General features: G+C 39.1%; 1 protein-coding gene and 1 pseudogene across 1 annotated transcript; one reads left to right on the top strand and one right to left on the bottom strand.

The window, feature by feature from the left end:
* The first annotated feature begins 35,143 nt into the window (after nt 1-35,143).
* ltl (leucine-rich repeat-containing larval translucida) lies at nt 35,144-128,246 on the top strand. Its single transcript, XM_083110181.1, has 8 exons — nt 35,144-35,730; nt 83,648-83,816; nt 106,457-106,590; nt 111,326-111,584; nt 121,529-121,759; nt 124,116-124,337; nt 125,325-125,523; nt 126,378-128,246. The coding sequence occupies exons 1-8, from the start codon at nt 35,414-35,416 to the stop codon at nt 126,506-126,508; spliced, it is 1,662 nt and encodes a 553-aa protein (XP_082966307.1). The 5' UTR covers nt 35,144-35,413; the 3' UTR covers nt 126,509-128,246.
* Nucleotides 55,777-57,758, bottom strand: LOC145977858 (GDP-fucose transporter, Golgi pseudogene; annotated as a pseudogene).
* Nucleotides 128,247-144,179: the final 15,933 nt, after the last annotated feature.

The following is a 144,179-nucleotide window of genomic DNA, read 5'->3' as shown; positions in this document are numbered from 1 at the left end:
ACATTGGCCAATTTTCTCTACACAGGTATACATTCCATTATAGAGTAGGTGTTGTGTCAACTAAGCAAGCTGATGGACAGGTTGCTTCTGAAGTACGAACTTTTCTTGCCAGCTGGGGGAGGGCAGCGTGCATACTTTCTGTCGCCTATGAGTCTGTTTCTTGATTTTGAAGGATTTTACCTGGAAGAAAGGTCAGCTTCTGTAAAAGTTTCAGAGAATCATAAGGACTGTAGAAGAGGAATTGGAATTTTTCAAGGGAAATGCTTACTTTTGTTGTGAAGTGAATAGTGAAAAGCGTAGAAATTTTGTACCCTGATAAAGTTAATTCATTCAGAACTATTTCTTTATCACGAAATAAATTTGCTAACTTCTGTGGCGGAGTGGTTAGCACAGCCCGTTGCGACACCAGAGGTTGCGGGTTCGAATCCTGGCCTGAGCATTGGTGTTCTTTGTATGTGTTCCTTCGTCAATTTCATCATATCATTACTCATCCTCATAGTCGCCATTAGCCAAACGTGGCAGAAAAGCAACGCTAATAAAAAAAATATTTAAAACAAATCAGAAATACAGGTGAGGAGAGGATTGATGACTTAGTCAACGAACAATTGCAAGCGAAAATTGTTCGTGTTGTTGCCTTTTCGCTCACAATATGTCAAATTACGGACGTCTGTGAGCTAGCTCGGTTAGCTCCCTTCATTCGTGGATGCGATTCTCATCTCGATATGACAGTAAAACTACTTGAATGATTCCTCCCCGTGACACAAGAGCTGATATTTTGAAGGAAGTGGAGGCCATTTTGAAAAGTTACAGCCTTCCGTTATATTAAAACTTTTTAATAAAGTTATCATTTGTCCTTCCCAACCTCTCAGGAATACCAGGAATGGCAGGAATATTTGTCCACAGTAAAAATATTAAATGATGAATTTGGAAACAGGTTTCAAGACTTCAGAGGGTGCGAAGGGCAATATTCTTGTTCTGCTCTCCTCCCTTTTCTTTTGATGATGCGTGTGCAAGTCCTGCCTTCGAATGGAACTTATTGAATAGGAGTGCAACTCGTATTGAAAAATAAATATCGCGAGGTGGGCTATCCTTGATTTTTCTCATATCTCCCATAGCAGTATCCTCGAATAAGGTATTTTGTTGTATAAATTTTATTAATTTGGTTGCACTTGCCTTAGTGAAAGTTGTTTTCCATAATGAAGATTAATGAAACAGCCGAATGATCAAGAATGACTGACAAAACATTTATTTTCTACGTAGTACAACTCCTGTGTGTGCCTAATCTCATGCTAAAAAAAAAACTTATTGCAGACTTTTGAGAAGCTTGTTAAAAAAAGTGTCAAATCTGTGCGAAACGAAACTATAAATTCTCACAAACAGTTTCTTGCAAAAATGTTTGCACAATTGTAACCAATTTATACTCGAAACCAACACGTAAAATACTATAACCATGAAAAATATGGGGGGAGGTCTATATATAATTTACATATCGATGCTGCAATAATAATAACTGGAACCTCCCCACCCCCCGGCAAAGTTGGGTCGAACCACTTAGTTCTGGACTTCAAGGTATTGGGGATCTAGATGTATGGCCCGGATAGTTTTGACATTATCGCTATGCGGCCCTACTCACGAATTGAGTTTGACATGGCTGGTCTATAGGACCTGCTGAGGAGATTGGGGAGCTACGAATGAGTAACCCGGTCACGGAAACCTTCAACAACGACTGGGGGGTTCGTCGTGCTGACCACACGTCACCCTGTAACTGGTTGGAATGTGAGTGAAGCCGGCCCTTGTGAGTGAGTGAGTAGGCCCTTGCCTTCACGGGCTGTTGCGCCACTGGTTTACTTACGTATATTGGCGTAAGGTGTGGGTCCACAGCGGCTCGACCTCTCCTCGAAATTCTGTCAATTTATTTTGACCAATTCACTGGGAATTTTTTAAGAGTACTTTGTAACTTGTATAGTGCTCATCTCGAAGATCATACTATCGTTAGTTGGACTGAAATTTTAGTTTGAAACAAATCAATCGAATCCTGGCCTGGTAATGGGGTGTCCTTTCATCAATTTCAAATCATCACTTATTCCCTCCCATCTTCGCGAATAGTAAGAAGTGGCAGAAAGGCGAAGTAAAATAGATCAACATTGGTCCATTATATCTGCTTTGACCTCAACGATGAGAACTGCACAAAGGGACTTGAAGATTATAAGAAAGGAAACTGTGGCAGAGCGCGCTCAACAGTTGACCGATGGTCTGACCATGGAACGTTCCACGTTCCAGCCGTGGCATCAGCCTGGACATAACGTTAGAGTGTGAGAGTGTAAAAGAGAGAGAGAGAGAGAGAGAGAGAGAGAGAGAGAGAGATTGAATTGAAAGTATTGGGGAGGTGGAGATTATCAATGGAAAGTAATGGGGAGGTGGGATAAACAATTGAAAGTAATGCGGAGGTGGGGATTATCAATTGAAAGTATTGGGGAGGTGGAGATTATCAATTGAAAGTATTGGGGAGGTGGAGATTATCAATTGAAAGTAATGGGGAGGTGGAGATTATCAATGGAAAGTAATGCGGAGGTGGGGATTATCAATTGAAAGTATTGGGGAGGTGGAGATTATCAATTGAAAGTATTGGGGAGGTGGAGATTATCAATGGAAAGTAATGCGGAGGTGGGGATTATCAATTGAAAGTATTGGGGAGGTGGAGATTATCAATTGAAAGTAATGCGGAGGTGGGGATTATCAATTGAAAGTAATGGGGAGGTGGAGATTATCAATTGAAAGTAATGGGGAGGTGGAGATTATCAATTGAAAGTATTGGGGAGGTGGAGATTATCAATTGAAAGTATTGGGGAGGTGGAGATTATCAATTGAAAGTAATGGGGAGGTGGGGATTATCAATTGAAAGTAATGGGGAGGTGGAGATTATCAATTGAAAGTATTGGGGAGGTGGAGATTATCAATTGAAAGTATTGGGGAGGTGGAGATTATCAATTGAAAGTAATGGGGAGGTGGAGATTATCAATTGAAAGTAATGGGAGGTGGAGATTATCAATTGAAAGTAATGCGGAGGTGGGGATTATCAATTGAAAGTATTGGGGAGGTGGAGATTATCAATGGAAAGTATTGGGGAGGTGGAGATTATCAATTGAAAGTAATGGGGAGGTGGAGATTATCAATGGAAAGTAATGCGGAGGTGGGGATTATCAATTGAAAGTATTGGGGAGGTGGAGATTATCAATTGAAAGTAATGCGGAGGTGGGGATTATCAATTGAAAGTATTGGGGAGGTGGAGATTATCAATTGAAAGTATTGGGGAGGTGGAGATTATCAATTGAAAGTAATGGGGAGGTGGGGATTATCAATTGAAAGTATTGGGGAGGTGGAGATTATCAATGGAAAGTATTGGGGAGGTGGAGATTATCAATTGAAAGTAATGCGGAGGTGGGGATTATCAATTGAAAGTATTGGGGAGGTGGAGATTATCAATTGAAAGTATTGGGGAGGTGGGTATTATCAATTGAAAGTAATGGGGAGGTGGGGATTATCAATTGAAAGTATTGGGGAGGTGGAGATTATCAATGGAAAGTATTGGGGAGGTGGAGATTATCAATTGAAAGTAATGCGGAGGTGGGGATTATCAATTGAAAGTATTGGGGAGGTGGAAATTATCAATTGAAAGTATTGGGGAGGTGGGGATTATCAATTGAAAGTAATGGCGAGGTGGGGATTATCAATTGAAAGTATTGGGGAGGTGGAGATTATCAATTGAAAGTAATGGGGAGGTGGGATAAACAATTGAAAGTAATGCAGAGGTGGGGATTATCAATTGAAAGTAATGCGGAGGTGGGGATTATCAATTGAAAGTATTGGGGAGGTGGAGATTATCAATTGAAAGTATTGGGGAGGTGGAGATTATCAATGGAAAGTAATGGGGAGGTGGGATAAACAATTGAAAGTAATGCAGAGGTGGAGATTATCAATGGAAAGTAATGGGGAGGTGGGATAAACAATTGAAAGTAATGCAGAGGTGGGGATTATCAATTGAAAGTAATGCAGAGGTGGGGATTATCAATTGAAAGTATTGGGGAGGTGGAGATTATCAATTGAAAGTAATGGGGAGGTGGGATAAACAATTGAAAGTAATGCAGAGGTGGGGATTATCAATTGAAAGTAATGCGGAGGTGGGGATTATCAATTGAAAGTATTGGGGAGGTGGAGATTATCAATTGAAAGTAATGCGGAGGTGGGGATTATCAATTGAAAGTATTGGGGAGGTGGAGATTATCAATGGAAAGTATTGGGGAGGTGGAGATTATCAATTGAAAGTAATGGGGAGGTGGGGATTATCAATTGAAAGTATTGGGGAGGTGGAGATTATCAATGGAAAGTATTGGGGAGGTGGAGATTATCAATTGAAAGTAATGCGGAGGTGGGGATTATCAATTGAAAGTATTGGGGAGGTGGAGATTATCAATTGAAAGTATTGGGGAGGTGGGGATTATCAATTGAAAGTAATGGGGAGGTGGGGATTATCAATTGAAAGTATTGGGGAGGTGGAGATTATCAATGGAAAGTATTGGGGAGGTGGAGATTATCAATTGAAAGTAATGCGGAGGTGGGGATTATCAATTGAAAGTATTGGGGAGGTGGAAATTATCAATTGAAAGTATTGGGGAGGTGGGGATTATCAATTGAAAGTAATGGCGAGGTGGGATAAACAATTGAAAGTAATGCAGAGGTGGGGATTATCAATTGAAAGTAATGCGGAGGTGGGGATTATCAATTGAAAGTATTGGGGAGGTGGAGATTATCAATTGAAAGTATTGGGGAGGTGGAGATTATCAATGGAAAGTAATGGGGAGGTGGGATAAACAATTGAAAGTAATGCAGAGGTGGAGATTATCAATGGAAAGTAATGGGGAGGTGGGATAAACAATTGAAAGTAATGCAGAGGTGGGGATTATCAATTGAAAGTAATGCAGAGGTGGGGATTATCAATTGAAAGTATTGGGGAGGTGGAGATTATCAATTGAAAGTAATGGGGAGGTGGGATAAACAATTGAAAGTAATGCAGAGGTGGGGATTATCAATTGAAAGTAATGCGGAGGTGGGGATTATCAATTAAAAGTATTGGGGAGGTGGAGATTATCAATTAAAAGTATTGGGGAGGTGGAGATTATCAATTGAAAGTATTGGGGAGGTGGAGATTATCAATTGAAAGTAATGGGGAGGTGGGATAAACAATTGAAAGTAATGCAGAGGTGGGGATTATCAATTGAAAGTAATGCGGAGGTGGGGATTATCAATTGAAAGTATTGGGGAGGTGGAGATTATCAATTGAAAGTATTGGGGAGGTGGAGATTATCAATTGAAAGTAATGGGGAGGTGGGATAAACAATTGAAAGTAATGGGAAGGTGGGATTATCAATTAATTTCACATGTAACATTAATTTAATTTGTTAATATTACTCCTAACTTAGTTGATTTGTAAATATATTCAAATAGGATATTATTTACAATTAAGTTCTGGTTATTAATTAACCCTTTGCTTCAGCGTATCAGGAATAGCGTACTTAGCTTTTCATAATCTTCATATTTATCCAATTGACTGTTTAAAAACATTTTAGTGTTATTATTATATTTTACATAGAAAAACCTGGGTTAAGAAATCTAGAGTTCAAGGCGAACCTCGGGTTACCTAATTATCACAAATGATAATGGCGTAATGTAGAATGTAAAACGTTAGATTTGTTTTTACTCACAGTTAATATCATCTGCTGGATTTCTATATTTAAATTTTAATCAGTCACTAGTTTGTCCTTCCTCCCAAAGAACAAATTGTAAGGAGAAATTATAATGCTACGGATGAAATGCATTTTACTGCTTTAATCCATCATTTATTGCAAATTAATGTGGTATACGATTAATGGTAAGCATTTATTTTGTGCTCGATTGCCTTCATAAAATTTCAGTAAACTAAAATTTACCATTTTATATTGGAATTAATTTAATTAGGACGTCATCTTTGTTCAGTTGAAATACAACCATTAAAATGAAATTTGATTTAATTTAAATTTAAACATTTTTATACATAAGTTCCAAGGAAGCTGGTAAAATTTCCTAGGTCGCGGCCTACACCCCTAATTAATCAAATTAGCAGATTCTCTGCTGACATTCTTCTCAGAAAAGAATAAGAGTTGGAAATAAAAAATGTTATATTTATAATTTAAATCACCACAAGAAATCTGGCATCACTACCCTTTCAAAACAATAAAATAAAACATTCTTTGCATGTACAACGAGTTTCTGATATCCGATTATCTAAACCTAGTAATATTTTTTCCCCTTCAGTTCCTGAAATTTCCCGACAGAAGGAAAATTCCATCTCTTAAGAATATTCGGCGAAAGGAGATTCGGCAAAACGGGAATTTCCATTTCGCCGAAAATTTTGCTTAGGTGAGATATTTGTCTGTGGGGTATTCCGCGAAACAGTATTTAATTGTCGTAGAAGAGATTATAAGATTTACCGCCACCTTTGTCGTTGATACAGTGTATGCAACTAATGAACAGAAAAATGTTGCACTTTTGGGCAAATAGGGTAAGGAAAATCGGGTGAATAGTGTCAACACATGATTTGCCCATTTGTCCTGAAAGAGGCTTCTAAATTAATTTGTCTCCTACAGATGGGGAAATATACAATGGAGCCGTCAACTTCATGGAATCAGGACAACATGCAGAAAGCGATTAAGGCATTTAGGGAAGTTTGGAACCAAGGACATTCCGCAGAACTCTTTGATGTTCCTTATTTCTATCTCCAAAGAAGAATACAGAGTTGACAGGACAAATTCCTGAGAAAGGGGGTAAGCTACTTTGAACGTGGAACAGAAGGATGAGCTGATATCGTAGTTACTCAAATTATGTTGATGTGAGAAATGTTGCGTTCGAATTTGTCAAGTTGCTCGCACGCTCTCATCATCATGTTCAGAGTCGAAAAACGTCAGTGATGAAGGAAACAATACTGTTTGCGGGTCATGTTATGTGAAGTACTAATACAACAACCCTGTTCCTGTGAAATTGATTGATTGGGTACAGTGACAAGAAAATCTACAGACGGTTATCACAAGAAATGTGTGACTGCACAAGGGAGAATAAAGTTTATTTGTGGAAGACGTGCGAGCAAAAGATAAGGTCCTACACTCTGAACATGAGGTTTGTAATGTAAATTATAGACTAATAATACATATTTCAACGTTAGGTAACTGACCCGATTCACCCTTACATGTGACCCGATCCACTCGAACTCTTAAGGGCTAATAGGGTCATGCAGAGTTGAAGTTTAAATGTTACAGGCAAAATAATAAGATATGTTAAAAATTATTACTGGAAATTATAGTTAAAGGATTGCTTTATTACCATATTCCCGATCATTTTAAATTTGAATGAAACTAAGCCCCGCGACAAGTTAAGTTTGCAGCAACTTTTCGTCCATGTAGACACAAACGTGCGCACAGAATATAGTTCCGCTGCAATACTGCCGATTTTCTCAATGTCTGTGATATGAACAGCTCGGCGGTCGAGGCAAGACTCGCACGGGAGATGCTGAGCGCAGTTCTCGCGCGGTTTAATACATAAAATCTGCTGCAGACTTAACCTGTCGCGGGGTATATAGGAAATATTTACATTGTTTGATTTTTTGATCCGATTCACTCTAAGTTACACCACATTAAAGCCGGCTTCCGCGACGGAGTGGTTATAGTGGAACCACATGCACAAGAACCTGCGCTCCTGTGCATCGTACTCACACGTGGAGGGGAGGCGCAGAGTGGAGCTCCGGAGCAGACCGAACTATTTCTTAGAAAGTCACTCCTCGCTCCGGAGCGTTGATCCGCTCCGCTCCGAAACCATGCACTCTACACATTTACATTAATTTATGGAAGGACAAAATCGAATTTTTTACAAATTTGAAAAATCGTCGATGTTATTTTCATAGCTCTTTATAGCTTCACATTTAAATATTTCATAGTTCGAGGGGGGCCATGGATCCTCCCCTGGGTACGGGCCTGACTGTATGTACATACTATACATTGTGGTACCAGTTAGTTCACTTGATCTGCACGCTGGGAAAACTTTTCTAAGGGCATGAAAGTGATTGTAAAATGGTTGATTATGATAAAGTTTGGTTTTAGGAAATTTATCTTCAGCTTCTCTGTGTAGGGGGTACACAATTCTAAAGAAGTAATGGAGAGGAGTAACACTGAGCTTCACTTTCGAATTTTTCAAATGGAATTTTCAGAAACTATATACTTCTACTATAAAATATTTGTTACATTTTATCGAAACAAGGACGTATTTAGGGGATGGGTCCAGGGGGTCCGGACCCCCCCTGAAAGTTTTATCAAGTACTAAAATTAAATAATGAAAAATACGAGTATATTATTTTAGCCTTTGTTGTATAATTTCCTCTGAACGTATTAGAAGACAAGGATTATATTGGGATCATACTGCTTTAAAGGACAGGAAGGACGTATTTAGGGTTCCGGACCCCTCCCCCCCACCCGAAATACTTATTAAGTACGAAATTTATTTTTTATTTATTTACCAGAGAATTCCAAATACAGCTTTGGCCATTTTACATTGGAAATAACAAAAAATAACAATGGAAGTAACAATAAAGAATAATAACATAGACTAAAATACATACATATGAGATAAAGTGGATTACATGTTGTTAAACAGTAGCTTTTTAAAACGTGACTGGTTTTCAAAAATATCAACTTGGTTTGGTAGAATGTTGTATTGAAAAGTAGTCTGTGGAAAAGAGAGCGATGTATTAGGCTTAATCTGGGTTTCTGATATGTGAAAAGCTGAGTGTTCCTTGTGGTGTGGGACGGTACTCGAAAGTGCATTTCTTGAAGAAGGCGATCACTTCTTATATTCCCATTGGTTATTTTACGGAAGAATATATGGTCTGCAAGTAGGAATAGAGATGTCAGCACCAGGCGTGCAAGACTAAGAATTATCATAATATATGTGAATAACCTTATAATTAAGAACAAATCCAATTGAAAAGATGGAAAACAATAGAATATACTATAAGAAGATAAAGAATAAATATAAAAGAAAACAATTAATGTATATACGCAATAAATTAAACCAGTGATCATATGTAAATTTATCAGAAAACTAAAGAAGTCAAAGCACTGATACAAATTTGCGTATTTGAACAGACATTGCATCTGTGTGATTGATTTACCATTCCCATAGCGGGAATTTTGTTTACATCAGTGGCGGAGCGTTCCAATCTACGCCCCACAACACTTTGGTTGCGCGTTTCAACCGTAGCATCTACTTGGATGAGCGTGTCAGTCGTTTGGCACAAAGTTTACACTCTGTTGTACCCAGTTAGTGTTTGCGCGTTCCAATCGCAGCCGCAAGGGAGGAGATTGGTATATTTCCCAAAGCTTAAGGGAAAAAGTTGGAAAAAGGATATATGAATTCATAAATCGTCAAAAAGCTGAAATAGAAGGAAATCCAGAAGGAAGTTCAGATCCAGACCATCCATTAAGAAGGAAGTCCAGACTTGTCCATTAAGAAGGAAGTCCAGACCTGTCCATTAAGAAGGAAGTCCAGATCTAGATCTGTTCATTAAGAAGGAAGTCCAGATCCAGATTGTCCATTAAGAAGGAAGTCCAGATAGAAGAATATACAAATTGAAGATAATAAATAATAAAAAACATATTGAGATAAAACTTGACTGTAGATGAGAATTATAGAGAAATGTAGCTCATCATGTAAATATTCTATTTCCATGTATCCTTGTCTATATAATATATTCGTTTAAACGTCTTCATTGGAAGGCATCCTGTCTGGTTTCGTTGTCTACAAAGAACCCTACCCTGTAGATAAGCTAGCTGAGGTTTATGATTAAGATTCATGCACCGTGCACCAAATGGAGGTAGCAGATTTTGTTTCTTTGTTTATTCATTTCATTCCTAATATCTGATAGTTCAGTTTACCGTGACTATGGAATTATGATAATAACAACATACAATAATAACCATTAATTTCCAGCCCTGGACCCTTGTTGCAAAAGATAAAAAAACCTCTAATCTTTAGGACGTGGTTGGTTGATTGATTGATATGTTGTTTTAAGTCCACTTTATGCACAGTTAGGCTAATCGGGACTGGACCTACAGTTTAAAGTGGGATCCGAACCACTTGTGCCTCCACCGGGTATCGAACCCGGGACCCCTTGCTTACAAGGCGACGACGCTACCACTGCGCCATCGGGGAGGCCCTAGGACGTGGTTGGTTCTTACTAACAGAACAATATATTATTTATCTAAATCAGTGAAAATGTAGGTTAGAATTGATTCTCGGGGAGGCGAGGTACCCGACTGAAATTCGCCCCTCCCAACTGTAACTTCTTGATCCGCCACTGACCCTTAGTGACTGCAGAGATGTGGTCAGAAAAGGAGAGTTTCTTATCAAGTTTGACGCCTAAGTCCTTCTTTGCGGCAACCCTTTGAACGCAATTATTTTCTATGAAATATAGCGTATTAAATGCATTTTTCTTTAAGGAGAAGGTCATGGTGGTACATTTCTGAGGATTAAGTTTCAGGTTCCATATTTCACACCACTTTATTAGGGAATCTAAGTTCTTTTGCAACAGTGCCATGTCATTTAAATTTGATATTTTACTGTATAGTATTTTGCAATCATCGGCGAACAAAAGCAGGTTTTTACATGAATCAGAAAGATATTCTGCAAGATCATCAAGGTAGAGGATGAAGAGAAGAGGTCCAAGTACATTGCCTTGGGGTACACCAGAAGATACACCTCGATAAGAAGAAGAGGTTTTGGAAAATAGTACAACCTATTGTTGTCTGTTTCGGAGGTAGTGTTTAAGCAAAACTAACTAACTAACTCTCTATCCTTCTTAAACCGAAGGTTCATGGCTGCAGCAACACAGGCCATCCATCTTTCCCTATCTTGAGCAAAATCTATATACTCTTTTCCATCCCTACCGATTTCCCTTAGGTCCATCTCAACGTTGTCCCTCCATCTTCGTCTTGGCCTTCCTACAGGTCTTTTACCATCAGGTTTCCCAACAAGAATCCTGTGAACTTCTCTTTCCTCTCCCATTCGTGCCACATGGCCTGCCCACCTAAGTCTTCTTGATTTAATTATTCTAAAAATATCTGGACATGAATACAAATTATGTAGTTCTAAATTATGTAACCTTCTCCACTCACCTGTCTCCTCATACCTTTTAGGTCCAAAGATTTTCCTAAGGATCTTATTTTCAAATACTCTCAATTTATGTTCCTCTTTTAATGTAAGGGACCAAGTTTCACATCCATATAATACTACAGGCAAAATTACTGTTTTGTATATTTTAACTTTTAGTTTCTTAGATATTAAACGAGAAGACAAAAGTTTATGAAGAGAGAAGTAACATGCATTTCCTGAATTAAGCCTACTTTTTATTTCCTCTTTAATATATTTTCATTTCTTAATATTACTCCTAAGTATTTGAATTTGGAAACTGGTTCAAACGAGTTGTTATCAATAATTAGATTTTGATTATTACCTAACACTTGGTTTCGGCCTGTAAGCATATATTTATTTTTCTCTTTGTTAACTTCCAAACCTATCTCTTTAGCAGTTTTGAAAAATATTTTAGCATTATTCTTAATTATATTCACATCATGTTACAATTATAATAGAATAAAGCGAGAAGTTAACCGCACGTTCAGAAGTAAAAAAAGAGATTACTTGAAAAGCAAAATTATTGAAATTGAAACAAACAGCAAAAATAAAAATATCAGAGATTTATATAAAGGTGTAAATGAGTTCAGAAAGGGGTGGCAACCTAAAGTAAACTTGATAAAAGATAAAGACGGTGATTTTCTAGCTGACCCAAGCGATATTCTAAATGGATGGAAGAACTACTTTAATGACCTTTTAAATGTTCATGTAGGAGATAAATCAGAAGTAAATGAAGTCCACACAGCAGAACCTTTAGTTCCAGAACCTAACTTGACTGAAGTTAAAGATGCTATTAAAAGACTAAAGAATAACAAAGCACCTGGCATTGATTTAATACCAGCTGAGTTAATTAAATATGGTGGAAATTCATTAATATGTCAAATTCATAAATTAATTTGTTTAATATGGAATAAAGAAGAAATCCCTCAACAGTGGAAAGAATCCATAATTGTTCCTGTGTTTAAAAAAGGTGATAAAATGAACTGCAATAATTACCGTGGAATTTCTCTACTATCAACAACATATAAAATATTATCTAACATTATTTTAACAAGACTAACCCCATATGCTAATGAAATTATAGGTGATTATCAATGTGGATTTAAACGTAACAGATCATTTACAGATCAAAATGTCCATCAGCTATTCATTGATTTCAAAAAAGCATATGATTCGGTCAAAAGAGATAAATTATATAATATATTAGTACAGTTTGGAATACCTAAGAAGCTTGTTAGTATGATAAAAATATGCACCAGTGAAACAGAAAGTAAAATTCGTGTGGGTATTAATATGTCTGACAAATGTACAATTCATGATGGGTTAAAACAAGGAGATGCATTATCTCCATTACTCTTTAATTTTGCCTTAGAATATGCTGTAAGGAAGGTAAAAGAAACTAAAGAAGGACTAAAATTAAATGGTGTGACTCAGTTGTTAGCATATGCAGATGATATAGACTTACTGGGGGATGATGTGAATACAATTAAGAATAATGCTAAAATATTTTTCAAAGCTGCTAAAGAGATAGGTTTGGAAGTTAACAAAGAGAAAACTAAATATATGCTTACAGGCCGAAACCAAGTGTTAGGTAATAATCAAAATCTAATTATTGATAACAACTCGTTTGAGCCAGTTTCCAAATTCAAATACTTAGGAGTAATATTAACAAATGAAAATTATATTAAAGAGGAAATAAAAAGTAGGCTTAATTCAGGAAATGCATGTTACTTCTCTCTTCATAAACTTTTGTCTTCTCGTTTAATATCTAAGAAACTAAAAGTTAAAATATACAAAACCGTAATTTTGCCTGTAGTATTATATGGATGTGAAACTTGGTCCCTTACATTGAAAGAGGAACATAAATTGAGCGTATTTGAAAATAAGATCCTTAGGAAAATCTTTGGACCTAAAAGGGATGAGGAGACAGGTGAGTGGAGAAGGTTACATAATTTAGAACTACATAATTTATATTCATGTCCAAATATTATTAGAATAATTAAATCAAGAAGACTTAGGTGGGCAGGCCATGTGGCACGAATGGGAGAGGAAAGAGGAGTTTACAGGATTCTTGTTGGAAAACCTGATGGTAAGAGACCTGTAGGAAGGCCAAGACGAAGATGGAGGGACAACGTTGAGATGGACCTAAGGGAAATCAGTAGGGATGGAAAAGAGTATACAAAACTTGCTCAAGATAGGGAAAGATGGAAGGCCTGTGTTGCTGCAGCCATGAACCTTCGGGTTTAAGAAGGCTAGGGAGTTAGTTAGTTTATATTCACATCATCCCCTAATAAGTCTACATCATCTGCATATGCTAACAACTTAGTCACACCATTTAATTTTAGTCCTTCTTTAGTTTCTTTTACCTTCCTAACAGCATATTCTAAGGCAAAATTAAAGAGCAATGGAGATAATGCATCTCCTTGTTTTAACCCATCATGAATTGTAAATTTGTCAGACATATTAATACCCACACGAATTTTACTTTCTGTTTCACTGGTGCATACTTTTATCATACTAACAAGCTTCTTAGGTATTCCAAACTCTACTAATATATAATATAATTTATCTCTTTTGACCGAATCATATGCTTTTTTGAAATCAATGAATAGCTGATGGACATTTTGATTATATTCCCACTTTTTTTCAAGTGTCTGTCTGATGTGAAAAATTTGATCTGTAGTTGATCTGTTACGTTTAAATCCACATTGATAATCACCTATAATTTCATTAGCATATGGTGTTAGTCTTGTTAAAAGAATGTTAGACAATATTTTGTATGTTGTTGAGAGTAGATAAATTCCACGGTAATTATTGCAGTTCATTTTATCACCTTTTTTAAACACAGGAACAATTATGGATTCTTTCCACTGTTGAGGGATTTCTTCTTTATTCCATATTAAACAAATTAATTTATGAATTTGACATATTAATGAATTTCCACCATATTTAATTAACTCAGCTGGTATTAAATCAATGCCAGGTGCTTTGTTATTCTTTAGCCTTTTAATAGCATCTTTAACTTCAGTCAAGTTAGGTTCTGGAACTAAAGGTTCTGCTGTGTGGACTTCATTTACTTCTGATTTATCTCCTACATGGACATTTAAAAGGTCATTAAAGTAGTTCTTCCATCTATTTAGAATATCGCTTGGGTCAGCTAGAAAATCACCGTCTTTATCTTTTATCAAGTTTACTTTAGGTTGCCACCCCTTTCTAAACTCATGTACACCTTTATGTAAATCTCTGATTTTTTTTATTTTTGCTGTTTGTTTCAATTTCGTTAATTTTGCTTTTCAAGTAATCTCTTTTTTTACTTCTAAACGTGCGGTTAACTTCTCGCTTTATTCTATTATAATTGTTTAGATTTGTATCATCAGAGTTATTTAACCACCTAAGTCTAGCCTGATTTCTTATTTCTATTAGATTATGACATTCATTATCAAACCATGGCTTACTTTTTCTCGGTTTATGGTATCCTATACTTTCTTTAGCTGCTGATTCTATTGCATTACGTATGTGCTACCAATTCTTATTTACGTCTGTTTCATGTATATTTTCATCATCATTTAAATCCTGCAAAATATCAAATCTATTTGACAGTTTAATTTGGTAATCTTTCTTAATTCTTTCATCAGTAAACTTTCCTGTATCAAATTTTGGAACTTTTAGATTTTGCTGCTTATGATTTATCACTGAGAGTCTTTGTCTTAATTTAGCAATTACTAAATAATGGTCACTGGCACAGTCAGCACCTCTATGTGTACGAACGTCAATTATACTAGTATGCCTTCTCTTATCAATGAGAATATGATCTATCTGATTATGAGTTTTACCATCTGGAGAAGACCAGGTATATTTATGGATATCTTTATGTTTAAAAGTGGTACTTTTCACAATTAAATTCTTTGAGGTTGCAAAAGTAATCAATCTTATACCATTATCATTACTTAATTCATGAAGACTTTTTTTACCAATCGTGGGTTTAAATGTCTCTTCTTTGCCAATCTGTGCATTACAGTCACCTAACAGAATTTTCATATCATACTGAGAAAATTTATCAAAGACCTGTTCTAACTCTGTATAAAAATCATTTTTAGTATTATCATCTTTATCTTCCGTTGGTGCATGTATGTTTATTAAAATAATTTTACACCACCTACCCTGTAAAACTGCATATGATATCCTATCATTAATAAATTCTACTGTTTTAAGAGTCGAGATAATTCTATTATTTATGAAAAAGCCTGTTCCAAAATTATGATTTTCAGTACAACCATAGAAAAAGTATAATTTTTAGTTTTACAATTCCCTTCTCCTGGCCACCTAACTTCCTGGACAGCTACTACATCTAATTTATACTTAACTATCTCATTAACTGTACACTGAAATGCCCCAGGCCGGTAAAGGCCCAGAACATTCCAGGTGCCTAATTTAATATCCTTATTCCTAATGTAGATCTTATCCTTAGTCCAGGGACCTCCCAAAGAAGTCCCCCGGAGATCCGAACGGGGGACTATTTTACCTCCGGAATATTTTAATATAATATAGTGTTTGAGCAGAGATAGAAATTTCCCATGAATATTAAAACGATGAGTTAATTTATGTAGGAGGTAGTTGTGGTTTATAGAGTCGAAGGCTTTCGAAAAATCCAGATATATATTACATCCAGTTGAGAATTTTCAGATATACAGTTGATAGCGTCAGATAACACGATGCTCAAGTTAGTTAAGCAGGATTTGCCTGGTAAGAAGTATTGTATTGTAGCTGTACTGTATTTATGTATGGAGAGGTGAATTTGTAAAGTCGGTCCTTCATTATTTTTTCACAGGCGATAGAAAGTGGTGATAACAGGGAAATGGGTCTATAAGAAGCAACAGCATCCTTGTCGCGAGATTTATATAACGGTACCACATTTGCCTTTTTCCATGAATCCGGGAATATTGCCTCATTGAAGCACCTGTTTAATAAAATAGAGAAGGGAATAGCGAGAGAAGAAGCTGTGTTTTTGAGGAAAATAGAAGGGATTTCGTCAGGATCATTTGCGCGATTTTTAGGCAACGAAGATAGGATGCTTTGAACTTCTCCTGGAGACGTGGAGAGAGATGTCAGAGAGTGACAGCAAACTGGAGTGAGATTAGGAAGAGAAGAAGCTGGTGTATTTGACACTATATTTTTAGAGAAAAAGGAATTAAAGAGATCAGCTCTGTCAGGGCCCTCTGCGTGTGCTGAGTCATGCTTTACTTCGAAAGGTATTCGGGAATTTTGTGTCCTTGAGTTGATGAGTGACCAAAAACGTTTGGGATTTGATTTGATGTTGTTTGTGATAGCGCCGATGTATTCACTGTATTTAATTTTCTGCAGTTTTTTACAGTGACGTCTTAAATCGGTGAAGGTTTTTCGAGTGTTCTCGTTAGAAAATTGTTTCCAGAGATCCCATGCCTTTTTTCGGTTTTCCAGGGCAAGTAAGAGTTCAGAGTCGAACCAAGAAGGAAACTTGCATGAAAATATACTCGTTTACGATTTGTTGTACTATAATTTCCTCTGAACTTATTGGAAGACAAGGATTATATTGGGATCATACGGCTTTGAAGGTTTGAAGGACAGGAATGACGTACTTAGGGGGGAGTCCAGGGTGCGGACCCCCCCCCCCCTCCAAGACTTACGAAGTACTAAAATTAAGTAATGAAAATATTAGCATTTGTTGCGTAATCGTTGGTTATTAATTTCCTTTGGACTTTTTAGAAGGCAAGGATTATATTGGGATCATACGGCTTTGAATGACATTACAAAGAAAATTTATGTACACTACTACTCAATATGCATAAAATATTAATCAGAAACTTACTTTTCTCCAACTACATGTAACATCATTTTTGTTATTCGATAAATATTCAATTATTCATCTATTTGACATTAATTTCATTGCCAGGGCCCTTGTTTTTATGTAAATTATTCCGATCTAACTACGTAATGAATATGCGCTGTTATATCTCTATTCTTATACAGTCTTTTTACCTATTCGTGTAATAATAATATAATGTTAATTTATGTATTGTAATTAGTATTAATTTTATTTAATAAAATTATTTTAATTTAAACATTATTATTATTATTATTATTATTATTATTATTCCTGAGACACTTGGTTCGGAACCCCCACCGAAACATAGCTTCTAGATACGTCCTGTATCGAAACTATACTGTAAAGTTTCAAAATGAAATTTTTGTATAATACGTTTCAGGAAATAAATTTTACATCGGAATAAGTAAATGAGAAATCTTGTTCTGAGCTCAATTTTAACAACAAAAAAAAAGGAGTAGAAAATCAGGGCAAATCAAGTCGTGTTATTTATTCAACGTTCAAAACTGAACCACTAAATATACCTGTGCCTAATTCTGACAATTTAGGGATATGGTCATTCGACGTTCTACACAATTACGGTGAAATATTGGAGAAATAAGTTACTGTTCTTGCATTTTAATGCAATGGCTTTCCCGATTTTCTGCGCCAACCAATAATTTACAAAATCAAATGCAGGTACCGGGTTCGAATCCCGGTCTGGGAGTGGGAGTGGGAGTGTCCATTCATCAATTTCACTCATCCCCATCTTTGCAAATTAGCCAAAAGTTGCACAAAAAGCGAAGTCAAATAAAGCATCACAGACATCAAGGCCGGTAGAGAGACCATGAACTTTTGTTTTCTAACTTCCATAAAATCATAACAAATAACTATTTAATAACAAAAGTTCACTTTTCACACTCTCTGTCAAATTTTCCTTCCTTTTTTTATCCCTTTTATGCGATTTTCACAAAAGATGTAATTCCGGATTTTTACTACTTCAGAAAGAGATAAATTAAAGCTTTTCATATTCCGTCATTACAAGCATAGTTCATATTTTCCTCATTTTGTGCATGAATAAGGCACTGACAATACCATGCAATTTTAAAAAATAAATAATTTGGAGATATTTCTATGATCCTATATGAAATGCAATAGAATGAAACGACAGACTGAAATACTCCCGTCGGCATATGTCATATTTAGTAGTCAGAAGCTAATTTCTCCAGATTCTTTGAGAGAGAGAGAGATCACCTTTCTTTTTCTTCTTAACTTTCTCAGGGGATGTTCGGAAAAGTGTAGTTAAGCCTATCTATAGAGATTATGTTGAAAATAAATATGGTGCTGCAGGCCCGTAGCCAGGCAGGGGCCAGGGGGAGCTCAGCCCCCAACCCTGGAACTACCGTCAGTCTCCTGACATTAGGTAAAACTATTTTCTATAATTTGTTTGCAGTGCAGTGTGAAAATGTAGACAGCAGATATTATTTTGCTCACAACTTTGGTGAAGGATAAATTCAAACAGCATGAAGAGAAGCGACAAGTATTTAGAAGATTCTCTTTTTTAGACTTTAGAAAGATCCTTCGTATGGGAGCTGCTTTTTCTGTACCTTCGCTGCCTCTATTGCGACCTCCCGTTTAGACTGAAATCTGTGACTTTGACGTCATCATGAAACTTCCCTCATATTTGCGTCAAAGGTCAACAGATCCAAAGTTTTTGGGAACGAAGGGGAATTTCATTGCTTCAACATGGTTTGGAATGTACGCTAGGCACTATAATTGAATAGTGTCCATTATTTCTTGTGTGATATAAATACGTATCTGTATCATCATAAGTAGTATGGAGTGTGTAGTAAGGGACGATTTCAGTAGCATTCAATTAACAGCACTTCAAGTGATATTTTGAAAGATATAGAAAAAATGTAGTATTTGTATATTTCTAAACTTTATATAACTTAATGACCCCCCCCCCCCCCACACACACAATTTGCCCTCATTTAATCCTGTTAAACTTTGGAAAAATGGACTTGGTTTACAAAGCCCACACTGATAACTTGCGAGCCACCCCCCCTCCCCCCTGGAGATCAATTCTAGCTACGGGCCTGTGGTGCCGTGCCGATACAAGTTTCGGATTCTCGGTTTCGCCTCGAATTTACATAACTATCCAAGTTGTTGAAACATATAAAGCAGATATCTACCTGATTATTGACAGATAAGTCTCATACTTTGTATGTGATTATTGCTTCAAGAGAAATGTTATGCCTTGAATTGAGTGGGTTTCTCGATTTTTCGAAATTCATTAATGACTTCAGTCACCTTTGTATTAGCCGCAGGGATAATTATTTCAATTCATCTCGCATCCAATTACTAACGCTGATGACAATGTCATTTGTTAACAATGCCTGCTTTTGTTTTTAAATTAATTACTACTTCTTAATTATTAAACGCAAAAGCATGAGACTTGTTGACGTGTTCTCTAATTGAAGTACATAAGTCTCTTAATTATCTACAGACTACAATGTCTATTACTACTCTAGAAGAAGTCATTGAACATTATTACAATAACGTTATAACAATAAGTCCCAATAATTGTTAAATTACACGCGTCAATACTATTGCGATGTTCTTTAAGACCTTATCATTCTTAACACCTGTTCCTATTATTTAATTATTAAAGTTTCAGATGTGAAATTTCTCTCCAATATCTTGAGTCATCTTACGGAGGACCAAGAAGATACTGCAGTTATAGCTATCACAAACTATGGGAACACGTGTACATTCATCCCTCAAAATAGTGCTGCTTATATCCACAGCAGTGGGTTTGTTTCCCTTATCATCAGGGGTACTAGCTTTGCTGGGTAAAGTTGTTTTCGTTCTAATCACGTTTCTTATTTTGGGCGAGTATGCCTATTTGTTAACTTCAATGGACACCGCAGACACTATCTCTATGGAGATGGAAGCATTAGTAATAAATTGTCTAGGCTTTAGCGCCATTGCAATATCAGCTTTCAATTCAATCCTGTGCACAATGCAAAGCAAGAGCTTCGAGGAAATCTTCGAGGCAGTTTCAAACCTTGAACGTTACTCTTACTGGCATGTACGAATAGATTATAAGAAGTTGAGGTTGTTTGTGGTGATTCAGGTTTTCTGCCTGTTTACATTTTTTGTCCTCCATTTAGTTCTTCTCTACATATCACTTGATCATTCAGTTATGTTTTCCTTCACGATTAGTTTCCTCCTGTTCCAAAACGTAATCCTTGAGATGCAATTCGTAACTTTATTATTTGTGTTGAATCAGTACTGTTCTTCAATTCGACAATTACTACTACGCCTTAGCGAAGAGATAAAAGCAGTGCCCGAAACAAAAAGTATTGTTCAGAGATCTCTACGCAAGATTAGCACAGTTACTCCAGAGCCACTGAATGCCTGTTTTCCAATTCATATAATACGCAATATTCACAACAAATTGTGTGATATTGCTAATTCCATGAACAGGGCTTACGGATGTCCAATTCTTATCAGCGTGTTGGTGATTTTTGTGCTCATTATAAGTAGCATCTATTACATCATTACTGCACTTATTTACAAGAAAATTTTGGTGAAGAACTTTGACATGATGCTTTACAATGGCAGCCTTCTCTTCGTAACATGCATGTTCAGAATTTGTCCGATTACTAAACTGTGTTCATCAGTTTGCACTGAGGTGAGTGTGCTATAGAAAAATTAGATTATACTCATATATGACCTAGTTCATTGTGCCTTATCTTTCAGGACAATAGGTGTAGTGCTATTTGCTATGACTAAAAAGGAACGAACAGACTAGTAGAACTTGTAATTGTCCAGACAATCATGCAAAATGCCATGAAGGAAAAACGTCTGCTTGATTTGGAAAAGGCAAACATATTCACTTATTCACTTCAAAGAATACAAAATGATTAAGAACGTATTGGATTGTGTACCGTAGTGGTCAAGTCCATAGGGTTCCTGGTTGCTTCGTGCAAGGACGTAGTAGGGGGAGGGGTCTAGGGGGTCCGGACCCCCGAAAGACTTACTAAGTACAAAAATTAAGTAATGAAAATAATGAGATAATAAAATAACTAAAATTAAATAATGAAAATATGGTTGTTGTTTAATCGACGATTATTTACTTCCGCACACTTATTGGAAGGCAAGGATTATATTGGGATCATACAACTTTGAATGACAGTGCCAAATAAGATTTATGCAATATTTATTACTACTTATAATAACATGTCTAAAATATTACCAGGAATTTTACTTTTCCTCAACTGTATCTAACATCCTTTTTCTGATATTCAATAAATATTCAATTCCTTATCTATTTGACATTAGTTTCCTTGCCAGGGCAGTTGCTCTTTTTACAAATTTTGCTGACCTTAACTACACGCAAGCTAGATAATGAATACGTGATGTTATATCACTATCGTTATACAGACTTTTTACCTATTCATGCAATAAAATATATTAATTAATTTGAATATTTTAATTAATTTAATAATATTATACTTATGTTAATTTAACATTATTAATATTATTATTTTGAGACCTTGGGATAGGACACCCCCGAAATATTCTTCTAAATACGTGCCTGGCTACGTGGGAAACCTGGTTTCGATACCCGGGCTGGTTGATGTAACGTAGGATCTGGAGCTCGCATAGTTTATCATCAATCACTCTACTCATAGTAGCGTCTCAAGGTCACGACAGTCCATTTCATTGAGGGGAATGGATGATAGTTCTGCTCTGATAGACGTAGAAAAATCTTTGGGTTTCCTACCCATACAATAATTTTGTATTACATTTGTTCTCTACAGTGCGTGTTTTCACAGTGTAACACTGTTGTTGTTTTAAGTCCCTTTTATGCACAGAAAGGCTAATCCAGACTAGACCTTCAGTTTAAAATGGGATCTGAACAACTTTGTGTCTCAACCAGGTATCGAACCCGGTACTTTGATTACAATACGACGTCGTTACCACTACGCCATCAGGGAGGCATGAACAATTTTAAAACAACACAACAAAGCATGTTTGTTCCGCAAGTAAATCTTCCAGTTCTGAATTTATCAAGGTATTGCGGGTAAAGTAACGAAGTAATGTTACAATTACTTTTGCACTTTCGATAACGCAAGTGCAGGAACACCGACGGCAACTGTGAAATAATTATCCAATTCTAATTTCAGGCAAAGAATATTGTTGCTGCCATCTACAAGTTACTGGGAAAAAATCTGGAGAAAAATATGAAAGATGAAGTAAGTATTAAGTTTGGAAATAACCTCCCCTGGTTTTCTATCGATTTAGAATTGGGTGGATGATGATTATTTGTGTTATCAAACTGTACATTTATAATGGTTTCATACAGCAAACTAATAATGAATATTATAGAATTGATTTTATGAATAGAAATATCTAAGATACATCTTTCATGTATCGAAGATGATCACATAAACATAATATTTGGATATAGTTTGTAAGTGCGGAAATAATAGCACCACGTTCACTTTCTGTTTTCCCCAAAGTAGCGTTCAAGAATTGAAGCTGGCAATCTCTGCTCAAGCATAAGTACAATTACATTCCTTAAAAGGAATATAGAACAAAGAACGAAAATAGCATTGGACAATTTGCCTGATGTTATTTTTGCCGCCGATTGTATGTAGTGGAATCCATGAGTATTACCCTGCAAATTGTCCATGACTACTTTCATTAATTTTTCTCTTAAATCTATGTGTTTTTAACCGATGGATTTTTGTGTATGCTGGTTCAGAAGTTGTCAACAGCTTGTTTTGAGTTTATTTTAATTATTGAAGCTCTTATTGGATCAAATAAGGTGCACGAACATGGTGATGTATGCTGGTTCAGAAGTTGTCAACAGCTTGTTTTGAGTTTATTTTAATTATTGAAGCTCTTATTGGATCAAATAAGGTGCACGAACATGGTTATGGGCAATTTGCACGGTAATACACATGAATCCCACTGTACAGTGGGATGCACAAGTATTGCTCGGCAAATTGTCCACGACTATTTTAATTAATTTTTCTCTGTAGTGATTGCTGCCACAACAGTTTTAAGCAATCCGATTGGCTGACGTGACGTGACGTAATTAATAAAAGCACAGACAATGTGAGGTTAGGATAGGTTAAGTTAGATAGAAGAAGAAGAAGAAGAAGTGTTGTGGTAATTCCAACAATTTTTATCTTGCAACCTGCGTGTTTGTAAGGAATTGATTATTGCTTATGCTGGTGCAGAAGTTCTCAACAGCTTGTTTGAGGCCTTGTTTCAATTCTTGAAGCTCTCGTTGCGTTAAACAAATACAATAAACATGGTGATAGACAAATTACTTGGTAATACTTAGGCATCTCACTGTTCATGCTGTTATTCACTAACTTAGCGCTGAGAAATTAAAACGAATCACTAAAAATAACAGAGTTACACGAGGAATTCACTTTCTGGTATGTACTACAGTACAATGTTAACAACTGTGAACCCTTTTTTTTTCCAGCTTCAGTATTTTTCATCCCAAGTGGCTAACAGGAAGATAGAGTTTACTGCATGCGGGATGTTTCCACTGGATTTAACTTTATTGGGCTCTGTAAGTATACCCTAACACAGTGGTTCTCAACCTTTGTCAGTCCGAGACCCATCTTGAAGGATATTATACTTCATGGGATCCATAAGAATGGGCGCCGGGCATAGGCGTCGATTTCTTCCGATATTTGGGGAGGGGGGGGGGACTAAGCATAAATACAGACTTTTTCCGTTTGCGGGAGGGGGGCAAGTTTTTTTCAGTAGGGACACGTTTGAGAAAAACATTTCAAAAATTGTAATTGCAATTAACTAACTCTGAAAACACAAACATATATACCAACCAGGGTACATCAAACTTTATTATCTGGACATGAAATTAAGTATATTTTGATTACATATACCTATATCATACGTTTGTTTCTAAATTCATTGTGTGTGCTCGAAAGAAGAAATACTGAAGTGGGGTGTTCGCACAGGCTTTCTGAACATTATATGTATTGAGACTCGGCTGGGTGATAGATTCCACATTTTTTATGTTGCCATTTCAAAAGAGAATCTTGCGTAATTTTCTGCTTCTTTGCATGCAAAGTTCCTGGATGCAAAAGTTTTATAACCATATAGAAGAAGTAATTTGAATTAGAAATCTGAGGAAAAAAGGACCTAAAAGGTTTTCACGCAGAATCCTCACTTAATTTATGAAATTTTCATCACATAAATAATATGTTGTTCCAAAATGTTAAAATGTATACATTGGGCCCCTTACACCAAACGCCCTCGCGACCCAGCAGTGGGCCGAGCCCCATATGATGAGAAACGATGCTCTAGCAATACTCTTGAGACTGCAATAGATTTAATTTAATATTTTTTGGTAAAGCCTTACCTTCCTTAGTGTTCTGTCTGGACTAGATAAAAAAAAATATGAGGTTATTATTGCTCATTTTGTATTTTCTACATGTTATTTGAACAGATTTGCATTATTATATATTGCACACCATGGTAAGCTGAGTAATCATTTATGAAAAGAGACTTACAGTTGTTGAAAATTTTGATTTTGTGTGTATGGAGGAGGAGGAGGGGGTGAAAATTGGCATTTCACGAAACGTTTTTTTTAAAGGCTGTAACTTTAAGCTCGTCATCATCCACAGCAAACTGTTGACTGGCTAACCATTAAAATAGCGGAAAGAAGCGTAAATTCATTGCAACAATAGAATCATCCCCATTGTTGTCGGGTACATTTTTTATAGTCTTGTGGAGAATTCTCTAACATCCTATCATTGCGCACCCCCCTCCCTAGAGTTCAAACCACAAGCCATTGCTCTCCGGAAAATTTTCCCTGCTGGCAGACCCATTGAAAAAGTCAAAGGTTATTACGAGTTTTGAATTTCAACCCCTGGGGTTATGCTTCCATGGAGGGGATAATGGACTCCCGATCAATTTGGATAATGGCGAGTTTCTCTTTTCTCGGGTCAAATCCCATGAAAGGGTATGGGTAAAGAATATAGACATTGGACTCAAATTTGCCAGCCTGAGTTCATAATTTTCGAGAAAATTTAGAATGTATTATAGAAGTAAAAATCCTTCAACATATACGTACTATACGTAAAATACTAAGTACTGGGCCACTGGGAAATAGCAAACATCTCCTTGAATAAAAATGAAGGGAAATGTTCCTTTATTTGTCGTTCTTTGACTAATGGGCAGGTTTTTACTACCATCTCCGGGCTTTGCTATCTTGCACCGTCAGCGTTGATATAATCTATCAACTGATATATTTTCTTTCCCCCGTTAACCAGTGCGTCTTTTAGCATGCAGTTCCTTCTTAGTCAGTTCCCCGCTACGACCCCAGGGGTCCGGAATCGAGTCCCGGCCCCGGAAATGGGCGTTCTTTATGAGCATCCCTTTCTTCAATTTCATCATCTCATCTCCATCGTCGAGATTAGCCAGAAGTGGCAGAAAAGCGAGCGACGGTAAATGCTTACTAAGGCTCTGTCCGAAAGATACAAGGTACAGACTTGAAGTATGGTCTTGACGGAAGTGACGTCACCAGTTCGAAAGCGCCAAGAACAGAAGTACGCAAGTGCACAGCTCGCAGTACAGATAGTTGCTGACTAGGTCACGTGATTTTCGCACTCGTTGTTCATTTGTTTAAAATCACGGAGATAGAAAGCCAGCAACACAGGTAAAATATACGTTATGGGCCAGCAAGTTGTTGGTTAAAGTTCTTCTAATGTGTGGAAATGTATGTGTAAGAACATTTGAAAATGCTATGTGATTTCTATGGTGATAAACAAGTGTTTAAAACGCGGGAAAAACAACGAGTACTCAGTTGTATCTACTGATCGTATTTGGCGCTGTAGTCGAAGTGCAATTTTAAAGACAGCCACTTCCAGTCCACGACTTGAAGACCTCACTCCAAGACCATACTCGGAGGATGCACCCTTCAAGTACGGTCTTGCACCTTTCGGACACGGCCTTACTTACACCTTGGCGCTACAGCTCATGCAGGGCCTTGGCCTCCTTCACAACCAGCCTCCAGTCGTCTCTACCAGTTGCCTTCTTCCTCCATCTCCGGACTCCCAATCTTCTCAGGTCTTCCTGCACGTCGTCGAGCCATCGTTTCCTTGGCCTTCCTTTCCTTCTTCTTCCACCTGGTCTCCCGCATAATACCTTCTTGGTCACTTCCTAACCATCTAATTCGTCCACACTTAATCTCTGTTACAATATCCGGATTATTATACAGTTCTTGTGTTTATATGTTTGTTCTTATCCTCCAGGTTTTGTTCTCTCTCACTGCTTCAAAAATTCTTCTCAAGCTCTTCCTTTCCCATCTTCTTAACAGCTCTTCATCACTTTTCACTAAGGTCCAGGTTTCTGACCCATATGTTACAACTGGGCGCACAATTGTTTTGTATAGTCTTGTTTTTTCTGCTTATCTCTTTGGAAGAGAAACCATTCTTGAATGCAATTGAACAATATTTCCTGCGACTATTGTTGTCTTGATTTCATCAAGTATATTGCTTGTTTGGTAACCTACTTAAAGTATTCTCTTGTTCACGTCTGCCGAATTGTATAACATGATTCCAAGATGCTTGTTTTAGATGCAGAGTTCAAAATTTTCACCTCATGTATAATGACTTTCAGGTAGTACAAATAAAAGTCGAGGAAAGTAATATGTGAGTTCCTAAGGTCAATCGACGCACGGTTCCCTGGCAAATGTCGCGCTGCCACGGAACAATGCGCAGGAGCATAAATTGACGAAACCAACAGTTCCAGGCTTATGGGACATCCTGTATAAAAATCGCTGAATCATACGCATATGCACTGTTTCTTTTTAATAAGGAAGTACTTAGAATACAACATATCTGCAATACTTTGGGTGGAGCATGTTTTCAGTACTATGATCGACTTTTTTAAAACAACTTTTGTTTGTATACATATATTAGTTGATTTCACTAGATGTGCAGTAAATTTTCTCCCATATGGGACTGATTTAAAAATAACCAAAGTAGTAAACAAAATATACTTAGCTATAATATATAATAACACTAAAATACATTATTATATTATGTGAATCTTCCTTTGCAGATTGCGAGTGCAACGGCCACCTATCTTATTATTTTGATTCAATTTCAAATGCACAATGATGTCAACAATGATAATGCAGACAATGACGACCTTTAGTTAACGATGATATCACCTCACTGTAATCAGAGGGGAAAACTTAATAATCACTCACCTTACTAAACAACTAACCATATATCTAAAAGCAAACTAAGTGCACTCTTTTGTGTTAAAGTGAACTTATTTTCGTAACAACTCTGGCTGTTCTGCACTTGAAGCTTAAATTAACAAGTGAGCGTCTGACGTCATCTCAACCCTGCACCAATCGCTAGCTCTCTTGCTCACGATCTAGGGTCTTTGTAGGCTCGATAGCCAGACTCGTGCAGTCCACTGGAGATGTTCCGAAAATAATATGATTCTACCAGCATAAATTATTGGTAGTGCATTCTTAGAAAATAGAATATACAGGGTGTTTCACTCGCTCTCGGCCCTTGATTTTTGCTTTTAAATATCAAACTATTGGTCATAATGTAATGAAATTTGCTACGGACATACTTTGGTGTATGAAAAGCATGGTGACGTCACGAAAGTGGTCTCTGAATTGACTCTTTTACTTTGCAATTGTTGCACAGCAGTAACAAGATATGCATATGGCTTTGGTTTTTTGGCAGCTCGTTGACATGTGCTTGTGGAAACTCCCATTTCCTGTGATAATCTACGCAACGACCATGGACGTCCGGAAGGGGGGCAAGGAGGCCCCCTCGAAGATGAAAGTCAACCAAAAATTATATATTTCACACATATAATTTAATTTCAGCCACAATAATATATGTTAATTATTGCAAGAACATGATAAATTCAAATTGAAGCAATGTTTTATGAGGGGACAACAGTATCATGGGAGAAAATGTTTCTCGTTTGGGCCACCCCCACCCCCTCCACCCCCTGGAAAAAATCTTGCGGACACCCATGGCAACGACTTCTTTAGTGAGGCCAGTAATCTGTTTTTCACTTCCTGCATCGTTGCTTCTGGCAGTTTTGGACGTTCTCCTTCATGCACATCCAATAATATTCCAGTTGTTTCCAGGCGGTTTCCGGACCCCAAACTGTGCAATAAATTGTCGCTGGAACGACTTTATAGACTCGGTTTTGGCATTTAACAGCAGAATAGCCCAGACGCACGCGCATTCCCACGTATTGAATAGAGAGACTGTGGCGCCATCTCCAATGACGTCATCATGTTTCTCGTACTTAAAAGTAGATCCGTAGCAAATTTCATTACATTATGACCAATAGTTTGATTGTTATAAGCGAAAATCAGGGACTCAACAGCCAGTGAAACATCCTGTAGTTTAGGAATACAGATTTTGAAGAATGGTTTATTTCGAATGTACAATAATACTGCTTGAAGTTGAAAACGTAAGTATGCGTTTGAGTGTAAGCGTGTACATATACATCTTAATACTTCAGCACCACGTTACTACAATGGTAGCTCCCAGGAACCCATATTATTATAGGCTGGGAAACCACAGAGACCGCTCCATGCAGGGATATGCTGGGAAAATTTCCTCCTGGAATCACCCACAACGGGAATCAAACCCGGATTTCCCGCTTGACAGTCACATCCAACTGACTGGAGCATTGCAGATGTCTTTATAAATCAATAGGTTATCGTACCGAAATCTCGTTCTCCTCTCTGAACCCTTTTATGATACTTATTCTAGCTTGTTGAGGTTGACCCAAGTGAACAGTCTCACAGTGCACATCACAACAATGTTATCTGCTGCCTCCACAACCCTTTACATGCTCCTGTTCTCGGCAAGGCCAGAGGCCTTCTTCCGCTGAGAGATATGGACCGGATAAAGCTCAGAAAGGATGGCGCCGATTTCGAGACCTGATGTCAACATTCCCTTCCCGAGTTTGGGCAAATAATTACCATATGAATACGTCCCCGGAAGGGGAAAAAAAAACCCAAGACAATCATGTGCTGCATCTTTGGAAAGCTTCACTTCCTTTTACGATTTTGTTTATAATTTGTTTCCCTGTGGTGGCACGCTATGACAGGAACATAAATACTAATGCTTGTAGTGTCTATAATAATTCGAATTAATATTATTGTTGCACACTTCGTTAATAAGAGACGTAATAAATTGAGGACTAAAAGTAGTAAACGTTGTAAGTGTCAAAAGCGAAAGTGTTGGGAAATCGCATCGTTCCGCATATCAGACCGTAAGAACGTGCACACTACTGACCTCTTTACACGTCCTTTGAACTACTTAGAGGTCTACCAGCCACATTTCAATTTTACCACATTATAATGCATGGCACATTTCACAGTTCCACGTGGAAAACGGTGTTTGAATTATTGTGGCACTTACAGAGTTTACCAATTTTAGTCTTCAATTACATGCAAAGACGTATTTAGGGAGGTAGATGTCCAGGTCATCCGGACCCCCCCCCCCTCCAAAAGACTTACTAAGTACTAAAATAAAATAATAAAAATGTACTTGTTTAGCATTTGATTGCCTATAATCCATGGTTATTTGTTTCCTCTGAACTTGGAATTTAATATATTGGATCATACTGCTTTGAAGGACAGCACCATTGAAGATTTATGGACACTATGACTTATGATACGCATCAAATATTAATCAGCAACTTTACTTTTCGTCAATTGGATCTAAGATACCTTTTTATTATTCATTAAGTATTCAATTATCTATTTATTTGACATTAATTTAATTGTTTTTACACACATTTTTGTGATCTTAAGTACACGAGATAATAAATGTGCTGTTATATCTATTCTATATTCTTATACCATATTTTTCATGTAATGGTAAAAATGCAATTTTAATAAAGTTACATATTTTAATTAATATTTAATTTATTTCAATTAAAACATTGATATTATTATTATATCTGAGAGACTTGGCTCGGACCTCCCCCCCCCCCCCCCCGAAATATATGTCTAGATGTGCCTGAGCACATGACCTAGTTTCAGCCCACTCAAATGTTGCGATCTACATAGCACATTTGATTTTTTTTAGAAATCTGTTCGAGTACTTACTGAACTTTGTTTATGTCATTAAGTACAAAAACAACGAGCATTCTGTTGTTTTGTAACTTAAATCGATTTCCGAGAGGGGAGGGGGGTGGATCGGTCCGACTCCCATGATCCATATCCAGGGTGCGAAATCAAGGGGGGACAGAGGAAATTCCCCACCAACGATCTTGTCCAGAAATCCCCCCTGCCAACAAAATTTCCTTGCGAGGAGAGTTTTTGTTTTAACAATAAACATAAACAATTAGTTTTGGAGTCGAATATACTTTACAGGAATAATATCGAAAACATACACAAAGAAGGACAACAAAGACCCTCATCTCTAAGGACACTGAACCCAGCAATCCCCAGAACACAGAAATGAGTTCGATTTGTTATTTGTTCTTAATTTCTCATCGCCTTTCGTCAGCTACCGCAAAGTATATAAATATATTAATAAAACACGTAATAGCATTTAGGTATGAATTTTATGTAGGAAACGAATATCTTCTTAATGTCTCGTAATCTTTGCCTTTGCCCCTCCCTCTTAGTCACGCCAATCATTGTTTATAGCATTAGAAATATATTAAAATCTTCAATTTGCAATTGCATTTTAAATGAAGGACAGTCGATATAATATATTTTATATTTAGTGTGCGTGGGTGTAGGTGCGTCTGCCCCTTCGCCCCTCCCCCTACCAATCTGCAGTGATTTTGTACCATGTCCATATCACCACTGCCACGACGATATTTTTATGATATATTACTGATATTGTAAAGCGTTACACCGCGTTCCCCAACCTTGTCAAAAACATAGGAAGATATCCTGGTGATGTCTGTTGTATTCTGACGACTGGGTTTCCTCGCCAGTGACAGCAATGGCACCAACATGGCGTGTTGAATCGGCGCCTCTCGCTCTACACTATTGTAAACAGCGTCCTCTTTGGTTGTGACAGGAATCCAACCCTCGTCTGCACCTCAAGAAATGACAAGCTGTCCATTGAGTGCATTCAAGGAAGACTGGGGGAGGTCCTTTGTTTGCCACAAAAGGTGGAAATGAGGCTGGCAGGCGCTCCCCATTCATTAGGTTCGTAGGTGCTTACTATAATCTGTCAGCAGGATCATTTTTAACCACCATCTGCCCTTATTTGCTTCCTCTCTTTATAAAAGTTTACGGTCTGTGGATGGTGACAGTGGTGGCAGGTTCCATTCTTAGAAATCCACTCAGAGCTGGTCAAAAATTCCCTTTGGCTAGAAAATTTCCCTCAAAGCTGTAAAGTTATACTTACCAGAGTTCTATGGTTCTAGTCTGTATTCGGAAAGTTACTTTTTTAAAAGTTACTCAGAGCTTAAAAAGTAACAGTTTACATTTACTTTATTCTAGACAGGAACATAGAATGTGTTGTTTTAAAAGAAACAAATAAATCATTTTTTATGTTTTAAACAGTGTTTTAATCAAGAACAATAAAACATGGTTAAAACTTAATAGCAAGAAGAAGTAGCTTACCCAGGATTTTCGAAAGGGAGAGAGGGGTACGTACAGATCTTTTTAGTAGTCAGCCTTCATTTTATCTTCTCTTCCTACCAATGACGTTATTATTAGTATTACTTTTTGAATACTGGGACTAAGAGGAAGGTTTTGACCCTCCCACCAACCCTCCCTTGGGCACGCCACTGCCAAGAAGGCTTATTTTTAAGAAGAATGGTCGATAAGTAATCGTTAATCATCCAAGTAAGGGCTATGTTTCTGGTTATAAACACTTTACTAACTTCTTAAAATATCTATTTACGTTACTTGTAACTCTCGTATGTAGGTTGTTCGAGAATGTTCAACAAATACACGTTTTCCAGGCCCGACTTTATCCCCGTAGTAGTTAGTCTGTTTTCCGAAATATCACGTTCTATTGTGAACGTAACACAATACATTGATATTAACAACATTGTACGTTAAGTGCGGAACAAAATTATTTTATTTATACTATTCAATTATAAGTGTTTGTTTTAAGCATGTCAACCTTGGTAGCATGCATCAACTGAAAAAGAACTGTTATTTCACCATTTCTCATTATATTATACCAAGCCTAGTATGTTTAGATATGGAAGAGTTATAAAGTTAAGAAAATTTAAAATAGACCGTATGTAACAAATGTAACGTAAGATGGCTGTTCTTAAACATTAACATTTCATTACTGTCTCTTTTAGCAAACCATAATTTTACTCTTTACTTTTGAAGATTACAAAAGTTCTGTAAATGTAATCTAATATCGTTACTTGAAAAAGTACCTGAGCTGCAGTCGCTTGTTTCGAAAATACACTAGTTACACCGCTATTCACAACTCGTTATTTCTATTTTACACTGGTTCTCCCTCAAGTAGTATTAATGAACTAGTCCTTCAAGAACTTGCCTACTTTCTAAACTTCCTATTAATCTGCTTTAAGAAAGGTTACATGCAACTAAGGAAGGTATCGACCAATGAAGATATTTTTTATTTGATTAGTTCCACATCGCGTAATATACATGAACATTTTCTTTTCATTGGGAAGAGGGTTAAAATTTTGATAGTACGGTCCGCGACATTATCCCCCCTCCTTGTGGACACCCCTGCTTGATGGTACAGATCTATACCGGCTGGGCGTCAAACGGTTAAACTTAACAATAAATATGATTCATTGTAAATAGGATTCCACCTCACTGACATGATCAAGGGGTGTTTTTAGAGCTAGTGCAAAGATAATGGTATATCGTGGAACCACTCACATTTATATAGAATTTTCCAATAATTTCATTAGCCTTCACTTTATTCATTTGATGTTGCTAAGTTCTATCGAAAAATGAACAGGGTCGCATCGCCCCTCCTTCATATTTAAAATTTTGTGGATGAATTGATTGCTTGATTGATTTGGTTAATTTTACTTATCCTTTCTGCCACTTTTGGCTAATAGCGAGTATGAGGATGAGTGATAGTAAAATGAAATTGATGAAGGGACACTCATAAAGACCATTCATGCTCCTCAGACCTGGATTCGAACCCGGAATTCCTGGCGTCATAGCGCGCTGTGCTAAACACTCCGCCACGAATGTCGGCCTTTAGATGTATTCAGATGACGGAAGTATATGATAACATATGTAGATATGTACCTGTATAACACCCCACCCAGATTATAGAGAAAGAAGAAACGGAGAGAGAGAGAGAGACAGATATAGCAAATTAAATATGTTGAAATAGTCAACACATTCATTCTGAACTAATTTTATCTTCGAAACAATAAATACATTTTTCCTCGTTTTCTAACACATTGGATAATTTCATTCTATCGGTGTTGTTGAAACAATATATTATTATTTGTTATTAATGCCTTATTTTAAATGGCGCAGTAAAGACCGTGTAGAACCTTTTCTTCCACTTAACCATGTACATATAATTATACATTAAACACAAATAATATATAGGTATTACCAGGGTGCGAAATCATTGAAGACTGGTGAGGGGAAAAGATCTTAATCTACAAACACCCTCCACACAAATATGTATAAATTATACGATATACATATTTATAATGTTATTAAAAGTAAAAAAATAGTAAATTAAAATATATTGTTGTTATTATTATTAATTACAAATAAATAAATTAATTTGTTACTTTTATATACAGTAGGCTATATCAGATATTATAAACTGGCAAACTAATTCCTTTACTAACTGGTTAAAGATGTTAATAAATTATGAAATAGTTGAAGTGGTTTTATTATATGTAAGTTTTTATTTAGTTTTTGCTTTATCCTAATGTAAATCAATTAGATTTCATAGTTATTATTGTCTTGCATTCTTGTTTTACTTTTATTGTGCATATTGATATAGATTTGTTAATGATCTCTTGAGAGAGAGAAGCATTGAACACTCACAACTACACTACTAGTAATTTGTGTGTTTTCGATACTATTCTTAGTAAAGTACTCGTATATTTGAAATTAAAAGTAATTCCTGATTTTTTGTTTGTTGTAACAAAAACTCTCCCCCCGGAAATTTTTAGTGGGGGGATTTTTGAAGCCAAGATCCCCCATCCCCCCCCCCCCCCAAGGATTTCGCACCCTGGCGTATTACACATATGGCTAGACACATTTATACTTACAAGACATATCAAGTTGACAATGATACATGCAATTCCATTGTTTTGGGGGCATCAATTACACATCTATGCCTTTCATATTAGTCTGTGAAGTTAAATGCTTTAGTTTCGAATCCTACATAAGACAAGGATTAATAAATTCATCAGTCATCCTCATCAGAATCACGATGAAACTTAGATAATTAGCAAAATACAAGAAAAAATACCTTTTGTCTCAGCACATACACTTAGCTTCTTAGCATTTTTGTATTCCACATCTCCATGAAACTATACTTCTAACTTATTTATTGCCAGTTTTATTTAGATATGTAAAATAGCAGAAATTATAACATCTACATTTACAAATATTCACATCCTGAATTAAACCCCTTTGCATAAAATATTGCTATATTACAGCCACTGTTGCATAATTTCTTAAAATATCCCTTTCTCCTTTATATTCATTGAGGGAAAATCCCTTCGACCTATCATCACTGGCGCCAGAGAGTCTGTCTAATGTTTTGACCTGCCTTCGTCAATTATCATTTTTATGCTTTCTTTACTGCCGATAGGCCTATAAAAAAAGGAAACTTGAAGAAAAGCAAAGTTTGTTAAGTTTACAGAAAACTGGCTCGTTTGGAAGACGCCTCTCTGTTGATGCTTCATCGATCAGCAGTTTCGCTCCGACCACTAGGTGCCTCTCATTTTTCTCTAGGAGAGGCACAAGTTCGCAATCGTCAGTGCGCACGTACTCTGTCGTCCCGCCCCCTATGCAAGATAAATCCGAGAACAAATGCGAATCGAGTAGCGCACGCAGGTGCTGCCGAATAGAATTCACTACCAGATCATTTAGCGCCCGGTCCCCGGTGGATGTTTTGTCCGTGCTGTGCGCGTCGAGTTCTAGGAAAAAGTTTCGCGAATATTCTCTACGGAGCGAGTACTTGTATATGGTGGCAGATACAAGCCCGTGTTATTTTTCTTAGAAAATAACGTGTCGTGTCAAGCGTGTTGGACGCTTCATCTTCGAATTGAAAACTTCCAAAATATTTTAGTGCGATGCAAGGCAGTGTATTGGTAATAATGTCAACATTTCTCTACACTTTGCTGGGCCTGTCTCTGGGAGACTTGCACTGTTCAATGCGTCAGGAGATCTCCCCTTGCACTTGCAACATACACGGGTCTACTCTCCGTGTCATTTGCGAGAAGATGACATCTTTTTCGGAAGTTGTCAACGCTCTGCAGGACAAGTTTCCACCAGATTCGGAGATCGCTTTGAAGATAAGCTACTCTCAGCTGCCGGACCTGGGGGATAGGAACTTCCAGGAGTTGCATTTTGGAATTTCCCACCTGAAACTGAACTACGATAACCTCAGGTAAGTGTCAGACACATCTTTCTTATCCGGGTTGGTTGATTTTTGGTATGGTGAAGAGACAAGACGAATCATATCACAACCTCATCTTATCTCGCCACCGAGCCTCCCTGATGGCGTAGTGGTAACGTCGTCTCCTTGTAATCAAGGGGTACCAGGTTCGATACCCGGTGGAGTCACACAGTGGTTCGGATCCCACATTGAACTGTAGGTCCAGTCCCGATTAGCCTATCTGTGTATAAAGTGAACTTACAAATTCAAATTCGACTACCTCAATGTGTTCCACTCTGTTCTTCCATTAATTTCTGCGACAATCATTCACATTCTCATCGTCACAATTTACCTAAAGGGGTATGTGTATTTTTGCGCCGCTTTTTTGCCACTTGTGGCTAATCGCGACGATGACTTCATGAAAATGACGAAGGGAAACTCACAAAGAACACTCATCCGGTCTGATGAGGTAGAGTTTGTTTTCAAGACCAGTTCATGCACAGTTAGTATAATCGGGACTGAACCTACAGTTTAAAGAGAAATCCGACCCCTATTTACCTCCACTGGGTTTCGAACACGGGACTCCTCGATTGGAATGTGACGATGTTACCATTACGCCATCGGCAAGCCCTAAACAGCTAGAAAAGCGATACGATATGACAAAATTTTAAGAAACAAAAACGTGTTTTTGGTTTAGTAGAGAAGGAAATAGAAGGTAGGAACTGCTGCAGAGGATTAACACTATTCTTTAAAATGGAAGGGTTCCGTGTTGGATTCCCCGTAGAAGACAAATTATGCAGTGAGTCACATCCAAAGTCAAACTGCAGCTTCCGTTTCAATTACCCTCCCTGAGGAAAGACCCGGATCTTTTCTCAGGATGACAAACCGACGAATACATTCTAATTCAGTTACTACATTGCAATTTGTCCTGGTTTGTAAACAATCTCGTCTCGAAAAATTTTTGTCTTTTCTTTTCATCTTGCGTTGCTTTCAGCCACGTCATGACAATGAAGATGAATGATGATGCAAATAAGTGATGAAGACGCAATATGCGAAAACCAAGATACGAACTAAGAACGTTCAGTAATGAGATTGTGAGACTACGTGCATAGGCACTAAGACCGCTATATATTAACTTTTATGAAGTCGATTTAGCAATTCCATTTAATATAGGGTTTTCCAATAAGAACGATATGATTTTACAATGAAACAAAATAAAAACTATTTCAGATACAACCAAACTTTTTATATTATTTTGAAGTATAGTTTATTACATTATGTTTTGAATAACACATCATTTAAGTGTCCACCTCGATTCGATGAACCCAATTTTCGATGACTTTGTGCAATAACTCGGAACTAATGTAACGAATGCAGCGTTCGATGTTCAATCTTAATGCATCAAGGGTTCGTGGTCTGTTTGCATCGACTATAGATTTCAAATAACCCCACAAAAAGCATTCTAAAGGAGTTAAATCACAACATCTTGGAGGCCAACTAACATTTGCATTTCTTGAAATCATCATTTCCACAAACTCTTCTTGCAATACGTCGATAGTGGCATTAGCAGTGTGACATGTGGCACCGTCTTGTTGGAACAACATGTCCTCCAAATCAATTTCATCTAAATTTGGCCACAAAAAATCTGTTAACATCAATCGGTACCGCTCAAAAGTCGCTGTAACTGCATCTTCTACCTCGTTTTTTTGGGGGAAAAAAGGGTCCGATGATGCCACCATGCCATGAACCGCACCATACAGTGACCTTTTGAGGATGCAAGGGCTTCTCGTGAATCTCTTGTGGATTGTTTTCACACGAAAAACGACAATTTTGTTTGTTAACATATCCACTTAACCAGAAATGAGCTTCATCTGAGAAGATAATTTTTTGCCCAAAATTATGATCCGTTTCAAGTTCAATAGAACGTCTATTTTCATATTTTTTTGGATAATAACCACATGTTCTTGAAGCGTGTATTTAGCCATGATGAATTGTCACAGTATACTAAACATAAATGACAACTAGTGACAGTTATAACATTTGAAGCATAGTTGCCAGTTCATTTCAAAATCATATCATTCTTATTGGAAAACCCTTTACATTATTTGAAACAATAATAATATTTTTATAACTAAATTTGTATCTTGTGTATGTATTCTTCTTCTTTAGCGTCGCTTTTCTGCCACTTTGGATTAATCACGACGATGGGGATGAAAGGTAATTACTTTAATTGGTGAATGGAAGGAACACACACAAAGAACATCCATGCTCAGGCCGAGAATTGAACCCGGGACCCATGGCGTTGTAGCGCGATGTGGTAACTACTCCGCAACGGGGGCCCGCAATGCTTGACTTTCGCTTTGGTGTATCTTTCCTCACTCAAATATCTTTCGCACCGGTAGCTCTCGTGCGTTTTCATTTTGCATGATTGCCATTCCATTTTTGAAAACATACATAGAAATTTAGCTGAGTAATGTTTGAAACGTCGCGAATGTTTTCACCTATGAAACTCTTGCATTAAATTAATAATACTTAACTTTTGTTTAGTCAACAATGACGGAAATGTAAAACATTGGCAAATATTCTTTAAGAACTTTGTTAGTGTATACTACCAATTTCACAATAGTCACGTGGGTTGTCTGTGACTGTAGTGATGACATTTGAAAGCACGTGGCCAAACTTGTCTCATGAAAAGGTTCCTCTCGGATTAAAGAATGTACGTGCACATTGTTTTGTAGACTTCCGCTTGCCACTTTATTACTCACTTCTTCTTTTTATGTTCCTCGATGTTTCGCTCAATACATTACTCGTTCATCTGCCATTTCCGTTTATTCATCTTCATTCTTTCTTCATCTCTCTCTCTCTCTCTCACTGTCTTTATCTTGTCTCTACTTTTTGCTTTCTCTGTCATTCTCTTTCCATCTCGTTATTAACCCGTCTCTCGTTTCTGTCTCTTTCTTCATAATATTCCATCATCACCTTCTCTTTCTCTCTCTCTCGTTGCTCTTAGAAGGGTGCGAAATCCTGGGGGAGAGGGAATTCCCCCCACACACCGATATTTTCCGGGGTGGGTGGGGGGACGTCTTGTTATAACGACAAAGATAAGCAATTAGTTTTGACTTCAAATAGACTTTACTATATCGAAATACATACAAAGTAGTAATGTGTTCCTTAGTGTTCCATGCTTTCTCACTTGCAAGAGACCATTAACCGATCAAAACCACCAACAACACTATTTGTACAATAAGAGAAAAAGAAGAATTCAAGAAAAATATAAGGAAATATAATTGATATATGTTAATAGAGAGCAAAAACTATATTTTACCTCTATATAGTAAAACCATTTCAACTATATTGTAATTTATTGAGGCAAAAACAAACGTTTTGAAACATGAGCGTACCACATAAAAAGAATAACGAAGTATTTTGTTCACACAAAAAAATTGGTATTCCCGCAAATGGAGAGGAAAAGCCCTTCCATGGAAACTGACCGAAGACGACCTCAGCCCCTCAATGAGGTTCTATCCTTAGGACTCGATCGATAATTAATCAATGCCTGACTCTCCGCTTCTCTGTTAATGAAGCGACTTCAAAAGAAACCGAGGGTTAGGGCTTCAAACGCTCCACACTCTGGTGTATGATGCAGGGTGTTTCTAAAGTACCCGTTTATTTTGATAGGGAATTTTAAACTATTCTTATATTGCTATGCTGTGGACAATTCTGAAGGGTAAATGCGGTCAGAGCGTGGTGATGATTACATCACCTTTACATCACCTCCGTATCAGCTGGCTTCTGGTGACATAACTGTTCTCAGTAACGGGTTGCTCATTAACGCTTTGTGCTGCTTTGAAGAATTTTATATTTAATCCAACATGTATGCAACCAAGTGGGACAGCAGGTATGCAACCACCTAGTACAGCTTCACGGTTGTATCTGATAATCCTTTTCTTTTCTGTCGGTAAACTATTTTGTGTGCTACACACAGACTGTATAAGGAACCAAGGACAAACCTGCTCACTGTAGCGTAAATGCACTTACGTTTATGAAAAAAACTCTCAGGTACTGTTTCTTTAATGTAAGTGTGTCATAAGCAACGTATGTACAGGGTGGGCCTCCCCGATGGAGTTGTGGTAACGTCATTGCTTTGAATCAAGGGGTCCCGGGTGCGATACCCGTTGGAGGCACATGACACAGTGGTTCTGATTTCACTTTTACCTGTAGGTCCTGTAGACTTAAAACAACAAATCAATCGATCAATATATTTTTGTATATACAGGGTGTCGTCGTAAAACACCGACAAATTTCCAACTCCGTGTTTACTGTAAATCCTTTTCTTTTTTTCCTTGTCGGCTTCGGTACCACCCTAATTACAGTTATTATCATTACCTGTATTTATTGTACGTAATTGAGGATGGTTCCGAGACAAATCCCAGTCCTGTTTCGAAATTCAGCCGAACCGAGACAGTCTTGTAAAGTCGAGACTATATCTATTCCAGCTTCTTCGATACTTGCGAAACGTGATTGAGATTTAGTGTGCGAGATTTGGTCGGATATTGAAAAATTTACCTTCTCAAATTTGCTTCAGTGTTCAATTTTTTAAAACATACCAAGTGGATATCTGATAAGTCATATGTTTCGTTTATAGTAAATACAGTCACGAATACTTCTTGGTTCTAATCATTGTCTGTAAGTCAATGAGTTTGTTACAACCCAGAACTGTTCGTGACTGTACAAATTCAATACATTAGTGGCAATTGTGAGCCTGTGCTACGTGTCTGCATGTATATGCAGGATAAAATGTCTTTTTCGAGGGCTTGTAGCATTGGAACGATGCGTCGAACAAAGAAAAACTTTATTAAGGAAGGTTGTTTGCCTCAATGGGAGACACGATGTTTATGAATCGAAAAGAGACTGACACTCTGCCAATTCTCGTCTCGTTTCGATGGCATCTCTAATTGTAAGCTCTGAAATAAGTTAGTCTTGTAATGTATTCTGTGCAATGCATCCTTACTACGATATATTTTATTTTTCTTTGAAATAACTTTAAACAGAGAGAGTAAAAAAATATTGTCTGCCCCTTTTTCTTTTCTTGTCTCTTTCCCTATATCTCTCCCTCTCTAACCTTTCAGAAATATTGCTTAAATAGTTTTATAATAATTTTATGTAACAGTAATGTAAAACAACATTTCATTCCCTTTAACCTTAACATTCAGAGAATCTGCATTTTTTTTGTCAGATATTAAATTCCGTGTTGCCTGTGCCTCTCTTTCCCCATAACGGAGGCGCTTTCCACGTCACGGAAACAGCGCTCTCGTCATATCCCCGCGAACGATTTAGCTCCAGAGAACAAAATATTAAAAGCAAATGCTGGTAGAACAGGCTTAAGTTGCTGCCAGTGCGTCTCTGCCTTCGAGTACACGGAAGTTGCATTCGTCACAATGGAGCAGCGGTGTTCGTTTTGGCCTTTCCATCTCGCGGCTGTGGAGAGAGAGATGATATGTCTATTGAAGACAGCGGGGGGCTGGAGTTAGAGAGAGAGAAGGAGATACAGGGAAACCAGATATGAGGAGACAGAAGAGAAAAAGAAAAGAGACGGAGAGATAAAAAGACAGAGAAGAGAAAAAGTGGGATGGAGATGTAGGAAATAGAGGGGAAAGAGAAGAGACAGAAAGAAATGAATAAAACACAAGAATAGGAGAAGAAGAGGGAAAGGAGGTTACAGGAAAAGAAGCAGGGAGAGAATATGACGGAAATATATGCGCATTAATGTATAAAAGAAACAGAAAAAGGAGACGGAAGAAGATCAAAAGAGGGGGAGATATATATATATATACAGAAAACAGAAAACAAGAGGCAAGAATAAAGGGAGGGAGAGAGAGAAAGAGACAGAAATACAGAAAGAGATGCAGATAGGTGAAGAAAGCTAGAGACTAGAAAGAATAGAGAGTGTGTGAGAGAAAGAGATAAAACAATAAGCAGGAGACAATAGGGGAGAGTGAAAGATAGATTAAAGTGAAATTTAAATAGATAGATAGGGAAAGAGAGATAGCAAGAGCAAGATAGATAGAGAGAAAAACATAATGCAGGAGGCAGGAAGAAAAAGAAGATAAGAAAATATACGGAGGTAGAAAAATAGATCGAGAAGGAGAGATGTGGGAGGAGGAGGAGAGGATAAACTTTGTACACTAACTTCTTCATTATCTGAGAATTTGCGGACACCGTAGCGGAGTGGTTAGCACATCTTCCTACGATGCCAGGGCTCCCGGGTTCGAATTCCGGCCTGGGCATGGATGTTTGTGAGTGTCTATTCATCAATTTCATCTTATCATCACTCATCCCCATCTTCGCAAACTTGCCAAAAGTGGCACAAAAAGCGAAGTAAAATAAAGCAAATCAATCAAGGAATGAAAGGTTTGTTGTGCATGCTTAATTGCATTTCAGTCACCTGGTTACTTCTAGCCAAGAGTCTGCAGGAGAGACTATTAAACGAATACGTTGTGCATACTGAATATATCGGTTAAGAAGCGAATTATCAGATATAAACGAGTTTTCCGCCACAATTAAAAAACAAACAAACTAAGTACAGTCTATCCACGTAACCTTTTGATCTCGCTGGCCACAATAAATGACTCTGTGGTTTTGAAGCATAGAAACTACGATGAAAGAAGATAACGTTGAGATCAGTGCCATCTGTTGCACTTGGCAACAGTTACCAAGAATGTACTTACAGGGAGGGGTCCAAGGGGGCGGACCCGCCAAAAATATTGCCTTGTTCTATAATTATATTTTAAAGTTGATTGATACTGAACTTTCATGACGATAACAACTCGACTGCGTCTACGAAAAATTAATGCAAAATAATACATTATTATCATTATCAAAAATAGACTATTTTTAAATCAATTATGATTTGCATATTGATTTCCTTGGTAGGGAAGCAGTTTATTATAAATATATTGATCTTAACAAGAAATCAACTAATTATAGAATGCATGCTGTCATATCTCTATCTTTACATGATCTTTTACTTTACATACTTTGTTATATTCATTGTTGTTGTTATCAATTTACCAATTTTTATACATTTATTATTAATACTTATAAATCTTGATAATAAAATGTATTTTTCATCATCACTTGGTTAGCGTAACGGTCATCTCCTGAAATGTATTTCTAGATATATTAATTAGTATAATTTGGTTAGGTCGCTTTTCTTCCACTTTTGGCTAATCGCGAAGATGGGGATGTATGGTGATAAGATGAGGATTATACTACCTGTGAGTCCCGACGCCAGAGCGTCGTTTGTCTGAAAGAATGCAGTCTATGTAACTGGAATTTTTTAAATATCCTAAGTTCGTGCATTTAAAGAAAATATTAAAAAATAAACTGTTTATAAGGGTGAGAAGTGATTAGTCACAAAAAATAGCGACTTGATTGATTCAGCTAAAAACCCGAATTGAAAATTAATTAAATCGATCAACAAATAAACAATTTTCATTCTCCTAGTTTCCGGCAGAATCATTCGAAGCAAAAATGGCAAAATGGTAGAAAAATCAACGATGGGAATTTTGTAACTTGCTTAAAACCTGACGCATAAGAGAAGTATCGTTCGGGCTAAGTGCTAAACAGCAACCAATTACAAGTTCTCTCCTAATTGGAAACCGTTAATAGAAGCAAAGTGGTTAGAAATTACTCAAATTATCCCGGACGCAAGCGTGCCTGTCACTTGCTGTAAATAGCATTCGCACGAAAAATAATCCTGTAAAACACAAGAAAGAAATATTTTTAAAATTGTGGCAAATATGATTTAGCTGAATTATTGACATTAAAAATTGTGCCGTACCGCAATAAAGAAATTGCGGCTGACTAAATTAGCCTTATCCACTTCTCCGTTTGTTTCATCACTTGTACTCTCCCCTAAAAATATCAAAATGGCATGTTTTGGAAGATTGGTTAAAACTTTCAATTGATAGCCGTGTCGGAACATTAAAGAAAAGAAAAAAAGCCAAAACGTGTCACATGAATGAAATAAGGGTGCGGCTGAAGGAGGTTGTCGATCGTACCTCCCACCTCCAGAAGTCTAAAAAGACTAGGACCCCCTCCCTCCCTCCCCGAGAATTATTCTGTTCAAATAATAACTAAATTAACTTTATTTCTGTTCTTAACAATAAGAGGAACAAACTTTCGGCTTTCGTGTATCTTTAAAGGAACGATGTCAATTTCCAGGGGGTCCATCGACCCGTTCGACCCCCCCCCCCTTTCTTCCCGACGCTCATTGATAGTAGCAAGAAGAGACGAGAGAGTGACGAATATTGCTAAGGGACAAAGAAACGGCGGTTGGTAACATTATAAAATTAGCATTGGATCGTGAGTTGCATAGCAGATAGCTACGCGACCCTGAAGTGTGAGGGAGAAGGCAACAAACAATAATTTCGTCATTTTTTTTCTACAAAGGTCACGTGATCACTCCCCGAGGGGTTCATTTGACTGTCTTCCTTTCTGAACGGGGGAGACTGGTTGATCTCTGCTGAATGGAATTCACGTGACTTAAATTCAGGAGATATCGCACTGCTGAATGGAATTCACGTGACTTAAATTCAGGAGATATCGCAATGTTCATTTGTCAGTGAAATTAGAATCTGGTCACTCATTTCTATCTGTCCGCAGGATTTTCTCAGGGGTGGGGGGGGGGGCAACAGTGTCGATAGTGGTGGAAACGTGGAGTGATGGTTTCCCCCAAGATTTCTCATTTGAATTTGAATTTGAATTTAAAATTGTGGGAGCGTCAGCACTTAGGCTATTTTGCTCCCGTCACATTATACGAGGGCCAGCCCCTTACCATTACAAATGACAACTCTAACGTTACATAACTAAAAATCTTAAAATCTTCTGACTTCTGTTAAAAGCTGAGGCTGTAAACGGGCACTCAGCACACACAAGGACAAAAAACAGGACAACACACACAAAATTATACTGGCCATACTACCAGTCGCCAGAGCCTCGTTAGTCTTTAGTCCAGGGTGCACTATGTGGAAGTGAGGTTGACTTTTGGGTGCCTACGTGGAAGGTACCCCTTACACCCCCCAAGATTTCTCATAAAGCAGCCTTAGGGTAATTTGCATAGTCACTTAATCTGCTGTCTTTCATGGCACCTCTCGTCTTATGTTTTCACGCTACAATTTCAAAATTTGAATTATGTAAGTCTTTCCAGATATCTCATGAGGAACAAATGCCCCCTGGCCCCCTCTGCGGGCGCTCTTGACTCGAGGCTATCGAGTAACGTGCCTGTGAACTGTTTCATACGCATGCGCTAGATTGTTCCAATGAAGACTAAGAACTGCAGAGCTTTAGAATCACCAAAATATTGTACAATGCTTCAGTACAGTCAGTTTCATAAATACTTTATAGTCTTACCACGAAATTCATTTCTCTGAAGTCTTCAATTGCACAATTTTGTGTTCATATATTGATGTACCGTGGATGAAGATATTGATATGATATGATTTATTTGCACCCAAGGACTACAATTTTGTACAAGTTGGTACATCTGTAGTATAGGACATGTCAAATAGAAATACATGATAATAAAGTTTGGTAATTTTAACACAGGATACACAGCATTACAGCTCAGAGTGTAATTAACTTCCTAGTTGCTTAACGGCAAGTTACAGACTAATGGCTAGCAGAGAGCAGTGACCGTTATCGTATTTGGCCAGAGCGGCAAGTGCGTTGCTTTCACGTGTCTCACCACGGCATCCGTTGGTATTATTGAATACTTTGACCACATTAACACTTAATATATTATACAGGGTTATTACAAATGAAATTCCCAATTCAAGCATATGTAAGTCACGTTTAATGAAACTCAGATATAAAAAGGTTATATCAATGTAAAGAGTAAATATTTTTTTAAAAAAACAACATAATTTATGGTACGGTTGGCAACACTGCTGCTGCATAATAACTACGAGATAAAATGGCTGCCTGCGAAGACAGGGAAGTGTTTTGTGTGTTAGATTTCCACGTACACCAGTCTGTTATTGCTGTGCAGCAACATTTCCGTACAAAGTTTGGTGCAGATTCACACAGTGGGCATTCAACTTGTAAATGGTACTCTGATTTTAAATAAAGGGGGTGCATCTGTAAGACAAAGTCAGCTGGCCGCCCGCCAGTAAACGAGCAAACAGGCTAGATGTGTGTCGAGTTACCAACACTTGTGAGGTAATGGATTGATTGATTGATTGAGTTGGTGTTTTAAGTCCACTTTATGCACAGTAAAGCTAATTTGAACTGGACCTACAGTTTAAAGTGAGATCCGAACCACTCGTGTATGCCTCCACCAGGTATCGAACCCGGGACCCCTTGATTACAAGGCGACGACGCTACCAGTGCGCCATGGGAGAGACCATATGTAAGGTAATGAAATTAAACCTTATTAGTTACTCTTTACATTGATATAACCTTTTTATATCCGAGTTTCATTAAACGTGATTTACACGTGTCTGAAATCGGGAAGATCGTTTGTAATAACCCTGTATATGTGTCCCGCACCCCGTGCGGTCTTTGGGCTGGGGCTACGAAGATTAGGGCCGGTTCTATCTGTGAAATGTGCCACGGAATATGCCAGGGTGTCAACATGCTATGCGATTTTTTTCACTTTACACGGTAGAATACGATCGTAGCAGGAATTTGAAATATAATCGCCAAGTAAAATGTGGGCCTAATACAGAATTCAGCACAGGTTTGGCACCTCAGAGAAAATACCTGCTGGTTCGAACAGGAGGGCAATGAGAATTTTGGGGTCAACTGACGTCACCATAAAACAGGAAATAGTAGCACCGTTGAATAAGACAGCTAGAATGTTGCGGAAGGACAAAGATGCTTCGATGCAACGGAAGAAGATATCTTCATTCTTGCCGGGTTTTTCCGTTCCCCTGAGTCACGACAGAGATCCCAAACACCCGAGTACACACCCAGTTTAAATTCCAAAACTATGACAAATGACAATATGGTCTGATTTTCTTCCAGGAATGTACTATGTTGAACATTAAAGCAGTGAACTAGTTAGAAGGCTTGCCCAATATGAGCTATTTGAAAAATTTCCAGTAGATCACATAGGGATCTTATGTGAAGTGTATGTGTGTACGTATCTGACTTGTTTAAGGGGTAATCATTATTCATATACAGGGTGATTCAGTAAAAGCTGGCAAAAATGAAACAGGAAATAGGTGATGCACCACTGAACAGTTGGAGATAGGGACCCCATGGTTAGAGAAGCCGATATACATATATATTTTAAACACACATATATATATTATATACACACACACAACAGAGCGTATATTCTAGCTGGAGTACCTGCGAAGCTCGAAGGCTAGAGACTAAGATAGTGAAAATATAAAACATTTAAAATTGTGCACAAAAATTTTCTTTCCAGTAAGATGGTGCTTCAGAAGTTTACAACCTGTTGGAATTTTTGTCAATTCGAATACTGCAGTATGGTAATACAATCCATAATAATACAGTCCACAACTTGAACTCGACATATTATACCGTACACACACACACACACACACACACACACACACACACACACACAATCACACCCCATCACACACACACACACACACACACACACACACACACACACACACACACAAGCATATGTGTATATATACACATACAGATAGACAGACAGACACAAGAAATGTGTGTGAGTGTGTGTGTGTGTGTGTGTGTGTGTGTGTGTGTGTGTGTGTGTGTGTGTGTGTGTGTGTGTCTAACTACGTGGATGCACGATCATTTATGAACATACCTCAATATTTTGAGTAGTTATTATGATGAACACAGGGCAACGAACCAAGTTGAAGTGTCGGAACATTTTTTCCTCACAGAAAGCACAGCGTGCAAGTGTGTTGCACTGTAGTATGCAACTACAAGTGAACAAAAATTAGATACACATGTATATATATTTTTCACATCTTCTGAATTACAAATATTTCATTGCTTATTCTTGCACGATAATCGCGAAACTTGAAGGTACGGTAATACCACAGATAAGTTAATATAATAATAATAATAACTTCACGGCGAGAAATGTCTGACTGTGCGCCGCCCGCTACGCTCATACGCTGAACGTGTCTGTACGCATTCTCTGGCGAGGCAGATAGGGAAAATAACATGCATGGTAGGGCAAAAGGTCTCGCAATCACAAATCTAAAATCTAAACCCAGAAAACTATAAACGATGCTGGTGCAAAGGACATTAACATAAGGAAAACAGCAAAAAAACTATTCTGTATTCCATATCCTTATTCACTTATGGCATAAGCCCACCAGAGCAATGAAAAACGTAATTTTCAATGAGGAAGTATGGGTGATAAAAAACAAATGACACTCTTCTTTCTACACTAATATCGGTCGTTTTTTATTATTTTTACATGCCACCCCCTTCCCACCCCACCCCTAGGGGTGCCAGGAGTGTCTTGGAGTTGAACGGCATTGGAGTGTCACTATTCATCTTAGCGACCCCGAAAACTATGGATTCCACACTAATATCGGTCCTTTTACATGTCACCCGCTTCGTACCCCCACCCCTAGGAATGCCAGGGGTGTCTTGGAGTTGAATGGCATTGGTAGTGTCCCTATTCATCTTATCGACCCCGAGAACTATGGATTCCACACTAATATTGGTCGTTTTCGATTATTTTTACATGTCACCCCCTTCCCACTTCCGACCCTAGGGGTGCCAGGCAGTAGCGGCTTCTGCCTATTCTCACATTCGCACGTGCACACCCAAATAAATCTGCAATGCAATTTTTTTTTATATACTTATTCACTGGACACTATCTCCTTCAAAATATCAAACGTTCCGAAGCCCAATCGCCCCATCGGGTTGGCATTACCAGCGCCTGCCGCTGAGATACGTTCGCTCGGAACACAAGTCGCCCTGTGCTCGTTTGCCGCTGTTTGCAGCACGCAAGAAAAGAGAAGAGGTTCACTCTTCTAGATCGCGGTATTATGGGCTTCACGCACACTGCTTGCGTTGTGTTCACGATACAGCAGTGTTGCAACCCCGTTCGATTTGAGATCGTGTAGCGGAGTAGAGGCAACCCATACATCGTCGTAAACCGAGGGATTTTTTTTGGGAAAGGGAATTTCTATGGTATCTTCGCCAACACTGTTCCGAGCATGAAAGGGAAAGAAAGAAGGGAAGACGGAATGGGAGGGGGGCATCTGAAAGCGAAAGGTGTGCTTTGTCTTGCATTGTCTTTGCTTAAAGATAGTGCAGTTTCTTCAAAATAAACTGCCCTTTGGCGCTGTAGTCGAATTATCATATCAACCCGCGCAGGGGAGCTGTGGATCAGTCAGCTGTGCCTGCTCGTGCGTTACAAAATTGTTGCACTGTCAAAAGCTCGTTCCAGTTTCAGTGGAAAGTGTTTGCTTTTATAATTAAAGGAAAAACTGTACATAGCAAAAGCAGAGACGTAATATTTAACGTTGAATTTTTGGAGGGAAGTTAGCTACAAGGCGTGTAGCGACTGTCGTAATAATACGGGATGGTGTAAGAGAAAGGAAAAGTTTGAACTGCGAAGAGGGCAGTGTGGAGTGGACTGAGTGAGTACTGTTATTTTCCTTAATATTTATTATTATCTTGAATTCGCTTGCTTCTGTCGGTCATTAGAAATAAACAACGGCTAGAGAGATTACAACTGATTTTGTGCATGTGGTGGTTGTCTGCTACCTTGTTTGCAGGAGTGGCTCGAGATAAAATTTTCACCCAAGTGAGGTGTAATTTGGCGCCCCCTACTTTTTTCCACCTTCATCCAATATAAATCATAACCATGTTATATATTTACGGTTTTAATGACGAAAAATAATAGCATTATTTTAAAAATACTTTAATACTGTCCAAGAACACGTTTATTGCAGGTATGTTTATTTAATACCTACAGATCGGTATTTCTATGTTTATAGTGATTTTGTCAGGTTATTGAATGTTGAATTATCTATAGACAATAACATCGCTCTTCTCGTGATGGACGGAAAATTCACCGAAGTATTTTCAACTTATCTATAATAATATTTTTGATATTTTTCATGAAATAAAACTCTCCCATAGCCTCATTTTCAGTAAAAGGTGGTCATAACTTGTGTTGCCAATACATTTAGCATCATAATGTACGCAAAAACGGGTGCGAGTATTTGAGAGGGGTTAAATAACACTTCCTCTGGACACAAGTCTGAAGTGCACACCCATAAAGTCAGACCACGAGCCGCCACTGGTGCCATGGGTGTCTTACCCCCACAGTATTTCTTTCCAGAGTGTAAGTCATATGTGTACCAAGTTTGGTCATCGTGAATGTCACCAATTAGCTTAGAGATTCCAAAAACTATGGATTCCACACTAACCTTGGTCATTTTTGACATTTTAATTTTCACCCCCTCTCAACCCCCATCCCGATAGGTGATGAACTTGGAGCTGAACGGCATTAGGAGTGTCACTATTTATCTTAGCGACCCCGAAAACTATGGATTCCACACTAATATCGGTCGCTTTCGATTATTTTTGCATGTCACCCCCTCCCACCCCCACCCCAGGGATGCCAGGGGTGTCTTACCCCCACAGTATTTCTTTCGAGATTGCAAGTGATACGTGTTCCAAGTTTGGTTGAAATTGCTCCAGACGTTTGAGAGTTATGCCGGAACAAACACACACACATACATCCATTTTTATATATTAAATAGAAAGAATGATAAATGTTGGTGAGAATTAATTTGTTAAAACGGAAAGTTTCGTTTAATGAGTAGGGGAGCACAATTGAAGGTTCAGGGGATCCTTGCACAGAGCCTGTTAGTGATGCTATTGGTAAATATCCAATAGCAAAGCACATAATGTTTTAAAGCTTGGAATGTCGCAGAGACGAAAAAAAGATTGGCAACACTTAAAGGAGAAAAAACTGCACGACCTTGAAATGTGTTCACCAACTCTTGAAAGAGCGGAAATTATACTTGTACAGGGTGTTTCAATAAAAAGGTAACTGAACATGATGTGTTGTGGATACTTTCAGTTCAGTTACCTTTTTATTGAAACATCCTGTAATTAATTTTGCATTGTCGCCAAGTTAGAGGTGATTTTGAACAAATTAACGTTGTTACTAATTTTCAAAATAGCGATAAATTCACCAATAGTATTCACCCTCCATTTAGTGAAATGTTTATCCGCAGACATGAAATCGCATAAAATACACAGCCTATTATTAAATGCAAATTTCATTGCAATAAATAGAGTCAGTGTGTTGAGCTTGCTTTCCTGGCAACCCCTGGGACGAACAAAGTGTGAATCTCTGAAATTGGCTTCTTCCCGAAAAGGTTCTTTACATGCAAACGAAGCACTATGCAAATTGGTTGTTCCTAAGATACCTTGAAAGGAAGGCGATAGGTCGAAGAGTTTCGAGACATGGGAGGCTCTCAGGGAGGGTCAGGAGGGTCAGAACGGCAGGACCCTCTTTGGAGTAAGGAATAGCGACTATAATTAATTAATCTCAGTCTCCTTTTACGTTTATCTTACCTTATCTTGTATCTAGTTTCTAATTTTCGATATCTCCGTTTTCTCAGTTCTAATACCTCTTCGTTCGTGTTTACTTCCTATTTTTTTATTACTTCCTTCTTTGTTTCCCTCTCTCCCATCTCATTTTGTTTATTGTCCCTCTCTCTCCGTCTCGCTTCTTTAATTTCTCTTCCTTTCTATCTCTTCTTTCTTTTTATATTTTCTCTCTTTTCTTTATTTCTCTTCCTTTCTCCCTCTTCTTTATTTCGCTTTCTTTCTTCCTCTTCTTTATTTCCCTTTCTTTCTCTCACTTCTTTGGATATTTCCCTTTCTCACTTTTCTTTATTCTTTATCTCTCTTTCTACCTCTTATGGCCTCCCCGATGGCCCAGTGGTAGCGACATCGCCTTGTAATCAAGGGGTCCCGGGTTCGATACTCGGTGGAGGCACATAGTGGCTCGGATCCCACTTTAAACTGTAGGTCCAGTCCCAATTAGCCTTACTGTGCATAAAGTGGACTTAAAACATCAAATCAAACCAAATCTTTCTACCTCTTCTTTATTTATATTTCTTCCTCACTTTTCTTTATTTCCCCTCCTTTCTCTCTTTTCTTTATTTCCTTCTTTTTATTTTTCCTTTATTTCTCTTTTCTCCTTTCTTTCTCATTATTCTTTATTTCTCTTCCTTTCTCCCTTTTCTTTAATTATCTTTCTTTCTCACTTTTCTTTATTTCTCTTTTTTATCCCTCTTCTTTATTTCTCTTCCTTTTTCTCACTTTTGTTTATTTTCCATTCTCACTTCTCTTTATTTCTCTTCCTTGTTTCTCTTCCTATCTCTCTGTTCTTTGCTTCTCTCTCTCTCTCTCTCTCTCTCTCTCTCTCTCTCTCTCTCTCTCTCTCTCTCTCTCTCGGTCGGTGCAGTATTAAATACGAGTTAGTTGCTTGTGTTCTTGTGCAAGGACATATTTAGAGTGGGGGCCTGTACTCCCCTGAAAAACACCAAGTACTAAAATTAAATATGTGCCTTCATGGCATGGGGAACTTTACTTCTCACCTTACTATTTGTTTAGCCTTTCCTGTATAATCGAGGGCTATTTATATCCACCAAACTTACTCCAAGATATTGATTAGATTGTGACTTTTGCCATTGAATTGACAGTACCTAAGAATATTTATGCACATTATTGTTCATAATAATATTAAGAAATATTAATCATGAACTTTACTTTTCAACTGGACGTAACACATTTTCTTTGTTATTCAATAAATATTGAATTTTTAATTTTTTTACATTATTTTCCTTCCCAGAACAGTCGTTCTGAAACAAGTTTTTGGGGTGTAAGGGATGGCCCTTTCCCAAGACATCCCTTCCAAGTACCCTCTGTAGCCTGTGGGGTTTTGGTGTGTCTCGTCCACATATGTTTGTGGTTGTTTCCTCATCCATCTTATCTTATCAGCATTCATCCCTCGTCACAGACCTGTACCCAGGATTTTTTTTGAGGGAGAGGCGGCTATGTGGGGGGACCTGAGGGCAGTTGCCCCAGGCTTTTTTTTTGCCACTTTTGAGGACCCCGTCTCGTGTGATCGTCTACCAAGAGAAATAACTGTCCTTGCCCCCTCCCCTTCCCCAGTTTTGGCACCCAATCGCCCATACTGGTCAGATGTATTCGGAGAGTTCAGAGTTTCGCAAATTAAAAATGTTTTCAAATGTACTTTATTTTCTTATACCAGAACCATTGAACAGCCACGATAATTCTATGATTAGAAAATAATATATTTGTGAATTACATTAGTACGCATTAGCAATTATTATTACAATACAGAATTCTAAATGTGAGTTAACCCATAGCCCGCTACCATCGGTTAAAAACAAAAAATGGAGAGAGACACAGAGACATTTTCACCTGGTAGCCAGTAGCGGCGATTGGCACCCCTGGGAGGGAAGGGGGAAGGCAATTTAATTTATCTTAGTAGAGAAGTTTGCGTTTTTGTTTTAGGTGCACTTTTATGCACAGATAGACTAATCGGGACTGGGACTACAGTTTAAAGTGGTATCCGAACCACTATGTGCCTCCACCGGATCTGGGTAGACAAGGCTTAGCATTAAGAGGTCATAGTGCAGGAGCAAAAGTGGAGATAGTGGTGGGGGTAACTGTCCCCCCATGCTCCTCCAATTGCCGACACTGCTGGTAGTCTTGCATTAATGGTTACAAAACTAAAAAAAAGTACACAGACTTCTCGAGACTGCCTCTCCACACAACAAGCACATTCATTTATGCAAGGACAAAATTTAAATTTTTACAAGTTTGACAAATCGTCCATGCCATTTTCGTAGCTTTTTATAGATTCACATTTAAAAATTTCATGGCTCGAGGGGGCTCTCCCCTGGGTACGGGCCTGCCTCGCGATTAACCAAAAGTGCCAAAAACGAATCAATAAATCAAACAAATTTTATCGATCTTAACTCCATTTAAGCTAGATAATGAACACGTTCTGTTGTATCTCTGTTCTTATACCGTATCTTTATCTATTCATGTAATAGATTTATAGAGATTTAAAATCATCCTTCGAAAGGATGTTCTAGTGGCGGCGGGTACTGATAAAGTGATAACAGTGAGCCACAAGGATGGTTGGGATAGAGACGACAAAGACAGAGTTCGAACCGTGAAATTTCCTCTGAAAGAACCGCAATTCAATTCTTACTCATGCCGGACGCATCACTCTCCAGGCCACGAGCAACGGGGAAAGATCAGAATGGAAAATTTTCAATTCGCTCGCCCGCTGCTCACGGTTTTCGATTTCCACTCGACCCCGGAGAGGCCCGACCTCGCATTCCACAGTTTTTTTCCCCCCCTTTCAACTGGCCGAGTAAAATGTCCAAACCACTTGGCCATCTCATCGGGCATTTTGGCTTTCACATCAACGGCCTGCCTTTATGAGTCCACTTGAGGAGGCACCACATGCCGCTCTCGTATCAAGAGGGGGCTTTCAAACCCGACCGTGGGGGTAACATAAGAAGGATCCCCCTTGGGGTCCCAGGTACTTGATTTGAAGTTGCGTCACTCTTCCGCCAGCATGCGAAACCAATCCCTCGGACCAAATACATGGCGTTACGTAATTCATTACGAATGTGCCTCTTCGTGGACCTTCTGAAATTAATACATGGAGCGAAGATTTTGGTTTCCTTGCAAGGTTCTTCAATGTGACTGAGGGGAATTTATAAAATTTGGGCCCCCAGGCTTAGGGTTACCAGAAAAAGTAGGGTCCCAAAATGTAGGACCTTAAGTCAAAATGTAGGACTCAAAAAATCGGAGTAAATAATACACGTTAGAAAGTAATGTAAAATTGACACATTTTCAGTTAAAAAAATATGGATTCTTAGTGATTTCCTAAATGTAAAGTTTCCAAACTTGTAATCAATACAAAACAATGACTTGCACACATGTTTTAACTCGTACTTCTCAGAGGAGCTAATTTTTCTCAAAATTTCACGTTAATCAAAACATGCTTGCAAAACTATGCACAGTCAAACTCTTTGAATTTATACTGAACCAGTACCAGTACAGACTATATCATGAGTCCGTTGTCTTGATATTAATGAAAGTACTATCTCAACACTTGCATTATGACCTGGAATAGCCAAAAAATATTCGACAATTATTAACATAACTTGGAATGTTTCCAGAAGTTTCATTTGTTTTTTTTTTTAGTTCAATAACTTTGTTCTGTAAACCCCTGCTTTACAGTCAAAAATATTGAATAATAAAGGAAAACACCTTGTAAATTCCATGATTAATTCCGTCCGTATAAACCCCAAACCAAGAAATTCCGTTTACACATTGAACAGTGACCCCAAAAACTTTGTTCATTAATAGCTTCAGTCTTTGTTCTAAATGATTGATTTGATGTTTTAAGTCCACTTTATGCACATATAGGTTAATCGGGACTGGACCTACAGTTTAAAGTGGGATCCGAAACACTATGTGCCTCCACCGGGTGTCGAACCTGGGACCCCTTGATTACAAAGGGACAACGCTACCACTGCACCATCGGGTAGGTAAGTCACCTTTTTTTCTTTTTGGGCAATGACTGAATCTAAATAAATTTCACTATTGAGTTTGGGAGCGCAGTCCATAGACTTGTAACTTGCATGATTTCTCTTTGTTAAACTGAAACACGTATTATTCACTAAGAAATATTGTTCTTCATTAGGACACAAGGCTTGGAACTAAAGTCGGTACATTAACCTAGCAGAAATATTCATTAAAAAAGTCAGTGGAAGGCTTAATCAGCAAAATTGTAGGTTTAGAGGAATTATACATAAAAGGCTTGATAGTAAAGAGGTTTATTAAACATCATGCCTGAAGGGCTTGAGACTACATAAATGATGATAATAAGAATATAAACCACAATCTAAATTCAATAAATAATCAAGAAACAAATAAATTATACAATTAAATCTTTACAAAACTAAGACTTCCTAACACTTTATTTAACCAAAAGGGGATTATAGTAATTTCATTTTAATATCCAATTTTAATATTCATTTTTCCCGCAGAAGACCTTTCTCAGAATAGAAGAAAGTGTGCTGCGCTTTAACTAAAATATCCCAACTAAATACACTACATAAAACAACTTAAAATACTAAACCACTACAAAAACCACTACTCCCTGGACTTTGTTCCATTCCGATTATGTCCTCTTTAACACTTACAAGAAACCAACTTAAAGTGCTTTAACCTCAGCTAATCAGAGGGAGGTGAAGTTACCACACGAGGCTTGCTATTATCACCGGCTAGTGCAGTGGTGCAGTGGTTTACAAAAAGGAAACTATATTTCTTGTGTTGCTTTCAAAATGCAGAAATTTAGAATAATTCCTAATTACCTACAAGAAATTCTTTAAAAATAACAGATTTCTTTATTATTACATACATGACTTTAACAAAATTTTAGGTCAAAATTTTGATTAGACTGGACTAAATGCTTTACCTCTGCATGTATTTATATTCACACGCACACAAACGTCAGAAATCTGTAAAATTTTGCATAAGTATAAAGTTCTGTAGTATCTGCTTAGCCCTAAGTACAATACACAACACAGTTAAAAATTTCATGAACAACTGATAATTTTACACATTAAAAAAATAAATGACAGTAACAAACACATAAATAATTTTTCATTTAATTGTCAGCCTTTGCTTATATGCTACTTTCATTTCTAGTTGTTTCACACGCGTATATGCAACACTTCCTCCTAACACCAACCAATTTGACAGCCACCAAAGCCAAGATTTGTGCTCACTGTAGATAAAGGTTGCTAATACTGTTTGTGCACATGCTTTGGCTGTACCAGAAATATTATGCGTCAATGGTGAAGTTACCTGAATCTGCAATGCTGTCGCATATCCAATGGCCAATCCACAAAGCCCACCAATGGTCATTAAACTCCAAAATGTGACTGTGAATAAACCATCGTAATTTATGATTGCAAATACTTCATTGTTTATAAGTATCAGAGGCAGGAAAAGTACTGAAGAATAGACATTGAGAGAATAGGACAGGAGCCATATTTGATTATTAACAGTTGGTAGCACTCGTTTCGTAAAGATGGAGTAAAGTGACAAGCACAGAGACCCCAAGACACCAAAAATAACTCCTATGACAGACAGGGAACCTGTAACATTCTCTTCATTTACACCTAACCAGAAACCACCAACAATGATTCCACAGCACACAATACTCTGGAATGATGTATTCTGGCCTAGCAACACATAAGTTAAAACAACATTGAACACAGTTGTCAATGAACGTCCTACAGTATAAAATGCAACTCCTACATGTTTGAGGCACAAGTTGTTAAACGTTATCATTCCAATGAAAAGGAAGGATAATGGAATGATATTTCTCATTGTGTCTACATCCAAAGGATTTCCTTCAGGAAACTTGATAATACTTGGAAACACTTTGGACAGGTTGCTTAAGCAGAAACAAATCACAGATGAGACAATACATTGATAGCAAGTCACAAATAGAGGAGCATCAAGGTTTACAACTTGGCTGCCAAGTAATGTCTTGTTTATAAAAACTGTTGATATGGAGATTATCCAATAGAATGTAATTACTGTAGTAATATGAACATATTTGGAGAGCAAGCTTTCGCGTTTTATCATGTCTTTTTCCATTGACAATTTTATGACGTGACAACCAGTTTTTCTGTAAACATCACCACAGTTTGTACCAATGGAACGACAACATAGTTATAATCGGTGTTTATCTCTTTACTTTAAACAGACTTGTCTCTGATTTGCCACAGTTGTTTATCAACGCAGAATTTGAGATCCTACTCCAAGTTAGCATGAAGACTAACCAGAAGTGCTGCATATAGTTTAGTCTTTTGACAATTTTTAATGATGAACACCTAATTTATGAAGAATAAAATCCATTTTTCGTGACCAACATGACGTTTAAATTAAATTTCACACGAAGTAAAATATGCAAACCCCGAACAGGAAGGAACAACACAGGCTACACGATACACGGGTGACGACGAGACACAGTTTATGAATACTGCAACAGGGTTTTCTTCTTTCTTCACTGCATTAAATAAGGTTTTATGCTTATTATAATGACAGTTTTTTATCAAGTGCAAGGGAGATTGACACTGATAACAACGTTTCGGTACCTGTGATTTCACAACAACTTGACTGTTTTTAACTCCAGTTTCAATAGGATCTTTCCTTTTTCTTTCACTATTTCTATAAAAATCCCTAGAAATAATAGAAGCCTTCTCAATTTCATTCAAAAATATTTCTAGTTCCACAAAGTTACAAGGATTAGGACGAAACATTAGTTTTTCCGACACAGTTGGATTTAAACGTTCGCATAACATACCAACCATTTCTATTTCAGTCCATCTTACATTTAGTAGTGATATGCTTCTCTTCCTGTTTATTACAAATTCAGGGGACTCGTTTTCTTGCTGGTTTAATAGAACAAATGTTTGTAAAAGTTCATTACGGCCCACTGATGTTATATAAATATCCAAAATTTGTGCTACAAAATTAGACAAATTTACACTTTTGCTTATTAGTTCAAGCCATTTGCTTTTCAAATGCACGTGAACTTTACTTAGGACCGCGACGAAAATGTCGCGAAACGGAAACAAATTTAGTTCCAAAATCTTCTGGAAATTAAGAAGAAATTTAAATATTGATACAGGAAACAATCATTACTGGCACTCGTTCAACACATTTCATTAACGTCTCCCCACCAATTTGCGATGAATCCCTTTGCATGGCCCCTCTTCCAAATACACAATTAGAATCCACAGGATAATTACCAGAGGGTCCTTCACCGAAATCAATAAGATTTTATTTGCTATTTAAAGCATTGTTACTTATAGCAGCCCTACTTTGATTTGACTGAGAATTTGGCAAAACATTCTCGCGTAATGTAGATGATGGCAACGGGGGGGGGGGGGGGGGGGGTCTATCAAATGCATCCGGCAGACCTGTTTGACTCACAGTATGGAGCGGAATCCTACCGTCAAAGAAAGCCATTTTACGTATGTAAAACCTACAATTTACTTGCCAACCATGCTCTGGTGTATGACCAGTGCACGTACTTTAAAATTATTCACTAAGAAATATTGTTCTTCATTAGGACACAAGGCTTGCAACTAAAGTCGGTACATTAACCTAGCAGAAATAATCATTAAAAGGGCAGTGGAAGACTTAAGCCGCAAAATTATAGGTTTAGAGGAATTATACATAAAATGCTTAATAGTAAAGAGGTTTATTAAACATCATGCCTGAAGGGCTTGAGACTACATAAATGATGATAATAAGAATAAAAACCCCAATCTAAATTCAATAAATAATCAAGAAACAATTAAATTATACAATTCAATCTTTACATAACTAAGACTTTCTAACACTTTATTTAACCAAAAGGGGATTATAGTAATTTCATTTTAATATCCAAAGTGTGCTGTGCTTTACCTAAAATATCCCAACTAAATACACTACAGAAAACAACAAAATATACTAAACCACTACAAAAACCGCTACTCCCTGGACTTTGTTCCATTCCGAGTATGTCCCTTTTAACACTTAAAAGAACTCAACTTAAAGTGCTTTAACCTCAGCTAATCAGTGGGAGGTGAAGATCTCTTTTTTTACACTCGAAGACCTTGCATATGGTTATACATTTACCCCCTCCTTTTTTTGGAAGTCAACCTTATATAACCATATACTAAACAAATAACCAAAACACAACATTTTACAACTTAGCTCCAAATTAATATTTCATCTTCAGCTGGGAGTAGTTTTGTAAGTATAATCTAACAGTATAATATAATTTTCAACATTTTAATTTGACATACAAACATGCAAACAAAGCCTAAAATATATATATATATATATATATATATATATATATATATATATATATATATATATATATATATATATATATATATATCGCTACATCTTTCGACAGGCTTATCGAATGTACACTCAATACTATTCTTTCTTGAACTATATTTAAAACTGAAAATCTAATATCAAACACCTTTACATTTGTGTTCATCAAAAATATTTGAATGTTGGCTTGTAAGTGTATTATGCATAATTTGACTTAATGGGTATTAAACCTAATCATGGATCAAGTCATGTATTATCCCCGCCTGGTGCAGTGGTTTACAAAAAGGAAACTATATTTCTTGTGTTGCTTTCAAAATGCAGAAATTTAGAATAATTCCTAATTACCTACATGAAATTCTTTAAAAATGACAGATTTCTTTATTATTACATAGATGATTTTCCACACTGGCTGGGTTATGATGTAAGAAGTTATTTAAACGCTAGACACTCCTTCCTTCTTTCATGAAATAAGCAAGTTGTCTTATTTTGCTATTGTCACAATAGTCGATCGATGGTCTTTGTCACTTCAGTTCCTTCAGCGTCTCATTTTTGTGACTCCCCTGGACTTGCGCCCCCTAGGCTATAGCCCAAGAAAGCCTAGTGGAAAATGCTCCCCTGAATGTGACCATCCATTGATTTTGCTACAGTAGTGGCCATGAAATTAGGTGTTGGAAATGCTCTGGTGCTACCATATATATATCCTTATCTTTGGTTCTACATTAGCGGCGTCCATAGTTTCGGCCGGGTGAGATCAAAAGCGGAATAGTTTGGTCGTTATGGCTGCAAGGACTAATTCTTCCTCTATTTTTACTTCCTTCTTGTCCTCTCTATCTTCCTATTTTTCTTTCTCCTATCTTATTTATTTATGTGCTGTATGGATCTTTCTCTCTTCCTGTCTCTTTCTTTCTCTCTTTCTGTGCTTCTTTCTCTTCCTCCTCTCTTTTCACTGTCTTCTCTTTCTCTCGCTCTGTTTCTTTGCTTATCCCTTTGTTTTGTTTCTTTCTCTACAATTTCTCTCTTCTCCTTCTTTCTCCACTTTTTATTCTTCCTGCTTTTCTATCTCTTTTTGGCGTCTTTCATATCTCTTCCTCTTCTTTATTTCACTTCTCTCTATTTCTCTCTCTCTCTCTCCCCTATCTGTCTTTTCCTCTCGCTATTCCTTCTTTCTTACTTAACAGGAGGCTTGTGAAATATTCCATAGGGTGAAGATAATCGCTATTAAAACAATCGTCTAGCATGTTACTGCACTAATACAATAGTTACAACTCAGTGGGGTGTCTAGAAATTTCGTAATGTGGTTTAGACAGCTTTTTCTTTTCATCAGTCCAGGGGTCCCGGGTTCGAATCCCGGCCTGGGCATGGATGTTTGTGAGTGTTCATTCATCAATTTCATCATATCATCTCTCATCCGCATCTTCGCAAATTAGCCAAAAGTGCCAGAAAAGCGAAGTAAAATAAAGCAAATCAATCAAATCAAATCAAATGTTTTCAGCAGTCAGGCCGACTGCTGAGTCAGCTCTATATTTATGGCAACTGTTCTTGCAATTCCTGTTCTGTAGGAAAATAAAATTTATTCTTGGAATCACAGCCCACCCCGATCCCTCCACTTTCACTTCTGGCAGTCATTTTTCAAGTGTTGCTCCTTGCTTCAGACTGAAAATTCCCTCATGGTTGCACCCTAGAATTCCCTTAGTTGTTGCATAATGTGCTTTAATTTCCCCTTGACAACAGTTCATACTTGGGACCTCTGGTTTCGTAGCGCGTTAAGTTACCCTTCCCCCGCCCCAACGTCTGACGTAGTATGTACGTAGATGTAACATATATTCAGCCCCATATAACACATGTTTGTACAGTCATGGACACTTGTCGGTTATAACAATTACATTGCCTCAATGGGACCGTTACAACCCTGTAATGCCCCTGACTGTAAAAGACGCACCATCCCACCCGAGTGTATCGGTCTACGGCTATGCGACCAGAGTTCGGTCCCCTGTGGAAGCACATGGGACACTGGTTCCAATCCAATTCCACTTCAAAACTGCAGCCAGTCCTGCTTAGCCTCTCTAGAGCATAAAGGGTAATTCAGGAAACTTCATGAAGCTATTCCATATGAAAGTAGACAAACAAGGTTAATTTTTAAAATTTTTATTCAAAGTATTTCTTACGAAATGAAATTAAATTGAAAAACTATGCAAAATTTGGATTTATTAATACAAACATTAATTTCATGGCTTTTAAATAACATATTCTTTCAAAACCTATTACTTTCTATAGTAGAAGTGGGATTTTATGTGTGGTATTTCCACTTAATTTAGTTTCATTATTATATAGTAATATACCATAAGAAAACTAAATTTATTCTAATTTTCTCATTAATTGTTTATACATATTCAGCTCTGAAATATCCTACTTCATTTCTGAAACAAACCTTAGTTTGAAGAATCTTTTATGATAATTTTCATACCCTTTGCATTGTTCCATAGTCCTACAAAGTAAATAATGTGCTTGGTGTCACACCCATCACAAAATTTGTTACACTCGTCACAGGCCTAAAATGTTTATATAAAAAGAATATGTAGTAATATTTTTAGAAAGTAAAAGCATCGAAATGTCCAGTAAGGTTTGCTTTGTGAAAATAAAATAAAATTGTTTCAGTAAACCCAATTTCACAGTTTTTTTTCTGAAAGACTGAGGAAGGTTACAAAGTCAAGTCTCAGAAGTGTCACACTCGTCACAAGTACAAAAAATGTATTTTCTGTAGCTGAGAATTGAGATGGGGGAGAAATATTCTGAGATTAAATAACTTTCATCAAGGAAAATGAAATTACATGAATTGATAGAGTTACATACTTGAAGGTGCTAAGAAAATTATAAAAAAAGTGAATGTAAATTTGTCTGATTCACAATGGAATTGCCCCTTGTAAGAAATCCTTACTTCGCAGTGGATGTCAAGGAATGGTAACGGACATCTAAATCTCGTACAGCTAACATCAGGCATGGAAGAGCACGTAAAGAAACGCGAATCCATATGATGATCGAGTGTAATCACGTGTTAAGACTGTAACATGAGCTCTCTCTGCACAATGTCAAGAGTGCACACATTGCTTCTCCTCCCACCGTCATGCCCTTCCTCTATCCAAATGCGAGCGTCATAGAATGCCACTCAATTAACCATGTTGTAGTTGTGAACTCATATTTAATGAGAAATGCATTGTTTTAATACGTGGACGATAGATGTGTGGGTGGAGTTTTGAAACGGTAGACGTTTCTCACGGGCGTGCCAGGCATGTAGTAAACTTTCTAAAGTTTAATATTTCGACAACAATGGACAAACATTTTCTTTCAGACGGAAACATTTTCTTCAAATATTCAGGATGAGATCAATAAATGTACGTCGATTTGAATTTTAAACTTTTTATTACTCTATATAAACCCATTGGCATTTAAAGTGGTCAGTACAGTTCAGACAAAAAATATAATTACAAAATTTTCATAATTTACAATTTAAATATTCACTAAGACTATAATATTCCTTATTTAGTAACAGTTTCTTCAAATTGTTTTTGAACCTTGTCACATTTTCTGCTTTTATATCGTTTGGCAGGTTATTGAATATTTTAATTGCCATCTGTTGGGTCCTTCTTGAACTAATGTTAGCCTGGTGAAATATGGCTTCAGATTGATTGATTGATTTGCTTTATGTTACTTCGCTTCTTGTGCCAATTTTGGCTAATTTGTGAAGATGGGGACTCACAAACATCCATACCCAGACCAGGATTCGAACCCGGGACCGCTGGCGCCGTAGCGCGTTGTGCAAACCACTCCGCCACAGGAGCCGGCAAAGTATGGCTTTAGAAGCTGTTAATTTCGGGTGGTATACAGTGGATTATAATGAATTTTAATTTTCTAGTATCCCGTGCATCCTAATCTTGCATCAAAGACGGTTTAGTAATAATTTATCTTTAAGTACTGGTAATACTGGCATAGTTTCTTAAAGAAGGTCCACATAACGGTTGCACTTTATTGCAAATAAATTTGGCATAAAATCTGCGACGATTATGCTGTGAAATACGATAAGTAGGAACAATACATAGGCAACATAAAACCGGAGCCAACACACAGGAAATCATTTCTCAGAGTCACGTGGTTCCATTTGCATTAACTTTCTTCCCACAGTGGATGCAGAATAGGTCCTATGCGAACTTGATAAGAGAATTCTCGGATTTAGTTTGAAGACTTCATTTCGCGCAAGTGGCGCTTATGTGGCGAAAATTAATTCTTATCGACTATATTGTGACATTTAAACATCTTTTATGCTTGCCGAGCGTAGATTACGGGGTCAAATTACATTCACGGGAGGTCCTTCCCCCCGTGCGAAGTTTTTACCATCGAGAGCCCCCAGAGAGGAACCTTCCAAGCCCAATTCGGTCTCTCTGAAGATAAGGAGGCATCTGGGAGGATGGGGGGACGTGCGTGCGTGTCTCGCAGAGAAGTCAACGCACTGGAAGCTTTGACGCAGAACGAGGTTATCTGGCCTCTCCCCTGATAAGGGGATGCTGTTCGCACGATGCGGCGCTCTTGGCGGAAGTTCCCCCGGGGCGTCTGCTTTGATGAGCGCTGCAATCGACGGCCACCTGAAAAATCTTGCAGTGGCGATAATTTGACTTGCTGAATTCGTTTCCGCGATTTGCACGTACAAATTTTCAACGAAAATGCCAAGCTTTGTAGGCATGACTTCATGTTTGCCACTGCGATAACTTATTTATTTATTTATTTATTTAACTATAGTTTCAGATACAGTACTGAAATACCATTTTATACTGAAACTGGAGCAACAAGAAGAAAATAAAAATAACAACAACAAGACAATACAAGATGGCAGACAAAAAAAAAAGAAATTGTTACACGTACATTCTTAGCGATTATCGGAAACTGTGTTCTGACAAGAAAATATCGGTATTTACAGGCAGGTTATTATATAAGTGTGGGAGCCTATAGCAAAGAGACCGCTGTAGGAGAGAGAGCCTTGTAGCGGGAATGTGAAAGAGCTTTACGTTGCGGGTTGGCCGTGCGGGTACTCGTAGATGAAATTGGTTGACAAGGAATTCGGTTTTAATTTTGCCATTAATGATTTTATGCAAAAATTTCATGTCTGCTAGTTCGTGACGAGTGTGTGGTGACTGGATCTTCAAAATGGACATAATATCTGTTTTATGGAGGTGTCTGAGAGAAGGAATTCTATGGCGAGCAATTGCGAGGAAAAAGCTGAGGACAGAATCAATCCTGGAAAGATTAGTTTTAGAAGCCATAGTCCGTCCAGATGGGGGAGCAGTATTCAAAAATGGGAGAGATAAAGGATTTGAAAAATATCCTAATGGCTGATTGGTTTTGGATTTCAGGGAACCTGTACAGAATACCAAGGAGACGCATGGCTCGTTTAGTAGTACCGTACCCAGGATTTTTTAAGAGGGGGGACCAAGCCCGAAACCTTGGTTATATATATATAATTGCCATGAAATAAATGTCAATTAATAATTAATTAATTAATTATTAATTTATATATATATATATTTATAAACATATATAAACAAATTAATTTGCTACATTTATAAACTAGCAAATTAATTCATTTGACGACTGGTTCAAAATGTCAAGACATTAGAAGATAGGTGAAATGTTTTTAATGAGTGTTAGATATTATTTAATTATTGCCTTTTATTAAAAATGATAATTACATTTTCATACTTTTATTGTGTTATGTTTTGATAATGGCGTAAAAATATTAATGGTCTCTCCTTATCAGAGTTGTAGCTAGAGATTTCAGCGCCCAGGACGAGAGTGATTTTCGCACCCCCTGCATTCGAATTTGCACCCCCCATACCTAGATGTAGATTCTTAGACATTGTAGAAATTTTATGTACTTACTCTTTTCCGCTGATTACGATGAAAAAAAACTTAGCATTCAAGAAAGCTGGCTAATATAAGAACAGTTGGTTGTGCATCCCACACCATCTTCATTGAAGCAGTGTGTGTTATTGTTCACATCTGCAAAATCGATTGCAAATTAAAGATAACTAGGTGGAGGGACAAAAATGAGAAACTTTAAGAAGACATTAGTTTCCTATTCAATTAACATGTAAATTCTATGTTTTATTCCGACGAAAGGAGGTGAGAAATGGAGGAGAAATAACAGGTCGGTCTAATTTCTATGTTCCAGGGGCCTAGGGTGACAATGACAACCACCTTCGCAGCTACGGCTCCATTTCTTACTAATCCAATTTCATATAATTTTAAAATCTTATCTATGACTGTAGAAGTACGTTTTTACCCCATGCTATTACCAGCCATAAAGAGAGAGAGAGAGAACAAGAGATGTATGCAACATTAACACACAGGCTGACATCATCCTTTGTTATTCCTTCTTTGTATGTGTTTATGATGTTATTCTTAGTAAAGTATGTTTGAAGTCCAAACTAATTGCTTATATTTGTTGTTATAACACAAACTCTTACCCTCGCCACATCGCGCTGCGACGCCAAGGGTCCCGGGTTCGAATCCCGGTCGGGCTTGGTTGTTTGTGAATGTCCATTCATCAATTTCATCATTTCATCACTCATCCCCATCTTCGCAAATTAGCCAAGAGGCACAAAACGCGAAGTAAAATAAACTAAATCAAATCAAATCAAAATCTTACCCTCGTAAAATTTTAATGGGGGAAAAAAATTAATAGAACAAGATCGTTGGTGGGAAGGTGGGAGATCCCCCGTCCGTCATGGAAATTCATACCCTGAATGTGACCACCAACGCTATGGAATTATCCTTATAATGAAGAATATGTCTGAATCTCAATTAACCACAAAAAGAGGAAATTTTCTCATCAAGACTGCAGTTCGAGAAAGTCAAAACAGGTAGTAAACATGGTGAACTGTCCCGATGAAATTGGAACATTTCGTAGATTTGCATACTAAAATTAATAAATAAAGTAGCCTGCAGACTTCTGGAGTCTGCCTCTCTCCAGAGACAACCCATTCATTTATACAAGAAGAAAATCTAAATTCTTGCAAAATCTTAAAAATTATACATCATGTTATTTTTGTAGGTTTGCATCAAAATATTTCATGGCTCGAGGAGGCGGGGGGGCATGGCCCTTTAGGCCGCCCCCCTAGGTATGGGCCTGGTTATCCCTGATACGATTGGTAAAAACGATTGAATGAATTTAGATTCAACTTTTGGGACCAGTAAACCGTACCCGAGATCAGTTTACTTAGCGACTACCTGAAGTCAAGATTTGCAACATGAAATAATCTCGCCAGTCGAATACGCGGTTCATCACTTAAATTAATCTTGTATATGTGATTCTTTACCAGAAAATTTTCAAAATACCTTCATCCTGAAGCCACGTTGTGGTCTAAGATGGGAATTTTCCCGGCCTTGTTCCACCATAAACCGGCTCTGAGGTTCACTAGCCTCAAATAGGTAGTAGCAACTCTGGTGTAGCGTGATGCTGATCACATCAACTCCAAACCTGGCAGAGATCGAGAATGTGTGCTGCCCTATCGCCCCTCTATTATGTGCCTCCTTCATGGCACGGTGCACTGTGAACGGGGAAATTTATCTTACCATGCAGCTACTTGAATGAATACATAATTTAATTTATCGCCTAAACTAATCTCCAATGAATGAATGAATCTTGACTACACGATTCACCACGCAAAAAGGAATCCCAAATACTGGATTCATGATCTTAATGAATCTTCCAGCATGACAATGCGCCTGTCCATAAAGCAAGGGCCATAACCGAGTGGTTTGACGACATGGCAGTGAATGAACTCGACTGAACATCTCAGAGCCCTGATCTCAACCCCACTAAACATCTGTGGGATGAGTTATAGAGCGCGACTTGTGATCCAGGGCAAACCGCTCAAGCACCACCACTGAGTTGTTCGCTATTTTGCATGAGGAATGGAAGTGACTACTGACCGGCATTTGTGGAAACCTGGTGGAAAGCCTTCCTCGAATAGTACAGGCTGTTATTGTGGCGAATGGTGGACCTACCCCGTGCTGACACCAGACCAGTAAACACATTTTTGCGGGTGTCCTACGGGTCAAGTCGCTTGTACTAAATAACGACACGGGAGAGTAGGTCCCGGGTTCAAATCCTGGCCTGGGCATGCGTTCTTCATGAGTGTCCCTTCATCAATTTCATCATATCATCACTCATCCTCATCTTCGCGATTAGCGAAAAGCGGCAGAAAACCGTAACAAAATAAACCAAATCAACAAACGATCCAACCAATCGATACGGGAGGAAAGAAGGATAGTCTGTTATGGTGAAACGTACTCCACACTAAAGGCAGCGATTCAACTGACGATATTTGTCAAAGTCGCCAGAGGACCTTGTTGCCATTACACCTTCATTTGTTATCCTCGCTCGGTGCACGCAACTGTGATACTGAATCTCTCTTCCTTCCTTTCGGAGGCTGATATTCCGTAGATGTCGTCTTCCTTCCGCAGTCTTGTGTGGAAGATACGTGCAGCTGTTGTGCCATTTGAATGGTCAGGCAGTCGACAGAAAGAGGCAGCGCTGGAATCTACATCAAAGCGAACTGTTGCTTAGGTTACTTAACGTTGCACATTTTGAGGAGGTGGAGAGGGTGATGGCGATTTCTAGAAACGCGACCATCCTCCATGGGAGCTGTCCTGTTAGCGGACAGTTCATGGAGCGAACAGGGCATGGAGCGGACACAACTTGATTGACATATTATCTAGTGAACTAATCAGTTAGAAAATCTAAACCTCCCGCCCCCACGCGCTGCTGGCAGGCAGGAACCAGTTCATGGAGCGGGCACATATTCATCGACCTCCCCCGCCCCGCTGGAAATTGTGTTACTAAAGGGTGGATGGATTTGTATTTACGCCCACTTTGTGCCAAACAAAACTTGTACATGAAAAAGGTGTTATGCTGTTCCAAGCTTTCCTTCTCTTTGGCTGCTGCGAAAATCAACATTCTGTCATGCCGATCTTCATCAGACAAAAGAAACCTGCTTTCGTCCGACATCTTCATCAATTCTTCATGAAGAACAATTTCCTCGGGATACTTAGCTTCTATCTGAACTCCTTGAGCCTTATTTATATTTGCGTACAAGGAACTCTTCACGTAAGAAAATTTTGGAACACGTGTGACAAATCCGTAACCTCTGCATTGTACGGATTGGAACTCTTCTTTGAACACCTGTGAAAAGATAACAAAATCGTCTTTTTTTGTAAAATATACTGTTTGACTTACCATCGTAGCTTTTCTTTGAGACAGAAATTTCTGCTTAATCGAAAGTGCATTTGTTAAATTTTGAAAATCGTGACCTCTTTGATAATGCTTTTTTGTCCTAAAAATGGCAAATTCCTTCCACAATATAGACATATTTAACGACAAAACGTTTATGGTAAAAAAGAAAACAAAAAAAAACGCGATTCCCTTATAACATCGATTTTCATGTTAAAATGTAACTAATAAGATTGATCAATTTTAAATTATATACATACCTCACATATTGGAGTGGTAGTATCTTCGCGGGTAGTTTTTTCGCTCTTGAGAGCGCTTACCTAACTTCGATGCTGCTGGCTTCGTCGGGCACACATTGGTGATCGGTCACAATTATAATTGTATCATCCTTGGTCTTCATCGTACAGTCACGGACACTTCTGGGTTGTAACGACCTTATTGAAGAAACACTGAAGCAAGCCATCCATGTCTGACCACCAAGCGCCTTGTGACTAGACAACCCAACCAGCATTGCAATTCTGCGGCTTGTATACCAGTCACGGGGATACATCTCTGTAAATTGAGTAGTGATGCCAAAGAGAAATACGGGATGAAGATTGTCGATCGTAATGTCTCGTGTTCTCGACATGGAATAATACTCGGTCCACGTCACGTTCCATTATTTAATGTTGTTTGGGAACGAACCTGACGGACTGGGTTTATATTGTCACTCCTTGCATTACAGTAAATTCCATATTTTACAATTATATTAATGCTTTGAACGAAAATAATGCCCAAAAAAACATCGAACACACGTTCACACCATTCTTATCACACACATGCACGTGAAAACAAACATACAAAGCTAAGTTTTAACTTCCAAGTGAATGTCCAAATAACAGTAAATGGAGAAGCACGATGTGCGAAACATATTGTTTTCTAGGCATTTTGACGAAAGGATACACATCAAATTTGTTCGTTTAATCTGTATTTTCATTCTTCTAATAAGTTCTCTATAGAAAGGGGATATAGAGATTCTCTATCTAGGCGATGGATATCTTCTCAATGGTTACGTAGCTACGATTCTCCAGTCCCTTCCACCCACTTGTCTTATTTATTTACTTCATTCATATAAACTCACGAAATACCATGAATCTAACGAAAACACACAGATATAGTTAGAACAAGAAACATACCTCGCTTCAAAGGTTCCAGACTCGAGTTCTGGCTTCTTTTTTTTGCGAGGGTGGGTTATTCTTGTGTGTCTGTTTATCATCTTTGTCAAAAAAATATTCCTCATTATTGCCGTGATCAACCTAGGGAGAGACCGAAGCGACTGAAATAACAAAAGTACAGAAAATGCAAGACACATCTGCCTAGGCATGTTATACGAGGGTCACTATTTATATTTTGAGCCTAACAATGAAAAAACAGGAATTTGGCATTGAAAACTGCTTTATTGTTTTTCGAAGTATTCTCCATTACGGTCAATACACTTTTGCATTCGTTCGAACCATTTCTCAAAGCAGTTTTTCCAATCTTCTTGAGACACCTCCATAATATGGTTTTTGAACGCATCAACGGCGTCTTCCGCCGACGAAAATCGTTGTCCACGCAATTTATTCTTGACATTCGGGAACAAGAAGAAGTCATTGGGTGCCAAATCAGGACTGTACGGCGGATGACCCATCAATTCCATTTTTTGACTGTTCATAAAGTCGGTTGTTACACGAGATGTGTGACAGCTGGCATTGTCTTGATGAAGAATGATCCGACGGCGTTTGTTTGTTTTCCGTATTTGACCGAAGACCTCTGGCAAACAAATTGTTGTGTGCCATTCAGAGTTGACCGTTCTACGTCCCTCTAAAGGCACAGTTGCCTCATGACCAGTTTTCCCGAAAAAAAAGGCGACCATTTGTTTCGATGTGCTTCGAGCGCGAACAACTTTTGTTGGATTGGGTTCATCTTGAAACACCCATACAGTCGACTGCTGTTTACGTTCCGGCTCATATGCATATATCCATGATTCGTCACCTGTTACAATCTTATATACGTCTTTTGAAGCACCACGATTGTATTTATTGAGCATTTGTTTGCACCAATTGACGCGAACGTCTTTTTGAGTTTTTGTCAAATTGTGTGGGATCCAACGAGAACATACCTTTCTCACAGCTAAATGATCATGTAATATTTTATATATGCTGGTGGAACTAATGCCTATGGCTGCCTCAATCTCACAGTATGTCACATGACGATCTTGCAGTATTAGGTTTTGCACAGCATCAATGTTTTCTTGAACAACAACTGATTTTGGACGACCTTCGCGAATCTCGTTGGTGAGCGAATTGCGGCCACAACTAAATTCGTTATACCAGCGTTTCACAGTGGCAAATGATGGGTCTTCATCGCCAAATGTGGAAGTAAGTTGATCGATGTACTGTTGTCTTGATAATCCACGTCGAAAATCGTAAACAATCATCGCACGAAAATGTTCACGAGTTAATTCCATTTTATTGTTGTCGCGCAGTCTCCAAGGCAACATACGCGTAAACAACACAAATGAAGCTATTGACAAAACATTTGAAGTACGTTATGGTCAATAATGCCAGACGATTCCGTGCAAACGTCAAATCGCGCCTAACTTCAATCAGTGTTGCCAAGGCTCAAAATATAAATAGTGACCCTCGTACCTCGTGAATTAGCAATCTGAAAATTAACTTGCGTTTCAGTCGACTACTCGCGAAAGAGTTTGGAGTGTTGGTTATCGTGTCGGACTAGCATGTGCGCAACCTGAGTTCGAGCCAAGCGCAAGAAAAGTTTTTTTTCTTTTGTCTAATTTCATCCAACCTTATTTATAAAACTGAGGTTTCTGCAAAACCTTTTGAATTGCATGCCACTTCATATGTTGGTAATCTGAAAACAGCAAAGATGAAAATTTGATGTTCCGAAGCGACGATGTATTTGTGTATGTGTTGAAAAAACGCAGTTATTTATTAGCGAAAAACATGCAGTCACGTGATCATTAAGAACGCTTCCTAGTTGTCAGTGCTAATATGGCAGTAGCTACATTCTGTCAACACACTCCAACTTTCACGTTCCCCGTAAAATGATTACCTTTCCACGTTTCAAAAATCATGAGTGCTGTCTAAAGCAATACTTTGATACTTGCGTTTGCATGTTCGAATCTAAAGTAATACGAAACTTTTTTCTTCCCAACAAATGACATTGAAACCATTAATAACTGTTTGCAATGTGATATTAATATCATATATGGAAAGAATAAAAATGGAGAATTTCGCTTAAAACAACTTATAAATATATTAAATTATATGGATAATAATAATAATAATCCAATAGCGCAATAGCTCAATGTCGGGCCAATGCTTACCTACCGACTGCTGGCCTCCCTCCCACGCGAGCCACCAAGGGGGCGTGGAGATCTGCAGCCAGACTAGGGGGACAGGTGGTCAGCCCGACCGACCCCCAGCCGTTGTAAATTATGTGGAGACCTGATGTGAAACGTACGATGCACGATCAGAGAGCCTGAATGTTGCATTGAAAACTGCAGAGATCAATGACTGACTTATGAACAGTGAAAGGTTTTCCATGCTCCAATGGGATTTTATTTATAACTATTATATAAATAAACAAGGGAGAAGGACACAGGTTGGTATGATGAACTAAATTGTAAACTAAAAGTTTTAATTGAAGAAACAAAACACGTTCACGGTTAAAAATAGGGCATTCAATTTCAGGCACATTACACTAACTGAAAGACTATTTTCAATATTAATAATATTTGGATAACCGGCAAATCCAAATTTGATGTTAACCACGTAATGCACTTGATAATCACAGAAACATAATTTTTCTTGAGCATACCCTTTATTTTGTGTCTTGATTGTTGAAATAATACGTTGAAATGAACAGTAGTATGTTTAGAATCTCTTGTGTACCGCATGGGAATACTGAAGTCATTTTTAGTTTCCTAATCAAATAACAATTCTTCAGTGTAATCTTTATAAAGGAAAGCCTTTGTTTCTTTGCAGCTGTTCATGACAGAAATTCAATTGCAAGACAAGTTACCAAATTAGCAATAATTCTCTTACATATTTGTGGTATGTGCTCGTCTGTCTTATACAGGATGAGGAAGGAAGCAGATATAAAAGATAGAAAATTACTGTTCTTGGATAGCTCGACCTGCTTTTGTCAGAAAACCTGATCAGCATACTGAACAAAGCCATCACATGAGATACGACTTCAAATATATAATCCATGTCTGTGGTCAAATAACTCCAAAAAAAAGGCAATAAAATTGTCAGTGTGAGGAGACGGAGAAACAATTTCCTTTTATCTTACATTATACTCTGTCTGTATGCCTAGTGTGGTTTGTCTGTCCCAAAGCTGAAGACAAACCTCGGTCTGTTGTAACGCGTGGCATGTTTTGTTCCAGCTTACAAATCACGTAAAATACCTTCGTTCACTTCAGTGTGCTGGTTCTGCAGGCACAAGGTCATGTCGACTGATAAACAGATACCACGTGACTTCGGGACCAACTGTCGGCACCGCAGATAAGCTTCGGTAACTTTTGCGATGTTCCTTCTAGTCCTTGACAGAGCGCATGCTCCGTAATTATGTGCAGAAAACCCATGTTTTCTGTGTATAAAACTTACGTATGTTTGGATTGTGTGCTCAAATGTTGCAGTAAAAATAAATCCGTGACACACAACAACAATTACAAGCGCTTCAAAGATTAGGAACTTAGCAAGCGTTATTCACAAGACGATTATATTGTCCGACTGACAGAAGATTAGGTGGTGGGGTGGTAGCGTATTAGTTTGACACGCAGGCGATACTGGGTTCGATTCCCGTTTGATTGCCTCCAATTTTTTCTTAACTCGAGCGACTATATATTTCAATTTATTTATTGCGAACATTCTTATTTTATTTGCTGTGCGAATTGTTGAATTTTGAATTGAATTTTGTTTTTCAAACGATTACGATAATTTCTTGTGAATAGTATTATATGTATTTCTGGATCATTTTCTCGAAAGAAGTGTATACTTTTCGCCAGGCATAACATTTTATTGAGTATGTTGGTAAAATGATGAGAAATGTGGAAAAAAACTATTGTCAAAAATAATTTTCACAAATTACATTTAAAACGGTAAAGTAAAGATTTCCACCCAAAAATAAAGTAAAAATGTATTTAACTTTTATTCCAATAAATTATCAAATAAAATGCAATAATTAGTTGCTCTAGTTATTTAAAAAAATAGGGCAATAGAAAGGGAATCGAACTCAAAGCCTTCTTTACGTGAAACTTATCAGCTACCACGGGGCCACTTGACCACTTGAAAATCATGTAATAGCTTCGTCTCATCAAGGCACTTGAAACTCATCGAAACCTTCAAGCGCTTTTCCTCGATTTTTTCCTTCTTTTTAAGTCCACTTTTTGCACAGTAAGAAAACTGGATCTATAGTTTAAAGTGCCTAAACCGCGTATCAAACTTTTCCTCGGGAATTGTTGGATAGCGTGCGATATTACCAATACTCGGTTCGGGCATGGATGTGTGTGTTTGTCCCAATGAGAATACAGAGAATATACAAGAAATTGACATGTGTGACAACTGAGAAAAAGGTGAAGAACGAGGATACTATTAATTTTGAAAATACTCTTTCAGTTAGTGTAATGTGCCTGAAATTGAATGCCCTATTTTTGACCGCGAACGTGTTTTGTTTCTTCAATTAAAACTTTTAGTTTACAATTTAGTTCATCATACCAACCTGTGTCCTTCTCCCTTGTTTATTTATAGTTATAAATAAAATCCCATTGGAGCATGGAAAAACCTTTCACTGTTGGATGGCTTGCTTCAGTGTTTCTTCAATAAGGTCGTTACAACCCAGCAGTGTCCGTGACTGTACCTTTGCATTTCGTCGTTTTCTCATTGACACAAAGCCACGTTAGAACAGCAGATTTGTTTACGCGAAATTTCCGGTACGAGTATCCGTTAAACATTGCACACGGTTTCCCTTTCCTGGTCTCTACGATCTCCATATTCTTAAATTTCGGGACTTACTTAACAGGAACGAACAGCTAGGTTAATCGCATAAAAATGAAATAAACTCACAGGAGACTGGACAGGAAGTATAAAGCTTCTCGGGGTGCGGGGGAGGTCAATGAACACGTGTCCGCTCCATGAACTGCTTGCTGCCTGTCAGCAGCGCATGGGGGCGGGAGGTTTAGATTTTCTAACTGATAGTTCACTACATAACATATCAATCAAGTTGTGTCCGCTCCATGCCCTGTTCGCTCCATGAACTGTCCGCTAACAGGAGGACACGCCTCCATGACATCTAATCTTAAGCGATCATCCCTCAAACTGTCTAGAATATAAATCGTCAACTGACAAAGAGTACATGCCGAGCAAGGACCCCCCCATAATGACTTACCAAGTACTAAAATAATGAAAATATACTATTTAACATTTGTTGTTCTATAATAGATGGTCAAGAAAGATTTATGCACATTACTACTTATGCAAATATGCATAAAATATTAATCCGAAACATCCTTTCTTATTATTTAATAAATATTCATTTCTTTATCTATTTGACATTAATTTCCTTGTTTTTATACATATTTGGCGATCCTAGTAACGCAAACGAGATAATAAATTTATGCTGTTTTATTTATATTCTTATACCATCTTTTTAAGTATAGGTACATGTAATAAAAAATGCAATAATAAAATTATATATTTTAATTAACATTTAATTAAATTATTTTAATGTAAACATTATTATTATTTCTGGGACACTTGGTTCGGACCCGAAATATCTTTCTAGATACATGCCTGATGCAGGGGTGCCCATCCGCCGAAGGCCAATGGTGCGTCTCCCGTAAGTGTCATAAAGTATTTAAGTCTTCACTAATATCATATTACTGAAAGTCACTTTTTTTTCTTTTAGCTTTACTCAACACTTTGCTTGATTTCCCCTGAAATTCTTCCTTTTCTTCATCTAACGGATTACATATGGTGCACCTAGTAGCAAAAGTGACTTGGAACCAGTCAAAGTAAATGAATTACTAACGAAATATATTCTGATTCTCTCCTCCGCTTCTCCCCCGCCTCAGCGCACATATTGCACAATGGTGCAAAGGTGTAATTTTTTTAATGTATATTTTAGGAAAAAATATATGCATGTTGAATTTTACATAATTTGAAGAGAGAATTCCCCCCCTTAAAATTTGATGGCACGGGTTGCGTCAATATCCCCCCCACCGAAGCTGTACGCCATCGCCAACGTAAGATTCTTGTTTTTTCGATGGTGTAGTGACAACGCTGTCGTCTTGTTATCAAGGGTGGCAGAGTGGTTTGCACAGCGCACTATGACGCAAGGAGTTCCGGGTTCGAATTCCCGTCCTGGGCATGGATGTTCTTTCATTAGGCTATACCATCACTCATCCTCATTGTCGCGATAACCAAAGCGAGGAAAGGTGACATGTAATAACCTAATTAAATCAATCAATCAAATTGATCCCCGCTGGAGGCACATCAGACAGCAGTTTGGGTTCAACTTTAAACTGTAGGCCCAATCCCGTTCAACCCATCTGACCATACATTGAACCTGGAATGAACTTTTACTTTGGAATATGATCGCACTTGTACAGTCACGGACACTTCTGGGCTGTAACAAACCCGTTGACTTGCAATGGAATCATTACAACCAAGAACTGTCCGTGACTGTACAATAAATTAATGAACAAAGATTCAGCTTGACTTTGGAACAGCGAGGCCCAGTGCGGTGGCACGCGCAGCACACCCCTAACTAAAGCCCCTATCACGAAACTGGATTTCTAGTAGGAATGCCCTAGTTGGCGCTGAACTAACTTTCTAGGTAGCAATCATGGCCGCCTGGCTGACTGCTTGACTGGTTTGGAGGAATAGGACATGTTCTAATTGCTACTTGCTTTCCTCGACTGGATTCTGTGGAACAGCCAATCAGAGCAAAGTTTCGCCATTTGAAGATAATCTGTGAGTGTGCAAAGGAGCATTTTTGTCTGTGGTTTCCGAGTGTTACTCCAGCAATGTATAACGTATACATCATGAAAGGCGCGTTGAGTTACACCATCTATGCTAAGTGCACGGTGTTTACATTTGAGACAATTAAAATAATATTCTTCCATACGTGTACAGTAAACGTTGTAAAGTATGTATTTAAGCAGCGCCATTGTTTTGTACCTAATAACGTTTTATACGAAACGTTATTCCTCTCGGTTGAATAGTTATCGGCTTTTAAAAATGTGAAGTGATACATTGTTTACATCTCACGCGGCCGCCATTACAACTTCCCTCGTATGAGAACAAAAGTCTGTCGACAAGTACGCTGATAAGTATCGTGTGAGGCGAAAACTAGTAAATTGGTAGCCAGTCCAGCGCCAACTAGGGCATACCTACTGGAAATCCAGTTCCGTGTGATGCGGGCCTGAGATCCAGATTCGAGAGGGCAGTGAGAAGTTGAATTCAGGCGTGCTTCGAAAAAAAAAAAAAAAAAAAAAGGAGCTCGCAATCAAGGATCGTTAGGAAGTGAAGGAATAAAGGCTTTCGTTCCCTTAAGCTGAAAGTGGACACTTGAATTTCCATCTTTTCCCCCAAACCACTTCACCAATCAATCGCTCCATGGGAATTGCACACCGCTACGTCTGGAATCTCTCCCTCCCCAATCACCCGCGACCTACGCGCCTAACCGGATTGCCTTCTCTTCGCCCGTTCATCTATTTTCTCCCCCTTCTCTGCAGCTGTGCCCAATCATAGGTCGCTGAAAAGAGTTGAATGGGGAACTTCTTCCGATGGATTCACGGCCACTTTCCTCCACTAGTTCTTCTTTCCGCCGATGAGGTCACCACCTGCTGCTCCAAGCGCACGGATGATTGAGATGCTCGAATTCTTTAATAAAAAAATGCTTGTCCGTTATTGAATCTCCTGATTTGCCGTTTTGCAATGACGTGTTGTAAGCATTTGGCAACACTGATACTGACTTTTTGATATATTTTTGAAATGTGTTCTGTAATGGGATCATAAAATTATACGGTAGAAATAATACGATCAGGATAGATATAAAGATGAAACCAATGAGCGAACATCGCAATTGGCAGTACTCGAATGAGGAACTAATGAACAGAAAATAAACATGACTGTTCTTTAGATTTTGACAGTGGCGTAGCATGGGCATTTCGGGTGGGAACGCCAAGTCCGAAGGAAGGGTCGGTCCTTTCTTGCTTAATAATTTACTTATGGAATTAGTCGCCACAGGTGTTGTTTATTTGCCTGAAGTCAGCTGGGTTTTCAATAAAACATCATCCATGCATGTTTTAGCTAGAAAATTAGATGCCTCACTATGCCACAAATGTTTCGAACTCTGGTGTTTTATACTATTCGGTATGACGCAAGTCATTATAAAACCTACCTGAATCACAAGCGCCTCTGAACAACAGTAGACGTCATTGTTGTGGGTGATCCAACTACTGATTGATTTGGTTTATTTTACTTCGCTTTTCTACCACTTTTGGTTAATCGCGAATATGAATATGAGTGATGATATTGATGAACTTGATGAAGGGACACTCATAAACAACACCCGTGCTAACGCCGGGATTCGAACCAGGGACCTCTGTCGTCTGTGCAAAACACTCTGACACGGAGGTGGGTGGATGATCCAACTATCGTACACTCTACTGATGTAACAGTGCCGATTAGTAATTCAGACCACTGTTTATTGCAACTTGGAATGGTGATAAACATTTTAAAATAATTTTGTCCACACATTCGATGTTAAGAGTTTTCAAATGAATGCTAAACATTTCCATTGACACAATATTAAGCAGTTAGATACTAACAAAATAATAATAATAATAAAAAAATAATAGTTTTGCGGGTTAAGTTGTAGAGCAGGCACAGGCTGAACTTCTACCACGAGGACTTCACCAACTTATTTGACAAAAACTGTGTTGATCTTTCAGTTTTTAATACACATCGCTGTTCGTGCGTTAAATTATACAATACAATGCAATGGTCATTAAGAAATGGTATATTTGAGTTCGGTAAAGTTACGTCAGTCAATATTGCGTATTGTAGCATCACATAGCACGAGTTGCACGAGCGCGAAGAACTGGGTAGGAATTCTACCGCTGTCGTCTGCTTCAGAAGGCAGGAAGGGTCACGTGAACCAATCACGTAGCCCTCTGCTCCATACGCTGGCGTACGAGAGAGCATTTGCGCACGTGCTGTAGAGATCCAAGCCTGTCCAAGCTTTCCCTTCAGAAAGACAGCAAGGAATATAGAGTTCTTTACGCCGAACCTGCCCGGCGTCCAGGCAGGAAAGGCATTGAAAAAAATACTGGAACGAGTGTTGTTAGTGGAGCGTTGCAAGCGGATCGCGAAAAATAGCTATTATAATGCCATGAAGGTCAAACATATGTGAAATTAGTCAAGATTTACTTTACATTTACAGCATTTACGTATTTTTGAAATTTTAAATCAGGGAACGCCGGGCGTATGGGCGTACTATAACGCTACGCCACTGGATTTTGAACGTCCTTCTACTTATTAAAAATATTTGTCACACCTGTTAGACCTATTTCGAAATATAGTGATTCGATTTACAGAGGCTACTAATTGAGCACATTTAGCTGTAATGTCAACAACAATCAAAGAACAATCTCGCAGCCACTGAACAAGTCCACCTACCAGGCAGGCAGCAGACTTCGTAGCAAGTTTGGCGACTCATGATTGGCCAATTTCTTAGTACAAAATGATCAGTGGACCCTTGATTTTTAAACACATTGTAATAAAGTAACCTTGTGATCTAAGCGATCTAGAAAATCTACTTGAACATTGTACTTGCCCTAATGAAGTTTTATAATGGAAAATGTAAACTTTATTTTTTATGTTTTCTGTCGAAATGCGTCTACCGTACTACAAAAATCTAGGGGGAGCTACAGGGGGCTGAGGCCTCGTTTGGGGGTCTTCAGCCCCCTAGCCCCCCTGTAGCGCCGTCCCTGCTTGATAATACTTATGCATCGCACTGTACATGGTAAATATTGTACTGAATGCTAAAGAAAAGAAATTGTAATTCTTTAATACTACTCTTTAATACTATTTAACATCCGTATCCTTGTCCGATGAGTACGTCCAGTGCAACCACAGATAAAGATTTCGTTATGGCGCCTCTAGGTCGCGAAGTTGAAGTAAGATTAAAGATCACATTCCGTGTCAAATCCAACGAGGTAGAAGATCGAGAGTAGCTGAAGCGTTTAACCGGCTGAAGCACATTGAATGCAAATTCGTGACTAACTATTGGTGGGGAAGGGAACACGCGATAAGCTTACGCAGCTGCCAGTTGCATGTTGTCACTGTCGCTGGTCAACGCTGGCCGATAGTAGAAACGGCAAGGAAAGATATCACGTTCAAATTTGTCTCAACAGAAGACAATCGATTTCCACATTTCCGCCACTCTACCACTATTATATGCGTTGATCGCATCACGTGAAATGAAGGACATTACTATTGCAATTCCACAGACATCTTGAACGGTTATATAATGCTTCTTTTTTCTGTTAATCTGAATGTGTTGATAAATACAAATGACATGCTTCAATCTCGTGACAATGGTAGTGAGTTCACAGGTCAAATGAAAAGTTGGGTATAAACACTGCAAGAAGCAAAATATGTTGATCCTTTGTGCTCTGCGTATCATGGTCTATTTACATATTTATTTCAATTAAATGACGATAATCTATTAATTCACGAACACTGTCAAAGCAAGATAGGCGAATGGTGAAAATAAATGAAAACTTTTGCTAAATTATTTGGCAATTACAAACATTTGGGCCAATCTGTTAAGAAAATTCGATGATGATGAACAATATTTTTTTTGTGGACCATTCAAAGAACGTACTGAAACCATGCTAGCGCGTATGCTCAAAGTTCTCTACACAACCATATCATATAGATTCTACTGAAAAAGAAAATTTGATAAATAGAATGTTGTTTTATTGGCTACATTGTAAAAGTTTAAATTCAATTTAAAAGATTAAAAGTATTTATGTAAGAAAAACTACACGTTTAGTGTCATGATAGAATTATTACATTCAGATGACGTGGGAGCAGTGACGAACAGTGTTTCTTTCAGAAAATTTGCTCCAGGGAGCATTCCCGAGAACCGGGAGGGCGTTTTAAAAATCATTTTCGAAATACAACATATGTGCGTTTAACATTGAGAATTACCAGTGGTCGTTCGTCAGTGGCGTGCCCAGGATTTTCAAAAGGGAGGGGTTACGTACACATTTTTTTTGGTAGTCGGCCATCATTTCGCCATCTTTACCTGTCTTTAGCATTATTTTTTTAGGAATACTGGGCCAAAGGGGGGGGGGGAGTTAAAACCCCCGTCCTCCCTTGGGTACACCACTGTCGTTCGTGGTTCGTTTATGAACTTGACGCTGAGTGTTACAGATGGGAAATGACGTACAGTAACAAAAATAAAGTAGGATGCGGTATACTTAGTAATTCAATGTGGAAAGACAAACTTTTCTTTCTATTTGTCTCTGTTTCCTTTTATTAGTCTGTTGTCTAACATTTACAAATATTATCTTGTGCAATTAGCATTACAATAGTAAGCAGTAAATTACAAAACATCACCTACTTTTACATTTTATCATCCTGAACAAATTCCACAATGGTGAACCAGGAAAAATATTACAATAATTTCAATAGAACACATCATGCAAAGCTTAAGATGGCATGAAGAATTTGCAGCAATCTTATCCTGCGAGCTTTCTCCGTGGCATATAAATCTTCTGTTTTCTCGAGAAAATCATCAGTTGCAATCTTAGGTCCCTCAATGCTTATTATCATGCAATTCATTAAGTTTCTGGTAGCATTCTACTTCTTGTCCTAGTTAGTATCCTATTCATAGCACTGAAAGACCTTTCTACGCCGGCGGTCGTTACGGGAATGGTTAGAAGAACATCACAGTTTTTTTTTCAACTCGCAATATCCGACGTCAGCTTCTAAGATTTTCAACAATGGATTGTCAGCTTCTGTATATATTCCATTATCAAGCATCGACTTGACAAAAAAAATTGTAGGACTTGAGGTCAGCAAGAACATCTTGCACCTTAAGCATGGGGCAATTAGCACATAACCTTTTTGACTTCGGTGTCTTGCAAGTCTACTACTGACTGAAAGGTTTTAAATTGACTTGCGAATCTCATGGTATCAATAGATTGATCCTTGAACCTGTTTTCCATTTCTTCAATTACACTTTCCGCGTATTCCTTCATCGCACAGAAAGTTTCCCAAATGCGTCTTGTCTTTTGTAGACCACCACTTGTCTGTAACGTTTACATTCTCGAAAGTACAGAAATGCAAAGCGGTGGCTAGGTTCTAACAATCGCATAAATTATTTTTTTAACTCAACACTTTTCTGTCAGACTCAACAATCGATTTTCTTATCATTTTCAAATATATTGTTGTGTATCAATTACAAAGAAAATACCGCGTCGACTTTGACGACAACGAGTCGGGGCTTTTGGTGTGGAAAGCACTACTGCACATTCGAGATGGGAGAGAGGAGATAAGGCTAGTGCGGTTGCCAGTTTTATTCTGCTTCTTCTGTAAGATTGGACAAGTGTGGGCGTTGTTATTTACAGAGGGAAATATCACGGCAAAAATATTCGCCACACAAAGTAATGCAGTCCGATCCGAGGGAAACAACGGTAGCAGAAAAGTTTTATACTTTGGTTTTGTTGTACAATTTTGTCTGGGGGGAAGATTCCTTCCTGGGGTGGAACCCCGAACACCCCCGGAAAGGTGCCTGAAAGAAACACTGGTGACGAAGCTAAAGTGGGTCAGGTGAGCCATTTCCCAAGTTTTTAGAAAAAAATAACATGTCTATCAGTATATAATGGCATAATTATTGTATATACACAGTATACTTTATGAATTATCTAACTTTATTCTCTATGAATATCTTCAATTTGCAGCTTGTTTTCGGCCTGACAGAACTCGTTATTTCCGCATGAAAGTGACGTGCAAATCTTGGCAAATGTACAGGTGCAGACCACCCAAACGACAACAATCTGAAGCAGCAGGCAGTCGGAAATGTAGAGCTTGATATTATTTGATACTCGTTTTCCAGACATGTATCCAGAATAGAGTAAAACACTAAGGAAATTAATATTTACCGTTACGTCAGGGATCCTGGATTCGAATCCCGGCCCGGGAATGGGTGTGTATCAATTTCGTCAAAGGATCACTCATCCTCATCTTCTCGATTAGCCAAAAGTAGCAGAAAAGCAAAGTAAAATGAACCAAATCAAGGAGCCCCGAGTTCGATACGCACTGGAGACACATAATGATTCGGATCCACTTTAGACTGTAGGTCCAGTCCCGATTAGCCTATCTGTGCATAATATTCAAACTTATAATAAGGAGTGATCGTAACTATTTTTTGCAAAATCCTTCCCAAAGTGTCGGTTTTGGGAGCAAAGCAAAGCTGTATACCAAGTATCATCAAAATAGGTGACCATGAGGGTCAACTCTCAGAGTTAAACAGTAGATTTTTCAGTGTCACGTTGAAATGTTTGAATTTAAAGTTGTAGGAATCTTAAACTTTGAAACGCTGTTTTTCTTCCAGCCTGCTGTCCCCGGACACGTTCTCCGGATTGGAGCAGACCGGGTTCCTCAGCTTCTCGGACAATTACCTGACAGAGATTCCAGTTAACGTTCTCCAGCAGACTCCAAGAGTCAGGACGCTGGATCTGGGGAGGAACCATATACACGAGATCAGTTCTGCAGATTTGGCGGTGAGTATTACATTTCAATATTAATATCAGGGCCGCCCCGATGGCGTATTGGTATAGCGTTGTCGCCTTGTAATCAAGGGGTCCCGGTTTCGATACATGGTGGTTCGGATCCCACTTTAAACTGTAGCTCCAGTCCCGATTAGCCTTACTGTGCATAAAGCGGACTTAAAACACCAACCCAATCAATCAATCAATATTAATATCTTCCTTCTTGCTACCAGTAGTGGCGTGGTCTTGATTGTTGTAGGGTAAGCATGAACCTAGGGAAGGGTTATGGCTAGAACTCGGATTTCTATGTAATTACATATTCCATTCCTTTCTAGATACATATCAAAGTAGGGGCAATTAGAGAGTTCACAAACCTCATTTGGGGCTCGAATCATCATGTGGGGCTCAGTGTTGCCAACTCACCCCACGAAAATTTCACCAACTGATATTTTGAAGCCTTTTATGATGTATTTGAGGGCAGAGTTGGCAAAACTGTGGGCCCTTACTGTAGCTTTTCATGTCTGGCAACACTGTCGTAGACAGTTGGTAACACTGTGGGCCCACTGTAGTCTTTTATGAGGGGGGTTTATTGCCCTGTTTACATCTGGCAACACTGCCGTATGACAGTGTTGTTGGGTTCACTGTAAATTTTCATCAAAGGACCTGAGGGGTCCTGCCCTGTTTACATCTGGCAACACTGCCGTATGACAGTTGGCAACACTGTGGGCCCACTGTAGCCTTTTATGAGGGGGGTCTATTGCCCTGTTTATATCTGGCAACACTGCCGTAGATTTTTTGACAGTGTTGTCAACCTACTGGGTTCACTGTAAACTTTCATAAAAGGACCTGAGGGGCCCATGTACTTTTTATGTCTGGCAACACTGTTGGGGGCACAGAGTTGGCGACACTGTGGGCCCACTGTAGCTTTTTATGAGGGGGGTCTATTGCCCTCTGTTTACATTTGCCTACCCACTCTACAAAAATTCCACTATATGATCTTTCACAGGCTAAGCTAACCTACAAATAGGAATTGGCAGCACTGACTTATAAACCCACTGGGTTCTCTTGGCATGTTTTTTCATGATGTGTTGCTAGGCTATTGAGCATCTTGGCGTATACAATGTATATATTTTGAGAGGGGGGTTATGGCTTTTTATGCTGTACGAATACTGGAAGCTTGACAGTGACAACCAACAGAGTAGGTAAACCTACATCCAGGAACTGGCAACACTAGTTTCTGACAGTGAATTTGAAATAAAATATTAAACAAAATACATGAATAAGCACTGTGAGTACAAATAGTACCAGTGTTATGCCCCCAACTCCAACTGGGCAACTGGGGGGAAATAATTGTACAACAATTTGTACCTAATTGTACAATACTTGTACCTAATTGTACAACTTAGGCCGTGTCCGGATTGGCAAGCGCTCCGTACTGTTCTCTCCTGTTGTTCTCGAGTGCCGTCGAAGTCACGTGCAAGTCGTCCCAATCTACATGCCCCCTTGTAGTATGGTTGTTATTTTTCCCGCCAGGTGTCAGCCCGAACTTCACCCACAGTGCTCTGGGGCGCAGGCGCACCGCACGGAAGCAGAAGGTAGACGCCAAACAAACGTCACAATGATTTTCACCTATTTACTAGTTATATTAAAAATGTAACGTGCTACTTCATCATTTACAATTTTTCTACATTCAGTATTATCGATAAACTGTTAAAGTATCATTGAGTTTTACATCGTCTAATCAGTAAATGTTGTCTGTACAAAGTGAAAGTAAGAATATGGCTGCCAAGCGCAGGGTCACGGCGAGTTCAAGCGTGCATCTGTCGCGCCTCTCTGCTCTCCCCTCCAACTCCACGTTTGCCGCGAATTCGGACAACAATGAAAGCACGTGTTTTTACGTTCTCGTAATACTAACCTTGCTCCACTGATTTTAAATTGCTTCCATCCGCTTTTTTTTTCCTGTGTTATTTCCGTATGCACGCAACATTCGCTTTCAATTCAACCTGTGAGCTGTATAATGAAACACAGGAGTGTTAGTATAGCAGGCTTCGAGTTTACAATTTATTAAATTAAACAATAATTTATGTAAGAATATACTTGTACTTACCGAACACAAAATAATAAAAGCACATGTGAATGTTTGCGTGTGTTCATGTTATATGACGACTGAGTAAAAAAATAATGTTGACTCCCCGAAAGATAAAGTTCCTAGTTCGACATCAGATGGATGCAAATTTTATGTTTTGCTCTCCAAAATCTTAATTTTATGTTTGTGCTATTTGTCATACAGCAGAGGAGAAGAGGGGAGAGCCATCTATTAGCAAACAATAGAAATAAAAAGTAGGTCAAACTTTTTCAACACCCAAACATTTTAAACGTCCTCGCGTAGTAATACGATCTAGCTGAAGACGTTTAAAAGAGTACTCTTAGTCGACGAAGCTAATTGCTAGGGCCCTTATATTACTAAAATATTCTTTAATTTGCATATTTCTCATACCGCCATATGTTGTTCTAGTTGACTTCTTCCAAAAAAATGCTAATTAGCGAGAGTTAATTAAGCAAAGCAAGTAAAAGAAGCAAAATAGAACAACATATGCCGGCGTGAGAATATGTAAAAAATCGATTCAGAGGTGGATCGATTTAAAATTGGGGGATATTTTGCATTTTTTCCCCCCTATAATGTACAAAACATTTACCGTACATAATTCTTTCTATTTACAACAGTATAAAATAAGAGGAATGTGTGACAATATCCATATTAACCCATTCGCATACCTTAAATGACAATTTTTTTTGCCATGAAATACTATTTAAATTTGGCTATCTCCCGCACAGCTAGACAAGATGTCAAATATTGTGAAAACTATTCAAGCAATTTTATATATTGAAGTGGAAGTACAGTAATAAGTTTGCACATATGCAGTTTACTTGAAAGATAATTAGAAACTCACCTAATAAATTTGATCACACACAGACCTTTGCATTCTATTTCTATTCCTCAAACTGAACAAAACACGCTTGAAATGGTATAAAAAACTTAGCAGCGCAAATATACGCGTCATAGATTTGAAAGATCATACAACCTCTGCCATCTATTGAATGAAAAAGGAACTACGTGATGAAAAATCGGGAAGCTGTCGATTTGACAACTAGGTAAGCGAATGGGTTAATTAGGAAAATATGTTGTATGCTAGATTAGCTAATTGTGTCTTCTACAGCTTTACTGTATAGAGGGAAGATTATATATAAATAAGGGTTAAGTGTATTATCTGCTTTCATGTCAGATTTTACCAACCTGTCAGCTGTAGTGTTTAGGTGACAAGCGACTTGCTCAAATATGACGCTCTTAACAATATTGTACGCCCGTGAAAATTATATATAAATAAGAGTTAAGTGTATTATCTGCTTTCATGTCAGATTTTACCAACCTGTCAGCTGTAGTGTTTAGGTGACAAGCGACTTGCTCAAATATGACGCTCTTAACAATATTGTACGCCCGTGAAAATTATATATAAATAAGAGTTAAGTGTATTATCTGCTTTCATGTCAGATTTTACCAACCTGTCAGCTGTAGTGTTTAGGTGACAAGCGACTTGCTCAAATATGACGCTCTTAACAATATTGTACGTATATTGTATTGTATAGGAGACTAGAAGCATATAATTTGGCGAAAAAAAAACCCAAGTAAGGTCATAGAGAATAGTTAAAAAAAGTGAACAATTATATTTTGCATTGCACAGCATTGGATATTAAATAACATACCCCCAAAAAATCTCTGCATTATGCGTTCTGTAAAAAATTGCCCTACGTGCCAAACTGCTGTGTCAAGTAAACATTTTCAAAGACACTGTCGTACTTGTGTGCCGGAAAAGCGAATATGTGCAACCAAACTGTGCTCTAAGTGTGGAAAAAATATTTCTATTGCCAACTTCAAGCGACACCAGCTTACTTGCAAGAGCACTGGAACATCTCTACCGCAACCTTCCAAGCGAAAGGTAGAAGTAACCTCCCTCGATGCATCGCCACCTGCCAAACGCGTCAAGCTGGCGAAGAAAGCAGACCGATTTGCGTTTGAGCATTTATTAGAAGACTTTAACATAACATCAGACAGCTTCTGCGATGTGCGTAGTTTTCTGGAGAGCGAGCGAGCTAAGGTAATATCCATCCTCAACGATGCATTGGCTACACACTCCACTAAATTCTATGCTGTGCTACGCTGCAAGTATAAGAAACCGTCTGATGAAATATATAAATTCTTCCATGCCACAAAAGCAAAAACACTGTATCAGGCAGATGTCACTGACCTCGACAGCATCTATGACAAGTTTGTCGAGGAGCTTGTGGCAAAGCACGAGGAGCATCAGGCTGAAGGCTCGGGCGGTTCGCTGTGTGGCGACCCCCACAAACTTCGTCTGAAACTTAACAAATTCCTGCCACTGGCAGGGTCTAGCTATATTGCCCTGCCACCCGAGGTTGAAGCAAAGAAAGCTGTTCTCAATATTCAGAACAAAGACACCAAATGCTTCCTCTGGTCGGTGCTGGCAGCATTGCACCCTGTACCTTGGGAAAACGGTCCACGCCGTGTTGCACACTACACGCAGTATGAGTCGGAACTGGAGGATGCAATGGCCGGGATTGCCTACCCTGTAGAAGTCTCGCATATTCGTAAGTTTGAGGTTCGTGCTCGTGACTTGTTGGGCCTGCAATTAAGCATCAATGTTTACGGTCTCACCAAGGCAAACATCGTCTACCCTATTCGGATAAGTGATGTAGATGATGATAGTGCACAGCAAATTGACCTTCTTCTTATCAAGAATAACACCTGCCACCATTATACGCTTATTCGCTCTTTTTCCAGACTTGTTTCAAATCAGAAAAATAGACATAATGGTCACATCGAGGTGTGTCGCAGGTGCCTGTCCACTTTCGACAACCAAAAACAATATAAATTCAAACACTCTCGAGGTCCCAACATTGCTGCTGAGAAGCTAGCTCGCCACATGCTCTACTGTGGTACCAACAAGCCTGCACGAACTATCCTGCCCGAACCTGGTGCAGTAGAGTGCTTTCGCATGCACAGTGCTATGGTGAAGCATCCTGCCTATATTGTAGCAGACTTCGAGGCTTTTCTTCAACCTCTGTCTAACTGCGAGCCCAACCCCGAAACATCCTCTACCATTCCTTTCCAAATCCCCGAGGCCTCGAGTTACTCCTATGTTGTGGTGTGGCGAGACCATATTGCCTCCGAGCCCTATGTGTATCGCGGTCGCGACCCGGTCAAACACTTCCTGAAGAGAATGCAACAGGAAGCCATCAAGATAGCGAAGGTGTTGTTGGCCCCCAAGGCCATGCTGCCTCTGTCTCCGGAAGACAAGCATCAGCACGAAATAGCTCTAAATTGTCCTGTTTGCAACTCGGTCTTCACTGACGATAACAAAAAGGTCCGCCACCATGACCATTATGGGACCGGAAGCTACATTGGCCCGTGGTGCAACAGGTGTAACTTGAGAGCCAGGGACCCGCGCTTCATACCGGTCTTTTTTCACAATGGCTCGGGATATGATTTCCATCACTTGGTCACACATCTAGGGTACGACGATGCGAGAATCAATGTTCTGGCACAGAACGAGGAGCGTTATATTAGCGTCAGCAAGTGGGTGCCGATCCCCGACTCAAGCAGCAGCATCGAGCTTCGGTTCCTCGACTCTCTGAGGTTCCTCCAGGCAAGCCTCGATGCTCTTGCTGGGAAGCTCAGAGACGACCAACTAACCATTACCACATCAAGTTTCCCGAACTTAGATGTCACACTCATCAGACGTAAAGGGGTCTACCCCTACGAATACGTCACCGACCGTTCCAAGTTCGAAGAAGAGTTGCTGCCTCCCCAGGATAAGTTCTACAGCCAGCTGAGAGGTTCAGGTATTACCGACGAGGAGTACAAGCATGCTCAGTTTATGTGGGTCAAGTTGGGTTGCCGAACTTTCGGTGATTACCACGATGCATACCTGAAGCTTGATGTGACGCTTCTTGCTGATGTGTTCCAGGCGTTTCGGGCGACTGCGATAAACATTTACAACCTGGACCCTGTATATTTTTACAGCCTTCCTGGACTGGCATGGTCGGCCATGCTTCTGCTGACTAAAGTTAAACTTTCACTTATCTTCGATGTTGATATTATGCTTTTCATCGAGAGAGCTATCCGGGGTGGCATGGTCCAAGTGTCGCAACGCTTCGCACACGCCAACAATCACCACATGGCCACTGGTTACGACCCCTCCCAACCATCAAGCTACATCATGTACACTGATGTGAATAATCTTTACGGGCACTCCATGATGCAGCCACTCCCAACAGGACAGTTTGAGTGGGTTGATCCTTCCAACTTCGACGTTAAAGGTTTTGACGATTCGGAACATGGGTTTTTTGCCGAGGTGGACCTTGACTTCCCCGAGGAGTTGCAGGATATATTCTGTGACCTTTCGCCTGCTCCGGAATTCAAGTGTCCACCTGGCTCGGATCAACCGAAGCTCGTCATGGACTTGGAGCCCAAAAAGCGTTATGTGCTACACTACCGGAACCTCCAGTGGTTAATACAGCAAGGGGTCTCGGTCAAAGCAGTTTACCACGTGCTCTTGTTCAGGCAGTCTCCATGGTTGAAGCCGTACATCGACCTGAACACCAACCATCGCACTGATGCCAAGTCCGAGCTTGATAAGGATTTTTTCAAATTAATGAACAATGCGGTATTTGGGAAAACCATGGAGAATGTGCGAAATCGCGTTGATGTGAGGTTGGTGACGAAGAAAACAGAGTGTCGTCGACTTGTTGCAAGCCCGCTGTTCAGGTCTCGAACAATTTACAATGAACAGATGTCTCTGGTTCACATGAACCGGTGCGAGGTGCTACTCAACAAGCCCATCTATGTGGGAGCTGCAGTTTTGGATCTGAGCAAGTTGTGCATGTTCGAGACATATTACGACATACTACGTGCACACTACAAGCACAATATCTCGCTCCTCTACACAGACACAGACAGCTTGGTGTACCATGTTCGCACGGCCGATGCGTATGGTGATATAGCCAAAGTTCCAGCTCTTGAAGAGCTCTTCGACACATCGGGCTATCCCCAGCTAAACCGGTATGGAATTCTGCCCCGGAACAAAAAAATACCCGGCAAACTCAAGGACGAGAAAGACGGGGATGTGATTGTGGACTTTGCTGGACTTCGTGCCAAAGCCTATGCGATCCGGGCTGAGGGTTCTGTAACAAAAAAGGCAAAGGGTGTAAGCAGGCAAGTGGTTCGGGAGCACCTCAAGTTTGAGGATTACCTCGAGTGCCTCAGAACAAAATCGCCCATTCTACAAAAAGAGCATCGTATCCAAAGCGTCGATCATGTGCTTACAACTAATATTGTCAGGAAAGTTGCTCTGGATGCACACGACGACAAGAGGTGTATTCTTGAATGTGGGGTCCATACACTTCCGTGGGGCCACTATCGCCTCCAAACTAGTAAGGCCTGCCCAGAGTGTAACAAAGAGTAATAGGCAATGCGAAAAAAAAAAAAAACAATTTTAATTTACTTCCACTTCCTCGATTACATGCATGCATGGCACAGTAAAATTAAACTTCTGGGAAACTGCTTATTGTAGTTTGTACTTGTGTATATAAAATTCCACATTTCTTATTGTGTGCTATTTTTTTAATTTTTTTTTTTGTATCTAAAACTGTTCAGTTACTCTTTCATTCTTGACGTCATACACAAATGTTTTCTCTGCAATAAGAATGACACTGCACAGAGTATCTGCAGGCAAGGCGTCGTGGAACTCGCATACGATCTTGATGTTGGTACGATCGTTAACAACCACCTGTTTTCTTTTAGATGTGTTGATGACAAACATGGGTCTGCGAGCTATGAACTCGTTGGGGTTGTAGTACACGTCCACATTGCCGGAGGTCACTCTCTTGTAAGCTGTGTACGCCTCGTAAAGTTTCAGGTAATCGTTGTTCGTAATGTTTAAGTTATAATTCTCGCGTGGAAAAACTTCATTCCTTCCATTTTTGAGGTAAACATTTTTAATTTTGCAATGATCAAACTGGCTAGAATCTTTCTCTTGGTTATTATCTTTCCCCGTCTGGAAGAGCACGACCGTAAACTCAGGCATATCGTACCGGATGCTGTTGAACTGCGTAGTAACATCAAATTCAAAATGGCTGCCGGAAGCAGGTTTCTGCACACACTGGTAACCGTAAAATTGGATGGGTACTTGGGGGTTCTTCAAAATGTCGGCTTTGTACTTGAGACCGTAATTAGATTCGTATTCCACCACAGGCATGCGCAGCTCCATGAACTGGATGACGCACTTGGCTGCGTCGGGTAGTGTGTTGGCAAGTGCTGCACCGTCTGCACCCAAGGTGCTGTAACGCATCAGCACATCGTTGTCGTTGGCGCTTCTGCGAAAAGTGACGCGCAAGCCACCCTTCCACATAATCTCCGTGTAGTCGGAGAAGAAGCCTGGAAGCAAGCTCATGGGAAACAGTACTGTGTGGCTTTGAGTTTTGATTTTTGTATCTGCTTCGAATCCCCCTGCCTGGTAGTATGCTGCATCGGTCTTGGAGAGTTTCAGTGTTCCCACAGCTGTAGAAGTAATCCCAGGGTAGTCAACCCTATCGATGACGGTGCCATGCTTTCTAACTTCCACTTGCGAGAACAGATGCGGCACAAAATTGTCCACAAGTCTTAAATTTGCATTGGCGTGGAATGCTTCGCCGTTGTCTCTCTTCACCACATCAAACTTGATATACAAATCAGCTCTGTGAGGGTGAATAAACCCATCCCCAACGTCCACATCGTATTCGATCTCCCTGTTCGGCTCGTTCAAATTGGCGAACGTGCGGCGATTGGGTGGGAAAGATTGCAACTCGTAACTTTCGATTCGCTCCATGATTGTTATTTATTATACGTTAATCTCCACGACGGCGGTGGTAGTAGCTCCGGCAAAATTCACCACCTCATTTTTTTCGTTTGTCACTGCCAATTCTATGTTGTCTATGCGATTACGAGATATGGGGAAGTATATCGGTGGTGAGGGTGTGTATATAATCGGTTCCATGAATTCAGAGTTTGGTTTGAACGTAGCGATGATACCTGTCTGCTTGTGGCTGCCTGGGATGCCATCCGAGGATTTGGTGATCATGCCTTCTGCCACGTTGCAATGTATGTTCAGAGTCTCGATGGCTAGAAATTTAGGAATGTTGGCACCGATGTGCTTGATGCCAGGTTCGAGCTTTGTGTTGTTCTCGAATCCCAGAAGCTCTCCAACAGTGCCTAGGTCTACTGTTTCCGTAGCAGACACAATTTCAACTCGGTGAGTTACAGAATTTTGAGATAGCAGTATATTTCTTGGCAATTGAGCTTGCAAGGTAGACAGATTGTACTGTCCTGGCGTGATAACTATTTTTTCATTTCCAACAGTAATTTTGTTATTGTGCTCCGTGACATTGGGTATTAGGTACATGCTGTAGAATGCACGAAGAGCAATAGATTTAGGATAGATGATGTCGTCATGCAACACGAGTTTCAAGACCGAAGTCTCGCTGGTGAGATGGGACACTCCCATGGTGTTTTAGGTACCACAATGCTTTCTGAAAATGTTCCACTGAGGGGTTATTTATTTTAGACATGTATGCGAGAACAGAAAGGCATAGGTGGCCGCAGTTAACATCGGTGAAACCCTGGATGCGTTTGTCATTGTAGTAGAGGTTGGCAACACTGAGATACTTCACCAACCTGGCAGGCGGTGTGCCACCGAACGAATCGAAAACAAATGCTTTGTCATCGTCAATTTTGAGGTAGCATATCCAATGTGTACCAGGATTTTTGTAACTGTCCAGGTTGACCACGCCATACTCCTTTTTCTTCACAGCAGAGGGTAGAGAATCGGACATGAAAACACCCCTGAAGTTGCTTATTCCCAACGGTTCGATCAGAGATTCAATATCGAAGTTGGACAGGGCTTCTTCTTTTTTTTATATTTCTTCAAAGCATCGAGGTTGTTTTTTCGTTTTTTGGTCACACCTTTCCCCTTCTTCTCCATAGCCAGGTTGTGACGTTTCTGTTCTTCCAGCTCGGCCTTGTTCTTCTTTGCATCGATGACGGTTTTGGCAATGGCAGCACTGCCTCCAGCCAAGCTGCCCACTGCACCCAAAGCTGCCAAGATGGCCGGAATGCTGAATATGAAACCTCCAATCTTCTGCTGCTTCCGCGAATGCTGCAACTTTTTCAATTGTGGAGTGCTGAGCAGCAATTTCATTCCGTGTCCTTTGGACAAGCATGAACGTTTCTTCTTGAGTTGTTTCTTGGTGAGTAACCCATCGAGGGCACCCAGCGTTTTCAGATTCGAATATGGTATCTGGTACACGACGCCCTTGGGCTTCATGATGTAATTTTTTTTTTACGGTATGTTATTTTATATATATTCCGAGATTTTTTTGTTTCCCTCTTGTATATTTTTTTTACGGTATGTTATTTATATATACTTTGCAGCTATTAAACAAATTCGATTATGTGCTTTGTTTTTTTACCAAGAAGTTCTTTTGTCCCCTTGTACACGATTCGAGTTGTGTTCTCGATTAAAATGGATAGCTTCTCGTCGGATAACATGCTAGCGTATCGATCTGGTAAAAATAGGCTGTATTGTCCGTTGAGCAACAGACGTACTTTAGGACCAAACTGGGTTGCAACAATTGAACCAGAAGTTATTGCATAAGGTTTGTCCACTTCCAATTCCTGAATTTTTATATATTCGACTGACAAATTTAGCATTTGTTTTAATGCCTGGACGTCACTAATTTTTTCACTCATATCGAAGAAATATTTTTTTTGGTCTCGTAGATTTTTTTACAGTGTGTTATTTATAGAAAAAAGTTTCGGCATTGCCTAATGCGATCAAGTGATCGATGATCCTGCTGGTTTCAGCATTTGAAGCATACCAGTCGTCTGTATATCGTCTCCTCCCCTGTCTCCACTCGTGAAGTTCGTCCATCTTATCAGCCAATTTTTCATCAGCAGCCCGAAAAAAAAGCATAGGGAGAAGAAGAAGATTTTACATCGCTTATTTTTCTCAGATGATCCAGAAGTAGCATTTCACAGGGCAAGCGAAATTGTGGTGTTATTTTAACTAAATCAATAAGCTTTTTAACATCCTCGTGACTATCGTCGAAAGTAAATGTAAATATTTTGTATAACACTTCTGTTGGTAAGTCTGTTATATGCGTAGACATTTTTTTTACTGTATGTTATTTAATTACAGCCCCCACCCCAATTTTCGTTTTGTATTCATGGCAATGGTCGTGCCCAATGCTGCAACCCGTTCACCCAGCGAGGCGTCTCTGCTGACGAGTCTCCCGAACGCGGCATGCTCCAATTTTCTATCAGCATCGTGACGCGCATCTAAATTCGTATATGTGTTGTAAGCAATGTCGTGATCCTTGCATGCAGCATCCAGCAGATTTACCCCCTTGTCTCCTCTCTCCAGTCGCCGTTCCAGTTTAGTACCCGGTCCGCAGTATTGGTAACCTGGTAGGTGCATCTCGAAGGGTAGCTTGTTGATGATGTCGTTCACGAGACCTCGACCCTCGGCCACATTCCAGAATTTGGGAGGCAGGGTGTTGATGATTTTGATAAGGTAACCTATACCTTTGTTGTCGTTGACAATAAAGTTGCTAAGCTTGGTGCTAATCATGTCCATGATGCCCACCTTCTCGTTGTGGAAGTTGCGATTGCCTGCATTTTCTTCGCCTGCGATAACCAGCAATCGATCTACAAGCTTCCTTACGTCGTCTACCCAAACAAACTCTTTAGGTAGGGTATTGTAGAGTTTGACACCGCTGCCAGTCTTGAGCTGGTTCCATATTGGCTTGATGAGGTTCCTGTATTTTTCTCCACTGCTTGATTTTACGCGATTTTGTGTTGCATCGTTGTTTTGGTACAGGGCATCCGTCATGATTAAAATTTCTGTGTAACTTTGGTAATCCTCGTCTGTGTAATCTTTAGGTTGCTTTTTGGTGATAAGTTCCCACAGGCCCACAGTGCCAGGATACCTAGTCCAGCTGTTCTTCTCACCCAAATTAATTTTCACGTCGTCACCTTCGAACGTAACTTTTGACTTTCCAATTTTCCAAACCACACCCTCGTTAGGTTCCACAAAGGGGTACAATCCAAACACCTCATCCTTTTCAAATTTCCCGGTGCTCAGGTAATCTCTCGCCAACGGACCTAATTCAACTACCTTGTCCGAAGAGGTACTGCCTAGAACCTGACGTCTCAGAGGTGCAGCTCCAAGTTCGAACGGGGTAGTGTGAATACTGGATATCGGTGTAGGCACAGCATAATTTCGAGCAGCAAGTGGCACGAGCTCGTTGATTAAATCTTTATTTTGCTCGGTAACATCTTTGATGTCTTTACCTAGTCCACTTATAGCATCAATAATAGGTTGGTCCTGTCGCTTTTTCTCTTCGTAAATTCCGCGATTCTCTGATTTCCAACCCCTGAAGCGTTTGGCCAGGTAGTCGCGCAGCTTCAAGTTGTCGTCTGCGAGTTTGCGTTTCATTATTTGTTATTTATAATACGTCAAGACGTTTCTTGTAACGTCGCAACGTTTAGAAAGTTGTTTATTTTGTTTCTGTATTTTCCGTCATTGGGTTTCCTCGTCATGTCTATCGTGGCGAATCCGAAATCATCTTGATTCCAGCATGAAGAGCAAAATTTGGAAAACTGATTGTAGTTCATGTCCCCGCCTACATAATCATCGTAAGCATGTTTTAAATTGGTGTGGTCTTGACGAAACAAGCAAATAAAATTAGCGTTGTCTCGGAGAAGCTGCTTGGGAATTTTAGAAAAAGTCTGAGCAAGGTAGAAGCAGTCCATGCCTCTGTGCCGCCCCTGTGTAAAAAAATTACGAATTTCGTTATGGTTCTCCAGGATGACATCGTCGAAGACCACCACCGAATTTTCATGGCAGCAATCTAGTGGCATTACTTCGGAGGCAAAAGTAGCTATGCTCAGCCCTTCGTACAATTTTGTCAGCTGTTGATATTTTGCTTGCTCCAAACTTTTGGAAAAAACATACAAGTGCCTGTTCTTCCAATCTAACCAGTCGGGAGCAAGAAGAAAATTATCAATAAGTAAAGTTGTTTTCCCACACCCTGAAGGTCCGACAATAAGGCAGCGAATGTTGTCCGGCAACAGTTCGCCGTTTTTCCTAGCCTGACGCTCCGGGGGAAAATCTGGCAGTCGCCTCACCACATCCCAAGCACCCGTTACACAATCACCTCGTTTGCGTCGATCCAACTTTTTTCCTCGAGTCCCAACCATTTCACCAACAGTTTGTCACCTTTTCTACGTAATACTTTTTCGATAAGATACGTATTGGGGTATTTTGTTTTAGAGAGTTCCTCCTCGTAGAATCGCCCTTTCAAAATTTCGTCGCGATTATCTTTTATTATATACGTGTGACGGTTACCTGGTAACAATCGAGCAACAGTGAAAAGTTCCGTACTCCAGTTTTTGGTAAAGCCTTTTTCAAACATGCGCTTAAATTTACTAATTCTTACTTGGTCTCCAATTTTGAATTTCGGTTTTTTGTTAGTGGGCCGGTACTTGGGGCAATAAACAGTAGAGATCAATTGTGCCTCATCAGACTTGCTGACATCGGCAGGCTTCATGCGTATCGTGCTATGCAAACTGTGATTATAGTCGTTTACGAGTTCCGGAAGCACATTGACCCACTTGTGGTTACCTTGAAGCGTGAATCGTTTCCACATGCGTGTTTTGAGAGTACGGTTAAAACGTTCCACTATGCTGGCTTTGATGTGACTGAAAGTCGAGTAATGTTGAATATTTTGCTTCTGAACAAACTGTTGAAATATCGAGTTGTAAAATTCCTTTCCGTTATCCGTTTGAAGAAATCGAGGTCGCCTGCCACTTTCATTGAAAATAGTTTTGAATGCTTCCATTACGCACACACCTGTTTTAGCCTTGAGGGGCAAAGCCCACGCAAATTTTGAAAATGTATCTATAACAGTAAGAAGATACTTGTATCCTTTGTTGATTTTATGTAAATTTTTTAGGTTGCCGCTACTCATTTCCACAAGGTCAGCCTGCCAAAGGTCATCCACGCCTTTGGTCACCACCGCCAGTCGTTTGTAGTTTCGTCGTGCAGGTTTATGCAGCTCGTTCACGATACCCTGCCTAGACATGGCGCGAAAATAAGAATATAGCCTGGATGGGATTTCTGGCTGCAGACAATGCTGGGTTTTCTATATACAGCTTGTCACCTATTTCTATGTCGATAATTTGAGTGGCATCTTCGGCATAGGCAGTCTCGCGACTTTCGGGGTGTGTGAAATCGACCAGCTCAACTCCTCTTATTTTAGGCTCATCGCCAATGTTCGTCACGGTCATGATTGGGTAGTGGGTTGCGTGAGGCAAAGACCAGTAGGAAACCTTGACGAACTGAAGTGTGCCAGCGAGGAAAAATTGATGATAGGCTTTTGCAGGAGTCAACATGTAGAGTTTGTAACCTGGATTGAAAGGGGAGGAGAATTCTCTGTTTGGTATGCTGTACAGTTCGATGACAATCGTAGACTTGAGATTGTCGATGCTGGCATTTAGAGTGTTTACGTTGGTTCGAACCTCAGTCTCCACATCCTCCAATCTACCATTCACCGATTCCAGGTGTTCCTCGATAGCGTGAACAACAGTGTCGTAGTTTGGTTTGATCTTTACATCGACAATAAGGCTCTTGAATTTTTCATTTAAGTCATGTAGTTGGGTGCTGAAATTAGCTATAGTCGATTCCTGACTTGCCTCGATACTCCCAATTTGCTCTTTCACGCTGGCAATAATCTGCTGCAGGCTTTCTACAAGCGTCAACTTGGAGCTCTGTATTACAAGGTCGTGGACCTGGGTTCTAATTTCCGCAAACAATTCATGCAGCTCGGTGATGTTCTGGTTGGTAGGTAAAGTCGCGACAGACCCCCGTATCGATTCAATTTCGGATTGGATGTTTTTGATGTCGTCGGATTTGAGTATTCGGTTGAGAGTTCTCTTCACGCTTTTCAGTTCCTGAGAGGTAGGCAGGGTGGCCACCGTGTTTTGGAGCGATTCCAAAGCTTTTTTCACCGCGTCCAACTCGGAGGCATCGGCAGCAGCACGTATGCCTTCTTGCAGTTGTGTTATGTCATCCTGGGTGGGGGTAGATTGTTGCAGGGTTTCCAACTTAGTCTGTATGTCGTCGATCAAGTGATGGAAATGAGACAACTCGGATTCTGTATTCAGATTTTCCAGTTTGGCGATTTGCTGTTGGACGTTGGCCAGTGTATCCCTGATGCCCGGCAGTTTGGTTTCCAGCTCATCGTGAACGTTCGCCAGATCATTTCTAATGACAGCAAGAGCATCCTCAATATGGGTTATGGTGCCTTGCAGCTTCCCGAAATCCTCGTAGGTCTCAAGTTGGACTTTGATGTTGGCCACGCTACGGGCAATGGCGTTCAGTTCGCTGGACGACGGTAGATTGTTGATAAAATCCTCCAGCGTTTGGAGTTTAGTTTTTACTTCGTTGATGGCCGCATGCAAAGCATCCGTTTGAAGCTCAGCCTTGATGCTTTCCAACGTAGGGATTTCGAAAGATTGAAACTGTTCGCGCAATTTAGCAATACTAGCGTTCACGCGATCGTAGTCGTCTTGTGTTTTAATGCTTTGGATGATAGTTTGCAGTTCGGTCTGGATGTTGCTTGTTTGATCCTGCAAGCGTTGTTTCAGCTGTTCAACGTCTGAGGTTTGCGTTTGTTGCAGCTTCAGAAGTTTGTTCTGCAGATTGCCCACACTCAGTGCCAGCTTGTCGAGATTGTCTATCGACGCAAGGTCGGTGTATTTTTGCAGCAGCGATTTTAGCTCTGCATCAATCTTGAGTACAGGGTCCAAGCACTGAGACTGCAAGCTGGCTATCTCGGACTGGAGGCTGGAGTTGAGCGTGGACTGGAGGGCCTGCAGATCGCTTCGCAGCTTCTTGACCCTGACGTCGAGCATGAGAAGCTCGTCGCCATGGTCGTCGCGTTTCGTATGGCCAAAAATATCGTTAGGCATTATTGTTATTTATTATAGGATAGCTAATTTTCATTTCTATGAAAAGAGGGATGAGTTTGTCGTAGTCGTCCAAGAGCTCTATGTACAGGCGATCGCCAGCAGATACATCGTACGTGGTAGTACTGTTCATCCTATCGTGTTTGATGCGATAGATGTTCTTGCCGGAGGAAATTTTGGCCTCTCCTTTATTCTCGGGATTCATGTCAAACTGCAGTTTGCCGGAGATGGGGAATTGGTAATAATTCAAGTTGTTGTTGAATATGTAGAAAGTCTTGCCCACATCCTCGTCGTACTGGGTCAGGATGCTATTCAAGTGTATAATCAACAAACCGTTGAGTTTAGATAATAGGGAGGATAACAGGTCCCAGCTTGCAGGTGGCGATGGTGCGCTTTGGGCAGATGCCTCCATAGCCTGCTTCCTGAAGCCAAACAGGTTCATAGGCATTGTTATTTTATTTTATATTTAGCGATTCGATTTCGAGCCTCAAATAATAATTCGAGCGTCAAATAATAATTCGAGCCTGAAATAATAATTCGAGCCTCGTTAGTGTTGCCAATTCCTATTTGTAGGTTAGCTTAGCCTGTGAAAGATCATATAGTGGAATTTTTGTAGAGTGGGTAGGCAAATGTAAACAGAGGGCAATAGACCCCCCTCATAAAAAGCTACAGTGGGCCCACAGTGTCGCCAACTCTGTGCCACCAACAGTGTTGCCAGACATAAAAAGTACATGGGCCCCTCAGGTCCTTTTATGAAAGTTTACAGTGAACCCAGTAGGTTGACAACACTGTCAAAAAATCTACGGCAGTGTTGCCAGATATAAACAGGGCAATAGACCCCCCTCATAAAAGGCTACAGTGGGCCCACAGTGTTGCCAACTGTCATACGGCAGTGTTGCCAGATGTAAACAGGGCAGGACCCCTCAGGTCCTTTGATGAAAATTTACAGTGAACCCAACAACACTGTCATACGGCAGTGTTGCCAGATGTAAACAGGGCAATAAACCCCCCTCATAAAAGACTACAGTGGGCCCACAGTGTTACCAACTGTCTACGACAGTGTTGCCAGACATGAAAAGCTACAGTAAGGGCCCACAGTGTTGCCAACTCTGCCCTCAAATACATCATAAAAGGCTTCAAAATATCAGTTGGTGAAATTTTCGTGGGGTGAGTTGGCAACACTGAGCCCCACATGATGATTCGAGCCCCAAATGAGGTTTGTGAACTCTCTAATTGCCCCTACTACTACTACTACAGGAAAATGTAAACGAATTATATAACTGACATGATTTTGCATAAGTTTCATGTTACATATTTTTACATATTTGTCAGGATATTACATATTTTTTATATTTGCTAATTTACTTTACATAAAACAACACATTTCGTTATTTTTTTCCTATCTTGATCCTTCTTCCTATATTTTTGATCTCTGAAACATGATGTGGAAAATTTGTAGCTCATGTAATGTCATTTTCTAATCAATGATATGCATAGTGCTTACGGTCACCTATAATTAAGTGCCAAGTCGAAAGACAGTGAATACCAAAAAGATACGGCAACTGTTATTTATCGAAAGATGCTGGAGTTTCTCTCCCCTCCCCCTTCTGTTTACATATTTTCGCTTCGCTTTTAGGTTTAGGCAAAGCACCTAGAAACTTGGCATCGGTGGACAAGAAAGCTACTTTCCTGTACGAAGCGAGTTACACAAAATGTTCCCTTGTACAAAAAAGTACAAAAGTAGCTATGTATTTTCATTCGATTGTTCTTTCTGCAGATGCTTTTTTTTACAATTTGTTTCGAAAGTTACAAAGATCTCTCTTACATTATTATACAATAATTTGCGATGTGAAAAGTAATTAATTGTTGACAAAATCGGTTTCTTAAATATGTTTGTAAATTTGATACAAATTTTAATTTGAACAACTTATGTCCTTAAAGTTATGTTGAATATGTTCAAATAAAATAAATATCTAGCAGAATTCATGCTTGGATACTCCATATTCTTTGATACTACATATTTAGCTACATATCCATTTGATAATACATATTTAGCAGGGGCGCCGACGTGTCAAAATTATTGGGGGGGGGGGCTCTGATCACTGAAAAAATTAATGAATGACTTCACTCCCTCCCTTTTTTAAGTTTTGGGTTCAGTGTTCGGAATCTCGAAAAAGCCCATGAATTCCTCAAAAATATTATTTACAGTTCGAATGCAAAATGTCAATTGTTCACGGATGAATATGTCACAAGTTTCGTCAACCATAATAGCAAAATATTCCCGACTTTTAATATCTGCTACCACGAAGCGCAAAACAGATCTCTCTAATATATCAATGATCTCGTTCTGAATGTCATGTGAGAGCCATTTGTAGCCCGAACGTCCCATCCACTCTCCTAGTTCATGCACATCTTCTTCTGAAACTCTTTTTAGTAAAAATCTTAACAATACTCATAATTATATACTTAGTATGTAGTAATAAGTCATGTGTTTTGCTGTCTCTGGTCATAGCCCCTCCCCCAAAGTTGATGGTTTAGCGGTCTCAGCCCCCCAAAGTTGATGGTCTATAACATTTCAAATGTGTATTTAAAGTTAAGTTCATGTGGCACAATTCAGAGTAAACTTTACAAGAGAAGCAAAATAATACATTAGATCCTCTTAAGCAAAATTATTTGGGGGGGCCCTGCCCCCACATCGTTAACATTTGGGGGGCTCGAGCCCCCACAAGCCCCTTGGAGTCGGCGCCTATGATATTTAGGTACATATTTTATCAATTATTGTTACATATTTATGAACTTATTTTGTACTTTGATATTACATAAAAATCTGAGGTCCAGTTACGACTTCTACTAGTATTGCTTAGTTGTCAGTGTCACATTTACTATGCTCTCTAATGTCTGACGTCTTTAGCCTCTCTCCACACACAGAAAACTAAATGTGTCAAATTTGATGGAAGAGAAAGGCATCATTTGATGCACTAAAGTGTGTTTTTTGGCCTGTGCTAAGAATCAGGTTTAAAGTTTCATGCATTTGCTGTGTATCGTTTGTGAAGGTAAAGCTCAAGTGCATCGTGTGATGCAAGCGAGCATTTCTTTCTGTACCGAGCTGTAACTTAATGCATCAGTTGAGGATTTTTTTGAAGCAGGGGCCAACTCCGAAAATATGTTTTATGTACGTATACAGTGTGTATATATAAAGCGAGAGAGGTGGGTTTAGGTTATAAAACAATTGAAGTGTTTAATTTTTTTAAGTGTTAGATTTTATTTAATTATTGCTTAATAATGATCAATAATATTTCATACTTATATCAGATTGCATTCGTGTTTTATCTTTATTTTATGTATGTTGTTATAAGGCCCGTACCCAGGATATATTTAAGGGCGATGGGGTAGATCTGAATATGTGAAACAAAGAGAAGATCAGAAATGCTACGAGGCTTATTGTATTAAGTTTTTTATGTTGCTTTTCTGTCAAGTTTGTCTAATCGTGACGATGAGGATGAGCGATGATATGATGAAGTTGATGAAGGAACACACAAAGAACACCTATGCCCATGATAGCGTTCGAACCTGGAGCCTTTCTACACAAGAAACACATTCATTTATGCAAGAACAAAACTGATTTTTTTTACAAATTTGAAAAATCGTCCATGTTATTTTCGTAGATTTTTATAGGTTCACATTTAAATATTTTATAGCTCGATATTGGGGGTGGGGGGCGTGGTCCCTCCCCTGGGTACGGACCTGCATCAGTTGATGTGTTTTTTGATGCACCTTCCGGCATCTTTCTCGATGATACACTTAAATTTGGTCTGAGCTATAGATTTAATGCATTTTTTGTTTCAGCTGATGTATTTGTGCAGATTTTTATCAGAATTTTCGATCCGGGAGTATAACTTAGTTGTTTTGAGTGTAAGGGTAAATATATAGCTAAAATGCCCTTTGTAAAAAGTTTTAGGAAATGTTGGGAAATATTTGGGTGTTTATGGATAAATATCTCTCTTTTTCCGAAATCCGAACCAAAGAGGAGGGAGAGAGATAGTTCAGACCAAGTGTGGTATTTAAAATAGTTCCAGTGGGGGAGGGGGTCACGTAGCAACTTTTTATTATTTTTGAAAATTTTGATTTGTTTTATTTTACTTTGCTTTTTGGGCTTAACGCGAAGATGGGGATGAAATATGGTAGAAAGATGAAATGGATGAAAGGACAATTACAAGCACACATGTCCAGAACACAACACAAACCTGACACAGGATTATATTGGCTGCGAGTCCAATGACAGAGCCTCGATAGCATGCAAGATATACTACGTCCAAGAAAGGTTGACATTTGGTTGCTTACGGGAAAGTCACCCCACCCGTAACAAACCCCCCCCCCCCAAGTCCCAAAGATGCAGAAAGCATCCCTTTACTCCCTCCTCATATACTACCCCGGTGAGGAACTGAATGACACCCAGAGTACTTTAAAGTAGATAGTCGAGAACGAAAACTTGATGTCTAAAATTCCCTCCCTAACATTCCAAGATATTTCTTGGATGTGGTGTGTAAAGTTACGAACACCTTGAATGATATTACTTTTCACTGACTGTATGCAAGGTATAAAGAAGTAATAGAAACAGTAGTGTACGGTAATCATTCATGAGGTGGATAGAGTAGTAATATATTGGCCAAAAATTGGTTTATCATTAATATTAGTGTACCTAGTCTGGCCATAAATACTGTTACAAACTTTCGGCTTGGACTGTACATCCTGTAGTCAGGCTCATGACCCACGCTTGTGCTGAAGTTCACTCCTGACCATTGTGTGTTCAGCTGTGAAAGAGCAAGCGCGTATCTTCTTGTGCTTAGCATGGAGTGGGGCGAATATGAAAACAGAGTAGCCGTAATTGCTCTGCATATGGTTGGGAAGTCACTCACTGAGATTTTCCAGCCCCTAAAAATCCCGAAGATCAGCAAAAGGTTTGTGTATCAGACAATCCAGAGATTCACTGAGACTGGTAGCATGAAAGATCGCCCAAGAGTTGTCGACTTCACACCGTATGAACAGCAGAGGCTGTTAAAGCAGTGGTGGCTTGCTTCCGCCGAAATCCCATCCGGAAGGAAGTGATAATGGCACAGGAGCTGAACATTTCACAACAATCAATGTTCAGGGTACTTAATGAAGACCTTGGAATTGGAGCTTTCCAGTGGAGTACTGGAAATGTCCTGACGACGCAAGTAAAGAAGCAGAGGGAACTGAAATCGAGACGGCTCCTGCAGCGGTACGTTGTCAATGGGCATTGCAGCATTCTCTTCACTGATAAGAAATTGTTCACCACTGAATAAAGTTTTAACCGCCAAAATGAAAGGGTGTATGCTTCAAACTCACGAGAAGTTTGTGAGAGAGTTCCCAAAAATCAGAGATGCCACCAGCCCCCCTCAGTCATGGTTCGGTGGGGTGTGAGCTATGAGAATTCCACCAGGCTTCATTTTTGAGAAAAAGGGCTTAAAAGCTGTGCGAAAGTGTATGTGGAAAGTGTCCTGGACACTCTCGTGACACTGTTGAACCAAACAATGTTTCACAATAAATCCTGGATGTTCAAGAAATATTCTGCCCCAGCTCATAAGGCAAGGATGACGCGACAGTGATTGGAGACTAGTGTACTCGATTTCACCTCCACTTTTGATTGGCCATCTGATAGCCATGATCTCAGTACCTTGGACTACAAACTGTGCCCAGAGCTAGAGAAGAGCTGCAAGAAGAGGGACCCTATAACTGAAAGTTAAAAGCGCTCCTTGATAGCAGCAGGGGCGGACTTTCCCATCAATAGATGCCTGGCCTGGAAGACTACGAGCCTGTGTGAGAGCGAAAAGTGTACATTTTGAAAACTGATTGGTGCTATTTGTGTGTAATATATGTAAGTGTAACATACTAAAAGAACATTTAAAAATCTGAAACCATATTAAATTTATTCACAAAATAGTGTGTAACAGTATTTATGGCCAGACTAGGTATAATAATTATTAGAAAGTCAAGGGTGTCTGATGGTCACGGGAGACCCGGGTTCGATTCCTAGGGTGGGTGATTTCAGATGGGACTCTGTGCGTGTAACGACTCTGGAGATCACACAGCCTCTAATAGAACGGTACCTGGAGGCAAGGATGAAATGGCCACAAATGGCCGAGTATGGAACCATACCACCACACGCACATGTCTTTACGATATATTGCAATATGCGCGGGGTTGTTTACGTTAAATGTTTTTAATATTCAATTTTAAGTGGACATACCGACCCCACACCTACATAAATTGCTGGCAGCGACCATGCCTGGGTTTCTTGGTCTCACAGCATGCGACCTTCAGAGGCCGGCGGCAGTTTCTATGGCGACTATGATTAGTACGCCACGAAACGTATTGAATTTACACAGCTACAGTGTGAGCGTCTTAACTTGATGTACTTCAAACATGTGTAAACTAAACAACAACTGCTGTTATTTTATGTTTGCCAATTCTATGAAATTGTTTGTTTCAGAATCTGGGAGATCTGGAGACTCTTGTCATCTCGGGAAACAACATCAGTCGACTCGAGAACGGGAGCTTCCCGAGGAGCATCCGATACTTGCAGATAGCCAGGAACCAGCTGCACAGCCTCAACAACACCATCAGGTAAGGAAGCAGCACAATTTGCAAGCAATTCGTACTTCCAAAGCAATTAACAGGTGTGCACAAACTGAGGGAGAGCGTGAGAAACGACAAAATACATGTTTACGATAGGAACCCGTGGACTAGGGAGATATCCCAAGTCAGTACAGGCCTGTGAACGCCAGGAACCACACGAAGATTGTGAGATACTGTCCGACAAGTGATCGTCGATAATACATGCCTATATGGACAAAAAAGGAAAGAGACAGACGAAAGAGAAAGCAGAGGAAAGGCAGATAAAGAAAACAACTGAAAGAGACAGGAGAAACGGAAGAGAAAAATAGATAAAGATAAGGAAAGAGAAAGGGGAAGTGGAAGGAGAAAAAGGAGGAAAGATAGATGAAGATAAAGTGAAAAGGAGATAAGAGAAACAGAAGGAAAGTTAGATGAAGATAAAGAAAGAGACAGGGGAAGAACAAAGGGAACCAGAGTAGGAAAGAAAGAGATAAGGGAAGAAAAAGCAGAGGAGGAAAGATAAAGCAAAGGAAGAGACAGGAGAAGAACAAAGACACCGGAGAAGGAAATATAAAGATAAAAGAAGGGACAAGGGATAAAAACAGAGATAAGAAAAGAGACAGGAAAATACGAAAGAGAAACTCAGGAGGAAGGGCAGCAAACGTAACGTCGTAAGTAAATTTCAAAAAATAAAAAAAAGGAATAAGAAAAACTCCCATCCTCAAATTCTTGGCATTCTTTTTTTCATCTCCGCAGAGCTACTAAATATATTTACTACATACGTCACGTGAGACCCGGCTTCGATTCTCGGGGTGGGTGATCGATCTAAGGTAGGAATTCTTCCGGCCTTGTTCCCGCATAAAGAGGCTCTGGGACTCACCCAGCCTCAAATCAATGGGTACTTCGTGGAAACCCTGAGGGGTAATGGCGGCCGGAGCCTGGTGCTGATCTCACATTCCCTAAATGTACCTTCATAGCGCGGTGCTATATTTATGGGGAACTACGTTTTTAACTTTACTTTAGCCACCAATATTAAAGTGCCAAATCCATAACAAAATGCGAGTAAAAGACAGCGAAAGCTTTAATGCATTAGGAGCCATCGACAGACTATAACCTTGTGTCAGTAATTTTCCTAATTGAACTGCAATCACACGATTATCTTATCTTCAATAGTTCTGATGCAAGCAATGAGCTAATTGCGTTGTTCGTTGGCCATGATGTCATAGCCAGTCTATCCCTGTCTGGTATTCAATAAAATATTATTTCTTGCAGAACAGATCAAGTCCAGTCACTACTCTTATAAAAGTTGTTCAAGATGGACTTCATAATCTAGTGAAGCGGATCTTAACCTATGGTCCGCAGATATCAGGAATTATGAGATTTTATACTTGTGAAGCTTCGAGGACACTAGCATAAATTATAAAATGAATCGATTTAAAAGTTAATGTGTTATAACACACCAACAGTATCTCTCAATGTTTTAATAATGTTAGAGATTGTGTTGATTATAAGAGGATGGCTTAATAATTATCTCCAAGGCAGTTATAGTTATATATATATATATATACTCCTCACAAAAGAATTGGAATATCACAATAGGTGATAGGCACTTCCTTGGAATGCAACAATGCTGGACGTTCTCTTCTTTTCGCCGACAAGCCACCGTGCCTATCACCTATCACCTATTACCTAATATAACAATATTCCAAACTTTTTGTGAGGACACATACATACATACAGTGTCGGCGATTAGGGGAGCGAGGGGGCAGTTGCCCCCACTTCTCGCCACTTTGCCCCCACACTATGCTAAATCTTATCTACAAAGGGAAATATACTGTCCTTGCCTCCCCCCAGTGTCGGCACCTTTCCCCCAGGTTTTGGAACTCAATCGCCGCCACAGCATACATACACACACACAAACACGCGTGTGTGTGTATGTGTGTAATGGCATCAATGTTGTTGTTTCGCATACATTACCAGCTACACACTGACTACGTACAGGTTTGATTAGCTCTGTCAGTTCCATTATGACTGGCGTGACGTTAACAATGACGCTTTTCGTTTGCACCAAACAGCAGCTTTCAGTGGTCTGAAGGTGTGTCAGAGACCAAAATCCATTGAAGACTTTCGGCACCGTATGGTAACGGTGTTTTGCTGCAATGGTGTGTCTACAAATGGACTGAAAAGTTCAAAGTTTGTCAAATGTTTCCTTTAAGTTCATTTTATGCACAAATAGGCAAATCAGGACTGGACCTTCAACGAGCTCTACTAAGATGAGAAAACCCCCGCAAAATAAAGTTGGTATTCATTTGTTTTCTCCTCTCGCTTCCTCTTTGCTCGTGCCATATTTATAACTCCCCTCCCTTGCAGTCTTGCCAAAACATTCATGATTATACAACAATGGGCACTGAATCAAGGTGACAACGATATGTTGCAGAATGCCGAATATTTTGGCAACGCAGGGGCAGGATTACGTGGTAAGCAGCTGATTGCAGCACCCACGTCCCCTGCGCTCGGTTTTGAGTTGGAATTTCGATGCTGTACAGTTTGAAATGAGATCCTAAACACCGTGCAATATGTTTTCAATGAAGTTTGAACCTGAGATCTCTTGATTACAAGGCAAGAATGTTACCACTGCGCCACTGCAAAGACTATTGAATTGTTCGAAAATGGACGACCAGCCCAGGATAGCTTTACTTTGCCCTCGTCTACTCTATTTTTCTTATTTTTGGGCCACTTTTTTGTCACTTTTGCTTGATCGCGATGATGATGATGGACGGCGATAGGAAAAATTGAACAAGGACATTCACAAAACAAGATATTACGTACCGTAGAGAGAGCTAAAGTAGAAAACGTAAACAAAAATTATAAAGAAGGCATTTAATTCAATATTACGTAAAAGAGGCAACAAACCTAACAATAGGCATTTATAGGCATTTTGAAAAATGCGTTATTTTAGTCTAGTGTCTTGAGTTAGGATATCCTTAGTCGTTTTTCTTTTAAATTTCGACAAAGTTTCAAAACATACTATACAAGAGAGCGGGAACAAGGTTTTACAAGACAAGTTGAGTACAGAAGGTAAAAGTGTAGGGTGTTTTTGTCAATAAACATATAAAGTGTATAAACGGGAATTCAAGAGTTAATATACTACATAGGTTGTAGTCTGTGCAAAGCTGCACTATCGATGTTCAACTGTTGTGGTTCTCGAATATTTATTTTGTAGCACTTGAGTTCGTCCGAGTGAGAAGCACAATAAACTTCTCAGAATAAACTGTAGATGTTCATTTATTAAACCAACAAAAAGGTCTACAGAATGTATCAGTGCCAGAAAGACAGGACTAAAACCCGCATACTAAGCTCTAAAAAAATGGTGTCCCACGGTCCATACGGACATTTTCAGCTATGATGTGAGTTTGTCTCCAACATGCCCTGGCAACATTGATGAACGGACCCCAGTGCTCAAGCATCCAAAAGAATCTGTTCTTGGCCATGCTGGATTCTGAAATTAGCTGGCAGTAAAGCGGGCTCTTCGCCACATTTAATGCACCACAACTTTTACAGCCTTCTAAAACAGCAACAGACACGTGCAGCGGTGTTGGGAAACAGTTCGTTGAACTGTTTTCCGAACACTGCATCCAAGTAGAAGTATTTTCATTAATACTAAAGTTACTATAGGCTAACGATTTTCCACATAAAAGACCTCGTATCCAAATTTCCAGAAAAAAATGTTCTGAGATTGCAATTACGAAATTTGTATACATTTTTGTTTGTATTTTTACATCGCTTTCCTGCAATTTTTTATTAGCTAATCGCTTTCTGTTTCGTCGTTTCTACCATCTCTCTATCTCTTTTACAAGTTAATTTACCTTCCTTTCCCTTTCTCTCTCTCACTTCATTTTCCTTCTTTTCTCTGTCTTTTCTTGACTTTTTTCACTTCTCCCTTTCTCTAACTTCTCGATATCTCTCCTATTCCTTTTGTCTCTTTCTGTCCATCTTGATTTGTCATATATTTCTTTTCTCTTTCACTTTTTCGTTGCTCTTCTTTTTCTATTTCTATGCTCTTTCTTACCTCTCCCTGTTTCTTGATTTCCCTCATAGTTCTATCTCGTTCTCTTGCTTTTTCGTTTCTCCTCTTTCTCTCAACTTCTGTTCTCCCTTTTTGATTTCTGTTGTATTATTTTCTCCTCACTCCGTTTTCCTCTTCGTTCTCTTCTATTCCTTCATCTCGCTTCTTCATATCTCTTCATCATTTCCTTCCTCTCGCTTCATCATTTTTCGTATTTTTTTCCTTTTGCTTCTTCATTTCTCTTTTTTTCCTTCCTCTCACTTCATCATTTCCTTCCCCTCGCTTGTTCATTTCCTTCCTCTCGCTTGTTCATTCCTCTTCTTTTCCTCCCTCTCTCTTCTTCATTTCCTTCCCCTCGTTTCTTCATTTCTCTTCATCATTTCCTTCCTCTCGCTTCATCATTTCTCTTATTTTTCTTCCTTTCGCTTCTTCTGTTCTCTTCTTTTCCTTCCTCTCGCTTCTTCATTTCTCTTCTCTTTCTCTCACATCATTTCTCTTCTCTTTTCCTTCTCTTACTTCCTCATTTTCCTTCTCTTTCCTCTCTATATCCCTCGCTTCTTTTATCCTCTTCTTTGTGCTCACACTCAATATATTTTTGTCTTCTTTTCTCTCAGCTTCATTTCCTCTGTAACATGTCAGTATCTCACACTTACGGCTACATTTCCTTGTCAATTCCAGGGACCTAAACAATTTGGAGTGGCTGTTCCTGAATGAGAACAATGTGACGTCACTGCAAGGTCAGCTTCCGATCGACGGAAAACTTCACTTCCTGTATGCCGAGAGGAACATGATAGAGAAGCTGACTCCTGACTTCCGAATGCAGAAGCACCTGAAGCACTTGTTTCTCCAGCACAACAGGCTCCAGTCGCTGGAGGGAGGACTCCCGAGGGCCAGGAGACTGAAGCAGCTCGTCCTCAGCCACAACAAGATAGACACGGTAGGATGATCATTTCTCGGGGGAACGGCATGTCCACGGTCTACCCCACCTGTAGTTTGCATACAATGTTAACTGGACAGCACTCAATGTCTATACTACTCGCATTTCCAACTGGCGGCTGGGAAACAACGAATCAGCGATCAGTTGAATTCTCTTCGACTAACATCGGGCATTTTCGTGTCACGAGCAGGGACTGCAGTTGAAACCTACTTTCAGTTTCAGTTTCAGTTCGGCTCGGAATGAAACATTGCGGTTCACTTTCAGTTCTCGAACTGAAACTGGAATGAAACCGGAGTATATATGTCCGAACCAGAACTGGAATGATCTGATGTTTTACATCCAGTTCGGCACGGAATGAAACCATTCGGTTCATTTTCAGTTCTCGAACTGAAACTGGAATGGAACCGGAATATATATGTCCGAACCGTAACTGGAATGACCTGAGGTTATAGTTTCAGTTCGGCCCGGAATAAAACCTTTCGGTTCACTTTCAGTTCTTGAACTGAAACTGGAATGAAACCAGAATATATCTATCCGAACCGTAACTGAAATGATCTGGGGTTTTAGTTTCAGTTCGGCCCAGAATGAAACCTTTCGGTTCACTTTCAGTTCTCGAACTGAAACTGGAATGAAACCGGAGTACATATGTCCGAACCACAACTGGAATGATCTGGGGTTTTAGTTTCAGTTCGGCCCGGAATGAAACCTTTCGGTTCACTTTCAGTTCTCGAACTGAAACTGGAATGAAACCGGAGCATATCTATCCGAACCGTAACTAGAATGATCCGAGGTTGGACTTCTAGTTCGGCCCGGAATGAAACCCTTCTGTTCATTTTTAGTTCTCGAACTAAAATTGGAACGAAACCGGAGTATATCTACCCGAACTGTAAATGGATGGTCTGAACTTTCACTTCCAGTTTGGCCCGGAATGAAAGTTTTCAGTTTTCAACATACTTGTTCACACATAAACACATGTGCAGATGTAACAAACAAGTTCTTATGGGTTCGCAACCATGGCAGGTTCCAGCTTTGTTGTTATTTGTTTTTTTACAATAGAGAATAAGGAAACTCTTGTTCTTTTTTAATTTCTGAAAGTAGCGTATGACATCACAGTACAGTAACCAAATTGTAGTTAAACTAATACATTTATGAAAGTAACGTATGTCATCACAGTACAGCAACCAAATTGTAGTTAATAAAACAGATACAATTCTATGTGAGCTGTGGCTAGCTTCACAAGTGTGTCCATTTTCGCGCAAAACTACATTAATAAGATTAATACACATTAGATTTTCCTATGGCAGCAAATTTTCCAATTCATGGAAAATGGCATTTACTCTTTTGTATTACTCTTTTGTATGTAATTACATAATTTTGTTTGGTTTTCTGAATTCCTGAAAATAGAAAATTAAAATAAAATAGTGTATGAACTGTTAATTTATGAAAAACGCAATAAGCATCTATCCTCGATGGATATTTTCACACCTACAAATAACCATGGATTAAAGAAAAATCACTTAAAAATATGCTTCACAAACTTTGGTTGATTGTAAATGATACATGTCATAATTTTGTAGTACGAGTTCCTCCTCCTCGTATGTAACCTCGTATTTGCACTTTAACAGCTATTATTTAAATTTTGAATAAAAAAGGAAATTAGGTCATACATAAATCTTACAATGTTAATCTTTTAAATGTCTTTCCAAACGAGAATTATGAAAAACGACAGCAAACATGTGAGCATTAAAAACAATGACTATTGATCTTCCTCCTCGACGAACTCGTAAACACTACTGGAGCTAATAGAGGAACTGAAAGAATTTTCATCTTGGTTTAACCCTTTCAGCCCCAGACAGAGAAACGTGAAAACCCTCTACATCCCAGGTTCTAATGTAAAATCTTCAATAATAAAAACATTTAATATTCCATGACAAATATTACCTGAATCTTCATCCCAATTAATATTGTATTTCTTTGAACTTTGTAGGAAGTTCAGTAATAACCATAATATGTTTTTGTTTTTATATACTGAGTTATGTAATAGTACATAAAGAAATAACAATACATAATAAACATTATATATAATATATATTGTATTATAAATTGCGTCGTTATTCACTCGTAGCTACACATTTTGTAAATATTTCATTGTTATATGGATATGCATAACATAATACATATAATACATAAACAAATACATTAGTATACATAAACGAAGTGCTGAGTAGTACAGCAAGTCCAGATGAAAACTTCCTACTTATTCTTGTCCATTCTCTACTTCTTTGTTGTTTTTTGAACTTTGTGGAATGTTCAGTGATAACGATAATATGATTTTTAGTATTTATTTTTTATATTTATGTACTGCGTTATATAATAGTACATAATGTAATAATAATATGTAATAAAAATATATATATATATATATTACACATAAAAGAAATACATTGTATTACATATTGTGTCTTTACTACTTGTAGCTACAAATTTTGTAAATTTTACATTGTTATATGGATAACATAATAAATATAATACATAAAACAAGTACATAGTAGTACAACAGGTCCAAATGGAAACTTTTTACTTCTTCTTGTCCTTATGTTACTTAGCAAAGTGTTCCGGAGAGCATGAAACAGGTTCATCTGGCAAAACTTTCCACCCATCATATGATAATGGTGTATCTTCTTCATCTTCCGAAATGGATTCCGAAGATACGTCAGATTTTGTAGAGGCTCCAGAATTGTCCGGAATATAGTCTGAATCACTAGAATCACTAAAATAATTCATTTTCGGAATGAAAGAAATCAACCGTCCTTCTTCGTCAACTCTCAACAAATAGGCACAACAAACGCTCGTTGCTTCTTTCCATATATGGTCATAAGGGGCGCCACTGTTTCACACACCTGTTGGTTATTACGGAAGGCAACAAGACAACCTTCACGGTAGAGCTTCCCAGAAAGAATTTCCCTTTTCCCTGCCTCAAACCAGATACCCACGTTTACAAAGAAAACAATACACTACGAACACATCATACGTGATGTGCTTGGTCTGTACGACCATTCTGTCAACACATCATACGTGATGTGCCTGGGGGTGAAAGGGTTAAGGCTGGCAAGTGCTGATCAGAACGCTTTTGGAATAAAGCATTCGTCCGCAAGACCATGAGATCATCAAGTGTTGGAGAGGAAAGGTTGTACCTCAAATCTGACATTACAAACTTCACACTTGGGAACAACCGCTCCACGCTTACCTGGGTGGCTGGTGCAGCCAAAACCACCGGTGTCGGGAAAAATGCGTCCGGGAAAAGTGCGCTCTCGCAATAAAAGTGGGGAAAATGCGCCCTCTCAAGAGTAACCACAATGAAAAGTGGGGAAAATGCGCATTGCACTTGCCTTCCCCAGTTACCCATTGAAAGAAAATGTATTGTGGTTTAAGCCGACAGTGTGTCGATCAAACTTCTTTCGTGACCGCAGAACCAATGACCACTACTCTTGGACAACGCCGATATGAGAATTGTTTCTTGAATTGCGCTGCAGCTGTGGTGAAAAACACAATTCCAATGTGGATTTGACTAATATCTTGTATGAACAGGGTTCTTTATAGTACCTGGATTTAAACAGTTTGATGGCATGGCAGTCGGGTAGGAGGCCACGTGATTGGTTGGGAACGGGAATGCAATGCGATGTAAGGCACTGTTGGAAAATACATACTTCCTGTTCCCTTCCTACAGGTGGTGACGCAATAGAAACTGGACCGGACGGACGTAGTGACTAGTGAGTCACCTACTGACTATTTGAATCAACAATGTTATTTTTTTATGTTGTAACAACATTACATTTATTTTGTTACAATTGAAATCTGGGCTATAAAATATGAAAAATGACACCAAACACGACCAAGATATACTAATTACAAACATATTGCCACTCAGAAGTAATAACTACGTATCCATATTATTATGTAGCGTATTGGAAGCAATGAGTTCGTGTTTGGTGTCATTTTTCACACTTATTTCATACAATTTTTAGGTATATAAAATATTGAGAATTCAGGGGGTACACAGAAATATTCAATTATGTCAAGGGGAACTCTCAGACAAAAAATTTGAGAAACGCTGCCTTAATGGCATTTCGGATCTTATCTATTTCCAAATATTCGGATCTGGCAGCCCCCAAAATACCAAATTGTTCACTACGAAGTTTTATTCCGAAACAAAACTTAAACTGAAACTACACGGAGGGTTATGGTGCACCAGAATGTAGCAAAACATTTCAGTTCAGGTGTGCACCGGAAATGTTCACAACGAGGTTTCATTCCGGAACTGAACTGAAGCTGAAAGTACACGGAGGGTTATGGTGCACCAGAATGTAGCGAAACATTTCAGTTCAGGTTCGGGTGCGAACCAAAAGTGTTCACAATGAAGTTTCATTCCGGAACTGAACTGAAACTGAAAGTACACGGAGGGTTATGGTGCACCAGAATGTAGCGAAACATTTCAGTTCAGGTTCGGGTGCGAACCAAAAGTGTTCACAATGAAGTTTCATTCCGGAACTGAACTGAAACTGAAAGTACACGGAAGGTTATGGTGCACCAGAATGTAGCGAAACATTTCAGTTCAGGTTCGGGTGCGAACCAAAAGTGTTCACAGTGAAGTTTCATTCCGGAACTGAACTGAAACTGAAAGTACACGGTAGTTATGGTGCACCAGAATGTAGCGAAACATTTCAGTTCAGGTTCGGGTGCGAACCGAAAGTGTTCACAGTGAGGTTTCATTCCGGAACTGAACTGAAACTGAAAGTACACGGAGGGTTATGGTGCACCGGAATATAGCGAAACATTTCAGTTCAGGTTCGGGTGCGAACCAAAAGTGTTCACAATGAGGTTTCATTCCGGAACTGAACTGAAACTGAAAGTACACGGAGGGTTATGGTGCACCAGAATGTAGCGAAACATTTCAGTTCAGGTTCGGGTGCGAACCAAAAGTGTTCACAGTGAAGTTTCATTCCGGAACTGAACTGAAACTGAAAGTACACGGAAGGTTATGGTGCACCAGAATGTAGCGAAACATTTCAGTTCAGGTTCGGGTGCGAACCAAAAGTGTTCACAGTGAAGTTTCATTCCGGAACTGAACTGAAACTGAAAGTACACGGAAGGTTATGGTGCACCAGAATGTAGCGAAACATTTCAGTTCAGGTTCGGGTGCGAACCAAAAGTGTTCACAGTGAAGTTTCATTCCGGAACTGAACTGAAACTGAAAGTACACGGAGGGTTATGGTGCACCAGAATGTAGCGAAACATTTCAGTTCAGGTTCGGGTGCGAACCAAAAGTGTTCACAATGAAGTTTCATTCCGGAACTGAACTGAAACTGAAAGTACACGGAAGGTTATGGTGCACCAGAATGTAGCGAAACATTTCAGTTCAGGTTCGGGTGCGAACCAAAAGTGTTCACAGTGAAGTTTCATTCCGGAACTGAACTGAAACTGAAAGTACACGGTAGTTATGGTGCACCAGAATGTAGCGAAACATTTCAGTTCAGGTTCGGGTGCGAACCGAAAGTGTTCACAGTGAGGTTTCATTCCGGAACTGAACTGAAACTGAAAGTACACGGAGGGTTATGGTGCACCGGAATATAGCGAAACATTTCAGTTCAGGTTCGGGTGCGAACCAAAAGTGTTCACAATGAGGTTTCATTCCGGAACTGAACTGAAACTGAAAGTACACGGAGGGTTATGGTGCACCAGAATGTAGCGAAACATTTCAGTTCAGGTTCGAGTGCGAACTATAAGTCGAACTGGAGCATGTTTCAGTTCGAGTTCAAATTCGGTTCGCAGTCCCTGGTCACGAGGCACCCGAACTTTGCTGGAGGGACAAAACAAATGAGCGTCGGATACACCGTATGTTGCCAAACGTACTGGGGGGGGGGGGGGTAGGGAGAGAGTTCATCAGCGCCGTTACTGGATAAAAGTTGTACAATAGTCAGTGATGTGCTTCTACGCGTAAACAACGTTAGTCTACATTCTACACGTAGACTATTTTATACACGTAGATTACGTAATCTATGTAAACAACATTGCGAAAGGTGATAACTTAGCGAAGGGCGCCGTGGAATTAAAAGAGAATTACGAGGGGTAGTCATAAAGTTTTAATTATGACCTCGAAAAAATCAAACTGTGACCATGGAACTTGGTGATGGTGTTAGTCCTTCTCTACATATTCACCCTTCAATGCGACGCATTTTTCCCAACGATGGATGACTTGGCAGAGACCGTGGTTGTAGAAGTCTGCATTTTGGCTGTTCAGAAACGTTCCACCTCGAAAATAACCTCGTCGTCATTCTGGAAATGCCTGCCACGCAATGGTTTCTTCATCCGAGGAAAGAGGAAGAAGTCACTTTGTGCCATGTCAGGAGAATACAGGGGGTGAGGCAAAATTTGATAGCCCAAAGAAGCAGCATGTGTGACTGTGTCCTGTGCAGAATGATCTGGGGCGTTGTCGTGGAGCAAAAATACCCCCTTGGACAGCTTCCCGCGACGCTTCGTCTTGACAGCCTCCCGTAACCTCGACAGGAGATTTCGGTAGTATGCTCCTGTGATGGTTTGTCCCTTACGAGCATAATCTGTTAGCACCACATCATGGCAGTCCCAAAAAACACTCAGCATCGCCTTGCCCGATGATGATTGGGTTTTCGCCTTTTTCGGCGGTGGTGAATCCACATGTTTCCATTGCTTGCTTTGCTCCTTTGTCTCGGGGTCATAGTGATACACCCAGCACTCGTCCATGGTGATTAGGCGGATGACTTCTTTAGTTGGTCTGAAACAGCCGCAACATTTCCGCTGCTGCCTCGGTTCGGCGGTTTTTTTTTGAATGGGTGTGAGCAGTCGCGGGACCCAGCGGGCTGCGACCTTTGTCATGCAAGATGTTGAAAACTGATCCATAACTGATTTTCACCTTTTCCACAATCGCATCGATTGTGATATGCCGGTCTTCGAGCACCAGGGCCTCCACTACTCTTGCGATTCCCGGTTATTTACAGAGAGATCGTCTGCCACTTCGTTCTTCGTCATTCAGACTTGTTTGACCACACTGGAAGCGTCTGCGTGACCTAACCACTGTGTCATATGATGGTGCATTGCAGCCGTACACTTCCACCAACTCAGCATGGATTGTTGCAGCGTTGATCCCCTTCAAATGCAGAAAACGAATTACCGCACGATACTCCACTTAATCAATGGGCTGCGCCATTTTGTTTTGGCTCCTCTAGCAGCGTGCTACGGTACTGTGGCGCGGGGATTTCAATGTGTACCTGGACTGCAGACATGTACCTGCACACACACAAAAAATTAATTACGTAACTTTATTTTTTCGAGGTGATAATTAAAACTTTATGACTACCCCTCGTATACTGCATATCAGTTGCTGATGTGTGAAAGGAACTTTTCATACTCTTTCTTCCAAATTCGAACAATTTCTCACCTAGGAAGAAACCTAATAGAAATATTCTAGTGTTTTTTGGGAAAAGACCACTCTTGCTTCACGACTGCCATCTGTTGTCTTTTTTGCATACTATTTATCTTCTTCCATAGTTGATGATAGAAGAGAAGAGAAATTTTGTTGTAAATAGGATTCTTTTCATTTCATTAGGAACCAATATATTTCAAAATGCCATTTTCCTTTCTTGAAACCCTTTAAAATTAATTTTTATGTACTTCAGATTGTCTACGTAGCCTATGTACCTACAACCCAATGTAGTCTACGCGTAGATTACGTGTAGACAACGCATGTAAACGTAAACTTATAGTCTGCGGCACATCACTGACAATAGTACACAAAACAAAGAGAAATAGTACACAAAACTCCCCAAGACTGTATAAACAAGCTAATAAAAACGACCGACGAAAACAGACGTACGCTTGGCAAAGTTGTAACGGGAGTGCGATGTTACCCCTACAGCTCTCACTTCGCAACTGAGGTTGTTGATCGAGGCACACACCCTCGAAGACGATTGGTGGAGAGAGAGAGCTATGTAGGTCAGCCACCAATTGGGCCTGCGATCAGTATAAGGCCTTTACTTGTTTCTAGAAAGCACCTCTTCGCTCGTCTTCAGGTGAACAAATTTATTTTTTGCTGGTAGTAAGGATCGAACCCACGACTGCCCTGTGATTTTACTACAAATTCAAAGTCCTAATCAACTATTCCACGCTGTAGGAACACACGCTTCAATGTATTACTTTTATATGCATCTCAGTCATTTCACGTCGCTTTCCTACCTATTGGGTTATACGCGACGATTTGTGTCAATCATACTCAGTTTGTTTCTAAGTTCATTTATACAGAGATAGGCTAATCAGGACTCGATCTACAATTTAAAGTGGATCCAAACACCAGCCCTAGAAACCGGGACCCTTTGCGCCATCCGAAAGGCCCTAACCATAATAAACTGTTTCTAAATAAAAGTACACCACACGAAAATATAAACGTTGTACTAAATGTTTACAAAAAATCAAGCTCCACAATGTGTGTATAGTATTCGGGACACCCTGTATTTAGCAAGGTTAAAAATGGTAGAATTAAAAACGATATCTCTGAGACCTATTTCAGATATTTGGTACCCGGTGGGTGGACGTTACATTTCTTTATATTTGCTATATATGTTTTTTCTCAAGAGACTCAATGAGGTGTAAAAATTGTCTGTTCATTGGAGTGAATCTAGGACAATGGGGATGAAGCCAAAATCGCGGACAATTGCGATGATTTTTGACGGTGAATGTCATTTCACAAGTTAATGGTAGGACAGTAACCTAACCTAACTTAACCAAAGGCTCCACAGAACTAATAATGCTGTAGAAGGTTGGAACAACAAAATAAATAGGTGGCTTGGAAGACCGCATCCAAAAATTCATGTTGTTCTGGCCTGCCTCAAGAGCCAGGCAGAAGACGCCAACATCAAGTATACGCGGATGGAACTTAATCTAGAAGGTCATAAAAGGAAGAAGCGTGACATTAAAATCGAAGAGAGAGTTGGAAAGTAGAGGAAACGGGTGACTTCAAAAGGTATCTGTTGGCTCTAGCCCATGTTCAAAAACTTGATTGAACCAAATTCTCAGCCGAAAATATCAATATTTCACATAATTATCTTGTAAGAGCTATTGTACGGGGTGTTAAGTCACCCTTCAATTTGATAGAAGATTTAAAATGTCATCGCAATTGTCCACCCGCCCTTTCACTTCTAACTGTGTTCATCTCAATTGTCCGGCTACCCATTGAAGTATCCCAAATAATTTCTAAAATCCATTGGCTTTCATTGTTTTGGCTACTTTACTTCGCCTTCCTGCGACTTTTTGTTAATTTCGAAGATGAGGATGAATGATGATAATAAGGTAAAAATGATCAAGAAACAATCTCAAGAACTCCCACAGAGGATTATACTGGATGTGAGTCTAGACTGCAGAGCCTCGTTAGTCAGCAAGAAGGCCAGGAATTGGCATTTGGTTGCTTCCAAAAGGATCACCCCTAACCTTGAGTAGCATAATTCAATAGAATAAGAGTCTCTCGCTGCCCTGAAATGTTTTTTGGAAACATTTTCAACATTTTTGTAAATTTCACACAGCGTGTGCGTGCGTGAGTAATTTTATATGTTTAGTTATTCTATATTTTTACTTTTGGTTATTCATGTGATAAATTGGGAAAGTGAAAAAAATCATTTTTACTTTAACTAGTGAGAGTGGGAGAGTGAGGGTGTTGGTTCAAAGCAAAATCAGCTCAGCTCTATAATATACATGTATTGAACCCTCCCTTTCCCCTTAACCTATCTTTCCGTGAAGATCAGTTCTGGCCGTGCGACGACCACTTCTTCGGTCCCCTCCTCCTTGTCAACTTGCAAATACAGTTTTCCCCAATTTGGCACGTTCCGCAACCACCACTAACCGAAATCTATGTCTCTTCGCAGCTAATGGAAGACGATTTTCTGGAGCTGGAGAACCTGGAAGATCTCCATCTGGGCTACAACGAGATCACTTCGCTGAACAGCTCCCTCCTCCCGATGAGGTCCTTGAGGAGGGTGAACCTCACAAAGAACCTCCTCGATGGCTTCTCCCTGGACGAGATTCGAGGCCTGCGTCACCTCAGCATCATCGACCTCTCCCATAACCACATCAGCAAACTTGGAGGACGTGTCGAGGTAAATTTCTGGTGGAACTGTAACATAAAAGAGCTTACTTAGCGATATTTTCGCACCCGAGTGCACTCCAGTGATGATCTGGGGAAGCATAAGTCGAATTTTCTTCTCGCGTAAAGCTCAACTCAACAAAAATGTTATTGGACTTACAGATTTACATGTGGCTGTTTACGTCCAGCATACATTTTAAGTACATAAGATACATTTTTAATATAAATTTTACACACAATGTTCAAATACGCTCAAATACCTTTTTTATATAATTACAGTCACTCATTCAAAAATAAATTTGGGAAATATTTGTGTTACAAATGTGATAACGATATTGTTATGGGGAATGAAAATTTAACTCTGTTCGCCTGTTGCCAGGGGTGGTTGAGTCTATTGGGGAGGGGGCGAAATTCCTGGCATCATCGTTAATTCTCACCCTCTTGAATAGTTTTGTAGTCAAAATAGGGTGTTAGAGAGACAGTGTCCTCTAATAAAAAAGAAATATGGGATTCAGGAAACATTTATTGATCCAAAATTTGCAATGGTTCTTCAGTGGTTGTTATCTATAATTAAATGCCTTAACTTTTACTCTCGTTGATGGTTTGTTAAATTTCAATTATTGGTAATCTACCTGGCACAATAAGAGTCATAGTTTGATTATACACATTACAAAAAGTAAAAAAAAAGGTAAAGTGTTCCCCTGTGCATAGCACCACGCCATGAAGGCGTATAGGGGGTGCGGGGGTAACGCCCCACACTTACTTAATCCGGTCGTGAGTGGGGGTGATGTGATCAGCATCACGCCCCTGACCGCCTTTACCCCCCAGGGTTTCCCCCAGGGTTTCCCCCAGGGTTTCCCCCAGGGTTTCCCCCAGGTACCCATGTTATTCGACGCTGGGTGGACGCCGGGGCCGCTTCCAACGTTAGAAAAGTTCCCGGATTCGAACCAGCCGGGATCGGGGATCGAACCACCCGGGACCTTTAGCATGGTAGTCAGACGCGTTACCGACTGAGCCGCCGCGGCCACCGATTATACACATTACGTATTCCAATTTATATGTGCATAGTGAGATGTTTGACCTTCAAACGTACTACATCAATCTATCTTGGTAATTATACATTTTTTTATAAATGAAACAACTTCAATTGGGATATTTATTCTGATTTATTTATTGTATATTTGTAATCAGACTCATGACTGGATAGAAGACACTTAAAATATTCTCCTGCCATCTCTGTTCCCTTTCAAAATGTTTTGGACACCTTTTCGTTAGTTGCTGTTATGTTTTATTTTATATTTCCTCCTTTTATTTTATGGAGAGCTGCTCATACCAAATGATGAAAGAATATTATAAATTCGCAAAAAAAGTGTCAAAAGTAGGTGACAGAAAACAAAACTAATGGTTTCTGTCGCACAAAGTTAGACACACCTTTCTGTTGCTGCAACATTTACACGCTAGGGAAAGTAGGTAGAAAGACGCGTGTAAGGTTTTGTTTATGAGTGTTCGGTTGTTTATTATTGCTCGCTTTGTACTCGCCTCTTACCGAGTTTTGCCAGCCACTTTGCTATGTGTGGAACTTCAATGTTATTTCATCAGCCGACGACTTTTACGGAACCTGCTTCCCCGTCTTGATTTCAGTTGCAGCCCACAATCCTATTCTGGCACTGGACTCGTCCAGTCCGCGCATGCGCACTTGCGCCGATGGTCCCTATTAAGGCAGACGGGCCATATGTTGCTTTCATTTTTTTTTTTATGATTTCGTGTTACAGAGAAAATTAGTATTTCTTGAACAGAGTTATTCACAGAGAGACGTCTCTTATCTGCACTACTTCCCAACCTATATGCTTAGCTTGCACTAATATTTAGTGCATTTTTAGACAGAAAATATAGATGTCACTGGCAACCCTGAATTGGTGCGGCGTGGTTGAAAACATACAGGATTAATAAGACGTTTTCCGAAGGATCTGATTTATGTCCCTTTTCTATCTCTTGGGGCAGTTGCGACCATAAGAATGATGAAGTGTTTTCGATGATAAGACAAACACAACGGCACTTACCTGCCTTGACTAGGGTTCGAAACTGCGACCTCTGGTGGGAAGATGACCACTTAGCCACTCCTGAAGGATTGTAGCGTACTGAAAAGAAAATGTTCTGTAGTAAAATGTGTGTCCAGTGTCTTATCGTCTTGTTTGAGAGAGAAACTATAACATGTAGAAGCTTCGTTACCTTTCAGTTATGGGGGCATGGTGTATAGTATACCAATATCTTTCATATATAAACAACACATTTCCCCAATATTGTGAGATATGTCCCCACTGTTCCCCCGTTAACGACGCCCTTGATCAAATGAGTTTTTCGTCTTCCAGAACCTGGTGGAGTTGGAGACACGCGTGTCGGAACTGCGATTGGACTACAATGAGCTCCAGTCGCTAGATGGGGCTCTGATGGGGCTGAATGGCCTCCAGAGGCTGAACGTCAGCCACAATCACCTGGAGAACATCTCCCCAGATGACCTGATAGGCCTGGACGACTTGCGAATCCTGGACATCTCCTTCAATCAGCTCACCACGTTGCAGGAAACATCTAAGGTAAGTAACCCATTTCATTTGACATATACATACGTGCAAATATTGTGGTGACTTTATGAACTTACAATCGGTGACAAAATGAGGCGTCCGGCAGAATTTCCACTGTTGTCACATCTCACAACTGCATATGCTTGGATATGTTTGCATGTTATCGTTCTGCAGTCTGTCTTTGTAAGAGGTGATAAAAACCTTTCAGACAATTCTGCCATCTTATTTGTGCTGGTATTCAACAGTTGTTTTCTTTATGGCGACCCTGCCATCTTGTTTATGCTAGTATTCAACGAAGTGTGCTATCTTTCAGACAACCTCCCATCTTATTTATGCTAGTATTCAACGAGCGTACTTTCTTTCAGACTATCCCGTCATCTTATTTATGCTAGTATTCAATGAGTGTGCTATCTTTCAGACAACCTGCCATCTTATTGATGATAGTATTCAAGGACTGTGATATCTTTCAGACAACCTACCATCTTGTTTAGATTAGCATTCAATAAACGTGATTTCTTTCAGACAACCTGCCATCTTATTTATGCTACGGTATTCAACGAGTTGTTTTCTTTAAGGCGACCCTGCCATATTGTTTATGCTAGTATTCAACGAATGTGCTATCTTTCAGACAACCTGCCATCTTATTTATGCTAGTATTCAACGAATGTGCTATTTTTCAGACAACCTGCCGTCTTATTTATGCCATTATTCAATGAGGTGTGGTATCTTTCAGACAATCGTGCCATCTTGTATATGATAGTATTCAATAAGCATGTTTCCTTTCAGACAATCTACCATCTTGTTTATGCTAGTATTCAATGAGTGTGCTATCTTTAAGACAATGTACCATCTTATTTATGATAGTATTCAATAAGCATGTTTTCTTTCAGGCAATCTGCCATCTTATTTATGCTAGTACGTATTCAACGATTGTGCTTTCTTGCAGACAATCCTGCCATCTTATTTTATCTAGCATTCAATTAGCGTGTTTTCTTATAGACGTTCCTGCCATCATTGAAGTCCCTGCTGGCATCCCACAACGCCCTTTCCTACCTGGACCAGGACTTTCACGGCCTTCCCGAGCTATGCTTCGCAGATCTCTCCCACAATCTGATCACCATCTTGGGGGAAGAGTTGGCCGGCAAGACGCGATGCAACACCCTTGGAATTCCCTCCACTCTGAAGCTGCATTTGGAAGGTAAGTTCCTTAATTCCGACCTGAGATAGGTTTCTGAAACATCTAAATCAGACCAGTGGAAACAAATCCACAAAATTCTAATAAGTGTTCAACGGTCTGTCGCCATCTTATATATTACGCGTAACATATATTAATTTTCATTTACCGTAAACAAACTCTTGGTGGTTGTGTGACCGTTGAAGTTTCTGTGTAACTCTGAAAAATAGTTTTAGGCAGGCAGAATTTACTAGTGTACGAATAAAACAAATCGCAATGACACTATCTCCGAACTTATCGAGAAATTTAAAATAGTTTGAGAATAATAACTTACTGACTATTTGGCATTCCATGTCAATGCTATTCCACTGAACTACAAATCCATTCTTAAGCTCCCCACAATTTCTACAGAGGAAAGGCGTTTGGTCATCGGGAGATGCGGCGATGAGAAAGGAAAATAATTATTTCGTTCTGTCTCATCTCGAAGGTTGATTCCTTTATTTTATTGCGCTTCTTGTGCCACTTCTTGGCTAATTTGCGAAGATGGGGATGAGTGATGATATGATGAAATTGATAAATGCACACTCACAAATATCCATGGCCAGGCCAGGATTCGAACCGGGATCCCTGGCGTCGTAGCGCGATGTGCTAACCACTCCGCCACGGGGCCAACTTCATCTCGAAGGGTCTCAACTTTTAAAACGATCTCAATACCATCACTCCTGCATTCGCTGTCGCTGTTAACCGAGTTGGTACAAATAAACGACGTCAAACGCAACCAAAAAGTTAATTGGGGGTACGTTTAAAGGCATAGTTTCATGTATGTTTACAATATAATTTATGTATGTGTGTGATAGTCTATTTTGCACTTATTTCAGGAAACCCGCTAGAATGTAATGAGCAGCTGGCAAATGCAGTGGATCGCATAAAAAAAGACCACACCGTGATGTTCGGAGTCCCCCAGTGCACCATCGTCACTTCTTACAACGAGACAGTCGGGACGGAGTAAACTGTCTCACGTGTCGGCGCCGGTTCCTTCTGTGAAGCCAAATCCCCCCCTGGTAACGGGGGAGAATATTAAATGCATTGCTCCACCGACATGAATTGTCCTCGAGTAATTTCCAATAACGTGAGCCAAGAAACCAGTTTCACAATTCCCTGGAAGCTGATTTCATCAAGCTTTCTTCAGAATATTTCTGTTTTCACTGTTGCACAAGATATTCCACGGTTTTTAGTTCTTCAAAAGGTGTTTAGCTGAAAATATTTCATATTTCAGTTTGTATTCTCGTTTTCGCATGTAGTAGACAAGGTGTTGAAGGTTTGAGACACAAACGTTTTACAGTAATCCATAAAAGCAAGACGTAGCAAGGATTCTTGTAGCATAAATGTAAACTTCATAATAAAATGAAACGTTAAAAGTAGAAATTCATCTAATTTCTTCGTAACACAATTTAATCTGACAAATTGCTTCTGGATCTGTAGCTAAGAATTCAATCCCTCCCATGTTTCTTGTTCTTGTGATAAACGTCATAAGTTTAAAAGGGAAAGAAGTTGCATTCGGCTTGTAATGTATATATATCCTGCAGCTACACATGGGATTGTCGATTAAGTAGAGGCAGCTATCATAAAATTGCAACATACAAGTCTTGTCCAATCAAATACATCTTGAATGCTGTTCATTCTGATTACTAGTGCTTTATAAATCAAATGTTTCTTGTACCTTTAGTGTTTATTATAGAATAACTGTGTATTAATATATCAATTACATGTAATTATAGTTCCGAACAGGTTAGATCAAGTATGTTTTAAATCACGCCCACTACCCAGGTTCCTCAATATATTATTTAGAGTTGAATACCATTGATCCAAACTAGCTAAGACGGATCCACTAACCTCATTATCTTTCTTACGGATCCAAACAATTCAATGAAATTTTAAGTTTACAGTTCCATATCAGTTTTAATCTTATTTACTAGTTATTATCATGTTCGGATTTTTCTTGCATTGATAACTGAGCCAGGAGAAACACAAATAGTTGGTGACATAACAATCATATACTCTAGATAATAGAAACATGCTCGAATCACACAAAACCATTCACATCTTGACCAATAGGGATTGTTGAAATCTTCCTTCGGAAAATTTTCCTAATATCGAAGAGTTGTACTAAACTCTTACATGATCGCATAATAGTTTAGCTTTTATACTAGTTTAATATCGTAGGTATATTTTTAAGGAATATCTTTTGCCATCCATGACACTTCTTTATAGTTTAAGCGGACAAAATTATATCTATTATGTAGAAAGATATTTGAATTGTACATGCTTCATAAAAATACATTGCAATTTATACGAAACCTCACTTACAAAAAATGATATATAATCTACAAAAGCAAAATAAAGAGTTTACAATTTGAATTGTTTGAAGCCTAAGGGATCGGCGCCTAAATACGTCTAGTAACAAAACATTATCAAATGGACTATGTATAAATACTATCACCAAATGATACTGAATGTAAATCTATATTATAATATTCATATTTTCATCTCATTTATTTTAATCTTATCTCATGCCTCATTTCTCTTAAACAGTATTTATCTAGTTTATAACTTCTCTGGTTTTCTAAAAGAATATTGTAATCTTGCTGTTGTGTGTGTATTGTATTGTGTTCAATATTACATGTGACAGTAGTAAACAACGTTGTACCTCTTTTTTTTAGGTTCAATAAAAACTTATGTTATCTAGATATTTACATGGAGATTCATGGTTTTCCTTTTAAACCGGAGCCACACGCGACAAATGTCGCTTGGGAGCGAGCCAATCAACAGCAATGTTTCACATCAGTCGCACAAGCCTGCGTTCGATTGGTAAAATCCTTGTGTCGCGTGTCGCTTCGGTGTGAATTCTCCCTTATTCCCGATGGTGGATGAGGTTACCTGCAGGTGATGTGATGTTTGTTAAATGAAATTTCATTTTTGAACAATAATGTGGTAAAGTTCATATTGCACAGGTGACGAAGTATAACAAAGGTCGTTCCCAATTTTTGTTGGGGCATCCCCGATGGCGCAGTGGTATAGCGTCGTCGCCTTGTAATCAAGGTGTCCCGGGTTCGATACCCGGTGGAGGCACATAGAGGTTCGGATTCCACTGTAGGTCCAGTCCCAATTAGCCTTACTGTGCATAAAGTTGACTTAAAACACCAACTCAATCAATCAAACCAATTTTTGTTGTCTATGCGATGAATAATAGTTCAAATAAAATTATTGGAGATAGAATTTTTGATTGTACAGTCACCGGCAATAAAAATGGGACACCTAGATCATGAAATGCTCACTTCCATGCAAGGTGTTTTGTGTGTTGCCTACATGTTATGCGAACGATATGCATGTCTATAATTTGCATGTAATGCGAAGCAGCGATCCTTTCCCTATCAGCAACGATAGTTTGTTGTAATATTTTTCAACACTTAATTCGCTTTGAAGAACTTCCCTTTCAACTACCTATCTTACATGCCCAAAGGAACGTGGATGGTGATGGGACTTTTAGCTCCAATTACCTAAAAATAATTCTTCTTTCAAGCACAACCACACAAAATGCCAAAGTTGAAAATCCGCTTCGCAACACGAGGAGACAGACAGAATCGACTTTGGCATTGAACGTGAATCTAAGATCGATCGCAGCGCCGCCGCACCTTGAAAATGAATTTCGCCTCCTTCTTTCCGTCCTGCAAATCACTTCGATACGCTTCCCGTTTGATTTCACCTGGCTCAGAAACATTCAGTCTAATTCGGAGTCCATGCCAACGACACCGACAGAGAGGGAAAGCATTCTCAAAGATCACCACTGTTTCACATACGTAAACCGTGCAAGGGGAAGAATATAATCCGTGTGCTTCTGTGATGAATGGGCCAACAAGCGCGGAACAAAACACAGGCTCTGTCCTTTGATCTTTGCTGGGCACTGATGCGAACATTTTTACGCGAGAAGGCTCACAGGGAACCTTTAGCTGTATGCAGTGTTGCCAAGTCAGCAGTTTTGCATTATTTTTAGCCAAAGTTTTCCAGATATCAATAACCTTTGAATGGTCCCTGTCCTTTTGAAATCCCTATAAGAATAACACGAATGTGTACGAAGCAGGCAGCTGTAGATATAACCTAAGTCTATACATCTACACATAATGTACAGGGTCAATTAATTTAGTAATACGGTGTGTTTTATACAGTGTATATTAATACACTTATTTTTCATTCTGTATACAGTGTTAGAAGTTTTCTCATATTCATTAATTAGAAAGAAAATTAAATTACAGGGAGATATAAAGATGTTTTTTTTTTCGAAATGGAATCGTGTAAGTTGAGTTGTATCTTTTGTAAATACCATGTATATAGAAACAAGTACGAAGTGAAGCGAGTGTAGAATTAGGGATGCCCAAACTTTTTTTACATGCTGAGTCAGTATTTTAATAACGTTTTATGATTCAAAAAGGTGACGGCGTTTTCGCATATCATTGTTACCCTTCAGTAACCTTTCTCTCATAAGTAGGAATAGGAGACTGGAGATTCCACTGATATGCAAAGTTCTTCTCGCGAGTTATCCCTCCAAATTTATGATAGTTTGAAATCTGATGAATCATTTGGAGATAATTTTCTTAATTAGAGACCATGCGACACGAGGAAAACAAATTGCTATTTCATTGAAGAAATTCATCAGGAGCTGTTCAAGAAAACACTAACAGGATGCATTCGGGAATGTATATTTTCTAGTTTACATTAATGACAAAACGAACGAGTAGGAATATAATGCAAAGGCAAAAACAACAATGAATTGAAAGGTAGGTTGTATGGTCCCAATTAGGGATGGCCAAACGGATCCGGATCCGGGTCCGAAAGTTTCGGATCTGGATCCGGATCCGGATCCGAGAGTTTCGTATCTCAATCCCATTATAATATTACCACACCTTAAAAGGTATTATGATCTTCGATTACAAAGAAATTTTTCGTTAGTCCTACAATATTTTTTCAAGTGTTGTTCCTAAAATACTTTGCTTCGCATTGGCTAACACACTCGTGCACAAATGTCCGAGGTGATTTTGTAAATGCCATTGAAACGAATATGTATTCATTCGAATGTATTGGAAGTGAAAACACACATAAATGTGAGACATTCCATTCCAGGATGAAACCTTTAACACATATAACAAGATAGAAATGTTATACAAAAATTATACAATTGTTCTACAGTTACAGTTTTACAAATTAAAATAAAACATTATAATATATGCACTGTTAAATAATTACAAAGTGTAAGACTAACAAGGGAAGTTATCTAAGTGTCCCCCTCTGATTTCCATGAAACTTGGCAGTATAGTGGGGCCCAAAGGAAGAGTTTTTTTTTGTTTCAGCTAAAAAACTGTTTTAGGGGGCAAAACCCCCTCAAATGTCAAGATGAGGACAAATTGAAGTGAGGATCTGACCCCTGTGTCCCTCTGATTTCCATGAAACTTGGCAGGTGTATAGTGGGGACCAATGGAAGAAATACGTGTTTTTTTGTTTCAGCTAAAAAAACTGTTTTAGGGGCAAAACCCCCTCAGATGTCAATATGAGGACAAATTTAAGTGGGCATTTGATTTATGTGTCCCCCTCCGATTTCCATGAAACTTGGCAGGTGTATAGTGGGGCCCTAAGGAAGAAATACGTGTTTTTTTTGTTTCAGCTAAAAAACGGTTTTACAGGGCGAAACCCACTGAATTGTCAAGATGAGGACAAATTGAAGTGAGGATCTGACCCCTGTGTCCCCCTCCGATTTCCATGAAACTTGGCAGGTGTGTGTATAAATGGGTCCAAATGAAGAAATACGTGTTTTTTTTGTTTCGGCAATAAATTTGTTCTAGGGGGGGGGGCAACCTCCTCTCAAATGTCAAGATGAGGACAAATTGAAGTGGGGATCTGACCCCTGTGTTCCCCTCCAATTTCCATGAAACGTGGCAGGTGTATAGAGGGGCCCGAAGGAAGAATTACGTGTTTTTTTGTTTCAGCTAAAAACTGTTTCAGGCGGCAAAATCCCCTCAAATGTCAAGATGAGGACAAATTGAAGTAAGGATCTGACCCCTGTGTCCCCCTCCGATTTTCATGAAACTTGGCAGGTGTATAGAGGGGCCCAAAGGAAGAAATACGTGTTGTTTTTTTTGTTTCGGCTAAAAAACTGTTTTAGGGGGCAAAACCCGCCTCAAATGTCAAGATGAGGACAAATTGAAGTAAGGATCTGACCCCTGTGTCCCCCTCCGATTTTCATGAAACTTGGCAGGTGTATAGAGGGGCCCAAAGGAAGAAATACGTGTTTTTTTTTGTTTCGGCTAAAAAACTGTTTTAGGGGGCAAAACCCGCCTCAAATGTCAAGATGAGGACAAATTGACGTGGGAATCATCTGACCCCTGTGTCCCCCTCCGATTTCCATGAAATTTGACAGGTGTATAGAGAGGCCCTATGCCCCCTGTTTCTTCCTATGTCATATTTACGTGGTTTCGGGGTCAGATCCCCACTTCAATTTCTCATCATCTTGACATTTGAGGGGGGGGGGCTCTATGCACCTGCCAAGTTTCATGGAAATCGGAGGGGGAGACTTAGACCTCCCTAGTAAGGTAAAAGGTAAAGTGCTCCCCTGTGCATAGCACCACGCCATGAAGGCGTATAGGGGGTGTGGGGGTAACGCCCCACACTTTCTTGATCCGGTCGTGAGTGGGGGTGATGTGATCAGCATCCCGCCCCTGACCGCCTTTACCCCCCAGGGTTTCCCCCAGGTACCCATGTTATTCGACGCCCTCCCTAGTAAGTGTATTAATTAATTACAAATCGCGCACGCGCACACACACACACTATATATATATGTGTATGTATATTATATATATATGTATATTAGCAGGTAACAATATGTTATAAACACATTCTTACTTTCCAAAGAAGCGCATGTGGGATGGCAAGACGGATCCGGAACCGAAAATTCCGGATCCCGATCCAAACGTACCGGATCCGGATCTGAAAGTACCGGATCCGAAAATTTTGGATCCAGATCCGAGAATTCTGGATCCGGATCCGAAAGTACCGGATCCGGATCGTAAAGATCCGGAACCAACCGGATCCGGATCTGGCCATCCCTAGTCCCAATTGCCCCTTTGCTGGGTAATAAGGACCAGCCAATGGGGTATCAAGGACCGGTCCACTTTTGAATGGTACGTCCTTCTTTCGAAACAATAATCTTGAACTACGTCACACAAGTCTTGTTTGTTCATTCCAAAACCCCACTGAGCAAATAGAATGAAGCACTCCTTTAATTGTGATTCTTCTGCAGCTGTTAATGTAGTAGACGTTCCAGGATGCGCTTTTAACTTCATACAGCCACTCAGCAGTTCTTTATGGCGTTTTCGTGCGTCTGACTTTTGGCTGGTTCCGTTTCCCGATCTTAACTACGCAGCTTGCACGCCATTTGTGTGCAGAGTACTATTTACACAAACAAAAGAGGATCACAGACCGTGCACACGGCTAGTGCGCCTGCTGCTTCGGATTTCTTTGCTCCTTTTACGACATTCTAGCACGCGGTCCTTAATGCCCCTTGGGCCTTAATACCCCGGTTTACCTTAACTGACCAATGATTTAAAAATGTCTTAAAATTAAACTGTTGTCGATTGTGTGTATTCAGATGCGACCAAAGACAATGAATTCTTATAAACCTGAAATAACATTGGCACAGTCTATTGCAGGATACATTGTATGTAAAGTTCGTTTACAAGCAGTGCGCAAAAAATGTGTAACCTTGAATAGTTACTTCACGATTTTTTGTATCATTTCTGTCTACGTTGCGAAGGTGGAGAACTTTTATTCTTTGTTGTTCTTGATGTCTGTGCATTCTGAAATGTTGTGTAATATCTACTTGTCAATCAAGGTAAAAAGCTAGTATTTCAGCACTTGTTGCACGTTATATACAAATTCCCACGTGTAACAAAAATTACATAATTTTTTTTGTTAATGACTTTGGGCTTCATACTTTTTAAACTATCAACTCTTATGCCATTAGACATAAAAATGATGTTTTGGTATAAAATGGGGGGTAGCTGAAACAGCATTAATCAGTGAGGAACAAGATAATAAGTAACAGACATCTCAGAAGGGCAACTGCCCAAAATGGCGGCCACCATCGAATCTTCGATTATTAAAAAAACTAATTCACACGCGTGAAAGAATTCACAAACAATATTACCTATTACTGAAAAAAACTCACATAATCTCTGGTTATATGTTGCGATTCTTGTAACGCCATCTGTCTTGTATGACACGGAAATTTGGTAATTTTGAAGAACTAGCAAATAGCGACTTCTTGTTATAACATGATTGATTGATTTGCTTTAACTTCGCTTTTGTGCCGCTGTTGGCTAATTGCGAGGATGGGGATGAGTGGTGAAATTTATGAATGGACACTCACAAACATCCATGCCCAGGCCGGGATTCGAACCCGGGACCCCTGGCGTCGTAGCGCGATGTGCTAACCACTCCGCCACGAGGGCTGGCAGTGTTATAACATGAGAACAACTGTCAGATAATATACTCTTAAATCAAGGTATCCCAGTAAATTTACCAGGCACAAAATAGTGCAATGCTGAAAATTGGGGGGTTTTAGGCTTATCATGTTTGCATTAAAAACTTTGCTACAGTTCAGAAGCAAAATAATTTGTTCTATTCTACACCGACCTTGAGAGAAAATTGATATATTTGCTGCGGATGAATTCCTTATGGGCTCGAGTAGTTTCTACTTAAGCGCTATTATTATAATGAACATAAATTAAAGTGATAATATTTGTCCGAAGAAAGAATAGGAGTGCCGAATTCGGTACAGGGGTCGAAAATATTTACGATAACGAGACGAGACTAGGCTTGGCACAGTCTCGGTCTCGTTTGGAGTTTTAAATGCCTATCTCTTTCTTCGTCTCGCCTCGAATTGTAAATATTCATCTCGATATACAGAGATTATTATTAGTTATTGAACAGAACACGTACATTTTTTTGCAGGCACTGTCAACACGAAACTGAACAGTCACCGGCATAAAAATGTGATAGATCCTGAAATATTCACTTCCCTGCAAAGTGTTATGTGTGTTGCCTAACTCTACGGCGTTGGTAGAAGTTGCTACTGAAATCCACTTATCGCCTTAAAGTTAGGGAATAGCCTATACATAACGTCTTGCAGGTAAGCGAGTATTTCAGGATATATCACATTTTTATTGGCGGTGACTGTATAATCATTCACAATCTAATCCCAACCTTTGAGTACGAAATCAACTACATATTATACAATAGTAAATAAGTATATTTCTTAATTTAATTACGACTTGGTCTTTCGGGAGGGTCCGGATCCCCTCTAAATATATCCATGGTGATCAGCACCACGCTCCGGCCACTTTTATCTATGAGGTACCCATTTATTAGAGGCTGGGTGTACCCTGGAGTTGCTGTATGGTCTGAAAAATTCCTACTTGAGATCACCTACACTGGGAGTCGAACCCAGGTCTCCCGCTTGGCAGTCAGACACCCAATGCGAGCTCTGATGTGAATAACATAGCCGAAACCATTGATTAAGGCGTATCAATCCATACATCACCCATTGATTAATTGGTTAACATTCTTGGTAAGATCCCACGAACTTCACAGTTCGTTACGAAGGTCAGAGGTTACCCGATACCCTATTTTAGGTTTCATTTATTTTATTTTTTAGCTGTATTTGGACTAGTACTATATTTTCTTGTATTATTGAATAGTACAAAAATAAGGGGTTACAAATTTTCCGCCTTTTGTCTGACTTTCTGATGGGCACAAACATTTTAAATAGTGCTATAGAATGGCACAGAAATAGTACAATATTTTGATTCGGATAACGTAGCCGAAACAGTTGATGAGGTTCAGACGTTACTCTACCCCGATATTATTATTTTTCGGTGGTAAATTGACAGGTACAAACATTATTTTTAGTATTTTTGAGTAGTACAAAAATTTGGCAAATGAGGTTTAGATGGTACAAAAATATGGGGTTACAAAGCCACAGAGATCCAAACGCGGAGGGCTTTTTGTTAGCGCCGGGGTATGTAAATAAAGAGTTCGATTGGAACAACACGCCCGGAAAAGATTTTCAGATTTAAATCACAAGAACCAAGGACTTTTGCCCACTGTGTTACTACCAATACCCTGTCTCATCAGCGAAGAACGCTGAATCAGAAAACGGCATTGTTGTTGGTTTTAATCAGAATGAAGATAGCAACACTAACGGGAGATAGACGCAGGGCTTTGTTGTACACGAGCGATCGCAAAACATGACGTCTGAGCTTTAGGCAAAAATCATTCCTCCGATGTAAGCAGAGACAATCCCTTCTGTTCCCTCTTTGTCCCTGAATACCCCGCTCTCTTCGTGCTGCTGGCAATGCTGAAAGCAGACGGGCTTCCACAGTTTATTTTCATTTTCCTTGCCCGTTCTTTTACAGAAGGCTTCGAGACAATGAGTCTGTTTCGATCCAGCTGTATTTGCGAATGAGTTTCTGTTTGTTTGCTACGTCCTTGCCTGTGTGCGTTATCTCAAACCTTCATTTGTTCCTTTTCCATTCCAGTTAAAGTTTATTCAACGTCTTCTATTCCAATTTTTGTTCTTCTCTTTTGAAGCTGTAAGTGTTGTGTATTTAACTGTCTAATGCCTGCTTATCTTGGCAGCTTCCTTCTTTTCTTCAAGCATGTTTTCTTTTTAACTTTTGGAAAATTAGGAAACATTTTTCTTTAAACGGAAAAAGCCTCTTTCTTGCCACTTTTTTTTAGATGTGAATATGTCCCGATTTTTCTCTTTACATTGGGCAAGCTATTGAAGATTAGGCACACACAGGAGATGTACTACGTAGAAATTTTCAGCAAAAAATGCAGCCTCGACCAGGACTCGAATCCGGGTCTCTGGCATACCGTGCCATTGCTCTAACCACTGAGCCGGCATGGCCTTGCCTAATGTTTCGCTATCACTGTTTTACCTGCGTGGAATCGTCTCTGCCAGTGCTACCGCAACGGGATCTGTTGCCTTTGAAGCACAGTAGACTTCGACGTTGCCTGGTTCCTCCCAGCGTAGAGATGGTAGCACTGGCAGAGACGATTCCACGCAGGTAAAACAGCCATAGCGAAAAATCAGGCGAGGTCAAGCCGGCTCGGTAGCTCAGTGGTTAGAGCAATGGCACGGTATGCCAGACCCCCGGGTTCGAGCCCTGGTCGAGCCTGCATTTTTCGCTGAAAATTGGGCAAACTGTATATCTATCAGGGTCTTGCGCGGCGCACATCCAGCCCCTAACGGTCACTAAAACTAATCGGTAAATGCTCTAAATCTGGCCCTCCTGAACTAACCATGCATTATTAGAACTGAGAATTTGTATTTTAGGAATTGTTAGGTTAGGAGGGGCAGGTTTAGATCAGTTAACAATTAGTTTTAGTGACTATTAAACCCGGTATCCACTTGTTGCAAACCAGCGTAACGTATCCCCGTTGCGTATCAATTTATTCGAAAAACTTGCAACGCTCCGTTTCAAAATGTGAGAAAAGATACGCAACGGACCTGATCGCTCATTTGGCGGTTTTCCTCCGTCACATCAAAGGAAGAATACGATACACGGTCGGAGGGGCAGTGTGGACGGGCATGCGCATGTTCCCTTGCCTCCTTGCATCATCCTTCAGTGTGTTCAGTGTGTAGTGAGCTCTGTAAATGACAGCACGTCCCATTGTCAATTTAGTTTCTTTATTATCTTTATTATGGAGTGGGATAAGGAAAATACTATTGCATTTATTGATATATATATATATATATATATATATATATATATATATATATATATATATACACGTATAAGAAATATGAAATCCTTTGGGACCCTAAACATTCGAAGTACTACAACAAAATTTGTAAACAAGATGCGTGGGAGAAAGTTGGAACACAAACGCAAAGCTCGGTGGATGAGTGCAAGAAGAACATGGAATACCTGTTGGCAGCCAATAAGCTGCTTACACTATACAGTTCACGGTTCGCGTACATGTTTGTCATCCACCAACGTGCTGATTTGCGTTTTTTTTCTTTTTCGATAAAACGTAATTAATGAAAATATATGCGGCTAGGCCACTTGCTGAGGTGTACTCATCGTCATTTGAGACCAGCCTGTGAACCGTATCGAACTGCCTTATCAATCATGCTACAGGGTGGATGATACGGAACGCAGTGATGATACGCGACAAATCGGGGTCCGTACCGTATTAATGATTGATACGGAACGGGGATACGATGCGCTGGTTTGCAACAAGTGGATACCGGGTTTAGCAGGATGTGCCCCGTATGAGATTATCGCGCAAATCCTACTGAGCATCTTGGTTGTACTTTGTGGAGGCTAACGAGCGCCCCATTCGGTGCGAGCTTCCCGCCTGCACACTGCACCTCAAGGCCAGTAAGCAACAGAGAAGGAGTGGGGGAGCCGTTTGCGCTGAGAGAGAAAAATTACCACGGGGAAGGCGCCTTATTATGATAACATTTACACGTAATTTAGAAATATTTGTGTATAAAACTTGACCAATTTATATTGTCCGTTCAACTCAATGACGGCGAGATATGTTATTTACCGCTTTCGGCACGGAATAAAGCTAGCGAAAATAACTATTATCCATTGCTTCAGGTTTTCACACTTTCCTAAAACCTCTGCACCCGACGACAATACGAACAAAGGGCCTCCCCCATGGCGCAGTGGTAGCGTCATTGCCTTGTAATCAAGGGGTCCCGGGTTCGATACCTGGTTGAGGCACAAGTGGTTCGGATCCCACTTTAAACTGTAGGTCCAGTCCCGATTAGCCTTACTGTGCATAAAGTGGACTTAAAACAGTAACTCAATCCAATACGAACAAGTAAGCAGTGTGCTATTAAAAAATAGAATTTCATTTATTTTATTTATTAACGCCTTGTTTTAAATGGCGGAGTTAAGGTCGTACAAAGCCTTTTCTTCCACTCAACCATACACATAAAATTATACATTATTATATTAAATACAAAGTACATTAAGTCATTTCACATACTGTATACTTTCAATTCCACTTTCTTTGGAATTTTTATGGTAAGAAATCCCCGACAACCCCCCCCCCCCCCTTTTCCTGTTAATTCGTATACTGCCGATAGCATAGTAGGAACGTCATCGCCTTGTAATCGCACTTATTGTTCCAAAATAGATAAAAACGGCATATTTCTCTTTATTATATGGCCAAAATAGGCATAATTTTAGCAAAAATAACAATACAAAAATTTAATTTTAAAAGAAGTATCCACAACCGGCCGTTATCACTATCATCTCTCATTATCATCTTCTTTTTGTACAATATAAACTTATAGTAATATTCATGATATAATTTTACTTAGTTTTGTTAGGGACTTTGTTAAAACAAAGTGAACTTTGTGTCGCCCCTGTCAACACATGCCTTTTAAGCACTAAACTATTCAGTCTATGTTATAAAAATCTATGTTGTTAAGAATTAGTGTTGAATCTTTTCTCTAAAGATTGTTAGATTTCTTTCCCTAAGAATGTTATTGTTAATGTTACAATAGGTAATGAATTGTTTAACTTAAATATGAAAAAATGCTGAAACTATGGAAATATAAAACAACTATTTAGTAACCATGGTAAATTGTAAACAAAATTATGATATAAAAGAACTAGACTTTTGTAAGCCTACGGGACATTCTCCTGGTCGCCGAAAGGTTGATGGTTCAGGGGACGTTGGGTAATATCTTGCGTCAATCTTCGGATTGGCTGGTGTACTTGTGCTTCATTTGGCAGATATTCCACAAACCCAACTCTGAATAAGGCGTTCTCCTGCATCATCAAAAAGACCAGGGTTATAAACTTCGGTACAACTAATAGGTTTAGGCCTACAAGTTGTATCGGGTGAATTGTCTGTTTGAAAAGGGTTTGTATATCATCGGAAGTTTAAATAAATAAATAAAAAGGGTTGTAACCGACTAACATAAAGCCCTAAAAGGCAGAAGGTGTGTGTCAACTTTAACAAAAAAAAATTGGCTGTAGTCTCCTGAATGATTTTTACTTTGCATTGGACGATGAGGAAATCATAGACAATTCACTTTCAAATGATCCTTGAAGCTTTGACAACGCAATTTCTGTGATAGCACGTCAACTAGGGTTGCCAGACGTCCCCTATATACGGGATTGACTGTTCAGTGGAACAAAGAACGAAATCGGCTGGACTTAACGACAGTGAAAAGCATATTGCAAGTTCTTGTGAATGAGAATAAGTAATGTTCTGAATTTTATAGTAATGCATTGGAAAAAAAAGGTCCTCTTAAAGGACGCCAAGAGTTCACTCAAATATTAATATATTTTGCGAAAATGTTTAAAATTAGGGATTAACAATGCTTTAAACAGCAATTGATTTTGTAATGTTTAAAAATGTTATAAAATATAAATATAACTATATTCATGTCCATATAATTTATTTAACGCTACAGTACGATATGCAAAGCGTTGGTGGAACTAGTTTCGTGTAGGAAACCAGACGTGATTTTGGTTTGAAGTGAGAACTGATACGGTTGGTGTTCCCGACATTTCGTAGCCCCTAACAGTTGAGAAAATCCAAAGGATCTTATTTAAAATAGTTTAATTCTTGATATTTCCTGCTCTATAATTGTCTGAAATTTGTTGAAATTAAAAGTTTTTATTCCAAAAGTGCAAAAACAATCACTTGAAGAGGAAATAGTGTGTACAATTCAAGATTTTCACCGCATCGGCAAATTTCTGAAACTTCGCATCCAAATTTCCCCCACCTGGTCGGGGAATGGATAATTATTAATATTACCTTACGAATCCCACCCCCGACCTACGACAGTATTCGTATCAAGGACCCTTGTCGTAGCGCCGTCTGCTTTCTACTTTCGTTTCTTTATATCTTATTATGTACATTGGTCGTTACTCCAATTGAGTTTATTACGGTCAAAAACTTCTGGTTTCACATAATATTCAGAAAGCTAAAGACTTCATTACTCAATGTAAGTAGTGCTGCCTTCAAAGTAATTTTCTCCCAAGGTTTTAATTTTTTAGTGTTTTATAGAAGAATTATTAAAGTTACTAACAGTATCAGTATACAAAGTGTAAATTCACAAAACAATATTAAGAAGAAAATAAAACACAATACCATGCTGTAGTGTAGCGCATAAAATACTACTGTAGTCTTAGTGTTCAAACGTAATAATTATTAAAATACCTCTTTTGTAAGAATTATGGAACACACATGAAAGTAACTGTGGAGTAGGAAGGAATAGACGTTTTAAAACAACCAATTGAAAAATCAGGAACATAGAACATCCATTTTGTTTCCTAACTAGAAATCAGATCAAGATTATATAATTACAGGAACTTCTAAATGCTGAAAATCAATAAACCAGCAATGTCAACAATAGGAATTTCAACAAAGATAAAGTACAGAAAACATATTCACACACAAAAAAATAAACTTTCGCTGCGGACAGGATTCGAACCTGTGCGGGTAGAACCCATTGGATTTCAAGTCCAACTCCTTAACCACTTTTTTTTTTTTTTTTTATTACATTTTGCAATTTATTACATTACATTTGCAATTTACATTTCAACTCATTGGGCAAGTAAACATTACAGTAAGAAAATTAGCATACAATATATTTCTTTTACAGTCAGGTATCCTGTGGTATTCTTGATGGAGGTAATTTACAAATTGTATATTAAAATCTGGTTGCCGATATGTCGATAGGAAATAGGCATAGTGTCCTAGGAGCCATTGTACACTTTTACGTTTTGTTTTTGGGTAATAGGCAAAAGCTGGATATAAAAGAATATCTACAGAGATGTTATACACTGATGTTCGACAAATAGTACTAACAAGTTTCCTTACATAAAGCCATGATGTTTCTATTATTTGGCATTCACTCAGTCTATGGACTAAACTATCAGATACATTACATTTAGCACACATTGGCGTATTTATTAATTTAAGATCATAGAGTCTCTCCCCAGTGATTAATTTTTGGTGGACAATTATATACCATGCTGATCGGATTCGTGATGTAAGATGGTGAGCCTGAATATTATTCCATATTTCTCTCCACTTCATTCTGGGATTTTGCTCAATAATTTTACATGTTGGCTGTTCTAATTTACATAATCTGCGATATATTTCCGATGTCACTGGTATTGTTAATATCGGAGATTGTAATAGGGCATAACTAATATCCACTATTGTTGCCTTAAAATACCATAAAGTGTCTACCAGTCTAGTAATATCAATAGGAGCCTCTAGTGAAATATAGTCCAAAGCGCTTCTCAAAACTTTACTTGTGAGGCTGAGTGGATGCTGAATCAATGTCTGCGTGTCAGCTTGAATACGTAAGGCCTGGCATTTGAATTCTATATTCACAAGATTCATTCCTCCCTCGGCAAAAGGCAAACAAAGTAACACATGTTTCACCCTCAATATCTGACCATTCCAAATAAACCAATTTACTGCACTCTTAAGTTTATTTATATCTAACTTCCGTAGTGGGAGGATTTTTGCCATGTACCATACCTTTGAGAGTGCATACACCTGTACAAAGGTCACCCTTGACTGTAAACTAAGGCTGCGAAATTTATTTGTTTGTAATATCGCTTTAACCCCAGTTAATACTCTATCATAATTTCATTGGATCATACTTTGAATAGGGTGCGTATATATTATACCTAGTATACGTATCGTTTGTACAACCTTAAAATTACCTCGCTGCAAGTGAGAATGAGCCAAATTTAAATTCAAAATTGACGATTTTGCTTGGTTTATTTTTAATCCCGACCATTTTCCAAATTTCTGTAATACTTGACATGTTTCATCAATATCCGACTGTTCATTTATTAATACAGTAACATCGTCAGCATAAGCTAACACCTTAATGGTAGTAGAGTGTATGTTAATTCCTTGAACTTTTCGGCCTATTTCAGAAAGAATGGGTCTCAGTGCAATACAAAACGCTAACATCGACAAAGGATCTCCTTGTCTTACACCTTTATAAATATAGAGTTCTTTTGTCAGAAAACCATTTATTTGAATTTTTGCTGTTGCATGACTATAAAGACTTTTAAATACTGAAAGAAAATGTCCACGTATACCGTAGCCCTGCAAAACGTTAAATAGATATTCATGATTTATCGAGTCAAAAGCACGTTCAAAGTCTAATGCTAATATAGCATTTTCAGAATTTTTGTTCTGTAGTCTATAACATGTAATTACTTCACGCATCGTTTGTAAAACATTTGTGATTTTCTTATTTAAACCAAAAACATATTGATCCTCTCCTACTAATTTGTCGACATAAGGCATAAGTCTGCCAAGCATACATCGCGCCAATATTTTGTAATCCGTACAAAGCAGGGTGATGGGTCTATAATGACCAGCTTCGCTTGGTTTTGGACATTTTGGGATTAGAATTATAATACCCGTATTGGAAGATTTACCCATTTGATACTTGCTAAACACTGCATTTATCCAGTCCGTTATTGTTTGACCCATCAATTTCCAAAAGGTTTGATAAAACTTATTGGGTATCCCATCCCAACCAGGAGCTGAAAAAGATTGCCCTACCTTAACCGCTCGAAACACTTCCTCACTTGTATATTCTTTGTTTAAGTTTTCACTTTCTTCATCTGTAAAAACCTCTGATTCGGATGCCAATGCATCCATTAAAGCTCCATTGTGTGACGCTGGTTGGGAATATTGTTGCTCAAAATAATTATAAATGCAATTACGCATTTCAGGGGCTGAATTGATATTTGTTCCCCCATTATCAAATATTTCACTAATACATTGTCTTTTAGCATTTTTCTTTCATGAATTACATGGCTGATAGAGGCGACCTCATCGTTGTCAAAATGAGGAAGTCTACTACGAATTTTGACCCCTAGACGCCTTTCTGCAGTCATTTGTAACAGTACAGCTTGTGTACGTTTGACTTCAGTTTGCACTTTTTTCCCATCTGTTGCTTGCTGAATTTGTTCACGCAACACCCTGTAGTAAAAATTATATTTATTTGTCCAATCTCTCGACCGTTCCTTACAGTAACTGATACAAAATCTTTTTATTCCCGGTTTGAGAATCTCCTCCCACCAGCGGATTATATCTATCCTCCTCAGACGGTGTGTTATCCATCTCGACCATTGGTCATTAAATGCTTGTTGGAAATTTTTCTCATTAAGAATTGAAGCATTTAATTTCCAACAACCGTACCCTCTAGGGACTATTGGAATGTCCACATTTATCATCATAATGACAGCACTGTGATCTGAAAAACATGTAGGTGTTATACTGATAGACTTTACGCACTGACGTAATGTGGGTGTTACATAAAATCTATCCAATCGGGATGCACAATTGTCACGTATATACGTGAAACCCCTCTGCCCAAAACATTTATCACTCCAGACATCTGTGAAGTTAAAGCCAGTTACTAATTTTTGCAATGAATTCGACGTGTTAAATCCAGGTCTTTGATCCTGCGGATACAATACACAATTGAAATCTCCCCCACATATTATGTGTTCTCTCCTACCCTGCATTTCAACCGCAACTTCCTG

Source organism: Lepisma saccharinum, chromosome 23, assembly GCF_977018435.1.
Source record: "Lepisma saccharinum chromosome 23, izLepSacc3.1, whole genome shotgun sequence".
Lineage (NCBI taxonomy): Eukaryota > Metazoa > Arthropoda > Insecta > Zygentoma > Lepismatidae > Lepisma > Lepisma saccharinum.
The sequence above is the reverse complement of the archived record's forward strand: the minus strand, read 5'-3'. Positions and strand labels throughout refer to the sequence as shown.

Coding starts and splice junctions, on each gene's coding strand:
- ltl (XM_083110181.1), top strand. CDS start 35,414: ATGCAAGGCAGTGTATTGGTAATAATGTCAACATTTCTCTACACTTTG. Junction 83,817..106,456: donor TCAGTTCTGCAGATTTGGCG/GTGAGTATTACA, acceptor TGTTTGTTTCAG/AATCTGGGAGATCTGGAGAC. Junction 125,524..126,377: donor TCTGAAGCTGCATTTGGAAG/GTAAGTTCCTTA, acceptor CACTTATTTCAG/GAAACCCGCTAGAATGTAAT.